Source organism: Corythoichthys intestinalis, chromosome 9 (genome assembly GCF_030265065.1).
Source record: "Corythoichthys intestinalis isolate RoL2023-P3 chromosome 9, ASM3026506v1, whole genome shotgun sequence".
In the NCBI taxonomy this organism is placed as follows: domain Eukaryota; kingdom Metazoa; phylum Chordata; class Actinopteri; order Syngnathiformes; family Syngnathidae; genus Corythoichthys; species Corythoichthys intestinalis.
This window is the reverse complement of record NC_080403.1, coordinates 37,993,095-38,103,635: the sequence shown is the minus strand read 5'-3', so window position 1 is coordinate 38,103,635 and position 110,541 is coordinate 37,993,095. Positions and strand designations below refer to the sequence as shown.

The 110,541-nt window shown below is 39.5% G+C and overlaps 6 protein-coding genes and 2 non-coding genes across 11 annotated transcripts; 5 read left to right on the top strand and 3 right to left on the bottom strand.

Moving 5' to 3' along the window:
- Positions 1–336: 336 nt before the first annotated feature.
- kiaa1328 (KIAA1328 ortholog) lies at positions 337–52,165 on the bottom strand. Of its 4 annotated transcripts, XM_057845926.1 has the most exons (11): positions 52,086–52,165; positions 50,173–50,411; positions 49,988–50,088; positions 46,906–47,021; positions 27,062–27,186; positions 23,278–23,615; positions 22,915–23,142; positions 19,315–19,377; positions 19,127–19,206; positions 12,678–12,786; positions 339–696 (listed from the first exon to the last, which is right to left on the bottom strand). In XM_057845926.1, exons 1-11 carry the CDS (start codon positions 52,138–52,140, stop codon positions 468–470), a joined length of 1,683 nt encoding a protein of 560 aa, XP_057701909.1. In that variant the 5' UTR covers positions 52,141–52,165; the 3' UTR covers positions 339–467. The 4 variants fall into 4 exon arrangements, with proteins under 4 accessions (XP_057701912.1, XP_057701909.1, XP_057701913.1 ...); XM_057845930.1 differs by lacking the exon at positions 12,678–12,786 and having other exon boundaries at positions 519–696; XM_057845928.1 differs by lacking the exons at positions 339–696; positions 12,678–12,786 and adding an exon at positions 15,288–16,803.
- A 163-nt stretch (positions 52,166–52,328) lies between these two features.
- Positions 52,329–61,633, top strand: tpgs2 (tubulin polyglutamylase complex subunit 2). Its single transcript, XM_057845710.1, has 7 exons — positions 52,329–52,662; positions 52,756–52,835; positions 52,920–53,007; positions 54,899–55,039; positions 55,129–55,266; positions 55,341–55,504; positions 56,246–61,633. Exons 1-7 carry the CDS (start codon positions 52,587–52,589, stop codon positions 56,462–56,464), a joined length of 906 nt encoding a protein of 301 aa, XP_057701693.1. The 5' UTR covers positions 52,329–52,586; the 3' UTR covers positions 56,465–61,633.
- aqp7 (aquaporin 7) lies at positions 56,076–65,889 on the bottom strand. Its single transcript, XM_057845707.1, has 6 exons — positions 65,511–65,889; positions 64,719–64,845; positions 64,504–64,641; positions 64,301–64,419; positions 63,975–64,192; positions 56,076–61,969 (listed from the first exon to the last, which is right to left on the bottom strand). The coding sequence occupies exons 1-6, from the start codon at positions 65,676–65,678 to the stop codon at positions 61,768–61,770; spliced, it is 972 nt and encodes a 323-aa protein (XP_057701690.1). The 5' UTR covers positions 65,679–65,889; the 3' UTR covers positions 56,076–61,767.
- Positions 65,890–69,628: 3,739 nt separating this feature from the next.
- Positions 69,629–81,835, top strand: zgc:64106 (uncharacterized protein LOC393348 homolog). Its single transcript, XM_057845708.1, has 6 exons — positions 69,629–69,866; positions 73,835–74,074; positions 76,008–76,097; positions 76,245–76,433; positions 76,536–76,645; positions 80,108–81,835. Exons 1-6 carry the CDS (start codon positions 69,707–69,709, stop codon positions 80,285–80,287), a joined length of 969 nt encoding a protein of 322 aa, XP_057701691.1. The 5' UTR covers positions 69,629–69,706; the 3' UTR covers positions 80,288–81,835.
- On the bottom strand, positions 81,083–83,697 carry mlnl (motilin-like). The gene is made up of 5 exons (XM_057846592.1): positions 83,661–83,697; positions 81,615–81,754; positions 81,411–81,512; positions 81,239–81,341; positions 81,083–81,090 (listed from the first exon to the last, which is right to left on the bottom strand). The coding sequence occupies exons 2-5, from the start codon at positions 81,741–81,743 to the stop codon at positions 81,083–81,085; spliced, it is 342 nt and encodes a 113-aa protein (XP_057702575.1). The 5' UTR covers positions 81,744–81,754; positions 83,661–83,697.
- Positions 83,698–90,733: 7,036 nt separating this feature from the next.
- nop56 (NOP56 ribonucleoprotein homolog) lies at positions 90,734–105,663 on the top strand. The gene is made up of 12 exons (XM_057845706.1): positions 90,734–90,877; positions 96,161–96,250; positions 96,325–96,439; positions 96,973–97,137; positions 97,337–97,535; positions 97,615–97,802; positions 99,730–99,881; positions 100,062–100,162; positions 100,467–100,615; positions 104,562–104,683; positions 104,868–104,978; positions 105,220–105,663. The coding sequence occupies exons 1-12, from the start codon at positions 90,875–90,877 to the stop codon at positions 105,475–105,477; spliced, it is 1,653 nt and encodes a 550-aa protein (XP_057701689.1). The 5' UTR covers positions 90,734–90,874; the 3' UTR covers positions 105,478–105,663.
- Positions 97,862–97,990, top strand: LOC130922460 (small nucleolar RNA SNORA26). Its single transcript, XR_009064508.1, has one exon. It is a non-coding gene; the product is annotated as a small nucleolar RNA SNORA26 (small nucleolar RNA).
- On the top strand, positions 104,715–104,781 carry LOC130922466 (small nucleolar RNA SNORD57). Its single transcript, XR_009064513.1, has one exon. It is a non-coding gene; the product is annotated as a small nucleolar RNA SNORD57 (small nucleolar RNA).
- Positions 105,664–110,541: the final 4,878 nt, after the last annotated feature.

The window sequence follows — 110,541 nt, the reverse complement described above, 5'->3', positions numbered from 1 at the left end:
TTGCCAGAACGGTTAAAAACATTATCAAGGCTATTTATTAGCTAGTTTATCATGGTGTGAGGTACTTCTGTTGGATCTATGTTGATTTTAAAAGTCAGTTTAACTGGGATTGGCATTTAATAGCTTCGTGAAGGATGTTTCACTATAAGTCAAATTGCTGTTTGTTTTGAAGCGAGTTGATTTTTTGCACGCAAGCAATTAACAAATCAGTCAAACAACGGCTCATATTGTGAAAGAAAGTTGGGTTGCTGACTTACCTAGGCACCATTGTAATGTTACTTGCTCCCTACAGAGGCAAGATGTCAAAGAAACAAGAAAATCACAAAAATAAAATACGTGATGTTTTATTTTTATTCAAAATATACCACAACACTTGAGTGACAAGCATAAAAATCTAATTTGATGGATCAATGTAAGACAACAAAGTGTAGGTCAAGTAAGTAAAACTTTTTCTTTTGCTTTGTTTGTCAGCAAATAAAGAAAATATCTTCCAATATTTGGCTTTCTTCCAGGTCCTGCTGGCACTTCGGAGGATAAGGCACCGCAGGGGTTTGCACAGTTCTGCAGATTGGTTTGCGTGCAGTGAGAGACTGCCCTCGTTGCGATGATTTCGGCCTGCATGATGATGGTTTGCATTGGTCATGTGTCGGAATGGAACTAAAGATATCCACTAAATCAACTGCAGATAGGTCCAACCTGGAGGGAAAAACGGGAATATTGCCATTATTTGATTCAATGTAGAGTCCGTTCATGGGCACAGCTCTATTCAAAACAAAGCCTAACAAATTCTAATGGCATCACTGCATAAACAACAGGAAACAAAAATACAAACCTCTAAACCACATGAACTCAGACCAAATGGCAGCAATCTGAGGTGCCAGCATCACAGTTAATACTTTACATGGAGCGTGTGCAAAAAATGTTTAATAAACACAACAACACCAGGAATATAAAAGCAAACTACCGTATTGCCTTCTGGATTGTGGACTGATCCCTAACAAGCGGCTTTAACAAGACAAACCCACTAGTGCGCTCCAACAGAAGTACAGAATTTCTTGTAGGTAAGAGAGGGACAAAGAGGAAGAGAACCTGATGCCTTGTTGCCTGGAATAGAAATGAGGGAATGTGCAGTGAAATAAATAAACCAAAACAAAGAAGATTAGGCTAATAGAGATTCAATCCCTCAGTCTGTCTGGCTTGATAAATTATTCAACATATACACACTGGAAGGACAACCATTCCAAATACAAAACATGAATTCTTCAAAGCATGCTCCACTGAAGTCGCTAACATAATTCTCTGCTCGTTTAAAGTCAAATTCATTTGCATCACATGCAGTGCTGCTCACAGCTTCCCTAAGGTGAGGACCATGTTTGGCATTCAGTTGTTAAGGTTCCCCAAAAACTTGGGTCATAGATCATAGACAGCAGAGAAAGAGAAAGAAGAAAACATTTTTTAAAAATAACTTCATATATTTTTCTACTATATATGCACAGCAAATTTATAACGTCTTCAAATTATTATTATTTTTTTCTAAATCTAGTCAAACAATTTTCTCCGTCTTGCTTTGAGTGTTAAAGACTACTGTAATTTTCGGACTATAAGGTGCTACTTTTTTTACCTCATTTGGAATCCTGCGGCTTATAGTCCAATGCGGCTTATTTGTTGATTTATTTGGGTTAATAGGTAACACTTTATCTGACAGTGGCTTCATAAGACTGCCATTGGACCATCGTAATTATGACATAACATGACATTATCATGGGCATTGATGAATACTGATGACAGATGTCATTCAGTGTCATTCGGCAAATTATGTCACCAACTCCATTTATGTCCAGCTTGGATCTTTTACATCCATTCACAAGGGAAATAATTTGCTGGATGACACAAAATGACATCTGTCATAAGCATTCATTAATGCTCATGGCAGTGTCATGTCATAATTATGATGGTCTTATGACAGTCTGATGGCGCCACTGTCAAATAAAGTGTTACCAAATTCCATAACTAGCAATGAATGAAACAACTAGAACAGTAACTGAAGAAATGATTAACACAGAACACACATTTTGATTTGTTATTTTCATCTGTAGCACTGCAATGCCTGCTAGGACACATGTTGGATGACAACAGTGTTGACAGCAGGTGGCAGCAGAGGTTGACTGTCTCCCCCAAGAGAACACTGACGGCCAAATGAAGCTTCTTGAAGCAATGAAGCCTTGCAGCCAATTGGTTTAAAGCTTCATGGTGGTTCATTTGGTCTTACGACAGTCTTATGATGCCACTGTCAAATAAAGTTAGCGGTTTATATCTTTTGGTGTACATATCCCATAATACAGAGAGATCAGCTGCAGCTTATAGTCCAGTGCATCAACATAAAAAAATATCCAATATAAGCATGAACTATCCCCTACCAAAAAATTGCATTTTCTTCTGGTGTGAGTAAAAATCAGTAGTTTTTTTTTTTTTTGCCCAGCAGAAAACAATGCGGCTCTGAAGGGGTTAAAATACGTATTTTTAAGCTTATTTTCAGCTAGCCATTTTTCTCATTTCAAGAAATTTGAGTAAAATGTACTTGACGCAGATTTTCTTCCCTTATTTCTAGATTTATACAGAAAACTAGGGAATTTAACTCATTATAAAGTGGTGTGTTTTTGCAGTGTATCACTGCAATACCATGCGCTTCCCCACAATATCGCAATTCTGATTATACCATGAAAGTAATACCGTGATGATGTCATGAAATGAGACATTTATGAAGGGCCTGGTGAAGAATATCCCAAAAGACTTGATTTTTTTAATACTAATGTGTGAACATGTTTGAGCAGCAATGGAGAAACGTTAAGTCAGCTGAGGGGGGATAACTGTACAAATAAATACTGTAAATCTTTTAAAAAACACACAAACACTCACACAGACTTCACCCTCAAGTAAGTTAATGTATTTTCCTCATTTGCTTTTCTGCCTGTCAACAGGGACAGAAGAGAGTGAGCAAAAGTGAGAGTGACTGGCCAAGAGAGGGAGAGAAATTGAAAGATGGAAAGCAAATGCGGCTTTGTGGATACGTAGGAAGGTAGAGAGGGAGCGTGGGGGAGGGACTTTGGCTAGGTTCCGTCTTGCGAAATGTGAGAATTTGCATTTTTATTTGTTGATTTATTTAACGGACAGGGTTCTCAAACAGCCATCCATCAACAAACGACATGTTGGTAATGAATAATGCATCACTTAACATTCGGTCACAATCTATAACAAGGAGACGGGGGGGTTAGGGTACAGTTTGGTTAAAGTGTTGGGGGAGCGAGAGTTGGGTGAAGGGGTGGCATAAGGCAGAAGAGCATGCCAGTAGAGATTCACAGAGTGCTTCAACTGTGCACGAGAGACTTTGTGACTTGTGGCTTTGAGGTGCAGCCAGATATTAATCTATCTACCTATGAGCCTTGCAGAAAATTTGTCACGGCAGCCTGCATTCTGGGGAAAATAAAATACATCAGCAGAAGCTGGAACAGATGTTCCTGTCAGTCAATGTAGTCAGAAAACAGCACGTGTCTGTCCTGGCTGCTCAGTACAATTTGGCTAAATGACCATATCAATAATAAATGAAGACCCGAATGTACACTGCCAAGTGAGCTGCAATTAGTAAGACTACCGCTACACGACCCGTCTGTCATGCTTCAGCGAATAAAGAGTCTCATTTCATTTTTTTTTTTTTTAAATACATTGCTAAACCTCTTTTTACATATGCATTACAGTGATCCCTCGTTTTTGCTTGGTTAATGGGAACACACCAAAATATATATATATTGTATGTGTTCAATGTATTTATTCAGATTTAGCTTTGGAAATAGATACATAAAAGACATGATTTGTTCCTTTTTTCCCCAAAGTACAGTTGTGGTCAAAAGTTTACATACACTTGTGAAGAACATAATGTCATGGCTCTCTTGAGTTTCCAGTTATTTCTACAACTCTGATTTTTCTCTGATAGAGTGATTGGAACGGATACTTCTTTGTCACAAAAAACATTCATAAAGTTTGGTTGTTTTATGACTTTATTATGGGTGAACAGAAAAAAGTGATCAAATCTGCTGGGTCAAAAATATACATAAAGCAGCGCTAATATTTGGTAACATGTCCCTTGACCATTTTCACTTCAATTAGGCGCTTTTGGTAGCCATCCACAAGCTTCTGGCAAGCTTCGGGTTGAATCTTTGACCACTCCTCTTGACAGAATTAGTGCAGTTCAGTTAAATTTGATGGCTTTCTGACATGGACTTGTTTCTTCAGCATTGTCCACAAGTTCTCAATGGGGTTTAAGTCAGGACTTTGGGAAGGTCATTCGAAAACCTTAATTCTAGCTTGATTTAGCCATTCCATTACCACTTTTGATGTGTGTTTGGGGTCATTGTCCTGTTGGAACACCCAACTGGGCCCAAGACCCAATCTTCGGGCTGATGACGTTAGGTTATCTTGAAGAATTTGAAGGTAATCCTCCTTCTTCATTATCCCATTTACTTCCTGTAAAGCACCAGTTCCATTGGCAGTAAAACAGCCCCACAGCATAATACTACCACCACCGTGCTTGACGGTAGGCATGGTGTACTTGGGGTTAAAGGCCTCACCTTTTCTCCTCCAAACATATTGCTGGGCATTGTGGCCAAACAGCTCGATTTTTGTTTCGTCTGACCACAGAACTTTCCTCCAGAAGGTTTTATCTTTGTCCATGTGATCAGCAGCAAACTTCAGTCGAGCCTTAAGGTGCCGCTTTTGGAGCAAGGGCTTCCTTCTTGCACGGCAGCCTCTCAGTCCATGGAGATGCAAAACACGCTTGACTGTGGACACTGACACCTGTGTTCCAGCAGCTTCTAATACTTGGCAGATCTGCTTTTTGGTGATTCTCGGGTGAATCTTCACACTCCTGACCAACTTTCTCTCAGCAACAGGTGATAGCTTGTGTTTTCTTCCTGATCGTGGCAGTGACAAAACAGTGCCATGCACTTTATACTTACAAACAATTGTTTGCACTGTTGCTCTTGGGACCTGCAGCTGCTTTGAAATGGCTCCAAGTGACTTTCCTGACTTGTTCAAGTCAATGATTGTTCAAGTCAATAATCACTCACAAGAAATTGCTAATTCGTGCTGCTGTATGAATATTTTTGACCCAGCAGATTTGATCACTTTTTCTGTTCACCCATAATAAAGTCATAAAAGAACCAAACTTCATGAATGTTTTTTGTGACAAAGAAGTATCTGTTCCAATCACTCTATCGGAGAAAAATCAGAGTTGTAGAAATAACTGGAAACTCAAGAGAGCCATGACATTATGTTCTTCACAAGTGTATGTAAACTTTTGACCACAACTGTATAATTCTTTATTAAATGCTTCATTGAGTGAGTCCTCTCAAATCAACTCATGCTGCTTAGAACAGCACACAACACAACGAGTTGCCATAGCACACTACAGCCAATGTTTAACAAGTTAAGTTACGAGTCAGCACCTTTGAAAGGTAGTACTCTCAAGTACGGAGGACCAGGAGTGCAAAAATTGAATAAATACACAGTCAAAAAAATTATTAAGAGTGTCATTAAAATGCTTCTATTTCAATATTTCAATAATTATTTATTTTGATATGTATTTATTTATTAAAATTTTTATTTATATTTCGAAATATATTTATTAATTCTAATATATATTTATTTATTTCAACATTTACTGACTCGCTCAACTCAAACCCCGCTTAGCTCACACCTGCCCACCGAGTTTGATGAGCCAATGACAGGTTAAATTATTTCATGCGGTCCAAGGGGAAGAGTGCAAGAATGAAATAAATGAAAAGTTAAATAAATGTTGAAATAAATATATATTGGAATGAATAAAATGGTACATTGTGCTTGCTAGTTGCCTTAGAAGGATAGTAGATGATTAGAAAACCTTGTGTAATTATGTTGGCACAGCTCAAAACAGTTTAGGTGGTTAGAGAAGCTCTAAAACTGACCTTCCTTTGAGCTAGTTGGGTATCTGGAGCATCAAACTCGACAATCTGTTCTTAAAAATGAAGGCTATTCCAGAAGAGAAATTGCCAAGAAATTGAAGATTTCCTCTAACTTTGTGTACCACTCCATTCAGAGAGCAGCACAAACAAGATCTAACCAGAGTAGAAAGAGAAGCGGGAGGCCCAACTGCACAACCGAGCCAGAAGACAAGTACATAAGAGTCTCTACTAGAAATAGATGCCTCGCAGGTCCTCATCTAGCAGCTTCATTAAATAGTACCCGTAAAACGCCAGTGTCAATGTCGACAGTGAAGAGACGACTCCGGGACGCTGGTTTTCAGGGCAGCGTGGCAAAGGAAAAAGCTTTATCTGAGACTGAACAATAAAAGGAAACAATTAATATGGGCAAAAGAACACAGACATTGGACAGAGGAAGATTGGAGAAAAGTGTTATGGACAGACGAATCAAAGTTTGAGGTGTTTGGATCAAATAAAAGAACATTTGTGACACACAAAACGACTGAAAAGATGCTGCAGGAGTGCCTGATGTCATCTGTCAACAATGGTGAAGGTAATGTGATGGTCTGGGGTTGATTTGGTGCTGGTAAAGTGGGAGATTTGTACAAGATCAACAGGATTTTAAATAAAGGTTATCACTCCTTTTTGCAACACCATGCCATACCCTGTGGACAACGCTTGATTGGAGTCAATTTCATCCTACAACATCACACTGATCCAAAGCACACCTCCAAATTATGCAAGAACTATTTAGGAAAGAAACAGGCAGCTGGTATTCTATCTGTAATGGAGTGGCCAGCACAGTCAACAGATCTCAAACCCATTGAGCTGTTGTGGGAGAAGCTTGACCGTATGGTACGCAAGAAGGGCCCATCAAACCAATCCAACTTGTGGGAGGTGCTTCTGGAAGCGGGGAGTGAAGTTTCTCTTATCTTTTTTCTCTTCTTCTCAACAAATTAACAGCTAGTACACCATAGGTCTGCAAAGCTGTAATTGTTGTAAAATTAGCCTTCTTTGATAAAAGCAAAGTTTGAAGGACAAAATTATAATTTAAAATAAAAATCCTTATTTTCAACCTGGTCAATGCCTTGACTATACTTTCTATTCATTTTGAAACTCATTTTAAAAATAAAAGTGTGACTTTTGAAGGAAACCACAAAATTGTCTTGGTGACCCCAAACTTTTGAACGGTAGTGTAAATGTTGAAATAATTAAATATAAATTGAAATAAATAAAAAGTGAAATAAATATATACTGAGGAATACAAATAAAAATTGAAATAAAAATGGAAATAAATGTTGAAATTATTAAATATAAACTGAAATAAATAAAAATTGAAATTAATATAGATTGAAATATATAAAAATTGAAATAATAAATACTGAAATATAAATTGAAATAAATAAATAAATATTGAAATAAATAATTATTGAAAGAGAATCATTTAAATGACAAATTTAATAATTTATTTAATTGTGCATTTATTTAATTTTTGTACTCAAGCATCTATGGCAAGTTCAAAGCAGCTCCCTTGTCACTCATCGTTAACTTTAACAAGCTACAGCTGCCTGATGAGAAAGAAAAGCTACAGGAGGGAGAGTGAGAGGCTGTACGTGATCGAATGGGACATGTCTATGAAATCCCGCATTTAATTATTTATTTTTTTAATTTAAAAAAAATCCGCAATGGACTGAGGGCGCAATGTTTGAAGTGCGAAGTAGCAAGGGATCACTGTACGGTTAAGTTGAAAAGCACAACGTATGAAGTTGGCTCGCCACCAGCATCTCTGCAACTTAAGCGCGTACGCCGCATCATTGGAAGGTGGTTAGTCTTAACATCACACTAACGCTAGCGATGCGTCGCATGCCATCGACAAACCCATTTATTGTGTATGTGGTGAGGGGGCGGTACCTGTGCAAAGGAGCCTTTCTGGGCGGTCCGGACAAGAGTAAATTTGCGTGAAGGGGAGGCTCTACAAAGACAAGTATTTTGTTTTCTGGAGCAGCAATGCTCTGACGTCAGAAAGAGAGTCTAATAAGAGAGGGGCAGACAGGGATCGTGTGCTATTTTAGCGGATATATTCACAAGCAACTGAACAAGTACAATAGAGGAAGCCTTGATAAATGCATAAAAGGGCCTTTGAAGTTTCCCTAGCTTTGGGACTTTCAAACTTCTTCCCGGCTCAGCCTAAATTATATCTCAAAGCAGTTTGGGCGGAACTGTAGCTCAAGAACGACGTTAAACGTTTCTCTACTTCCTTAAAATGAGCAAAGTCGTGGCTTTCTAGTGCAACAAGGAAAATACATCCCTTAGCAGTGCAGACTCTAGTTCTCGTCAATGAAAATGCTCGCTGTTTATTTTGTTAAAAGCTACTACGTCAGCACTTCCAATTTTGGTCATGGTGGCAAGTGGTTTGCCACCTTCTTTGCACATTGCCACCAGACCCTTTCACACTGGGCTTGCGGTAGTGGGAAAAGGCCCTTAACGGGTGACCTTAGTTGACTTTCCCTAATCTGATTCAGTCAGTGCATTGCAAACAATGTAAGTGTAAGCCCTAGTTCTTTTTGTGTTTACACAGTAAAAATTGCAAGTGTACCAAAAAACCACATCACAATAAATGATGTGTTTTATCAATTTTATCAATCAACTGACAAACCACATACTGTAGATCAGAAAAACTAGACCCAAAAGGGACAATCATTCTTACCTGTTATGAATGAAAGAGGGCGCAAAAAATGGAATTCAGGAAGTCCCTGAATGTAAAATACAATTGATTTATTCTCTCTACATATCTATACAGCGTTTCTCCCATTTAGTTTGAATTAAGTCCACACAACTCCTTCGCATGCTTCCTTGCTTGTAACTCTCACTGCACTCTTTCATTAAAGCTAGCCGTCTCACCCTAGTGCCCTTATTCATTTGCAGTCCAAACAGTAAGATAGAGGGGGAAAAAAACTATAATGGCCAAAGCATATATCCCGCATGTCAATTTCCCAACCAATCAATAGCTGGCGGGTAATGGCAGACAAGATGGAGATGAGATGGGCGGATCCAATGGAACTGTCTCATTACTAACTGGCACAGGATTCATGAAAGGATTAATAAGGTCACTTCAAGTTAACCCAAGCTTTGTTTGGCAATTTGCACATCAAGATTGAATGGTTCAAAATGAGAAGGCCCCAAGGGGCACAATGTTGCTAGGCAAAGTAGCTTCATGTACAACGATAAATAAACTGTCCTAACCAAAGCAAGCAGCAACATCTCATCCAGCTTTATTTTTATTTAGCAGCTACTTTCACTTCGATAAATTCCGGGGTGTATCACATTGTGCAATCACATGATGGCAATGATAACTTCACTAGTTTCATTAGTAGGGCAATGACTTATTGAATGGTTGTTCTTAACTTTAGATATTGTTGTAATCTCACTTCTCTTACAACTGTAATAAAAAAAAAATCCTGGCTAGAAATGATAAAAAAGTATCTTATAACAAGTGTTGTCATTAAAGCGTGACTAACGCGTTATGGTAATCTGATTACTTTCTTTAAGTAACGAGTAATCCAACTCGTTCATTTTTCCAAACAACTAATAGATTAAAGTTAGTTTCCTTAGTATCTGTGCGTTACTATTTTGTAATTGCCTCGTAACATATGTAGAATATTGTAGTCATGTAGGAAGAGCATTTTGAATAGAAATGCTAGAAAGGTTCCCGCTACATGTTCGTTTCCATGGTAACCGCTCACTGTTACTTCCTGTTTTGGCCTCGAGTCACACGCGCTAAGTGTTTTGGAACTGAGAAAGGCGTGTGCTAGCGCGAGTGCATATTCGAGCCGGGTGCAGCCACCTGTTGAGATGTGCGAGGGAATGTTGATCTGTGTACGTGAATGAATGAACGCATTTTTCCTTTATTCTGGAGGATTCCAGCGATGGGCTGGGCCCCCATAAATGCGCGGCCGTTTTGTATCTTCGCCGTTGCAACGGCGGGTACTCAACGGTCCATGTTGGCAAGCATTGTTTACATCATATTCATGTTGCACATTTATGCCGTGAGGTGACGTGTTCGTTTAGCATCTTTGGGATGAGTTGTGAGTCCGATTAAGTGTAAAGTACTTAGTTGCCGCCACGTTTTCTTGCCAAATTGACCGCGTACGTGTACGGCCTACTTCAGGGTTCTGCGTGCGCATCCGTGCCCGCCTTTTTTTTAATTGCACTGTGCAATTCATTTGTGTGTTGTTGATTATTGTGCAGTCAATTTGCATTGTTTCACATTGGCACTGATATGCTGTTAACCCTAACCCGAAATTCAGAATTTTTTATATTAGGCTTAATCTTCGAGTTACAGGGGTTTAATTAGTCGGTGGAGTTGATTTCAACAAACTCCATGCAGTTTGTCAGTTATTTGTTAGTTTCAGGGCTCCTTAGTGGCTAAGCTAGCGCCAGTCAATGGTGGTTGAAATCAACTCCATCAACTACTTAAACCCCAGTTAACTCAATGATTAATCCTAATGTAAAAAATTCTGATCTTTTCCTTTAAATTTAATTATCGGAAAGTCAGTTACATGCAATTACATTTTTCTGTTGTCTTATGTTGTGGCGGCAAAGGGAGAAAAATTGGTAAAAAGTAACTAATAAATTACTTTTAAAGTAACTTACTTTGATGATTAAGCAATCAGTAAAGTAACTAGGTTACTTTTTGAGGCGTAATCAGTAATTAAATTTCTTTTTCAAGTAATCTGTGAGAACACTGCTTATAACCTAAACGAGTGCGGTGCCACTATGACGTCTTAAAGTGCGACCAGTTGTAGAGGGGCAAGCAGAGAGACTTCATGCTATTTTTCCAGGCATATTCACAAGTAAGGACAATGAAGGAAGCCTTGATTAACATGCTTTTTTACAGAGTTACCTGATTTGGGGACACTCAAACAGGGGCTTTTCAAGCTTCTCCCTTTTTAGCCTAAATGAAATTTCTAAACATTTAGGGTGGAACCCCTGGTCACAAACTAGATTGAACTGTCCATCTTGTCAGAGAAACTATAAGAGCATTTTTAAAAAATAAATGAAAAGCAAAGTTGCAGCTTTTTTGTCTAAAAAAGAACAAATACATTGTAAAAATCCATGGACAATAAACTTTGAGTTTTATATTCTGAAATGCAGTGACATCAGCACTTTTGGCCATGCTAAAAAGTAGCGGCCCGTCTTCTTTCCACATTGCCGATTTAAAATTTAGCTTTGAATCTACCTTGCCTTGAGCATGTTATACACAGAAACTAATGTACTATATCTTAAGACCATGCTAGTCATTAATAGCATTGAGTTTCATGAAAATTTGTAAAGAGTTGATCGCGGATGTTATTTATGTTTTGAGGCCCACAATGGAAATAAGCCTGCTAGCTTTATTGTGTTTTTATCCTCGATAATGTTTCTTTACTGTATGTCCAAAAGTGCTGATGGGCCTTTTTCTATGATGTCGCCGAAGAAATTCAATCATTCAATTAAAAAAACAGAAGTACTGCTTTCAATATTCTCCCACAGAAAAAAAGTAGGTTATTATATTAGATATATATATTATATGATATTATATTATGTTAGGTAGGTTATATATTAGTCATATATAAATTCAAAATAACAAAAAGTTGACGAAAATATTAGAGTTGATTGTGTGACTGGCACAAAATCGTTATCAGATCTTTCACATATTTCCATTTGGATCAGTCTTACACCTGCTTTAAATATGCTATTGCACTTCTGCAATTGCTCACATTCATCCCCCTTCAAACTTCCGTTTAATATTGCTGCCGCTTGTTTTCTTTGTCTCATTACTGTTGCAGAGAAAAGAAGGGAGGGCAGTGTGTGCATCCAGAAGTCTGTTCAATTACACCTGCTGCAAGGTCCCTGCCAGGCGGACTAATGGAACGCAGCATGTCTCCTGACAGGCTGGCCGCAGCGCTAGCTAGCACGGTAAAAGCTTCATTTAGCATCTCGCATCCGAAAAGTTAGCTGAACTAAGATGTGTCATAATTCAGCCAGGAAAATAGAAACTCTACAAAACCCTGTTTAAAATGTGTTACTTTCCAGTACTGCAATAATGTCGAGTTTAGTGAAGACTGCAGCTCAAGAAACATGTTCACATGTATTAAATTCCTTCCAGAAATACATGCTGATTTCTCTTACTTGTATATCTTCACTCAAAATAAAAAAGTACTAAAAAGGGGGTAGAACAAATCAAGTGGTTTGCCAGATGGCAGTTCTGCAATTACAATAATAGTAGTAGGAACCACGCAAAGATTGTTTTTCATCTTTAAAATCGTGCACATACCAACACATCTAAGATAAATATCTATCCATCCATCTGGCACCTACCCAATACTGGGCAAGCAACAGGATATGCCCCGGACTAGTGTTAAGTCAGCCACATGGACCATACAAGCAACAATTCACACCTACGAGCAATTGAGTCTTTAGTTGATCACGGAACTTTTTAGAGTGTGGGAGGAAGACATATTTGCTCGAGAAAACCCACACATACACAGCGAAGATAGCAAAAGAAGCTGAGTTATAACCCTACAGCTGTCTATGAAAATGTTTTTGCCAATTTTCTATATATTCATAGGCACTGTCTAGGTAATTTATCACGATACAAATTAAATAGTCCAGTAGAAAGCATACCGATTATCAGATATCTTTTGAGTCGCAGGCCTCATGGTGAGCTCCACGGGGCTTGCAGGGAATTCAACAGGGGATGTGGCTGTGTCCTTCTTTGATTGCACTGTAGCATCTGTTAAGAAATGTTAGATAACAGATGCTAGGTTAACAACACTCAATGCAATACAGTGGGTACCAGAGTTGTTTTTGGCAACCCTTTTAAAGGGATCCACGGATAGAAAGACGTGATTCTTAAAAGATAAATGTTAGTACGTGTTATAATAATTTGATAATAAAACCCCTCTTAATGCTTTTTTGTTTCAATAAAACTTGTTAAATTTTAAACCAAAAAATGAACGGGTAGGTTGCCATTGTTGTTGACGTCGCAGGGCGGTGATGTCCAGTGTTGGGCACGTTACTTTAAAAAAGTAAATAGTTACATTACTCACTACTTCTTCCAAAAAGTAACTGAGTTAGTAACTGAATTACTCTATAGTAAAAGTAACTAGTTACCAGAGAAAGTAACTATTTCCCTTACTTTAAAAAGAACTTGTTGTATATCAAAGAATTTGAAATTTTCTGAGCAGTATTCGAGTCAGTGGAATAGAGAAGAACAGACAGGTAGTTAACTTGTTAGGTGCTTCAGCAGTTTTGAATTGCTTACCACAGATGTCGACAAAAGCTTTGCCCCGGGACATAAATTACACATTACATGCAGGTTCTTTCCTTTAATTTCGACAAACTTGAAATAGTGTCTATATCTCCACCTCTTAAAGGACAATTTTTCTTCTGAATGCTCTGCCATCCCGACCCTGTGCATCTGTTTTGTATGTGTGTGTTTGCCGCACGCGCTGTTCCGGTTTGCTTGTGAAATCACCGGCTCTGATTGGCTTACCACGACACATGACTCTAACCCTCAGCCAATCACAATCACTTCCATCGCATCTCTCGAGGGGCTGGATTCAGGTAGGCTCGTTTCCCGACAATTCACGTCACCTTCAAAGCGTCTGCCGTCCTCAAGATGGAAGCAGAATTATTGCTAGCTGACAGTGGAAGATGGGAACGAGGCTAGCATCAGGTGTAGCAAACACAGAAACGTTACCAAACTTTGGAAAGCATTGTCTAATTGAATGAGCAGGGACAAACAGCTTGGAGTCAGAAGTACTTGCGCTATTTTCGAACCTGAACGCACCCCAAGTCTTGGATGACAAATTAACAGAGCAGAGAGTCGACACGACACGGCTGGTAGTTTCTTCAATTTATTCAGAGTAAGTAACGCACTGCTTTTGACCGTCAGTAACGGTAACGACGTTGTAACAGCGGAAAAAGTAATTAGTTACTGAAAAAATAACGCCGTACTCCCAACACTGGTGATGTCATATGGACACGCTGCCAAACTTCCACAGTGTCACTCTTTAACTACATAAACATGTCATTGGTTCTGCCCTTCAAATTTGAATGTTAATGAGAAGGACAGCCCTGTCAATATTTCGCAAAACGAGCAGCAAAAGCTAAATGAACAAAAAAGACGGGACGAGAGGAGTAGCATACATGTGTCAAGTTCGCTAGTGACAGCACTCTCCTGCTATAGTGACAGAGCAGGAGTCAAAAAATGTTTGCGGATCGATTGTTTGCAGACGGTAAAGTATTGTGTGATCCAACTTATTCCAATATTATTATGGAGATAGTTAGCATCCAAAGCTGTCGTGTGCTTTACATATCATTAGGGTATACAATGAAACACAGGAATAAGAGAATCACGTTTGCTTACAATGTGTATCACGTGCTTTTAAGTGCAAATGAAGTACACGACAGTCCTCTTAAGATCTTAATGTGCAAAATAGGGCGTCATTATAATCTGTTGACCAGAAAATGATATAGGAATAGCCAGAAATCAGAGTAAGTATAAAATATTTCTTCATCCGTTTTCCGTGTCGCTAAGTCACTGGGAAGCAAGCTTCAGCAGCAACATCTGATAAAATGAGAACACAAGCAGGATGATCATCGATGTGGAGAGCGCTTTTACGTGACAAAAAAAGGGTAAGTCGTCATTAGACGTCTCAGTAGAGGCAAACTATCAATGTTTTTGTGTGATGCAAAAAATAATCAAACTGCTGTGTTTCAATGTATACCCTAATGATATGTAAAGCACACGACAGCTCTGGATGCTAAATATCTCCATAATAATATTGGAATAAGTTGGATTACACAATAGTTTACCATCTGCAAACAATAGATCTGCAAACATTTTTTGACATCAAACACTCCTGCTCCGTCACTAGAGCAGGAGAGTGCTAGCTGTCACTAGCGAACCTGACACATGTATGCTACTCCTCTCATCCAGTCTTTCGTGTTCATTTAGCTTTTGCTGCTCGTTTTGTGAAATATCAACAGGGCTGTCCTTCTCATTAATGTTCCGCTCGGTTTTAAATTGGAAGGGCAGAACCGACGACATGTTTATGTAGTTAAAGAGTGACACTGTAGAAGTCCGGCAGCGTGTCCATGTGACGTCACCGCCCTGCGACGTCACCAACAATGGCGACCCACCCTTTAATTTTTTAGTTTAAAATTTAACAAATTTTATTGAAACGAAAATATTAAGAAGGGTTTTATTTTCAAATTATTATAACAGGTACCAACTTTTATCTTTTAAGAATTACATGTCTTTTTATCCGTGGATCCCTTTAATTTTCGTCTTTGTCTTTCGGACAAGAACACTTATCAGTCTTAGTTATGTTTTAGTAATTTCAAAATGTGCTAGTCTTCGTCTAGTTTTTGTAGACGAATACTCAAAATGTTTTCGTAGTAAAAATTCAAAGGTCTTAGTTTACCAACTCGCCCATCCCTCCCATTATCTCTCCAATCAGTCCTGAGGTGCATTTAGGGACAGCATTTAAAATTCAACATCAACATTGCTACCTGAAGAATACATGCAACCCAATTAGTTACAATATGTTTCGGACAGTCCAAATATGGGTTGAAGCAGATGGCAATATGCCCAAATGTTCTTCCCGTAACATAACATGCTGAAGTTAGCAGCACAAACAAGCTAAAATATTGAACTCTGCGTGTCGTTTGCACCAAAATGTGGAAATTACATATTACAAAATAATAACGGACCATTTGCTGAAAGAAATCGTATGCCTATGATGCCTTAAAATGACCTTTTACAACTTACTTTTGAATTAATATCAGTGTGGCAAACTTCAACGTGCTCCTGCAGATTAGTAGTATTGTTGCCACCACGTTTTTTGTCCAATACAAAGCATTACTTTCTTCTTTCAGTCTGATTATATTTGACATACTGTAAGACCATATGTCAGGACATGTCACGATGCAGCCTCAGGCTAACTATGCATATGTAATAGGCAAATGTCACATATTGTGATAATATGACAGAAACTATATTGCATTTTTGTCTCTTCAGATGAAAACTGGCAAGCATCTCGTTATGTTACAGTCATCCAAGACATGTTTTTAGCTCGTCATTGTCGCTTAATCGTCATGAGAAAAATGTTCGTCCATGAAATATTTTTGTTATCGCCATCATTGACGAAAACAACATCCTGCAACATCACAGAATGTTCCGATGCCGATTTTTTACTTCCAATTCGATCTGATTTTTCTCAAGCTATATTTTGCCAATACCAATCTAATACCGATATTTTTAGACCAGTAAAAATAACACACGACTATTGGATTGGAGACGATTTTGTAACCAAATCAGATTCTGTCCAATACTCCAAAAAATGCAGTATCGGATCATGACATCCTTAGTGTGTACTTGCATGACCTCGGGGTCTAAGCTCTGAAATAAGTTAACATTCAGGTATACATAAAAACATTCTTGCCTATTCGTGACCTATAACTAATGTTCTGTAGGAAGATACTAAAATAGTTTTAGGCCTTATGTCTCAGATGACAATAAAGTAATATTGCCTGCTTCTAAACAACGAGAGAAGGGGGCATACGAGCAGTTTTATCAAAAGCAAATAACAGCACTTTGACAGCTCTTCTTGATGAGATGGATGTTTTCACTCATTTCCTCACTGGCTTTGGCATCAAATGGCTGGCTGCTTGTCAAGCTTGCAAAAACTACTGTAAATTACTATTTGCCAGTGATGCCACGGGTTTGCAGATGTGATTGGCCCTTAAAAGCATAACAGAACATTTGTTAAGTCAACTTCCTAGTTTGACTAGTGATTTCGCAAACAATTCTTATCAGCGCTACTTCGATATAATAGGGTAAAAGAAACTATTACCCCTTTCCCGCTGAAACTAGTGGGTCAACGCGCGTTTTTCCAAGCCGATGCATCCCACTAGCAATTGGCATTTGGCACCTTTCCCATTGACGAAAAAAGCCATGTCTTTTTTTTTTTTTTCACCCGTCTAACCCCCACCCCTCCTCAGCCGTGCTTAAGGTGCGTGACGTCACCACGCTAAGATGCGCTTCGACAACTGCGACAGAATTCATTCAGTTCAAGGAAGTTAACAATGCAAAGCAACATGGAAGCCTCCTTTCCGTTTGTGTTCTGTTTTCATGCTTTTTACTGCCCGCAAAATGGTCGAAATGCAGCAAAGGATCAACACTGTGCTTGTGCTGAGGCAACATAGGCGACGTAAATTTTGGTTTGAAATTGAAAGGAGTCGTGTACGTCACAGAAGGAGGAGAAGAGCCTTTGTTTCATCTGTTATGGCTATAGACCCTACTCACCAACGTCACAGAATGACGTGTCGCTGTATCCGGCCGCCATATTGTCCGTCAGTGTTTATCTGTATTCTCAATGGTTTCAATTTGTCGTGCAATTTATAGTGCAATTCATGGAAGCCCCAGTGCTTTCAGACGCTGTAAACTCATTGGATGCGTTGCATAAAAGGCGTTATGTGGAAAAGCTTCAGTCTATCCATTCGCCAGATCCATATTTGATGCCTAAATCGATATTTTTCGACCCGCTGTCTTCGCTCTCTCTGCCTGACATCTGCTACCCTGATATCTACAACTATCTTGTCCACACAAAATCAGCCTATTCTCACGAAAGTTTGAAAAACTTTAAGAGCAGCACTCTAAGCAACATTACCCCGTGTGACCCTTTACTTCCAATTTTCTAAAATGGCGACAATCAATAAAAAAAAAAAGTTGACTGCGATGGCCGACGCTTCAGGGATAGGTGGATATTGGACTATTTCTTCAATAAAACACGCAACAACTGTGTCTGCCTCATTTGCAAAGAGACAGTCGCTGTTTTCAAAGAGTTCGGTGTGACGCGATAATGATATTACCGAACAAGACACGCTGACATGTACAACAACATTACAGGGAAGATACGCAGCGAGAAATTATAGCAACTTGAAGCTAATTTGATTTCACAGCAGCAGTATTTCGCAAGAGCCCGAGTGTCGAAAGAGAACGCCACAAAGACGAGACTTGAAATTATGAATTAAAAAAAATAATAAAGCAAATGTGACACACAGAAGGGCTTGCTAAAATTTGTTTAAATATATTGTTCTATGTAAATCAGCCAAGGTAGCCCCCCGCATTATTACCACACCAAATCTGGCCCCCTTTGCAAAAGGTTTGGACACACCTGTTTAACTGATGATCCGTAGACGAGGCCAGCTTCTTTCACTTGGTACCAGCTAAATATTATTCAAAATGTAATGATGGTGGAAGAAATAAGCATCTTGAATTTGAAACTGTATGTTGTCGGCGATTAGCCTCGCAATGATCTTAATTGTGGTTGTCAGCCCAAAACCCTCTAAATATATATTAAATGCATGTTACCAGATATAAAATGACTGCTACATAATCTGTGGTAATCGTTTGGAGCCCAGTTTCCTCGTCGAATTGCAGCAGTCCATCTCGCTTTCCTCTCCGGGTCTCTCGGAATACGGTAGAACTTCAAGTCTCTCCGTATATCTTCTCTGTTATTGCAACCAACCGCCACACACGCCTTCACCATTTTGATTATTAATATTAACGAGCAGAAAAACACGCCATAATAGGAGGAATTTACGTAGCGGTAATGCGTCAACACGACGAGTTGACGGACAATATGGCGCGGCGGCGTGGTTGTGACGTCATGTGAGTAGGGTCTATTGCTAACAATGCTACACCAACTGTTCGCCGTATGTGGATCCGGGCTAGAGCAGATGGTTTTTGTTTTTTGTTATGACGCAGCACGTACTAGCCTACGTCACCACGTAGATTAGGGTGTTGACTGTTGACCCGGGATTTTGCTTTCACACTGCATGGCGATCAGAGCCGAGGTGATTTTAACGCGGGTCGCTTGGCGGGTTGATTGACACGGGTCAAGGCGGGTCGCTGCACCTTTCCCAATGCCACCAAAAGCCGATTGTTAGCGGGTTGACACGGGTTTTTGGGCCAGTGGGAAAGGGGTATATGTTGCATGTCAGGGCCATCTTGACAAGTGACACTATGCCGTTCTTATTACGTGGTGGAGGGAGGGACTCACCACAAAGATGAAGACTTTTATCCAGCGGAGCAGTTTGTGAACAGTTGTCATGCACGTGCTTTTGTGCAAGATGATTCCCACTGTTACGCACACAACAGGTATGAGCATTGGAATTATCATCAGCAATTTTCATAAGCTGGCCTCATTTCTTGAATGATTTTCAGTGTCAGTTGTGTCTTGTTGTTTACCTCATGGGGAAATCTTGGCTATGAGGAAGGACTGGCTGTGACGTCCCATTGTCGACCAATGTCCTGCAAAGTTTACATTAACATGCTTCTTGAAACAGAACATGAGAAACTATAGACTGCATTTCTGTCACACATCTGAGCATTATAGTATAGCTCCATACAGCCTTCTGTTTTACATAGCTCATTTGGGTTTCAGGGCCTGTTACTCATTAAAGGAGCATTATGTAAGATTTGCATTTCAATTATTCATTAAATGACCCTAATATTTCAATAGACATTAGGGCTGGGCGATATGGCCTTAAACATGTATCACGATAAATTGAGCAGATTTATCTCGATAACGATAAATGACGATAAATTCGCCCAAGCGGACTGTTATATAATTTGAAAATCTGAATCAATGCATGAAATACAGATTAACTATTTCTTGTTGATTTATTTACCAGCATTCAATTTGATATACTGTATTTAACAATTGTACATGCAGTCTAAACATTAAGTTTATAAAAAATGTATTGTAAGCAATAAGAATTCAAGTATGAACATTTATAACAGCGTGTATGACTTGAACAATGTACATTGTCAAAATCAATATGCCTGTGCAAACATGTAATTGTAACACAAATGACTTGCAGCTTGAACAGTACACTTCAAAAAGACAACTTATTGTTAATGGCTGCTGTGACATAATTATTAAATACAAGTGTTTACTTTATGGTTTAAGGGTTTTTTCCCCCCAGTGCATTTTTTAATAAATGCACGCACAATAAAAATAGCTGGGGCCATTTCTCGGTCATTATAAGTTTTGCCGTTGGATTGTACTTTATGCTGAATGCTTTACCATCACAAAAGCTATCAGAGGAATCACACACAGACAGATACAAAATAACGCCACATAGTAATTGCTAGATGCAGTCCGTGCCCAATCCACTCATTAAGTTCAGCCGTTTCGACAAGGTTAGAGCCGCTATCCGACTCCATAACGTTCATTTGTAGCGTTAGCCGCTAGCTAGCGTTAGCCTGGCTACCAGTAGAAAGCACTGAAAGCACCATCTCCGGAAATCGTGAGAACAAAGGAGGACAGCGGGTGAAAGCCCGTCTGGATGCCACCAAGAGTCTACTAAATGTCGGTTGAAAGTTTGGTGAACCTCCCTTAAGCCACACTCCATCACGTTTTGCTTGTAGCGTTAGCTGCTAGCGTTAGCTTAACGGGCTTTTGTTTGATTGGCTTCCTGATGATCACGTGACTCCCTACGTAAGCACATTCACTGCTTTCTTAAAGGGGAATGAACATAGACGAACAACACAGAATCAAAGCGGGATGAAAAGACTATATTATCTTGTTTTATTAATTTACCGAATTTACCGACATGGTCAAAATTACGTCGGTCATCGTTAAGAATTTCGGTGACGGTAAATTTTCGGTTTACCGCCCTGCTCTAATAGACATTATTAAAGAAACATGTTTTTTTTTTTTTTTTTTAATATTTCTAACATGGTTCTCAAAGGCCAAGCCGAGATTTTCCCATTTTAAAAGATGATTTGCAAATTGCAACCCGAAAAGTTGTTATTGTTTTGCTTCTGTGTATACAGCAGATGTTCCGCCCTCCACCATCAACCAATAACGAGCGAGATAAGTTCTTTGCCTGCGTCCAGGTTGCCACAGCTCTGTAGGCTACATAAGTTGCAACCATTTTCAGTCAAAATTAACGATGTCATGTACCAATAGAGCAAAGAAATTTCGTTCCAAATGTCAAATGAGTCATGACAGATTTAGAAACAAAACAAACATATGCACTAGAGATGCCTTTGAACAATGGACACAAATGATGAAAAAATTGAAGACAGACTTCTCCTCGAAAGCTTTTGGAGGAATAAAATCGCCTATGTAGATGCCATCAATGTATTACCAAATTAAATATTTGTCATTGTTCTGATATGTTGTTGAAGAAAGCATGGTAGTTCTAAAAAGAAAAACAATTTACCTGGAGATCGTAACTTGTTTTTTTTTTTTTGGGGGGGGGGGGGGGGGGGGCGCAGTTTTATGTTAACCTACGTCACTGAAAATGTTTTTTTTAATGTGTGCATCAAAACCCGGTGCAATTTGAAACCTTGTGTTGCTTGTTAGCCTCCACTTTTACTGTTTGAAATGTAACAATGGTATGATGCAGTGTGACTCTCCATGGCAAAGCGCTTATCTGGCAACCTGAAATGGGGCGCTCTCAATATTTTTGGTCTTTGTTGTATTGCCATATTTGGCCAGCATAAGCAGTTTTTGGAGAAACTCCAAACAAGCACTAGGAGAGATGTAAACTCCACAAAAAAGAGCCAAGATTCACCACCCCGCCCCTACTTTATGGTGCTCCTGACATTAAATAAGGTATATATCTACTTACCGTAATTTTCTGACTATAAGGCGCACCTGACTATAAGCCGCCACCCACCAAATTTGACACGAAAACAGCATTTGTTCATAGAAAAGCCGCACCGGACTATAAGCCGCAGTTGTCCTCAGTCTATCATGGGATATTAACTGGTAACACTTTATTTGACAGCGGCAGTCATAGATATGACATGACACTGTCATGAGCAATAATTAATGCTTAATACAGATGTCATTTAGGCTAGGTTCATACCACAGGTCTTAAAGCACAATTTCCATTTTTTGTCATATCTGTTTTTTTGGCGTGATGGTTCAGACTGCCTTTGTCCATTGAGCCTGTTCAAGTATCATGAAGCACACTAAATCGCAGTCCAAGATGCGCTGAGCAAACTGACCGGCATCAAAATAAACGACTACACATGACGCGCACACAACATACAGACAGTTTGCCCCGATTCCCGGCCGTGTAAGTAATCTTGAAGTATTGCTCATTTGGAGCAGAGAGAAAACCGAGCATTCTCAGGCTTATCTCAAACCATTTTATTTTTTTATGACTTTCCCAAAAGCCACGTGCAAGCTAGGCGCTAACGCTAATGCACAGCTGCACCGCGACCGTGTCGCCATGTCTGTCTCGCTCTTTGCTGACGTAATTGCTCCATGTATTCTGATTTAGGGGACTTGACAGTTCAGACCGCAATCACATTCTGGAAAAAGTGGCCCAGATTGGATTTTAACCACATACGAAAGTAAATAGATCGGATTTGAACTGGTCCACTTTTATGCGAGTTTGCCCATTCAGACCGTCAAGACACGTATTCGTGCATTGCGACCTATGGTATGAACCTAACCTTAGTGTGATCTGGCAAATGATCTCACTTTTGAATGGATGTAAAAGATCCGAGCTGGACATAAATGGAGCTCGTGACAAAATTTGCCGGATGACACTTAATAACATCTGTCATAAGCATTGTTTAACGCTCATGACAGTGTCATATCATAATAATGACAGTATTCTGACAGTCCCATGATGCCGCCGTCAAATAAAGTGCTACCTATTAACCTAAATAAAACAACAAATAAACTACACTGGACTATAAGCTACAGGATTGAAAATGAGGGGGGAAAAGTTGTGGGTTGTAGTCCGAAAATTACGGTATATCAATATCAAGTAACTATACTAGGGAAAGCAACTTTTTTAATAGGTTTTTGGAACGTACCTTCTGCAGTCAAGCTGTGACTGTAACAGTTGCTGATTTTGTCTGCTAAGCCGCTCCTCCTGATCAGCCAGTCGTGTCTGCAGCTTCTCTCTCTCCATCTCCAGCTGCATCTTCTGTAGCAACAGCTGGTGCATCTTCTCTTCCCAGTCCTCACTACCAAGCTGAGGGATGGTTGTAGTTTTTTTATTCTCAGCGGCAAAGTCCTTCTCTTGTTCAATCCAATGTTTTCTGTTTTGGAAAAACTACATGTTACTGGTCATCATAGATTTTTTTTTTCCTTTTCCTTTTTTTTTAAGGCATCATATTGCATCTTTAAAATGTACATTGACTGAACATAATACACAGTTTCAAAACAAACAATACCTTTGGCTTAAGTTGCTCTCACAATTTTTTTCAAGATAATGGCCTTTTGTTCTACGTTGTTGGGTAACATAGCCACTGTCTTGGAAAGCTACTTGCTGCAAACCAGATTCTCCTGTCTGAATCTGATGCTGACCAGAGTCAACTGGACAGGTTTTACTGTAATAGGAAGCAGGTGTAGGAATAGTGGCGGGCTCCAGGGCTTCTCTTCTTCCACTACTTCTTCTGGACACTGCAGGTTGATGTGTTTGACAAGCAGCAAGACTGAGGTACGAGCCATCAAAAAGTAGACCATTAGCTTGACCAGTAGTTTTAGTAATGGCTTCTTCACTGCTCTGTATCTGGACACAAAAGAAAAAGTATTAATGCATTTTGACAATTATATTCAGTGTACTACTTTTGAACACTAATGATCATTAGTGTGCTGGAGCCTATTCCACCTGGGTTACATCCTGAACTAGTCATCAGCCAAATGCTATAGCTATAGCTATATGCCATAGCATAGGGTGAACAAACGCCCTATTTTACCCGGACAAGTCCGCTTTTCACGTCCTCTCCGTAGCATTCGACAGGGTTTTATAAATTCATGAAACTGTCCGGTTTTCATGATTTTTCAAGGGACCAATTTGAAGAAAATCCTTCCGGGTGCTGGGGCGCAGTGCCTGCCTGCGTTGACGTGGCTCCCACTAGTAGGGGGAGAAGGAGTAGTTCTTCTTCTTGTATTTTGTGGCAGTTTACCCCTTGTATCATGGGATTTACCGCCATCTACTCAGTTAGAGACTACAATAAGGACTAGGGATGGGAATCGAGAACCATTTCTTATATAGTACCAATTCTGTGCATATCATTTCCATGAAGTCATTTGGCAGTTTATCTAACAATACTCCTATATACTGGACTGTCTCAGAAAATTAGAATACACAATATTCTAATTTTCTGAGACAGTCCTGTACATTAATCCACCATTTAAAGCAGGGGTGTCCAAACTTTTTGCAAAGGGGACCAGATTTGGCGTGGTAAAAATGTGGGGGGCCGACCTTGGCTGACGTCCTTTACATAGAACAATATACAGGACTGTCTCAGAAAATTAGAATATTGTGTATTCTAATTTTCTGAGACAGTCCAGTATTTCAAGCAGCATGAAATGCGCCACATTATGTACCAATGTTACACACGCTCATTTCAATAAGTTACACTACGTGATTAGTCAAAGAGTGACCACTCAACAAATACAATCTGGAGAGCCATTGCCGAGTGATTTTGTATTGATTTTCACAGGCCAGGTCATTATTCATAAGACTACTTAAAGAAATGGTGATTTTTTTTTTTTTTTTTTTTCAAAAAAAGTCTATTTACGGGTCTATCGTATTCCTCGGCAAATACTCTATAAGAAAAAGAGAACATATATGCATCTAAAATAATCCTTAACGATTTTATCAGCAATTTTAATACTCATTTCGGTCGGAAGTCCACCAAAACGAGATACTCGAGATGGCTGAACACTTTGTGTGTGTGCAGGCTTTCTCCACCATATCTGAGAGGGTGTTCTCCACTGCCGGAGACACCATAAGTCCAGAAAGATCACGTATTCTACATGAAAAAGCAGACATGCTTAATTTTCTGCAAAAGAACTGTTAATTTTGCCCATTTGCACAACGCACTGTCCTGTTGTATTTGACAGAATTTATTTTATTAATATTTTTGAGGGCTATCATCTCATATGTCCTTTTGAAAAGGATTTTTTATTTCTATTAGAAATATATTTCAGTAAAATGTTACACATTCTTGTCTGTGTGCCACAGTTACATATTGCCACAGTTAACATCGAGGCTTTGAGCCTCTTTTGACCTCGTTGCGAGTTTGTAAGGTTATGACTTCTGATTAAACAAACTAGATGCCAATCAAAATGTTTGTTCTTCTTTACCCCCAAACTAGAATCGATAAGAGAATCGATAAAGAATCGAATCGTTATGCAATATCGATAATGAAATCGGAATCGGAAAAATTCTATCAATTCCCATCCCTAATATGGAGTAGCTCTAAAAGACGTTTATGCTGTTGTAATTTATAAAAATGTTTAGTTGGCATATTGCCTACCCTATGTGTGTATTGACTGGACTACATTTCCATGGGTCATATAGGATACAGTATACTAGTATACTATATGGCAATATACAGTATATACGGTATTGGCCTGAATATAAGATGGCCCTGATTATAAGACGACCCCCTCTTTTTCAAGACTCAAGTTTGAAAAAAGACTTTTTGAACACCAAATTAATTTTTATACATCAAATAATTACAGTACATCCGAAACAAATGATTATAACAATATATTTGAGAGAAAAAGCATATTATTTTTCCTCATTCAAATCTTAATATCTGAACATTTAAATATGTACACTAAGGTGCAATCACATTCGTAAATGAATGGCTTCTGGTTTTTGAAATGTAAATAAACCAATCTATTGTGATAAAACAACAAAATTGCAATAACTGCATTAACCATCAAAGTGAAGTCTAACTGTAACTGTAGTCTTGAAACAAATCTGAATAAGGAGAAACAATAAATAAATGCAATAAAGGCAATAAAATAATGCAAACTGGTTAAATTTGAGAGTAGCTGAGATCTGTCATGACAGAACATCACTTCGATGATATCTGGCGCCATCTAGCGTCGTGAATGGGGAGAGTAGCTGAGATCTGTCATGACAGAACATCGCTTCCATGATATCTGGCGCCATCTAGCGTCGTGAATGGGTATCATGTCTAGACCGCGAATATAAGACGACCACCTCTTTTGCGGTCTTATTTCAATGCAAAAGGCACACTTTAAATATGTTAAAGTGATATAGGCATCTTTGAGTGAACTTCGAGTAAAATTCAAGTATCTCGAGGCCGGGCTGAGTGTTTTGAAATCAAAATATGGTCACCCGAGCAGAGCGCATGTAGACAACGATTCAAACCCAAATTCACACCCAAGGATAATCTAAAATTTTCAATTAACCCATCATGAATGTTTTAGGAACGTGGGAGGAAACAGGAGTAAACATGTACGGGGAGAACTTGTAAAATCAGCAGTCCAAAGAGTCAAATTTGAACCCATAAACTCTGAATTGTTAGGCTGATGTGCTAATCAGTCGGCTGCCGTGCAGCGTAAAAAGCATAATATAGAGCTGGCTAAAGATGAAATTTGTCAGTGTTGAATTATGCGCTATTCACTCACTTTATTTATTCAGATGAGTGGCTCAAAATATTCCTAAAAACGTGCCGCTTCAAATCCAATGTCTTTCAGTGCACATAATTACAATGGCGTGCACCGTACTATTACACTTACCGTATCCTGTTTGGACCTGACAGAGGCAGGAAGATTAAGAGGCCAATTTTCAACTGAGCATTACTGGCAGGTAAACCAAGGTCAGGCACATTATGAGATAAACATAAGGAGGAAAAGCCCATCTTATAGTTGACTAGGGAAGGGAGAGTGTGACTCATTTGCTAAGGGTCAGGGATCAGGCAAACACCCATTATTCAGAGCCACAGTGGGACAATGAGGTTGGCCATGTCATCTATTCCATCTCCAGATGCTTAGGCTGAAAAGTGTCTTCCCTTCTAAGGTGTGACCTTGAGATAGTTTTACTGTAGTGTAATCATATCGAACCAAGTGACTTCGAGGGACTTCTACAGTCAATTGATATGCATTATTTTGGCACTTAGCCATAAATGAGCTGTTATATGAGGTCTCAATGAACCCTTTAGCAGCATACAGAGTCTATACGTACCATACCTTATAGTCAGTGTGTGCCTGGCTAAGCTCAGCGTTGGACTGGTTGAGCTTTATTTGCTGCTGAGTAAGGTATTGTTGGTAGAGCCCAAGAAGCTCCTGACACTCTCTGTACTGCTGCTGAAGGCCTGGCACACCAATAGTTAAGGAAAACATAAGATATTCACAGAGTCCAAAAACTTGCATAAGATAAACTTTTACATTCAAGATGAAACAGTAAAGACAACATTATCAAAAGTCTGTTTAATTGGCATTGCTCTAGCTTCCCAGATCTGCTTTAAAAGGTCATTCAATATAGATCAGTCATTTTTTGTGTGAAATGAGTGACGCTATAAAATGATAGCGGCTAGTTTTACTGGACAACTGAAATTAAACCATTGTTTTATTAACAGTTACATCCTTGACCATGAAAGTACAGAAAGACTGGGGTGTGGGGCACCAGAAAAAAAACCTGAGTTGGTGAACAGAACAGAATTTTAACCATCTGGTTTGAACCATGCTGCGCTGAGTTGAGCTGGGCAGCACCATACCAGACTCTCTGCCAGACAGAGAGTTGGCAGATACAAGAAAACTAATCTGGAGCGGAACTACTGCTGCGCCTCAGGAGCCCACTAATGACAGTGGTACCACCACACCAGCACATACAAAGATAATGAGTACGAGATACACAGACAAACTCATACATATTCAATAATCAACCTCCGTCTTACTCTGACTTTCTAGGACACTCATACGCAAACACGCTGAGGCACGAGAGCACAATTTCCCTACCTGCGCTAACACTCCCCCACACAAATGCTACAATAAAAGCAAGTCGTGCACACACACTCCCACCCAAGCTGACCATAAAGTGTATTTCCTCCAGGCCATATATTTTTATGATGGTGGCCCTGCTACCCCAGCTGATGAGTTTCTCAGCATCCGTTTAAAAAAAAAAAAAAGAAATAAAGAAAAAAAGAAAAAGCCCAGATATTAAGAGGAAATCAAAGTTCAAAGTAGAGTCATATTGAAGAAATAGTTGGCAGAGCACTCCATAAGAAAACACTTTGGTTGTTAGAGGACTTCAATCAGGTTGAGGAAATGAAACGGCGGGAAAGGGAAGAGAGGAGGTACAACTTTGAAATGAGGACCAGACACAAGACAAATGCAATGCAGCAGCTTCCATAAACATTGAAAAATGTGAGGAAACACTTTGATTGAACCCTCCATCTAACTAAAGCGGCTGCCCGCCCAGCACTGATAATGTCTATGGAAGTCTTGCTCGATGAAAGGACATCACAAGGACATCACATCATGTAAACCGTTGCTGGGAGGTCTGTTTATGCAGCATGAATAGGGAAGGGTCTTGCAGGGAAGATACTGAATATGCATACAACGCTCACCCTAGTCCAAGATTGAGTGTAATGTGTTACAAAATGCATGCTTTTTGTATTTCAAAACATTTGAATAAAATTCCCTATACTTTCTTACCCTTAAAACAAACATTACTTCTCTGTGACATAAATATAAAATACAGCCCATTGCATTGAATACAAATGATTTTGCGAGACAACACAAACAAAAGTACACCTTGAAGAATGTCCTACTGTGCACCGGAGTCCTATCGCTGCACGTGGAGGTAAAGCATGCTAATATGATGACAGGAACATGCAGTCCCTAGACAGCAAGCACTATAGGCAATCTGGTCCAAGAGGAGCAATACTAATAAGATTCCACTTCTGTGCCAGATGCTACAGAAACAGGCTTTCTCCACATCCTTGGACATCAGCCAAGGGCCAAGTACAGTACTCGGAAAGCCCATGGTTTACATCACAGTTGCAAATTGCTAACAATGACTTACTCCTCCCCCCTGCTCCCAAAATACTCAAAATCAAGGGCTTGGGCTGAAGAGGCCTGTCAAAATGATTCACTTCCCTGTCAGGCTGAGGCTCAAATGAAATTATGAAATCCACTTCAAGGAGGAACAAATTTGCACAGGAGGGGGAGAGAATATTCTAAAGCCTACTTTAGCACACCGAATCAAACAGATTGAGCTTGAAGAGGAGTGTAGGACAAAAAGGGGTGGAGATTGATGACTAGAAATTTGTTTGTAAGGAAGCAATGATGGAGAATTAATTCAAGATGACAGCTTGCATAACCTTGTAAATGCAACTGAACCTAAAGAAAATGGGCACATCAAAGTCACATAGACAAGAAATAAGTGAATGTTCCGGCAAAAAACTATGCATTGTAAATTAAGTTTACATGACGGCAGTTTACATGACGACTCTGCGACACGAAGACGCAATGACTGTGTTGCGGATTTGCCTCCCGTGCATATTGTGTCGCCGAAGACGGAAGGCGAAGATGAAAAATTCTGAATCCTACCTCCAAAGCGGAAGAATTCGATTGCGGGAGGTTGAGGGGGGCTATCTCGGCATGCATATCAAAGGCTGCCTCGGTGCGACACCGCACCGATAACGTCAGCACACTCGTACACGTCACATTGGGCGTGCGCAGCGGGGCTACTAAATATTAAAAACAGCAAATATGGCGTAATGTCGGCTTTCATTTATTGATTTAAAAATATTTTTAAATATGTTGAATGTTTCCATTTTTGTGCCTTTTTGAACAAAAGAAAAATGCCATCGCTTCGAGTGGGCGGGCATATTTTTTTCCGGGCTGAGGAACTTTAGTGGGGTCAAAGTGCATCATTCGCTGTCGCCTTGTAAATCTGCACTGCCCTTTAGGGCCTGGCATGAATACTACATCGTTTTCATGCAGAATTGCAACATTGTTCGAATGGAGACGGGCCCATATAAATGCAAACATGAAATTTTTCGTCTTCTAGGAGAGTCACCATGTAAACGGCCCCTAAGTTACAGTAGACCGTAAAGACTGAGGTCAAAGTGAAACACAATTGTGCACAAAATATCATAATTTGAATGACATTTTATTCATTCAAATATAGCCGTAAATGTAACATTAGGTCTTTAACAAATGGTAAATTGTCATTGTTTTTCTACCTTGTAAATGCAACTGAACCTAAAGAACGACAAACATGTTTAATAAAAAATTACAACTGCAGAATGAATAACCTGTAATTTACATGTAGGTGAACTTGAAGCAGCTTCACAAATGAACCAGAAGCGAATGGACGTCTGCAATTATTAGAAGCCCCTATAGGCATGTGCTGGTATGATACTCTGACGGTATGATAACCTTAGGCCAAAATATCAGTTTCATGGTATTGCAATTATAACTCTAAAATGTGTTATTTTGAGATATCTGGGTTAAAAAAATCAATTAAAACAGGAATGTTATTTTTTCAAAACATATTAGCAAATTGCAACATAAGTATAATGGTAAGTTAAAAAAATAATAACTGAAATATTTTAAATAAAATTAAAACGCAGTACTTTAGGTGAGCCTAAACCCAATTATTACAAACAGAAAAAACTAATTGAATTATTTTCCATAGAAACCACGTATGAGTATCATATTATCATACGTATCATGTTTACATTATACACACATTCTTTCTCAACACAGACAGTTGCCAGAGAGAAAAAAAAAACACGTTTTACCTCAGCTAGACACAGTAAACACAAAGGAGTTAACTCTCGTAGCTAGTGGGAAACATTCATAACAGTGCTTACAAACCTTTACTTTTGTATAAATGTGAAATTATATTGGAGGTATTGCCTACTCGCTACCCACCCTCCACAAACATGTTTTACATGTCGGTTGGTCCTCCTCCTCTAAGCCACGGCCGTCTAACTTTTCTGGAGCCGAAGCATTCCCATACCAGCAATTTTGTTTTCTTCGATGGGGGAAACAGTTCAGGAGTTTCACCTCCTCCAGCCATCGTGTAGCACAGATGACTCACTGACACTCAGCAACAACATGTGGGGGAGGGTTGAACCTTGTAGCTGCAAGTGAGGGATTTCTCCTTGCATTTTTGGCACATTAAAAAATAGCTAATACCGTAGAGACGGTATGACGGAAAAATTTTTCATACCACGGTATACCTTGAAAACGGTAATCTGCACATGTCTAGCGGGGTGCATGGACTGGTAGTGGTTGTGGACACGGGGCAGTAGTTGTGCCCTCCTTCATTCTATTTCCGTGGTCTATGTAGGCTGGTTTTGGCGACTTCGATAGGCTGAAGGACCACCCAAACTCCCATGTGGCACATTAAAACTGTTCCAGCCTTTAAAGACAATTAGATTTAGCATTCTCTGTGTCTAAGCAGCTGAACTGATCATTGATATTTCGATAAATTCCACAGTTTTGAACAATGATTTGATCAATCAATGCAACAATTGATTGAAAGACTATTCGACAGTGGCAGCCCTCGTCACTCGTTTCAATATTTACACTTTCACTGAAGGGGGCTCAAATATCTTGGGCATAGCTTGAAGAAGTTCAAACCAGCTGTCTTTCAGTACATGAGTAAAACCTCTCCTATTAAAACTACTGTAGCCGATTATAAATAGCAGAAAACACTTGCGCCCCTCTTTAAAATAAACTGCTGTATTTTAAGCCAAAAGAACTGTTGTGTTTGATAGAATAATATGTCTATATGCTGCCATTGCAGATTCATGGCGCATTAAGCCCCCGAACTATTTTTAATTTGTCCGTTTTACCATGGAAACACCCGTTTACAGACGTCGCGCAACGCTTTTGTTTCAACCCAGCCATAAAAAGAAAGTAAGTAATTGTATTTATTATTCAAAATGTCATTTTTAGCTTTGAATCATCAATCAATGTCTAATATTTTGTTTAAAAAAATACTTTAAAAATTACTCGCATATTTTACTTTTAAACAAATTACATAACGATGAAAAAATTTGGCGTCTGTAAATAAGTCACGTAGGGCTGTCCCAAACGACTAATTTTCTCCCGATTAGTCAGCCGACTATTTTTACGATTAGTCGACTAATCTAATAATTGAAAAAAAATTTTTTTTTTTTTTTTTTTTCACTAATTTAGCAATGAAATTTTTGTTGACGCTTATCAATTCATAAAAACATATTGGAACACTCAAATTATTTATTAAAGTAAAAATAAACATGTAAATGACAATAATAAATCACAAATAAACAATGAGTTCAAATGCTGATAGAATTAACTAGTGTAGCATCCCGATTGAAAAGATGGTCTCCTAAACTGATGGGTTACAACTTTTATTCCATCCTTGATGTAAACATATCCTAAGAGCGACGGTGCACACAAATAAAGCAACACAATTAGAAATTAACAAAAACTTTTCACCTTTTTCCTTTTAAACCTTATTTATATATCAATGAATTGCCTATATGAATTGCCTTTACCTTAATTTATTACCTTATCATTGACAATCTCTCCCTTGAGTGCAATCACTGTATATACTGTAAATATTTATGACCTTTTAACCTTATATAATTTTCTATACCATAAAATAAACATTTCAATTAGCATTAAGAACAATACTAATAGCACTTATAGGCCCATTGTCAATGAAACATTATTATTTAGTAAGGCGACAGCACCCTCTGGTGTACAAAAAATGAAAAAAAAAAAATTACAAACTGCGTGAAGGCGCTTGGTGTTTATTCACGGCCGACGTGCAGCCAAGCTTGGCATTGAAGAGACAGGACAGAAGAGTGTACTCTCCTTTGTTTCTTTGAAATAAGTCAATCTTTTGGACACTCTGGTGCGCTTTTTTTTGGCTTTGTGCCGCTTTCCCCGCTTGCAAACAGCATCCGACATTCTAACTTTCCACGCATATATTTTTTTAACCCTTCATTAACCGCCGACGGGATGTTGTGCTCGTCGACGGATTTACGTCATCGATGACGTCGACTATGTCGACTAGTCGGGACAGCTCTATCGCTTAATTGTATTTCTTTTGTTAATGTCGCATTTTCCCGGATATGTTAGATGATAAATAATCGATCCAAACAAAGAAAAATTTGAAAAAAATGTTTAAAAGGGTAAATATATGAAAAATAAAATCACGACCACCCTTGATGTCTGATTCTGCATTGTGACCCTTGTTATATTACCATGTTTGTTAATATTACTTATAATTGTTAGCGTCCGCAAATGCGGAAACAAGGTTAGAACTCGAAGAGGACAACAAGCGGGGGATACGTACAAAGGTTTAATGATTGCAAACAAAAAATAACACGCGATCGCGGGATAATAAAAATAACAAAAGGAGTCCGTGACAGCAGATCAACGGAGCTCAATACTACAAACTCGAAGGTTAACTAAGATGATAGGCAGTGAGCCAAAAAGCCAAAATAAAAACACTCAAATACCTGCACAGGGTAGAGGTTACAAACGAGTACAGCACACTAACAGAAAAAAACCAATGCAGGCAAAGCAAGCAAATGTAGCGAGACTATAGTGCGAGATGTCAAATGGCGATCAGCAAAGCAAATAGCTCGGCAGCCTTCTCTGAGCTCACCCGTGCTTAAATGCTGCGTTGATGAGCCTGCGTTGGATTCAGGTGCGACGTCAGGAACGACCCCACTAACAGCCCAGCAACAAAACACAATCTAACCAGCAGCAGAATGTGACAATAATTTCATGAAAGTTGCACTGTTTGGCCTTTGAGAGGGGATAAAGAATTTTACTCAGTTCATTCAGAGTTTATTATTATGAACTTATTTTTACTTTCTCACTGTTGGGCTAGTATTATACTTTGTACTAGTCTTTTTCCTATTTTGCAAAGGTAAGCTACAGCCTGACAAAGCCTTGATAGCAATGATTTCACATCCAATTATGTAGCTCTTTGGGGGGAAAAAAAAATGAAGTATATATATATATATATATATATAAACGAGGGTGTATCGGTATCGGCCGATACTGCACAGCCAGGTATCGGTATCGAGCCAAAAAATGGTATCGGTGCAACACTAGTTAAAATCACGGCGTCTTTAATTTTGCTCTCGATGCTCTCACCTCCAGTTAGGGTTTTGATGTTTGAAAACATTTTCTTTTCTTTTTTAAAATGCCCTCCTGTTCAGATTTTTTTCCCCCCAGAAAATTGAGATTGTAAGCTTTCCAATGATGACAGGGCTTCCCACACAATTTTGAGTTTTCCATTTCAATTTGTATTTCCGTAATGGTAAGCTCTTAGTGCAAAAACCACCTGTTAAAACAAGCTATCTGCATTTTATATTGTAAGTCAAAATGAAAAAATATGTTGTTTTTTTCCCCCCAGATCATTACTGAGACAGTGGCACATCCCAAGACATCCCATCCCTCCACAGCCCCCCGATTTCCTCCAGGCGCAACTCCTGCTGCACCTTGTTCTGTGTGAAGCTCTAAGAGCGCTATCGCCACGATGATTTCTGCACATACTAACACGCTTTAATGTCCTAAACCATTGCTTCTTTCTGAAACTAATTCACTTTAGTTCTAAATGTCAACTCAACACCCAAATATCAAGGTTACCTTTTCTCTCTCATCCTTGGTGGCTTAGAGCTAAAGTACAGCCCAACATTTCTTACACCCTGTCAACCCTGAACCTTGGTTAGATAAGATAAGCTAAGGCGTAATGGAATTAGATTTGACAAGACTCTCATTCAGTGTGTTTGCCTTTGGTGTCTCCTTAACCTTTCTGTGAAGTGCCAGAACCTTATCCCCGAGAAGTACGTTCATGAGGCTTGCTCACACTTTTAAAGACTACGTTATCCCCCGCGAGGTGCTGGGAACCTAACATTTTTCTCTCTCAAATACCTTTTAATAGAGTTTAGAACTTTGGTGTAAATGCCAAGTCTGCAAGCCAGAGCACATTTAATTGAGCTGTGCCATCCTAATTTAACGCACTTCCGTTTCCGATCATACAATTTGCCAGCAGGGTCAATTACTCTTCATATTTTGCGGCAATTTAGCCTCAACTGATTACTGTGAGTTAACCTGAGTGGAATTTTAAAGAAGACAGCAGAGTGCACAAAACATGATAACATTGTTAGCATCAAATTAGTGAATGAAGAACATTCTGGCCTTCACCGTGTGGAGAGAGACTGACATCCAATGTGCAAAAGAAAGGTTACAAAAACATATTGAAAAGACACAATACTGTAGTCTTTTTAGTAAATACCAAACTTAATAGATGCTTTCGAGTTTGGGCCATTGCTCCAACCGTGAAATTGATTTTGTGCACAAAAGCAAATAAGCTGCTAGCATTTACAAAAGACAACTGTGGCAGGCGTCAAAAAATTGAAATGAATCTCCCCATTTGTCTGCCTCTAGTAGGAATTCAAATTGTGCACAAGCCGTGCAAAACCTTACAAAAGACAACAGTGCCCCCTGTTGATTGTTTCGACGTGATTCTTTTGCCAGACACTTAATTAGCTACACCAGCACAATGTGATGAGACAAGACAGTTTGACTGGATTAAATATTTTGCAATAAAAAAAGAAAAATGCTACATAATCGTCTTGTGTGTTATTCTAAATTTGATTGTGTAAGTGTATCTAATATCTCTCACCTCAATGATAAATCGGTCCTAATAAGCAGGTGCTTCGGTGACAAAAAGACATTTTTCTTAACTCAAAAATGATATTGAGAGATTATTTCTATGACAAAAAAAACATTCCTTTTAGTATGCTATATTTATGACAACACATTAATTGCATTTTTTTGATAGACAGCAGTTCTTTGAGATTCAAGCAGCCTTACTTGAATGTTTTTCACTGATACAAGCCATCATTTGGGCTTTTTTTTTTTTTGCTTTGATTTGACTAACAAGCTTAAAATTGAGATATGAGCACTGTGGAGCCCTGTTGAACTCACTGTGCAGCACTTTCGCAAATAACACAAAAATCAAAAAAGAGGATTCAGGCTGTTTAATACCACTCCTAGTTGAGGTTAACCATTGAACTAAAATATCAAGAGAATGGCCTGTATGTTATTAAAACAATCAAATAACATGGCCTTTACAATGGTACACCATCCTAATACTACCGTAACAGAAAATGTTGACAATTTAACAACACTCACAGGGACTTCTTTATTTGCTTACCAAAAATTACCAATGAGACATCTTCTTAATGGGTCCATTACAATAGAAGCAGGGGTGAAACTGTCTACAATTTCTTGCTGGAACTGTTATTAATTAATTAATTTATTTATTTATTTTCATTTTGGGGGGGGTCAACCCTCCTAAAACTACTGAAATGCAAAGAAAACTGTTTTGGCAGTTATTTCTATAACACATACAAAAACTGATTTTCATTCAAAATTGTATTTTTTCAATGATTTGCAAAATAAAAGTTAACAAAAACAGCAATAACCCCAACCTCCATCTCTTAATTTTTATTTTCCCACATTTCCTCACATACTAAATGCCAAATCTCAATTTTAACTACTTAAGAACATAGGATGTATACTAAAATTGAACTTAATGTAAACATTTACTTTCTTTTTTTTTTTAATAATAAAGATATAAGTGACATACATTCAGAAAAATAAGTACAAATGACTTATATTATGCAGAGTAAAATGGAACATATTTTGAAGATCGCGCATAGACTTTTTTAAATCATAAGGAAATGAATAAGTAGCCTAATATAAAAGAACAAATATAATTCCAAAGCGCACATTGACAGCCAAGATGTTCTGAACCTCCCCATCAGCCCAAATAAAACTAAATATGATAAATAAGCCCCCTCAACTCTTTCCTTGCTCTTAAAGATTTGATCCATTTTCTGTTGCATTGCCCTTTTTTGTTGCATCAACAAACTTTTTTTTTTTTTTTTTTTGCTGTTCCAGAAAACATGCACATTTGAATCAATCAGAGATACTGTAACTATCTCTGTTGACCACATGTCAGTATGTCAGCCAACTGAACAGATAAATGAGTCCAGGCATTTTGCTTTGCTGCGTGCATTCGCACGTTGACGTGACTCATCATCGTCAGACTCAAATAACTGCAGCAGCTGGGGAAACCCCATGCCATCCGTAGAATAAAATAAATAATAAATATTGGTGGAAACGGATTACGCTACAAAAGCACTTTATTATAGTTGTTGTTAACACTTTTGTATTTAAATCTGATGTTAGTAGGTAGATTGTTTTCTTCTTGGAAATGAAACGCATGTGTGGCAGCTTAGCATTTTTTTTACATAGCGTTATGACAGTTGCAATCATATTTTTCGAATCAAAGCAGAGTATACCGGAACAGCATTCAGGCCCTGAATTTTATACCGGAACTGCGTTCCTGCACTGAATCTTATACCGGAACTGCCTTCCTGACCGTTCTGGTCCACTTCACCCCTGATATGGAAGTAGATGATATTTATCCCTGTGTGTTTGTCTGCATGACTGTATTATACTGCCTCCCTGTGGCCAAGAAGAATACACCAGAAGGAGCAGCACATTGAATAAATTACAGCATTTAAACATCATAAACATTAGGGCTGGGGCGATCTGCTTTTGTCACGATCCGATCTGTATTATGTTATTTCAACTTTGGCAACATATTACCTTTTAAAATTTATAAAAACACAGATGCATGTATGTCAGTTTAAACGAGATGCTATTTGACATTTATTCTTTTTTTTTTTTACTTTGAAAAGTTCATTATCTGTTGCAGCAACTGTTCCTGTGCAAAATAGAACAAAAACTACTTAAAATACTTCACATTTTAAAGAACGTGCTTGTTGTAGGGATGTCCCAATTGCATATTTTTGCGTCAGAGTCTGAGTCACCTGATTCTGAGAATCTGCCTATAGACTCCCGATCAGATACCCCCCCAAAAAATGTTTTAAACATGTTACTGTCCCACTGAATTATTCTTAAACAACAATAACGTAGAAAAATACTTGTCGATCAAGAAAAGCACCAGAAGGATCAGGTGATCGGATCAGGACATCTCTAGTTTGTTGGCTTGTGGCCCACGCTGCGTTGGCACAGCACATTAAAAGTATCTACAGTATCGATACTCAGAAAAAAATATCGATACTTGGTATTGGGACATGAAGGATCACGATTTATCGCCAGATGATATTTTTTCCCCAGCTTCAATACACATGTTGTTAATTCATTATATTTGACTTAATTATGCTATTAGTTTTGCAAAACAAACAAAAACTGATTATTATAGAATTCCTATTTGTCATGACACAGGGGAGGGCTGGAATGAAATAAAGCCATTTCTCTTTTTTACAATGGGGAGCAATGATTTAATAAACCTGATAAGTGGTTGAAGATGGATGTATTAAGTTACGATTGTGGTCAAAGAATAAATTAAACTCATATTTCAAGGAACCACTGTACTTGGTCAAAACACCCTTGTACCCCTGAGTCATAGATATTGTCAGGTGCCATGCAGTTTATTTGACTAAGGGCATATCCTAGTCATTTAAAAAAAAAAAAAAAAAAACCTTACTATTTCTTCTTTTAATTGTCTTAATGAAAATGACTGTTGCATAATCAATTGAATTAATTTTAGAAAAGGATTGTCCTCAAGGTGGTGCATCATATCACACCTTGAATCATACAGCTAATATATAAGCTTTGGGAAACTTGGATTCACCAAGTTCACGGTTTTGTTTACTTTAAGTCTTCTCTTTGAGTGGAAACCACTTATTGGAATGTCATCCTTGATTATTAAAGAATGTGAGGGGTTGTTTTTTTTTCATGGATAAAATAAAACAATTTACAATAAATTGATTATAGCCATAAATTATTTTAGTTTTTTTCACTATTCAAGGTCGGGCGCAGTGTTTATCCGTGGGCTTCCAAAAACAGTGGCTTCTTGTAAACGCAGAAACATCGGCATTGGCAAGCTCCATAATGAGCCAAACTCTTACTGATGAATTGTGAAAAGATTTAAGTGGTTAAAGAATGGTGTAAGTCCTACTGTATTACATTCATTTTCTATATTGCACCAGGGAAAGAATAGCAGAAAGTGTCTGCGTGCCGCTGTTTATTACTAATACAGTGCCTTGCAAAAGTATTCGGCCCCCTTGAACCTTGCAACCTTTCGCCACATTTCAGGCTTCAGACATAAAGATATAAAATTTTAATTTTTTGTCAAGAATCAACAACAAGTGGGACACAATCGTGAAGTGGAACAAAATTTATTGGATAATTTAACTTTAATTTAATTTTTTAACAAATAAAAAACTGAAAAGTGTGGCATGCAATATTATTCGGCCCCCTTGCGTTAATACTTTGTATCGCCACCTTTTGCTCCAATTACAGCTGCAAGTCGCTTGGGGTATGTTTCTATCAGTTTTGCACATCGAGAGACTGACATTCTTGCCCATTCTTCCTTGCAAAACAGCTCGAGCTCAGTGAGGTTGGATGGAGAGTGTTTGTGAACAGCAGTCTTCAGCTCTTTCCACAGATTCTCGATTGGATTCAGATCTGGACTTTGACTTGGCCATTCTAACACCTGGATACATTTATTTTTGAACCATTCCATTGTAGATTTGGCTTTATGTTTTGGATCATTGTCCTGTTGGAAGATAAATCTCCGTCCCAGTCTCAGGTCTTGTGCAGATACCAACAGGTTTTCTTCCAGAATGTTCCTGTATTTGGCTGCATCCATCTTCCCGGCTGCATCCATCTTCCCGTCAATTTTAACCATCTTCCCTGTCCCTGCTGAAGAAAAGCAGGCCCAAACCATGATGCTGCCACCACCATGTTTGACAGTAGGGATGGTGTGTTCAGGGCGATGAGCTGTGTTGCTTTTACGCCAAACATATCGTTTTGCATTGTGGCCAAAAAGTTCAATTTTGGTTTCATCTGACCAGAGCACCTTCTTCCACATGTTTGGTGTGTCTCCCAGGTGGCTTGTGGCAAACTTTAAACAAGACTTTTTATGGATATCTTTGAGAAATGGCTTTCTTCTTGCCACTCTTCCATAAAGGCCAGATTTGTGCAGTGTACAACTGATTGTTGTCCTATGGACAGACTCTCCCACCTCAGCTGTAGATCTCTGCAGTTCATCCAGAGTGATCATGGGCCTCTTGGCTGCATCTCTGATCAGTTTTCTCCTTGTTTGAGAAGAAAGTTTGGAAGGACGGCCGGGTCTTGGTAGATTTGCAGTGGTCTGATGCTCTTTCCATTTCAATATGATGGCTTGCACAGTGCTCCTTGAGATGTTTAAAGCTTGGGAAATCTTTTTGTATCAAAATCCGGCTTTAAACTTCTCCACAACAGTATCTCGGACCTGCCTGGTGTGTTCCTTGGTTTTCATAATGCTCTCTGCACTTTATTTATTTATTTATTTATTTATTTATTTTTAAACCTGTCCTGTTCAGCTGTTTGACACAGAGAATGGAAGTCTAAGTGCCCGGATTCTGAACAGTTTTAATGTTTCACATGGAGAGTCTGACATACTCCCATTGTGATCCTTCAAAATACCTTTTTATTATGACAAAGCAGCGAACAGGAAGGGATTATGGGGGGACAGAAGAAAAGAAATACAAGAGAAGAAAGAAAAGAAACACATAAACAACAACAAGAAATACATTGAACATCTAAACTAGTTACTAATATGCTGGTGCTATCGTCAGCGAGATGTATTTCCGGTTTACACCATGTGGGGGCCAATTGGCCAGTGAAAGAGGAGAATGGGGGTGGGGGTGTCTATAAGACTATAAGCTAAGTGATTGAAAGGGGTAGAGTGTACACAAATCAGTTCTGTGATCTAGAACCCAGTAATCGTGTGAATCTCTTATGAGTGTAAGCCCGTTGGCGACCAACCCTACGCCGCCGCATCGCCAATCCCGGCACCGGAACCCCCAACCCGAGCATGCCCTACCACATCCAGCAGCACGCAAGCCCCACCGGGCGCGCGACAGCCACGCAGACGGGCGGAGAAACCGTGCGGGCGCCAACCCAGGGCCACGGCCCCCACCCAGCCAGCCCGGGGAGGGAGGGCGGGTGGGGGGGCCATGCGCAGCCCATCCCTCCTCCCGCCGCCCAGCAAAGGAGCCACCGTCCCCCCCCCGGGACCCAGGGTGGTCCCCCGGGCCACACGCGCGCCCATCAACCGGCCTTCAGGGATGGCAGGAGGGGACGCATCACCAACCCCACGCCTACACCCACCCCCGCCCGCCCACCCGGGCCACGAGCCACAGCCCCCCAACCGGCACGGCAGGCCACGGGACCCCCAGCGGCCCACCAAGCCCCAGGCAAGGCAGGGTCCCCCGCCGGTGCAGGCGACACCCCGCTGATACACCGGCGCCCAGCCAGCGACCCGCGACGGAGCGCAGGGCGGATGCCCAGCCAGAGAAGAGAGGGGAAGGCGGAGGCAGGAGAACGCCCAGGAACTGCCACGGGGCGATGCAAGATCGGAGACCCGACCCCCCAACCCACTCCCGCGGCCGGCAGCCGAGGCAGAGGGGAGGCCACACCCCGGGAGCCACGCCATATAGAAAAAGTGTGGGACCCACCTACCACCCTATTACTGTGGCTGCCAGGTTCCCGACTGGCAGCCATCACCCAGCACCATGATGGGGGTGTGAGGGGAGGGTAGTGCAATGTATGCATTAAAATAGGAGAGCTTGGCTTGGGGCAGTGGGACCGCAGCATGGAGTTTCTGTCCAGCCGCCCGTCCCACCGCCCTTTGCCGGAGCTCTCCTGTGGAGTATGATGTGTGTGGTGCATTTAAAAAAGGTGCAGGGATGGCGGGGCCTGTGGTGAGGAGGCAGCCGTGAGGCCCCCCCCCACCCCCCAACAGGTCCCAACCATCCCACAACCTTGGTGTGTGGTGCATTAAAAACAGGGGGGAGTCGGGCTGGGACCGTAAAGCCCCGTCCCAACTCTCCCCGGAGAAATGTATGAGCATGTAAGTGCCAGGGTGAAAAATATTTACAGTGCCGAAGTGAGAAGTGTGTGAATTAAGAGGCAGGCTCCCGCGGGCGTGGCCCCGTCCACCAGAACCACCGGCCCCAGGGCGGAAGAAGCGTCAGGGCCCCGATCAATCCCCGCCCCAGACCACCCACGGCGCCTCCGCGACCGCCCACCCCCCTCCCACCCACCAAGCACCCACCCTGCACCCCGAGCAGGCGCCACAACAAGCGCCAGCAACCAGGGGGCGTCCACCCCACCGGCAAGGGACAGCAAGCCTCAACCTAGGCCCCGCGGGCCCCAAGCGGCCCCGCCAACGACCCCGCCGGCCGGGGGGCAGCCGCGGCCGCCGCGGCCTAGGGAGGCGGACAGGGCCGGAAACAGACCAAGGGGAGGGAAGCGCACCCCCCACAACCCACCCCCGGGCCAAGAGGGGCGCGCGGTATGGCAACAGAGGGCACCTCCCCGGCACCCGGTACAGGGAGACGCGGCTCCGGCCGGGCGGACCTGGGAGGGAACCATGGCTGCCGCATACACCCCCCCGGCCCCCACCCCAACTCCACCCCACCCCGGCCGGCCGGGGAAGGGCCACGGCCCCGGACCGGCACCCCCGCGGCCCCCCCACCCGCCCACGACACCAGCGCGCGCCCGACGGGACCCCCCGCACAGCCAGACGCAACCAGACAAGCCCCGGCCGAAAATCCCGGGGGCCAAGACCGGCGGCGGGACGACCCAGGGCAGGACGCCAATGAACTCTACCTGTAAAGCTGATAGAAGAAGAGGTTTATCAAACACCATTAGATGTATGCCAAGGACCAGTGAAGTGTATTATTTACGCATAGTTCCTTAATTGTCTGATAAGTAATATATAGGGTGTTCCAAAAAAAGTTGCATATGATCCCCAGTAGCTGGAAACCAAATTGTCTATGAGTATCCTTGTAAAATAAGCCCATTGACCGACTAAACTGTGAAGGAAGAAAAATTATTTATTACATGCTGTTGGGAGTGTATAAAACAGTTCGGATTTAAACATGTCCAGTTTCCAGCTGCAGAAGGATGCATACAACTTCCCTGGACACCCCGCATACATCCATTTATGTATACATTTCTATTATTTTTGTGGCATTCCTTCGCAGGTGAGAGAGAATCCTTATTCTATGTTCATCATTCTTGCGACCGTTTCCCACTGTTGTTCGTATTTGACCATTTTATTTGTCTGTTTGGCAGATATTTTCTCTAATGTTATATATTCAATGATTAGATTTAGCCATTGGTTAATGCTAATGTTTTGTTTGTTTTTCCAATTCAACAATATTGTTTTTTTGGCTATCGTTAGACTTGCTAGTAGTGGACGGGTTTGATGGATAGAGATATTCACTGTATTCAGATCGCCAAGCAGACAAAGAGTTGGAGACAATGGAATCCTGCAGTTCAATAGGAAAGAGAGTTTCTTCGTTACCTGTGCCCAGAAATCTTGTATTGGTTTACATTGCCAAAGAGCATGAAAGTATGTATCTGAAGTATCTTCGTTGCAGCTTGTACATTTATCGGATTGGGAGAACCCCATTTTGTGCATTTTAGATTGAGTAATATGCCATCTGTGCAGTATTTTGAACTGTATAAGCTGAAGGTTCTTATTCTTTGTCATTATAAATGCATTTTTACAGATGTTGGACCAATAGTTATTATCTAATGTTACCGAAAGTTCGTTATTCCATTTTTCGATTGGTAGGCAAGTAGAGTTGTTACATGAGAGGGCTTTATATACTTTTGAAAGTATTTTTTTTTGTTGAGGATGTATATTTATTATTTTATTTACGAAAGGTGGTGGGTCTAACGTAACCGTTAGTGATGGAAATTTGCTTCTGATGGCTGCCCTGATTTTATTGTATTGAAGGAAATTGACCCCTTTGATCTGGAAATCTTGTAATATTTTTTCATATGACATGAATGTATTATCTTTAAACAAATGCTGTAACTGGTTTATTCCCGTATCATCCCATGTGCTGAAATAAATAGGAATTTTATTAACTCCAAAGTCTGGGTTGTGCCAGATTGGTGAGAATTTACACGGGGCTTGTTGTGACTGCGTAATTTCCATACCTCTCCACCAGGCTTTCAAGGTACATGCTATCATTGGGTTTTTGAAGCAGCTGTGGTGCTTAATACTAGAACTAATAAAGGGGAGGTTTGCCAATTGTATTTGGTTGCAGTCTGTTTGCTCTAATTCTAGCCATGACTGTTTTTCAGTGTTAAGATATAACCACCTAATAAGATATTGTATTTGATTTGCTATATAATAGTGTTGGAAATTAGGGGCCTCTAGACCCCCCTCTGGTTTATTTCTTTGCAATTTGGCAAGGCTAATTCTGTTTTTCTTGTTTTTAAAGTAGAATTTTGTGACGGCTGAGTCTAGGTCTTGAAACCATTTTTGAGTGGGTTTAAAGGGGATCATTGAGAACAAATAGTTTATTTGTGGTAATACTTTCATTTTGACTGTTGCTATCCGGCCCAAAAGTGAGATGGGTAGATTATTCCAGTGTGTCAAATCTTCACATATTTTTGCTAGGAGGGGTGTATGGTTTAGTTTAGTTAATTCTGTAAGTTTTGGTGAAATGTTGATTCCAAGATACTTTATATTCCCTATTGGAATATTGTGATTTTGATTTGCAGGATTCCATGAGTTTTTTGATAAGGGCATTATAATTGATTTTGACCAATTTATAGCATAATCTGATATTTGTGAAAATGTCTTTATTAGTTCAAAAGTCTCATGTAGGGAGGATTCTGGTTTTTCTAGATATAAAAGTATATCGTCTGCGTATAAGTTAATTTTGTGTTCCGATGTGTGCGAGCAGATCCCTTTGATATTAGCGTTTTGTCTTATTGCAATTGCTAATGGTTCAATAAATAGAGCGAATAATAGGGGTGAGAGTGGACAGCCTTGTCGAGTTCCCCTTTGAAGACAGAAACTTTGTGAAATGACCCCGTTTGTGTTTACAGTGGCTTTTGGGGCGTTGTAGAATATTTTTATCCAGCGGATAAATGGCTCACCGAAGCCAAATTTTTCCAAAACTTTGAAGAGAAAAAACCAGTTGACTTTGTCAAATGCTTTTTCTGCGTCCAAAGAGAGGATAATTGCTTTCTGTTTATAATTCTGTGCAATATTAATAAGATTTAACAAGCATCTTATATTGTTTGTAGAGTTACGTCCTTTAATAAAGCCGGTCTGGTCTTTATGAATTATAGTGGGAAGAGTTTGTTCTAATCTAGTAGCTAAAGCCTTTGCAATAATTTTGATATCTGTATTCATTAAGGATATTGGTCTATAGTTTGCTGGTTGCGTTAGGTCTGTCCCTTCTTTTGGCAGTAGTTTGATTACTGCAGTGTTCATATTGTCTCTAATTTGACCCTTGGCACTGATTTCTTGAACCATTCTATAGAAAAGTGGTGCCAGCATATTCCAAAAGTGTTTAAAATATGATGTCGAGAACCCGTCGGGCCCCGGTGCACGACCTATTGGCATGTCCTTTACGGCATTCCATAATTCAGCGAGGGTAAGTGGGGTATCTAGCAATTGTTGGCTTTCTAAAGTTATTTGGGGGATGTCAAGATTATTAACGAATAGGTCAATGTCTTCATTATGATCGTTTGTCCCCGAGTATAAGTTTTTGTAGTCGCTATAGAAAGTTTCGTTAATTTTTTCTGGTGATTGTGTTATTATGCCGGCTGAATCTTGTATTGTTGTAATTAATGTTTTTTCTTTGTTACGTTCGAGTTGGTTTGCTAAATATTTCCCGGATTTGTTATTATGCTCAAAATTGGTATATCGTAGTTGTTGTAACAGAAACTGAGTTTTTTTAGACAGAATACTATTGAGCCGTTCTTTGGCGCTGAAAAGTTCTTTTGTGGTATTGTCTGTGGGATTATTGGCGAATTCATCCGTCAGTTGTTTGATTTTCATTTCTAATTCGTTTTCCAACTTCTGTTCTTGTTTTTTTTTTATATGATGAATATGAGATAATCTTGCCTCGAATTACGCATTTTCCTGTTTCCCAAAGCAATGACGGTGAGATGTTTGGGGAATCGTTAAGTTCCATAAAGTCTTTCCATTCTTTCTTAACGAATGTATCAAATGCTGGGTCATCTAATAAGGAATCATTACAGCGCCAGGTTGCGTGGGGTATCGTGCGGGAGTCAGTTTTAAGGACTAAAGAAATTGGTGCATGATCACTGATGACTATTGGATGTATTCTTGGCGAAATATTATTAATAGCAGAATTGTTCGCTAGAAAAAAATCGATTCTTGAGCACGAACCATGGGCTAGGGATTGAAAGGTATATTCCCTTTTTGTTAAATGTTTTGCTCTCCAGACGTCACTTAAGCCAAAATCGTCCATATATTTCCTAATGGTTCTTGCAGTTTGTGACTGTTTAGTGAGTTTATAATTGGAGCTATCTATACTTGGATCAAGTGTAGTGTTAAGTGCTCTCTGCACTTTAAACAGAACCCTGAGACTATCACAGAGCAGGTGCATTTATACGGAGACTTGATTACACACAGGTGGATTCTATTTATCATCATCGGTCATTTAGGACAACATTGGATCATTCAGAGATCCTCACTGAACTTCTGGAGTGAGTTTGCTGCACTGAAAGTAAAGGGGCCGAATAATATTGCACGCCCCACTTTTCAGTTTTTTATTTGTTAAAAAAGTTTAAATTATCCAATAAATGTTGTTCCACTTCACGATTGTGTCCCACTTGTTGTTGATTCTTGACAAAAAAATTAAATTTCATATCTTTATGTTTGAAGCCTGAAATGTGGCGAAAGGTTGCAAGATTCAAGGGGGCCGAATACTTTTGCAAGGCACTGGAACTAACAGGAAATCCACTGTTATAACTGTATGACTATTTGGCACACAAAGGGTGAACATTTTAATCACATCAGATGCAAAGCTGCTGTAACCAAGCAAATTGGCAAATTCAACTGATAAACTTCTTTGACAAATGAGAAGGATTCAGTGTACTGGTATTTTGCAAATCACACCTATAAAGGATACTTTCTCTTTCATGTGCTATGAGCAGGTTCTGTTGCTCGAGATGTTGGATCTTGATTTCAAAATTATCATGTTCATCTTGAAAGCGCTTTACAGACTCTTCCTTCTCCTCGCTTACTCTAGAGAAAAAAAGCACAATACATTTATATGTATATAAAATAAAATTTAAATTAAAAAATGTGAGCAAACAACAGGCATGAGGAACTTCATTTTAATTGCCTGAAAAATGGAGGGTAAGGCTGTAACGGCACATATTGAAATAGCGATACTCAAGAGTCAGTCTTGTCCGATGGTGTGTGAAGGAAGAATCGTGCCTGCCACCCACCCACCTCCAAGCCCAGACTGCCCAGTGCAAACCATATATCTGCATCTGCTGGTAACTCAAAACTGTCTGCAACGAGACATTGACTATGAACGGTGACTTTCGCAAGGAACTTTAGTGTCACCCAATTCCTGTTTCAGTTAACTGACTATGGTCGGGGAACACTGCGGAGACTGTGTTTTTAACAGAAAGAGAGCGAGCGTAAGAAAAAAATGTTCACAATTCCCCTTAAAACTTGAGACGAGCGTGAATGGTTCTTTGTCTCGCTGTGCACTGTCATTGGCTGTCTTTAACCCATAGTCAGCTGGAATAGGCTCCACCACTCTAGATAATAAATGAATGAATTTATTTTAAATGTAATGAATTTGAGTCAATGCAAGTATATTTTTCATCCACTCGTGCAAATGCAGCCAGTAAATTTGCCTATTTGTAAAATATTTTAGTGAGTGAGGATGTGGAGAACTCCTGTGTTTGGAAGCATCTGGCATAGAAGTGAATTTAGTGAAAGTGTGTTTTCGTCTATCGTTACTAGGGGTGTGACAAAATGTCAAAATTGTGATATATCGTGATACTTTGCACACCAAAAGGTTATGTATGCGCTTATGTCAAGAATCGAGATATCGTTTTAAACAAATGTCAATGTTTTAAAGAGGGGGGGGGGGGAAGGAACTAGTGCTGCAACGATTAATCGATGAACTTGAGCATTCGATGAGAAAAAAAAGATTCGAATTAAATTTTGCTGCTTCGAGTATTCGTTTAATTAAAGTGGTGTTGTAATGGTTAGTTTTGAGAACTTTTGCATTTAGTTTTATTGATTTGGGTGGATACATTCCCCTTTAGTCTGCCTCATTTCATGTGGCTGAATCCAGCTGCTCCCTGTTAAGACGAACATAAGCTAAGTTTTTGTTTGAGCTAATGGTTTTTTTTAATACATTCGTAAAGTATTTTATAGGTATATTTAGCTGTTTTTTGTGGGAATGCGTGTCTGAGCCATTTGTTAAGAACACTGTAAAAAAAAAAAAAAAAAAAAAAAAAGTTTGCGTTTTATAGCATTAAAACTAGGGGAGTTTTGCCATGTAAGATAGCCAATTGTTCTTTTGAAAGAGCCTAATTTTTTAAATTTTTTTAGACCGTTTGACACTCAGCTCAGGTATTTTAATTTTCTATGTTCCTTATCCAATTACTCGATTATTCAAACTAACTAGCTCATCGATTAATCAACAACTAAAATAATCGATAGCTGCAGCCCTAAAAGGAACCGACAAGTTGCTACCAAAATCTTTCACTAAAATCGTGCCTCAGTTAATTCTATGGCTGCCACTGACGATGCTCGCTGCCCAATCCATTAATACTGGGAAGTAAAAGGTGTATAAAATTTCCGATTCTTCGATTATTCGCGGTTCGGCCGATGAAGATTCGAGAACAATACACAAACATCCATATTCCGATTATTTAAATATGCTAAGTAAAGCGGAACTAAAACACAGTCAGCGCGGTCTTCGGGACGCAATGAGGAACAGACCGAGAGTAAACATCCACATTCCACAACTCATGCTGCTAGCTAAAAAAACCACCAACAGCCACTGCAAACAACGCACAGTTGCAACAATTTTTGCCCACATTGCTACAAACTACGCCCACAAAATGCTACGGTAGATATCACATGTATATAGAACGAGATGCGAAATGAAAGACTTGGCGGCGTTAGCACATGTGTAGAGAACTAAATGCGAAACGACAGACTCGCCGGCGTTAGTAAACGGCCGCCATCTTAATTAAAGTAGTAGACCTCTCAGGAAGGCTCTGTTGGAGCGAACCTTCCGAGCGAACCTAATAAACTCTATATCTAAAATACTCCTAAATCGGCAAAATCTTCACTTGAATCCATCTTTAAATGATGAAACAGTTTTAAAACTTTCACGTGTGAAAGGTAGACAGAAGGGAAATTATGGAATAACGGAAGCAATTTTAACAACTTTAACGGTTGATTCACAACATTAAATTAATTGAATATAGTTTAAAGCTGCTGATACAGAATTGGGACTTGAGTATTTTATTTACTGTTTTGAACTGTTAACTCGATAGTGAAATAGTAGTTTATTTAAGCCTGAGAGGATTTTTGTCCTATTTCTGTAACTAATGTACGAAACATTAAAAGCAGCAAATAGCTGGGGAGCAGGGGGGCGGTGTTGTGCATTCACAGTCACTCTTTCCGATTTTGGGGCATTTACAGGTCACTTACTGTTCATTTTGGCGCATTAACCGGTAGCTTCCTGTTGAGTTTGAATCACTACCTATTCATTCCCGGGTAACTTTCTGTTCTGTAACCCAAACTCAACAGGATGCGACCCATAAAATGCCCGAAAATCAACAGGTAATTACCTGAAATGGCCCAAAATGACCTTATTGCCAGGCATTGGCTGCCACTTACGCCCATAGAAGAGGGAAGGGCCCGTTTGAAGAGGGAAGGGTTCATTTGCTGCCACCCTCCCAGTTCATACGGATTGGACGTCTACGAGTGATAAACTCACAGCAGAAGGTTTTAGATAGCTTGTTTTTCTGTTTATTCGTTGTTTTGTTGAAAATCCTATAATCATTTCCTGACCAATCTATCGATAACATTTGTATCGCTATATTATGAGATCATTGCTACCATGAGCTTTGTATCGCAAATCGTATCGAATCGTGAGGTACCAAGAGGTTACCACCCCTAATTATTACAGCCCTAAAACACCGATTAGTCCCAAGCGGATAACTACGTACCTGGCAAGTTCTTCAATGAGGTTTGCGATGCGTCGTTTGTCTTCAGGACAAAGGTCTTTCAGACCTACTTGACTCTGTGCAGTGGTACTTTCAAATATCGCCTAGGAAATATTGGTTAAGATACACATCCAGTTCATCAGCCATATTTACTAATGTAGAAAAACAATGATAAAAGCCTTACTTACAGGTTTTGGAGCTTGCATTGGGAAAGTGGTTTTCTCGGTGGGTATAGAAGCAAAGGTTGATGCATTTTTCTTAACGTCACAATTATATTGATCATTTTGTACATAGCCCTGTTTCTTGCCACCTCTTTTAAATGGCACATCAATATGGCAGTCAGAAGGTCGTCTGGCTTGCATCTTTGTACTATTATTACTTGAGACACTATTGCTACTTGACTTCCATGAGACCTCTTCGTCCATTCCTGAGATGAAGGGGAACAACATTTTAGTTTCACAACGTTGTCTGATAAAGTGTTATATCCAACAACAATATCAGGTTATATCCAGGGGTGAAAGTAGCTAGAATTTCTTGCCGGAACTGCCCGACGTGAAGGTTGCCACAGAGCCAGAATTTCTTTTTATCTTTCATTTTTTTTAAGGGAGCGGGTCAAACCTCTTCAAATACTGAAATGCAAAGAAAACTGTTTTAGCACAGTTATTTCAATTTTAACTACCTAAGAACATAGGTTGTATATTAAAATTGAAAAATTGAAGTAATGTAAATTGATGTAAACATTTTTTTTAAATAAAAAAGATATAAGTAACATACATTCAGAAAAAAAGGTAAAAATGACATATATCATGCAGAGTGAAATGGAATATATTCTGAAGATCGTGCAAACATTGACTTTTTTAAATCATAAGGAAATGAATAAGTAGCCTAACATAAATGAACAAATATAAGTCCAAAGTGCACACTGACAGCTAAGATGAGCTGAACCTCCCCATCAGAGCAAATAAAACTATTTATGATAAATAAGCCTTCTCAACTCTTTCGTTGCTCTTAAAGATTTGATCCATTTTATGTTGCATTGCCCTTTTTTGTTGCATCAATTCAACAACCAGTTTTTTTTTTTTTTTTTTTTTTGCTGTTCCAGAAAACATGCACACTTGAACCAATCAGAGCCAACTATCTCTGCTGATCACGTCAGTATGTCAGCCAGTTGAACGAATATATGAGTCCAGGTGTTTTGCTTTGCTGCGTGCATTCGCACATTGACGTGACTCTTCATCGTCAGACTCAGATAACTGCAGCAGCTGAGAAACCTCCATGCCATCCGTGGAATAAAATAAATAATAAATATTGGTGGAAACGGATTACGTTACACACGCAATTTATTATGCTTGTGTATGTAAATCTGATGTTGGTAGATTGTTTTCTTCTTGGAGATGAAATGCATGTGTGGAATCTTAGCATTTTTTTTCCTTTTTTTTTTTTTTTACATAGCGTTTTGACAGTTGACAGTCATATTTTCGGAATCAAAGCACCGTGTACCGGAACATTATTCCGGCTCTGAATCTTATACCGGAACTGTGTTCTGGCCCTGAATCTTATAACAGAACTGCGTTCCTGAGCGTTCTGGCCCACTTTCACCCCTGGTTATATCCAACAACACACAAGAAAAACATTGTAGTAATAAATTATGAATACACTGCTCTTCTCCCAAATAATGATCACATTAACTGATATTTGATTGATCCAATACGACTTGGACTCAAACGCAAAAATATGTGATCGGCACATTCCTTTATTTTATTTATTTATTTATTTATTTTGAACGTCGTACCCATTTTGACAAGTTGACTAGGAGAAGCCCTCAGAATGCACGAACAAAATTATTTTAAGTGAAACTTGTCAACCGATCAGATACGGGTTCTATGAGAAGCATTCACTGTTGTTCGAGTTGCTGTTAAAGTACTGTAGACAGTTTTACTCGCTTTTTTTTTTTTTTTTTTTTTTTTTTGCCAGCTCATTTCTTTTGATAGTTTACGACAAAGAAGTACGTTTTTATTGTTTTTGAAAACGTCGTTCCATAAAGACACGAAAAGGTGTAAATTGTAAACACACTGGATTAATGGTTAAAAAGTAAGCATACCAATTTTTGTCCAAAATATTCCAGATCCTGCGTGTCTTGTTTGAGATGCCGCCATGTTGAAACAACCGCCGCAAGTGACATCATATAATCAGGCGGAGCTCAGGAGTTCTCGTTCCGCCTCGTTATCAAATATAAAGATCTGATTGGCCAATCTTCAAGAAGGTTGCTTTCTATTGGCCCACTCGGGTATTCTCGTATTCTAAAGATTTCCTTGAGTGGGTAAACAGAGAAGGAGTAAATACACTGCCTTGAAACCAACGCGATTAAAAACTTTGCAGTATGAAAAAAAAATCGTCGCGATCAAGGAATAACTAATATGACAAAAAAAAAAGTCAAATGACATCAGAAGGTGGCAGTGATGCGACATCATATACCATCAGCGAAGAAGAAGTGTTGCCACCGCCTACCGACTGTACCTTGGTGACTGTGAACAGTATCATTATCACCTGCCACCGACAGTCAAAACACAAAAAGAGAGCTCTTCTGGTGTAAAGCAAAATAATGGAAGGAACAAAAGAGAATTCAGCGTTAAAATGTATTCCTGAAAGACTGACACTCGGCATCACTGGAATCCTCGGTGAGCATTGATTTGTCGTTGCAGCTAGATGTTTTTAAAAGCTGCATCACATCTATTTACATTACATATTGAATTGCATTTCTTTTGTGCCAGAGAATATGCCTGGTGTTACAGATGTGCGGCTCGCAGAGAGAGAACCTGCTGAGAAAAGGAATCTACTGTCATGGGAACAGGTGAAGAAAGACTAATCCCAAACTCTACAAATGCAATCAAATGTCACATAATTAACATAGCATGTCTAAATTTTCCCATTCCAGAAGAACAATTGCATATTACCAGAAGACTTGCGAGATTTTTATTTGACAACAGATGGTTTCACACTTACATGGAACGTCAAACTAGAGAGTAAGGACCCTATTTTAAGTATTCTAACCCAGTGATTCCCAATTGTGCTGAGAGGAAGCTTGTGGGAAACCATCCCATTTCACTTCTTTGTTCAGAAATTAATTCATTATGTGCTACAAGTATTTTTATTTCTTGGGGGTGGGGGTTTCGGACGCTTGGTATGCAAGCGGGAAAAGCGGCACAAAGCCCCAAAAAAGCGCACCAGAGTGGCAAAAATGAAACAAAGGAGGGTACACTGTTGTGTCATGTTCTTCAATACCAAGCTTGGCTGCATGTTGGCCGTGAATGAACACCTAAGGCGCCATCACCCAGTTGTAATTTTGGAAGACGACGATACAATTACAAGCTGGCAGCTCGTAAGTCCATCTAACTAACCAACGACATGATTTTTTGAGGTTGCTAAACCTGTCGCGATATGCAATGAGTCCATTTACCGCACGGTAAATGAAAATTAGGGTGGTAATTTTCATGGCTGCGTTTTATCGCCGCGCGCACGTACATGCATACATTTGTGCGTGCGTGCTGATGGCAAATGAGACAACAGTTCCTTTCACAGATATTTATTGGTCATCAACACGCCGTAGAATTAATGTTCAGACATACAAAATAAGGAAACACATCTACAGTATATTAAACATTGTAAACGTTAGCATTGCTACATTTAGGCTAATGGAAAAAAAAAAGACAACCTACTTTAGCCTGCTCTAAAACATTGGCAGTCTTCTCCAAAACGCAAACTTGCGGTTAAAAGGTGACACTTCAAACATGAAAAATCGCTGGTTAACAGCATTTGCAAACGAAAAAAATGGGGGGGTGGGGATGGATTACTGACACCACATGCAATGACAAAAAGAGCTTTTTTTGCGGAGTGTAAAGCTTACGGTTAGCGGTTTAGCGAACATACTTCCGGTGAACATTTCAAAATAAGCACGTCATGTTCGTCATACAAATAACGATTTCTGGAGTTAATCCCACATACTTCAGAATTCAGATTCAACACTAAGAATAGCTTTAAAATGACACCCTTTATGAAAAATCTGATTGACAATGAATAATTATTATACTACTATTATATATAGTAGTATACTGTAATGTTAATGCTAGATTTTTTTTTTAATTGTTTTGAATCATGTTTGAAAGGCTAAGTCAGTGTTCTGACTGTTTACATTCCATTCTTTTGCACTAGTTAATGCTATCAGCATTTGAGCTCATTGTTTATTTGTGATTTATTGTTGTTATTTATGTGTTTATTTGTACTTTAATTAAAAAAATTAAGTGTTCCAAAATGTTTTTCTGAGTTAATAAGCGTCATCAAAATTTCATTGCTAAATTAGTAAAAAAATAAAATAAAATAAATGGGGGGGGGGTTAATTATTAGTCGAGTAATCGTAAAAATAGTCAGCTGTCTAATCGGGAGAAAATTAGTCATTTGGGACAGCCCTAGCTGTACAGTGTACCGGAGCATATTTCCTCCACACCCTTCTCATCTTTTTAACCCAAGACCCATTTTCATGCCTGTTCAGTTCAGTTATCATATATCACGAACAATCCTAACCAGCATTTGCATCTGTTCATATTCATAAAGCAGTATAATAGGTTTATTTTTGACTAAACCATATTTTACAGTGTTAACATAAATATGTAAATTACCTTTAATTGAGACAAGCAAGCTTGTCATTCTTCAATATCCATTACACTATAATGTTTTTGGGGGGGGGCATCATTATTCCAGGTTTTTTTTTTCAGTGCACAGTAAATATATCTTGGCTAAACAAAGACTGGGAAACACTGTAACATAAAACAAAATTTACTGTATAACATAACATTCAATAAAGTTGATTTTAGAATGAGATCAGCTTTTTTTTAATCCACAGTTTTATGTCTTCCTCAGATGAATGTTTCCCTTTAGGATGCATGACAATTAACAGTGTGGGCAGGTTGCAGCCTCTTCACCAGCCAACACCAGTTTTCTCTCTTCCAAATGCACCATCACTGGCTGACCTAGACTGGGAGGAGAACAGTGCCGAATGTGGTAAGGCGCATTTGTTACATTCTGTGCTCATTTGAGGCAAAGTCAATAGTTTTATTCGTTTGTCAAGATGACTTTGCGCTCCAAAAAAGTTACAGATTCATCGTCTTCTAGAGGGTTGGCAAATGCTACTACTCTTCCACATTTTGATTCACGGAGCCGCATCTTTGAGTTGGATTCATGTGATGGAAATGGCAAGGTGTGCTTGGTATATAAAAACACCACAACAGGTGATCTTGGAGTTGTTTTGTCAAAGACTATAGCTGATCGTCACCGATTTACTTATATTCACTTTTCTTTTTAGGTGTGGTTGCCCAACAGAGTGAAATATGGTTTCTTGACTTCTCGCTTTGCTGGCATTTCTTAACTGCAACCTTTTCTTCCTACTACCGCCTCATGATCACTCACCTGGGCCTTCCTGAGTGGCAGTATTCCTTTACACCATATGGCCCTAGTCCGCAAGCCAAGGTAACAGTAGCCACGTTTACATGCTGACTTTTATTCATACCGATTCAAATCATTCCGAATGGAAATTTCACATCAGCTGTTTACATGTTACTTCATCTATTCCGATCCAGCGTTTACATGTGACTGCCTTTATTCCGAAAGGACGTTTGACAACTGCCGTCTGACATGCGCAGATTAATCAAAACAAAGCGTCACGTTGCAAAACATGGAGATCGACCACGTCAGTACGGAGCATGCGCAGAAAGAACGCAACCAGACACCATTCCGCTTCCCTGTTTACATGATATAATTTTACTTCTAATCGGTTTGGGAAAAGGAATATTCCACCCCTGTGAATCGGAATGAAATTCCATTCGGTTTGGGCCTGTTCATTCCGAATGAGGTGTTTATATGGAACACATTTATTCGGTTTGAACAAATATTCCGTTTGTATTTGGAATATTTGGCTCCATGTAAACGTGGCAAGTGATAGCTTCTCCAAAAACACTTTATTTAAGCGCTACATTTTAATCATGTGCTTTGTAGTCAATACACAAAATTATGTAGGTAAATGTTTTTATTGTTATCCTGATAAATGCAGTGTTTGTGTATTAAAATTCAAGTAAGGCACAACATTCAAAGTAATTAACACACACTCATAAAAATAATTTGTGTTCAAATATCAAAAAAATGTTGCTGTTGTCCTTTTAAAATAATTATGCATTGTTTTGGGATAACTCTAAATACATTATCCCTCTACAGCAATGGGCATCACTGTACCAGCCCCTGACCTTCAGAAGTGAGCTCAGCCTGACTCATTCTGCTGGAGACTCTATCCTAAACAAGTTGGATCCCACAAAGGCTTTTAAAGCCAAAGCCAAGGTTGCCACCCCTAAGAAGAAGCCATCCATTCCCTGCAGCCAAACGAGTAATGCCAAAAGCCAAAACAGCAGTGGAAAACCTGGCGTGGCAAAACGATAAAACACATCTACTTGAGGATGACACTTCATCCAGTTGTTTCAGGCAATATTCAACAATTTAATGTGAGATGTAAAACTTTGTCACAAGAGTCAACGCACTCAGTCTCATTTTAAGAGGTGCATGGACACCTACATTTGAAAAGCAATTAAGTGAACACTGAAACTCAATATATACAGTACAGGCCAAACATTTGGACACACCTCATACAAAGCAACACAAATGAATTGATAAAAGCAAGAAATTCGACTAATTAACCCTGATAAGGCATACCTGTGAATTGAAGACCATTTCAGGTGACTACCTCTTGAAGCTCATCGAGAGAATGCCAAGAGTGCGCAAAAATGTAATCAGAGCAAAGGGTGGCTACTTTAAAGATACTAGAGTATAAAACCTGGTTTTAGTTATTTCACTTTTCTTTGCTTAGTACATAATTCCACACGTGTTCATTCAGTTTTATCACCTTCAGTGAGAATTTACAATGTAAATAGTAGAGACAGTACAGATTGAATATGTAAATGCGTCGACGAGCACATCATGCCGTCGATGGTGAAGGAATCAATGCCCACCGAAAACAGGTTGACAATTTATTCGTCGACAATGGTCAAAAAACAAGGCAAAAACAGACGACGGAGGGACAATTCTGGTTCCAGGGTCGTCAAAATAACGGCTACATAGCAATGATTCCAAGCAGCGAACCGTTTGTTATCTCAGTGTCCAGTCTTTTTGAAAGCTGTGGTGGAGTGGGCCGGGCCGAAGGTGTGGCTGGGTGTTGTCTTGGGATAATACCTCTGTGGCCGGTTTTGGGCGGTTAGGTTCGTGCGTCCTCCTTCGTGGCTGGGACGTGGTTGCCACAGCGACCGACTCTGGTCTTGACGTCCCAAGCACCCGCTATCAACTTCGTTCTCCTGGCTGGCTGAGACGCTACTTGTTTTAGGATAGAGTGCCCTGCTCTTTGTCCTTGGAGTGGCCGGGAGAACTGATGATAGTTGGTGCGTTAATCTTGCTCGTGACGTACAGGTTGGGCTTCTGTGATAAGATGGCGTTGTGTATCTGTTCTACTTCTTTTCATTAAACTATGGTGTGCTATTTATTTTATATTAGGTGTTTTAGAGTAGTACCAACAACCCTACATTACATATGAGAGATGATACTATTCCCTGATTGATTGTCTTACGTGTGTTAGAGTAATGCAAACAGTTAGACGATGCCTACGAGAAACGGTACCATCTTTTTCATTTCCCCCTCATGAGCCCCGACAGGGCTGATAAGGTGATTCACTTTACTGTGTCCAAGGGCATGGAGTGAAGTCTCCCTAAACTATAGATAGATGCTTTACTATAATGAATGTGTTAGACTAATGCAAACAATTATATGTTGTGTGCGAGAACGGTACCTATTCCCTTCATCGGTGAATAAAGGGTTAAACAAAATATACGTGTGGAAAGTTGAGAATCGCGGAGCACAAGCAGGGAAAGCGACATGAAGTAAAAACAGCGCACTAGAGTGGCCAATGCATGGACTTATTTCCACGGAACAAAGGAGGGTACACTGTGGGTGCGGTCTCTTCAATGCCAATCTTGCAATTGCATACCACGGCAGGAAGTCGGCCGTGAATGAACACTTGAAGCGCCGTCACCCAATTGTAATTTTGGAAGACGACAGGAGACAACAAGCTGGCAGATCCTAAGTCCATATAACCAGTGTTGTTCATAACGGCGTTGGAGTATAACGTTATTATTTTTGTCAGTACTGAGTAATCTTTTAATTACTTTTCCCATCTTTGCAACGTCATTACCATTACTGAGGATGTAAAGGCGTGCTTTACTGCAATTTGGTGCAGAGCAGGAGGGAAGAGGGTTGTGAAGCCGTTGCAAACACGATGCTAGGTGGCTTGGACGGTTAGCATAGCATTCGCGATCTCGCTAGCATTAGCATTTAGCGTGGCAAGCATCATCTTAAACTCTCGGGCAACTTTTTTGCCTTAAACTTTTCTTGAATGATGTATCCACCTTGTGTGATTTAAAAAAAAATAGTAAGCAGGCCAGTTTTTCCATAGTCCATGACTGCACTAATCTTACTTTATAACGTATCACGTATATGGCAGAAAACACAGACAAGACTGAAAAAGCAGTTCCTGCTCTTGCACCCCTCTTTAAAATAAACTGCTGTATTTTAAGCTAAAAGAAGTGTTGTGTTTGATAGAATAATGTGTCTATATGCTGCCATAGCAGATTCATGGCGCATTAAGTCGCCGAACTATTTTTAATTTGTCCGTTTTACCCTGGAGACCTCCGTTTACAGACGTCGCGCAACCGCTTTTGTTTATGCCTAGCCATAAAAAGAAGGTAAGTAATCGTATTTATTATTTGAAATGTCTGTCATTTTTAGCTTAGAATCATTAATTGATGTCTAATATTTAGTTTATTAAAAAAAAACGACTCAAAAAGATTATTCACTCGCATATTTTAAACTTTTAAACAAATTACGTCACAATGAAAAAATTGGCGTATGTAAAAAAAGTCATTGATATCTACCTAATATCGCATGATTGTATTTTTTACGTTACTGTCGCATTTTCCCCAATATTTTAGATGATAAATAATCGATCCAAACAAAGACAAACTGGAAAAAAAAAAACGTTTAAAAGGGTAAATATATGAAAATAAAAATCTCGACCAACCCCTAATGTATGCGATTTCTGCATCGTGACCCTTTATATATTACTATGTTTCACCCATAAAATCCCCCAAAAATCTGGCTGTGGTCATTCACAGCTGTGTCTTAACACTTAGTGATACATGCAACATGGAGTTTTTGGATCGAAAAGAGGTAAGTACACGATAATATCTCGTAAAAATCATGGCGTCTTTAATTATGCTCTCGCGTGCTCTCACCTCCAGTTAGGGTTTTGCTGGTTTTTTGTTGTTTTTAAATGCCCTCCTGTTCAAAAATTTTCTTCCCCCAGAAAATTGAGATTTTAAGCTTTCCAATGATGTATCACACACGCATATAGGACAATTTTGAAATTTGGCCAAATTGAGGGTCTCAGAGCGGAACTTCAAGTCACCTGTGTTTTCCGCACATATAGTAGTATACTATATTAATGCTACATATTTTTAACATGTAGTTCTATTAAAGAATTGTTTTGAATCATGTTGGAAAGGTGAAGTCACAGTGTTCTGAATCTGTTTACATTCCATTCTTTTGCATTAGTTAATGCTATCAGCATTTGACCTCGTTATTTATTTGTGATTTATTATTGTTTTTCATGTGTTCATTTGTACTTTAATAAAGAATTTAACTGTTCCAAAATGTTTTTGTGAATTAATAAGCGTCAACAAAAAAGTAATTGCTAGGTTAGTGGGAAAAAAATGAAAGAAATTATTAGAATAGTCGACTAATCGTTACAAAAGTCTGCTGACTAATCGGGAGAAAAATAGTCATGAAAATATAGAAAACGCACAAATGACAAGGCGTGTCCACCAAACCTTTGGCCTGTACTGTATATCTATATATTAGAGATGTCCCAATCGATTCGATCACGTCATTTTCAAAGTATCGGAATCGGCAAAAAAATATCGCCCATACCTTTTTTTAATATATATATATATGTTTTAATTAAATCATTTTCTAATTGTATTTAACATTATATACATAATATGTTACACTCATCCAGAGTCTTTAGTTTAGGCTTAAGGTAGGGTTATCAAATTTATCCCAATAACGGCAGTAATTAATTTTTTTTTAAATGTATCACGGTAATAAATTTGACGCAATTAATGCATGCGCTGCACAACCCACTCACGCATTGGCGCGCTCAATCTGTAATGGCAGCGTTTTACCTATATAGAGAGATAAAAGGCAGCGTAAAATGAGTAGAGTGAATTTCGGCAGCCTTTGGAGCCTTTTTTAATTGGGAAGAGCCTTACAATCCCTCTCCCTATGATTAGAAATATCATCTTATAATCTTTTTCTTAACACCTTATGTTATTTCCCAACGCAGAGAAGATATATCAATTGGTAGCACTACGCACAGTCATGGTTCCACTTCCCATCATACATTTGGGCATGCCTACAGTATCATTTACTGAAAGCTCAACAAATACACTAAATGGCAATATTTAGTCACAATATACAAAGTCACAAGTCTTTCTAGCCGTGGATCCCTCTCACAGAAAGAATGTTAATAATGTAAATGCCATCTTGAGGATTTATTGTCGTTATAAACAAATACAGTACTGTATATTGAATGTACTGTATGTTGAATGTATATATTCGTCCGAGTTTTATTCATTTTTTTCTTAATGCATTGCCAAAATGTATATGATCGGGAAAAATTATCGGGAATGATTGCTTTTTTTTGCTCCCGATTCAATTCCGATCGGATCGGGAAATATCGGGATCGGCAGATACTCAAACTAAAACGATCGGATCGGGAGCAAAAAAAAACATGATCGGAACAACCCTACTATATATGCTACTGAAAAATTACAAAACTTGACTTTGTTATTGTAAATATTTCAATTTTAAATGTATCAATTATGATAAACCAGAAATAACACGAACCTATTATACATACATTAATAGGTGCTTTTACTGTAAAATGTGTCAGTTGTTCAATATTACAGGTGCTAATATATCCACTGTATCCATAAAAAAAGTGAATAATCTAAAATTTCACAGTTATTCACATTGAAGTGTAATGCCTAGGGAGTGTGGCTGCTGAAATGTGGTAAGACGTCGTTACTCAACTTTAGACTCAATTGTTTTTCAAGTTATTCAAACATCACTTTTCTGCCCATATGCATGAATTAATAATAAAATGGCACCTAATTCTCTACATAACAAAAAGGATACAACTCAAAAGAGGTTGATTGTAATATGGTTATTGTAAAACTGAGATACTTCAAAGCTACCGTAGTCCAGCTACTTTTGCATCAACAATGAAACACTGCAAATTTCATTCATGAAAAACATGTGTTTTAGGCTTCATGTGATTACCTTGGCCCACCTTTCACTCCTGTCTGTAAACAGGATGTTGAAGATTTGCATATAATAGAGTATTTCTGTACCACCAGGATGAGGGACCTCTGTCATTCAGTGAGAATAAGCACTTTAAAAAGTGATTCATATTGAAACTGAGTATACAAAATGAGTACATGCAAGTCCCAGAACTGTGATGTTTTTTTGTTTTTTGTTTTGTTTTTTTGGGGGGGGGGGTCCCTCCTATCAGAGCAATCCTTGAATCTTCAAACTGCATTTGCAGACAGCTTGACATGTTCCACATTTTTGGTGAAGGCATTTCAGACACACAAATCAGTGTCAAAGTTTTGTTTTTCCAGCGATGCAGTTTCCTTCTCTAACTCTTTAGTTACCCCAGCACCAGCACAATTTTCAGAGAGTGGAGGGTGATGAAGTTCTATCAAAACCATGTAGAGACCTGCACCAAGTACACCTCCAATCGTAGGGGCAACAATGGGTACCCACCACCAACCATTTCCAGCCCTGCACAGATGGAAAAAAAAAATGAAACATCAAAAAGAAAATCAAAACTCCTTAGTCAAGAAGTAAACAATTTTTACATGTGAAAACATTTTTTATCGTCGCCTTCTAGGATGCAAACGGCTTGCACAAAGCCAGCTGTGTTTTGTATGAAAGAGAAAGACAGTTTGTGGATTAAAAGGCATCAACTAAGTTGAACTAAACAACCGCCTTTGGTTTTGTCAGAGGCAAAAAGCCAGCTGTGTGTCAAGGACATACAAGTTGACACCACACTGGTTTGAATGCAGTTGTTGCTGTCTGACAACTGTGGATTATGTACAGTATCTACACCTCAGCCCCAAAACTATTTTAACTGAGGTCTATTCCTTTATTTTTCATTTTCAAACATTTACAGTCAAGTAAATGTTTGCTAAACCTAATAACTGGTTGAGCACCCTTCAGTAGCAACAACTGAAGTCAAAAACTTATTACATGCGAGATATTTTGTCCCATTCTTCCTTGCAGAATTGTTTTAGTCAGCACTGGACTGTTGCTGAGTTAGCACAAATAGCCTTTTCATGTTCAAGTTCATGCCAAAGCATTTCATTCGGGTTCATTTGTGTTCTTTGACTTGGCTGCTTCAAGAACTTAATTTTGTTTAGCTTAAAGTGAATGAGAATTTGACCTGCTGGAATTCCATTGTTGTGCTGCAGAACAAAAGTGGAACTCAGTTTGAGGTCACACAAACACTTGGTTGAAAATTCTTCAGTATTTTCTGGTAGAGAGCAGAATTTGCAGCTCCATCAGTCATAGCAAGTCGTCCACGTCATGAAAAAGTAAAGCAGCCCCAGACTATCACACTGCCAGCCCCATGCTTGACTGTAGCAATGCAGTACACCAGTTGTTTCTTTCTTCGAATCCGAATCTAGTATATTAAAAGGCTCTAATGGAGTCTCCATTGTCTTTCAGCTGTACAATTGCTTCATTTTCAACGAGATTCAGCTCTTTGGTTTTCTTTTTTTTTCTTTTTTTTTTTTTTTTTTTTTTTAAACTTGTCCTGTTCAGCTGTTTGATACGGAGAATGGAAGTCTAAGTGCCCGGATGGTCTGAACAGTTTTAATGTTTCACATTGAAAGTCTGACATACTCCCACTGTGATCATTCAACATACCTCGTTTATAATGACAAAGCAGTGAACTGGAAGGGGTTATGGGGAACAGAAAGAAACACAAGAGAAGAAAGAAAATAAACACAACCTACAACAAGAAATACATTGAACGTCTAAACTAACTACTAATATGTTGGTGCTATCGTCAGCTAGATGTATTTCCGGTTGACACCATGTGGGGGGCCTGTTGACCAGGGAAAGAGGTGGACGGGGATAGGGGAGTCTATAAGCTAAATGGTTGAAAGGGGTAGAGTGTACACAAATCAGCTCTGTGATCTAGAACCCAGTAATCGTGTGAATCCCTTATGAGTGTAAGCCAGTTGGCGACTGACCCTACGCCGCCCCATCGCCAATCCCGGCACTGGGACCCCCACCCCGATCGCGCCCTATCACATCCAGCCACACGCAAGCCCCACCAGGCGCGTGACAGCCACGCAGACGAGCGGAGACGCCACGTGGGCGCCAACCCAGGGCCACGGCCCCCACCCAGTTAGCCCGGGGAGGGAGGGAGGGCGGGCGGGGGGGGGGGGGTTCAGCGCAGCCCATCCCTCTTCCCGCAGCCCAGCAAAGGAGCCATTGCCGATCCCTAGATGGCTAGAGGGGACGCACACCAAAACCCACGCCCACCCCCGTCCGCCCACCCGGCCCACGAGCCACAGCTGCAGCCCCGGAACCGGCACGGCACGGGACCCCCAGCGGCCCACCAAGCCCAGGGCAGGGCAGGGTCCCTCTTTGGTTTTCAAATTTAAAAAAAATAATAATAATAACTGACACCTGAGTCCAAGAATGTTGTAATGTGATAAGCTATTTATTGTTTTGATAAATGTAGTTTAGCTAATATGAAATGAAAATTCTTCCATACCTGAAGACGTCAGTTCCCCAACCTGCAATGGCTGTGAAGAGCCTCGGTCCAAAGTCTCTGGTAGGGTTGATTGCGTAGCCACTATTGCTGCCCAGAGAAATGCCAATGAGTAGCACCAAGAGACCCACGAGTGTAGGCTCACTGCCTGCAGCAGCTGGTTTGTTTTTCTGGTCAGAAAAAGCCATCAGGCACAGCAGTAGGATTGCTGTACCAAATAGCTAGCAGACAACATAATAAGTTTTGAGAAAGCCTGCAGAACACTACATGGGAAAAGTTTAACATGAAAGAGTCTCATGAAGAGTCACAATTGAATATTTTATACATACCTGGTCAATGAATCCACCAAATAAGGAAAGGTATGGGGCAGGATAGGTGGCAAATATACTAGCTGTAGCCTTTTCACCAGTTGCAGTCAGATTTCCCCCACAATAGTCATGTATTGCTTCTGCAAACACACCAACTTGCAGTCAGAAAAGTTCATGGGGTAAAGAAACTAATCAGTACCGATAGTTTCTGTTTATGGCCTCACCATAATACACCGCATAAACTGTCCCTGCTGCCAAAAAGGACCCCAGTAGCTGTGAAAACAAATAGAAGGGGAACATCTTCCATGCGAGACGGCCAAACGTACACATGGCGAAGGACACCGCTGCATTCATATGAGCGCCTGGTGAAGTGGCACAGCGCAGTGTGGCACATATACCTTTTTTTTTTTTTTTTAAAGAATTATTCATTTTTTTATACCTGAAACTTTTCCTCCAACATGAGCACCTATCGCAACACCTAGCCCAAAGCCTAGGTTGATGCTTATGTAATGTCCAAAATCTCCTTGTCCAGTCACGACCTGCGCCACAGAGCCGAGGCCAAACACCTGGACACAAAGGAGAGCAGTAGTTCACTGCTTAAGTCACATCATGGGTGACAATCATGGATCAAACAAATATCCTATCAAACAAACAAAGGTAAAGCTTGTGACAATTCACATCATAGCCCCTAATAAATGACTGCTATTTAGATGAAGATTAACTTTAAACTGTGAAGCTCAGATAAACAGGCTGAGAAAAGTTTTGAAACAGAAAAAAAGCTTACACTGAGCTATTCATTCAGGGAACAGGAAATGTACAGTTCCACCTCCACAAATCATGCACCCTAAAGTTAAACAGTAAGCAAGAAAGTGTCTGAGTATGAGAAAGGGTTGCACACCAAAGCATAAAAAAATACTGTATGTATACGCCTTGTCTTGCATTGTGTCTCTTTCAGTTCTAAATATGGGATCAATTGAGACAGTAAACAAACATGTGACTCTCGCGACCCTCTCCACGTGGCCAGTGACCTTTCTTCAGAGTAAATCCTCTTCTATTACCAAAATGCGGAGAGGGGACAGAGAGTGTTTTATTATGATCAAAATCCTCATCATAGTAATCATTAACACCTTATCTGTCTGGATGTAAGCTTTGTCCAAACCAATTGACAATTTTGTTATCTAAGCATGTCAAACTTGTTACACACGCAAAATAACAAGTAGCTTTTTCTTACCATCATTACATATGAGCAAAGACATTCAGCAAGTCCCACTCGAACAATTTCATTCCTTATTCGGAAAGATCGAGTTACAAGAGGTCCTTTTCGCTGAGAGCCCCCTTCCTCTACTGACTGTGCAAAGTCTTTCATTTCTTCTTCTTGCAGTATCACCAATTCTCTCATTGGGCCTCTTTGTCTTGGAAGACTATATAACGACTTAAATCCTGAGATCCCGAGTTCAGACTTGACAAACTAATATTTTGTCCCACATGTCCCCAAATTGTAGTCTCTGTCTAAGAGGCAGCTCTGTCTTCTAATCTAATTTCACGCTTGCTGTGTGCTCCCCTCTCTCACGCACACTTCATCATGCATCACAAATTCAATTGGGACCACATTTTATAGCCGTTACACAGCCTCCCTCCCACCGGATATGTTCCAGCAGGCACATGGACAGCTGCATCATCCAATAGCTTTGCTTCGCAAGATCTTACTGGGCCAATGAGGAAATTGTTATTTGAAACTTCTGCTTTATATCATGGACAAGAAATGCTGTACTTAGCACTAAACTGAAACATTTAAAGGGGCCTTTCAGCCAAGCTGAATTTTTACGTATACCTGTAGACAATGATAAGACATATTCAATGGTCCCTTTCAATGTTTCAAAATATTTTATGATGTTTCAATTTTTCCCTATGTTTCTTAATGTAAAAGCTTTTGATGTTACTGGATGGATGGACTGCAGATTCATGGCATCCCTTACACCTAAGATATCAAACTTGCTGTGTGTGTTGTGTTTTTCTTCATTTATTTTTTGGGGAGATGCCACCACAGTCATGATGGCAAATAGGAGTAGAAAGCCTGCTAGCTTAATCCTAACACACAATGCAAAATTCCGCAGATGATAAAAATAAATAAATAAATAAATAAACATCGATGTGACCATAAACATTAAGACAACTCGATGTATATTTGAACACAGCCAGTAACAATGCATGCAGATACTGCATACATTACCTGCATGTAGACATGTGCCGATTACCGGTTTCAAAGTATACCGTGGTATGAAAACATCAAGGTTTCGAAATCGAATTTTTTTTCCGTCATATCGTCCCTGAGGTTTTAACTGTTTTCTTGTGTCCCAAAAATGCATGGAGAAATCCCTCGCTTGCAACTGTAAGGGGGCTCAACCCTCAGTGTCAGTAAGTCAGCTGTGCTACACGATGGCTTGAGGAGATGAAATTCCTTTCCCTTTTTCCCCCCATCGGAGAAAATGAAATCGCCGGTATGAATATACTTCGGCTACAGAAAAGTTACAGACAGCCACGGCTTGGAGGTGGAGGGCCAACCGACATGTTTGCAGAGGGTGGTTGCCGAGGAGGCAACACCTGCAATATGAGTTCGCATTTATACAAAATTAAAGGTTAGTAAACACTGTCATGAATGTTTCCCACCAGCTAGGAGAGTTGACTCCAGTCTGTGTAATTGCAATACCGTGATATTTTGGTTTAAGGTTATCATACCGTCAGAATATTATACCGGCAAACGCCTACAAAGTTGCATGCATACAGTATATTCTTTATCCTCCATGAAAAGGGCTTATATTATTGCAGCTTATTGTCTTTTTCTGTCTTTCATCTTCAAATCTCAAAGTAATATGTCTACTAGGGTTGTCATATTTGTGTGTGTTCTCAGTTCTTTTTTCTTTATGCAGCACCTGATTGAGCCAGATTGGCGGCGTAACACGACACACCTGTGCTTGATTAGGAAAGCTCAGTATTTAAGGAAGCCTGTCACCATCTGCAAGTGTCGGACTATTTCTTGCTATTTGCCTTGCTTACCGCCTGTGTGTTCATCGTCATCCTTCGAGCTTCCCGACGTTCTACGGTCGTATTCTGGTTTGGTTATCTTTACTTTAGTGCTCTTTTGGACTTTGTAGTTAGATTCTTGTACTCTGTTATATTCATGCATTCTAGCGTGCTCTCTTAGTTGTACTTGTTAAACTCGCGTTTGTTAGCGTGCTCTCTTAGTTGTACTTGTTAAACTCGCGTTTGTTAGCGTGCTCTCTTAGTTGTACTTGTTAAACTCGCGTTTGTTAGCGTGCTCCCTTTGTTGTACTTATTGAATACAAACATTCGCTCTACTGATCTCCTGGTCTGTGTTTTGGATCCACATTAACGGCTTGCCGTTCTTAACAAGGGTACAAGACTGTAAAATTCTTTTCTTAGGGATACATTAGAAAAACGTCTTCAAATTCCTAAAGGTTCCATTATGATACAATTCAGTTTTGAAGTGATACGATTTGATACGGTATAAGGAAACAAAACGATAACAATTCAATCCCATATAGAAACAAAGGGTTAATCAAAACAAGGTAGTCATTTTTTAAAAATGACTTTGTTAAAGTATTACCTAACAGGTATGAGGCCATTTATTGGTTCTTCATGGCCCTGAAATACCACAATATCAAGGAAATAATATCATTGATAAAAATAAAATAAAAAAGACTCGCATGCCATGTTTTGAACGGGATCAGGGGAAAAAACCTGCATCACTTCTCAAGTTGCAATGGTGTTATAGCGGTGTTATATACGTACTGTATATATTTGTGATCGATGCAGACATATAAATTTATTATTTCGGCCATGAGTAGATACATTTTGCATTTTATAGTATTTAGATAAAGTTTTGAAGTTCCATTCATATCTCGAAAAATTAATGTACTTAACTTTTGCCTGAAGACACCAGCGATAAAGAAAAAACGTTTTAGCAGGTTTGTTTAACTTCAAACCATCCTGTTATCAACATGTAGTCATCCTCTATTGTGCAGCACACACAAGAAGTCTGCCAACCTGTTTTCCCAGGCTTGATTACTTAACACTCAGCATTATGTAGATTCCCCTAGATGGGAAAATTGCATTGATATGCAAACAAGCACTGCAATCTATGGGTCACCTCATGGGTAACATAATTGGCATGTATTGAGAACAATGTAATTAATCCCTTAGAATTATTTATTTAAAGACGGCCAGGCTCCTTAAAATCTTACGGGCCAAATTAAAGGACATGGCAGGCCACCTTTGGCTCGCAGGCCTCGAGTTTTACACTGATGATCATGTCTGTATTTCTTCCTGAAACCTGAGCTTTTTTTTTTTTGCAATGAATTTTTCATTTTTCTTTGCTATTTAAAATCTATTGTTCACAGTATATATGCACACTGCTGGCCAAAAGTATTGGCACCCCTGCAATTCTGTCAGATAATGCTGAATTTCTCCGGAAAATGATTGCAATTACAAATGCTTCGGTAGTAATATATTCATTTATTTTGCTTGAAATGAAAAAAACCCAAAAGTGAATGGGAAAAAAAATAAATAACTGACTGACATGATGGTCGCCACAGTGCCAGAATTTCTTTTCTTTTTTTTTGTCGGTGGGTCAAACCTCCTAAAACCACTGAAATGCAGATAAAACTGCTTTTGGCACAGTTAATCCTATAACATATACAAACAAAAAACTGATTTTCATTCAAAATTGTGTTTTTTTTTCATTGATTTGCAAAATAAAAGTTAACACAAACAGCATTAACCCCAACATCCATCTCCTAATTTTCCCCCCACATTTCCTAAATGCAAAATTGAAGCTAATGTAAACGTTTACCTTTTTTATTTATTTTTTTTACATAGGGTTTTGACAGTGTTCTTCATATTTTTGAGATCAAACTACCGTATATCAGAACGGTGTTCCGGCCCGGAATCTTATACCGGAATGGTGTTCCAGACCGTTCCTGCCCACTTTCCTCCCTGGGTATGACTAAATATTATTTTGTGACTAACTTTTATACACTGCAAGAGTGGAGTTGATGATATAATTGTCATCTCAGGAACAAATACATTTCAAATAGGGTGGCCTGCAGGAGGGCAATTTAAAAATAACCTAGGCTGAAATGTTCCTCTGGTATCAGAGCATGTGCTTAAAGATAATGATCAATGACGCATGAAAATAGCTTGAAAAGCTTGCTAACAAACCACGTTGAGTGTCAATCTCTTAAACTGATCTAGTATGACAACCTTGATTAATCAGTAACCAAATGATTACATTAGCCCTCATGTTGTCACGCCTACTCGCCGTGGGCTTCCTCATTTTGTCACACAAAAAATCTACTGCTCAGAAAAAAATCATCTGTTTTTTGCTTTTTGAACCACGGGGTCAGTAGCATGGTGGGCTTGCTGGATGTGATCTCTCACCCGCTATGGATGGTGGCCACGCTACTACTTTTGATGGTGGTGCGCTCGCAGCGGAGAGGGTCCTGGGACCCTCGCGCCTGCCCCACGCACCTCAAAGGGAAGACCGCAATAGTGACAGGGGCCAATTCAGGTCTGCTTCCTTCCGATGTTCACAGTAATATTCCGGTGTATTTGTTTTATAGTCTTATTTCATTGGTGTACAGTAACGCAAGCCTTGGACAGGTAAATGCTTTGTGCGAATGTCTCATCCCTCATGAATAAAATAGACAATCATGTGATGAACGTTAAATGATATGTAAAACTTTAATGTGACACACTGATAATGCAGTAATAAACAAGAGTGGGAGTTATAAAACAATTATCCATTTATCAGCTTTTTTTATGTACAGTATTAGTATGTTGTTATCTTTAATGCCATATGTCAGTGTTTCTAAACTACAGCTTGCGGGCCAATTGCAGCCCACTGCCCAGTTTTTATTGGCCCACAGCAAATTATTATAAATATCATTGAATTGAATACACACAAGAAGCTTAAATTCAGCCTACGTTCTGTTGCCCTTCTCAGCTTTAATGCTAGATGGAACTAGTCACCTGTGGGAGTTATAGTGTTTTACGAATTATATGCTATGTCATTTTTTAATGTTTGAGTTACATCCTGTTGAGCAATGCGCAGCCATTTTGGCTGACTGAAATATGATACTTGTGGCAGCCCTTTTGGCTCATTGTAAATCATTCCTTGGATGCAAATGTTCCTGTCTTATCTTGTGACCTAATAAACGGACGTTGGTTGAGTCTGTCTGCTCTCCAAAAGGACCATGCTGCTCCTGAGAGCATTTCTATAGTTAGATTACACATGAATTAATGTTTAACTCTAACATCACTTAAATAGTGCGTTTCCATTATTTCCAATCCATGTCGTAAACTGTGTAGAATTTCCATATTTTGTTTTGCATTAATTAACTTATCGAACGATCACTGCCAACCCTCCCAGTCAATATGTTTTGGACTTCCATCGCCGTCAATTGCAGCCAGTGAGTTAATACTTCAAACTATAAATATACATTGTAAAAACTTGATCTTTTTTACCCAATTCCGATCCTCTGTTTAGCAAATGAAAGTGGAAGGATTTCAAGTTGACCCTTGCATCCTTTGATTTTTCTGAAAGCAGCCCTTGGAGAAAATAGTTGGGACACCCTTGCTATATGTATACATACCATCAAATTGTAACAATATTATTAACATTATATTGTCAACATTGTTGTGGTATATTATGACATGATATTTGGATATTTATCTGCATCTATTGACCATTTTTTGCGGGTGCAATCTGGACTTTTTATAACAGGAGGATACACCCATAACTGATCGCCAATTGCATGCCACGTGTATTGCAATGTAAACATACAACCATTCACACTCACAATCATACCTATCCACAAGTCAGTGCTCATCAACCTTCCATGCATGTTTCTGGAATGATGGAGGTAGACATGCCGATTACTGGTTTCAAGGTATACCGTGGTATGAAAACGTCACGGTTTCAAAACCGCAAAAAATTTCTGTCATACCGTCCCTACGGTATTAGCTATTTTTTATGTCCCAAAAATGCAAGGAGAAATCCCTCGCTTGCAGCTGCAAACCTCAACCCTCCCCCACCGGTTGTTGCTGGGTGTCAGTGAGTCAGCTGTGCTACACGATGGCTGGTGGAGGTGAAACTCCTGAACGCCCCCCCGCCCCCATCGAAGAAAACGAAATCGCTGGTGTGGGTATACTTCGGCTACAGAAAAGTTACAGAGGGCCGCAGTTTAAAGGAGAAGGGCCAACAGACATGTAAACATGTTTGCAGAGGGTGGCTGCCGAGGAGGCAATATTTCCAATATGATTTCGCATTTATACAAAATAAAGGTTAATAAACACTGTCATGAACGTTTCCCACCAGCTATGAGAGTTAACTCCAGCATGTTTAGTGTGTCTAGCGGTGGTAAAATGTGGTGTTTTTTTCTCTCTGGTAACTGTCTGTTTTGAGAAAGAGCATGTGTGTGTATAATGTAAACATGATACAAGTCATACACATGTGCTTTTTATGGAAAATAATTAAATTATTGTTGTTATTATGGTAATAACGTTGAGCTTTGGCTGTTGGTTTACGCTCACATAAAGGACTGCATTTATTTTAATTTTATTTAGAATATTTGAGTTTTTTTTTTTTTTTTTTTAAACTTAACATTATACTTATGTTCCAATTTGCTAATATGTTTTGAAAAATAGAAATCATGTTCAATGGGGAAAAAAAGGTTGTTTTTTTTAACCTAGATCAGGGGTGTCCAAACTTTTTGCAAAGGGGGCCAGATTTGGCGTGGTAAAAATATGGGGGGCCGACCTTGGCTCACGTCCTTTTTACGTAGAACAATATATTTAAGCAAAATTTAGCAAGCCACTCAGTGTGTCACATTTGCTTTATTATTTTTTTTAATGAATAATTTCAACAATCTCGCAACTAGCCTTTGCGGCGTTCTCTTTCGACTCTCAGGCTCTTGCGAAATACCACTGCTGTGAAATTAAACTAGCTTCAAGTTGCTTCAATTTCTCGCTGCGTATATTCCCTGAAATCTTGTCGTACATGTCAGCGTGTCTTGTTTGGTAATATCGCCTCACATTGAAATCTTTAAAAACAGCGACTGTCTCTTTACAAATGAGGCAAGACACAGTTGTTGCATATTTTAGTGAAGAAATAATCCAATTTGAACCTATCCTTGAAACGTCGGCCGTCACAGTCAACTTTCTTTTTTTTTTTTTGATCGTCACATTTTAGAAAATGGAAGTAATGGGTCACACAGAGTAATGTTGCTTAGCCATTAAATACCTGCAACATGAAGCAATTATCAGAGAATCCCAAAAATTGAAAAATAAGGTCCTAATTAAACCTATTTTTCAAATTTGTAAAAAGAAAAGTCAAAATGAATATGTGTAATAAGCGCTCTAATATCTATAACCCATGCTAAATCATGTTTTTTTCTCATGGAACCTGCAGATGCATGTGTTGACTTGCATCCATCATTTTTTTTTTCAAAAAGAAATGTCAAAATTCTAAATTAGTCTCAAAATCGTGAGATTTTAAGTGTATCAAATGTGATACATTTGACAATAAAGGGTTAAAGTGCTGCTGCCTTTTAGTGAGTAAATGAGGAGCAGCATTTCGTGTGTAAGCTACTTCATATGCTGGTTGCAGTACTGCTGACCAATTTATTAAGTCTGTGTGCGGGCCAGACGTTACTGATTTTATGACAGAGGCTGGGGGGCGGATGAAATTTGACCACGGGCCGCATTTGGCCCCCGGGCCGGACTTTGGACATGTCTGACCTAGATAGTCATAGTAACACATTTTACAGCTGTAATTACAATACCTTGATACAGTGAAACTGATATTTTTGCTTAAGGTTATCATACTGTCAGAATCTCATACAGGCACATGCCTAGATGGAGGAAACCATGCAAACTCCACACATAACCCCAGATATGAACCCACGGCCGTGAGGCAGATTCACATTTTTCGTGAATTCAGTATTTCAGTTTGAGATAAATCACCATGTTATGTCTCTTTTGATCTGCTGTTAGGCATGTGCTTTTTTTTTTATTTCAAGTCTTAGTCCGTTTTGTTTAGACAAGTAATCAAAAAGCATTATGTTTTTCTCGCATTATGTCATACATTAGTTCTTTATTCATTAGGGGGTTTTGGTAATATTTTTCAGTCACCGTGAAAGAATCTCTTAGAACTGTTTGATAATATCGGCATGGAATGCCGCCACATGCTGCAGTTTCAATGCTTTCATAACTAGTATTGAAGTACTTGAAAATGCAGTCTTGAAGCAACTTTATTTACAGTATATTCTACTGTATAATGGGATGTCAAACGGTTTTTTAAATATTTTACTGGCACACTAAATGAATATTATTGAATGCATGGATTGAAGTTATCATTTTTCCCCAGGGAAAAGCACAGATTTATATTAACACTCACTATAATACATGTTAAGCCCTTCTATAATATCACTTGTGATTGTACTGAGCTACTGCTATTCTCTTACACTCTTCTTCTAGGGATTGGAAAGTTCATCGCCATGGACTTTGCTCGCCGGGGTGCCCGTGTCATTTTAGCTTGTCGTTGTGTGTCCCGGGGATCAGCAGCTGCTAAAGAAATCCGAGAAATAACAGGAAACCATGACGTCCATGTGCGTCAGGTGGACCTTTCCTCTCTGGATTCCGTCAGAGAGTTTGCTGAAACGATTATGAGGGAGGAAAGAGGTCTTCATATCCTCATCAACAATGCTGGAGTGTCTGGTGATACACCTCATACCAAATTATGAGATTATTTGTAGTATTATGGCAAAAACTTTGAAGAGTAAGACTATCTGAATTTAATCAATTTTATGATTTTTTTTTTCAATATGAAAGCAAAAGTAATAGCATTGATGCATATTCACAATACATGCGCTCTAATGATTTTTTTTTTAAACTCTGTTTTATTTTCTCAATGTCAATATTATTAATAGCATGATTAATTTGTACTGATAAGTAAAATATATACTGGTCCTTCTAAAAAAATTTGCATATTGTGATAAAGTTGTAATGTACTGATAAACAGTAGACTTTCATAGATTTTAGATTCATTACTCACAGCTGAAGTAGTTCAAGACTTTATTGTTCTAATATTGATGATTTTGGCAAAAAAGTCCAGAAAAACCAAAAATCCCTATCTCAAAAAAATTTGCATATCATGAAAAGGTGCTCTAAAGAAGCTACTAACCTAATCATCTGAATCAACAAATTAACTCAAAACCCCTGTGAAAGATTCCTGAGGCTTTTAAAAACTCCCAGCCTGGTTCATTACTCAAAACAGCAATCATGGGCAAGACTGCTGACCTGACTGCTGTCCAGAAGGCCATCATTCACACCCTCAAGCAAAAGGCTAAGACACAGAAAGAAATGTCTGAGCGAATAGGCTGTTCCCAGAGTGCTGTATCGAGGCACCTCTTTGGGAAGGAAAAAGTGTGGCTGGAAACGCTGCACAACCAGAAGAGGTGACGGCACCCTGAGACAGATTTTGGAGAAGGGTCGATTCCAGACGTTGGGGGACCTGCAGAAACAGTGGACTGAGTCCGGAGTAGAAACATCCAGAGCCACCGTGCACAGGCGTGTGCTGGAAATGGGAAATTCCCCAGGTCAAGCCACTTTTGAACCTGAAACAGCGGCAGAAGCGCTGGACCTGGGCTACAGAGAAGCAGCACTGGACTATTTCTCAGTGGTCCAAAGTACTTTTTTTCAGATGAAAGCAAATTTTGCATGTCAAGACTTGGGGAGAAGGAAATGCCAAAATGTCTGAAGTCCAGTGTCAAGTACCCACAGTCAGTGATGGTCTGGGGTGCCATGTCAGCTGCTGGTGTTGGTCTACTGTGTTTTATCAAGGGCAGGGCCAATGCAACTAGCTAACAAGAGATTTTGGAGCATTTCATGCTTCCATCTGCTGAGAAGCTTTATGGATATGAAGATTTCATTTTTCAGCACGACCTGGCACCTGCTCACAGTGCCAAAACCAATGGTAAATGGTTTACTGACTGTTGCATTACTGTGCTCAATTGGCCTGCCAACTCTCCTGACCTGAACCCCATAAGGAATCTGTGAGATATTGTGAAGAGGAAGTTGAGAGACACCAGACCCAACACTACGGATGAGCTTAAGGCCGCTATCGAAGCATCCTGGGCCTCCATAACACCTCAGCAGTGCCACAGGCTGATTGCCTCCATGCCACGCCGCATTGAAGCAGTCATTTCTGCATAGGGATTCCCGACCAAGTATTGAGTGCATAGCTGATATAATTAATTGAGGGTTGACTTTTTTTGTATTTAAAAAACACTTTTTTTGTATTGGTCGGCTGAAGGATGCTAATTTTTTGAGATAGGAATTTTTGGGTTTTCTTGACTTTTTTTCCAAAATTTTTCCAAAATTGAAACAATAAAAGGCTTGTACTACTTCAGTTGTGTGTAATGAATCTAAAATATATGAAAGTCTAATGTTTATCAGTATATTACAGAAAATAATGAACTTTATCACAATATGCTAATTTTAATTTTTAGAAGGACTAGTATATATATTGTATAGCAGCTATGGAACAATCAGTTAAGATGCCCTTTTCATGTTTACTTTGAAAGCTCATTGATAAGAAGTATATAGGTTTGGGTTGGAGTTAAAAATCCTTATCACTTTCTTCCATTAGGTTTACCCCGGCAGATTACCAAAGATGGGTTTGATGTTTCTTTTGCAACAAATCATTTGGGGCCATTCCTTCTCACGAACCAGCTGCTTGGTAAGATAGGTAGATAGATAGATCATTTGATACTACTGTGTGTGTTAAATGTTTTGGTGGAATATAATGTTAATGACTAGAAGTATTCATATACAGTACTTTGCACCTTTGCACCTCCACCCTCCAAAACCCCCGTTTTTGTTTCAGACCTGATGAAAGCTTCAGCTCCGGCTCGTATCGTCACCATTAGCTCTGTCAACCATAAAAAGGGTGAAGTGGACTTCTCACATTTCCGTGGGGAAAATGTTACTTATAATCTTGATCGGGTTTATAACAACACCAAACTGCACAATATTATCTGCACTAATGAGTTTGCACGGAGACTTCAGGGAACAGGTATAGGCTGAAATTACATCCATATCTCATTCATAGGATTGCATATTTGCTATTTTAATCATTGTCAATTTGTTTGCTTGTGTGTGGGAAACATTCATTTAGGTGTCACTGCCAACTCAGTCCACCCTGGTGTTGTCATGACGGGAATGATGAGGCACTATCCCTTTAGGATCCGTTGTATCTTCAGCCTCATTGGACTGTTCTTTTTCAAGGTAAGGGCACCATGTATAAGTGTGTGTGATTTGTGAAGTTCAATTCAGACATGCTGAAAAATTACAATGATTATACAGTACACCATCATCTCAAGTGGTGTTGCTTTTATTATACTATAATACGATAATACTTATTCGTCTTAGTCATATTTTAGCCAGCTCAAAATGCGTTTGTCTTCATCTAGTTTTTGTTGACGACAACTCAGAATGATTTCGTGTAGTTTTAGTCGGCACTTACTAAAAAAGATTTCGTCTGTAGAATAAAATAAAAAAATACTCCCAAAATAAATAAATAAATTGAGGTTTCCAACTATTTCGAATGATGAACATTAACAGACAAACACATATTGTAGCGTCTACAAGTACAACGCCAACTTGGTGATTATACAGACTCAGCAGGGAAACAAATTAAAATAATATTAATAGTATAGTATTAATTATACCTACCTGGACACCACAAACTGTGTGTAAAACAAAACAAAAAAACGTCCGAGAGTTTAAAAACGACGCGCGTTGTTAACATTAGCCTAATGTGAACACTATGCTAATGCTAAGAGTTACGTTTAGTGTGAGATGATCACTTAGCACAGACCTTTAAAAGCTAAAGTAGCATTGCATATTCTCTCTGGCCCAAAAAACATACAGTAGGCCAAATAAGTATTTAGTCAACCCCTAATTGTGCAAGTTCTCCCACTTGAAAATATTAGTGAGGCCTGTAATTGTTAACAAGGGTAAACCTCAACCATGAGAGAAAGAATGTGGGGAAAAAAACAGAAAATCACATTGTTTGATTTTTAAAGAATTTATTTGCAAATCATGGTGGAAAATAAGTATTTGGTCAATACCAAAAGTTCATCTCAATACTTTGTTATGTACCCTTTGTTGGCAACTCTTCACAAGCTTTTCACACACTGTTGCTGGTATTTTGGCCGATTCCTCCATGCAGATCTCCTCTAGAGCAGTGATGTTTTGGGGCTGTCGTTGGGCAACACGGACTTTCAACTCCCTCCACAGATTTTCTATGGGGTTGAGATCTGGAGACTGGCTAGGCCACTCCAGGACCTTGAAATGCTTCTTACGAAGCCACTCCTTTGTTGCCCTGGCTGTGTGTTTGGGATCATTGTCATGCTGAAAGACCCAGCCACGTCTCATCTTCAATGCCCTTGTTGATGGAAGGAGATTTTCACTCAAAATCTCTCGATACATGGCCCCATTCATTCTCTCCTTTAAACAGAGCAGTCGTCCTGGTCACTTTGCAGAAAAATAGCCCAAAAGCATGATATTTCCACTCGCATGCTTCACAGTGGGTATGGTGTTCTTCGGATGCAGTTCAGTATTCTTTCTCCTCCAAACACGAGAACCTGTGTTTCTACCAGAAAGTTCTATTTTGGTTTCATCTGACCATAACATTTATTGACCAAATACTTATTTTCCACCATGGTTCTGGGATTTTTGCTCACCGTTCTTGTTATCATTTTGACGCCACGGGGTGAGATCTTGCATGGAGCCCCAGATCGAGGGAGATTATCAGTGGTCTTGTATATCTTCCATTTTCTAATAATTGCTCCCACAGTTGATTTCTTTACACCAAGCGTTTTACCTATTACAGATTAAGTCTTCCCAGCCTGGTGCAGGTCTACAATTTTGTCTCTGGTGTCCTTCGACAGCTCTTTGGTCTTGGCCATAGTGGAGTTTGGAGTGTGACTGACTGAGATTGTGGACAGGTGTCTTTTATACCAATAATGAGTTAAAACAGGTGCCATTAATACAGGTAACGAGTGGAGCCTTGTTAGACCTTGTTAGAAGAAGTTAGACCTCTTTGACAGCCAGAAATCTTGCTTGTTTGTAGGTGACCAAATACTTATTTTCCACTCTAATTTGGAAATAATTTTTTTTTAAATCAAACAATGGGATTTTCTGTTTTTTTTTTTCCACATTCTGTCTGTCATGGTTGAGGTTTACCCATGTTGACAATTACAGGCCTCTCTAATCTTTTCAAGTAGGAGAACTTGCACAATTGGTGGTTGACTAAATACTTATTTGCCCCACTGTATCTTACCGTGTGTGCAAGCCTGGATGGAGAATAGAGACGACACACTGGTGAGTCAGGAAAGGGCGGGGTGAAGCACGTCACAAGTGACACAACCAGACACTGCTACAATGCAGACTAACTGCACATAAAATGTCAGACATTGTGAACATGTAACAGAAACTATGGCGCATTTTCGTCTCTTTCTCGTCACGTCAGACGAAAACTGGCATTCGTCTTGTTATGTTTTAGGCCATGTCCACACGTAGCAGGGCATTTGGCAAAAAGAAGATTTTTTTCTACGGTTTGACCTATCATCCACACGCGCACGCAGATTTAAACCAGGGTTCTTAAAAACGACGGGGAAGGTGAAGATTTGCGAATTCTGTGCTTGTGGCTCCATTATGTGGACACTGATAACCGAAGATTTACGTCACTGGCTGCGACAAATTTTGCCCTCACGTCACACATGAGACCAATTTTTACATTTGGAGTATATTAAATAGGTGCTTTTTTGCTTCCTTTTTTTTTTTTTTTTTTTTTTTTTTTACAAACTCTTGCTGTGCGTCTTATTGAATAATGGGTATTTTGGACAATTAATTTGTTGTTTTGAATGTACTTAAAAATGAATGAAAGCAGTTGGCTGTGGAAGTTTTTTTTTTTTCTATACAAACGTGCAGGTGTGGACGCTATTATTTTTCCCCGACGTATTAGGGCAGAATCCTCATTTTTAAAAAACCCTGCTACGTGTGGACATGGCCTTAGTCTCCTAGAACACGTTTTTAGCTCGTTATCGTCTCGTCATTGTCATGAAAAACATGCTCATTGACGAAATATTTTTGTTAACGTCATCGTTGACGAAAACAACACTGATCTCAAATGAAGTGTTTTTCAAAATAGTTCACGGAAATATAAAGTACCCTTGCACAAAGTTCTATAATTTTATAATGAACCAGTGCCAAGTGTGTCAGGTGTGACATGGCAAATTTTGTTTCGTTCTCAAGTCTGAAATGTATGTAATGTATTTTGTATGAAGAAATTGTTGTTGTTTTCATCTATTTATGCCAACGACTTATAGTGACAGTTAAATACAGTACATTCAATAGTGGCATCCTGGCAAAGAAGATTTAATTACAGTTAAAGTCAGTTGTCAAGCTAAGCCTTCATATTATTCTTTGACTTAAAGTATGTTGATAGCCCATGAATCCAATTTGTTTTCCAATTCTAGGTATTTACAGTATTTATAGAAAAATACTATATTTTAAGAACCGTTCAGCATATTTTGTGAATTATTGATATTATTTTAGCATTCAATATCAAGGATCTCCAAAGTTTTGTGTTTACAGTCTGTTTGGTTGAATTGTTTTGTTTGTGCAACTGACAAGTGTCTGTAAATTTCAATTGAATATACTAGTACTTTCAAATTTTCTCAGTCTGCAGAGGAAGGAGCAGTCAGTGCCATCTACTGCGCCGTGTCAGAAGAAGCGGAAGGCATAAGTGGAAAATATTTTGACAGCGACTGCTCACTGGTCCTCCCCGCCCCCTTAGCCCGAGACAAAGCTCTCGCCGTCAAGGACTTTGAGATATGTGAAAGACTGACGTCGAAGCTGTGAAACAATCTTCCTGGTGATAAAAAAAAGGAGGTCAAATTTCAAATAGGTGTCGTTAAAATATTCAATTTGACATTTGCCATCATGTTCACTCAGCTGTATTTAGTTAAACATTGCAAGATAGGCGATGGAAACCATGGACTGCCATGCTTATAACAACATTGTTACTTAATTTTATGTATTTTGGAAAGTGTCTTATTTATATGGCTGATAAATATTAACAGGGATCATTTGAGTTTCAAGGTTTCTTGAGGTACTTCTTGGGTACTGATTATTGTGAAAGGCTACCAGTGAAATGCACACAAGTTTGTTTGAATCACATTTAATTAGTACATACAGTATGTTATCAATATTTGATCAAGAATAATTTAGTAAAGTATGAAAAATATCAACATGCAACACTTGTTTGTTGCATATTTTAGCTTTTAAATGATCACTTGTACAACATTTGTCAGAAATCACAATATCACATAACAGGTGAACTGTGTTTTTAACAGCCTTATGAACTACTCATGTAGTCTGTAGGGGACTCAATGCTGTTGAATCCTGGTTTGTAGTGTGATCAAAATTTAGCACTTCTATTTTTTAAATCCTGAATTAGCCAAAGGAATGTCTTTGAGTGCAATGAGTGAATAAGGACAATGCATTTGGTTTGGAAAATACAACAAATGCTCAATTAAGTTAGACAAAACCTTTCTTTATTGGCTGATTAATTGAAACAGAAGAAAATATAACAACATTCTGTCCTTTTCAAAGAATTCACAGAGCAATTTTTATCCTCTTCGGTGCTCCAGCACACTACTTGGCTGTTAAGACAAAGAACATGAGAGAACCCAATAAGTGTATTAGCATTTTTCCCAGTTGCGGTATGTTGGTCATCTTTGGATCACTCAATTAGTGGACATTTGTCAACAAAGGTCAGTAAATTTTTTAGTTCCTGGAGTAATTAAGTACCTTGTTGTTGCTCAACAATTTCATGGATGAGCTCCTCTAGCACAGGAGCGACTTGGTCAAGCTGTTTGAGTGAAAGATGTGCTGTGGTATCCACTGTTTTATCCTAGACACACGCAAAGAAAATGAACATCCTGTATCACGTGTGTGCATGTGTCCATTTCTGTACACGTACTGGCTTTCCCCCATGCTCAGTTTGAGGAAGCTGTTGGACAGCAACTTCTTCGCACTGACCGTCCTCTGAACGAGGCGCCATGTCCTTTCTACCCTCTCGTTGCTGGAGAGGAGACATCCACGGAAAACGCAAAGCACATGCACACAGTCACAAGACATTTTGCACACTGTATTGCATATTTCATCTCCAACTCACACTGTTTACCTTTAGCATCCTCATGTCCGACATCTCCTTTGGGCTAAAGAAGGTGATGTGTCCTTGTGTCCTCTCAACCAGCAGGGCCACAAGGCATGTCAACACCATACAGCCAACCACAGCTCCACGCATGCTCATTTTATTTAGCGCTGGACAAATGCAAATATGCACATTTATTGATAATGACAATTGAACAAGATCCATTACAAGACTGGCACCAAAATTCTGACTTGACAACATTTGTAATTCTGTTTTAATTTATGTTCTCCATAAAAATAGCGGGGCAAATAAGTATTTAGTCAACCACTAATTGTGGAAGTTCTCCCACTTGAAAATATTAGAGAGGCCTGTAATTGTCAACATGGGTAAACCTCAACCATGAGAGACAGAATGTGGAAAAAAACAGAATCAAATTGTTTGATTTTTAAAGAATTTATTTGCAAATCATGGGGGAAAATAAGTATTTGGTCTATACCAAAAGTTCATCTCAATACTTTGTTATGTACCCTATATTGGCAATCATGGAGGCCAAACGTTTTCTGTAACTCTTCACAAGCTTTTCACACACTGTTGCTGGTATTTTGGCCCATTCCTCCATGCAGATCTCCTCTAGAGCAGTGATGTTTTGGGGCTGTCGTTGGGCAACACGGACTTTCAACTCCCTCCTCACCCCGTGGCGTCAAAATGATAACAAGAACGGGGAGCAAAAATCCCAGTACCACACGGGGGGACCTAGTCAATGACCTACAGAGAGCTGGGACCACAGTAACAAAGGCTACTATCAGTAACACAATGCGCCGCCAGGGACTCAAATCCTGCACTGCCAGACGTGTCCCCCTGCTGAAGAAAGTACACGTCCAGGCCCGTCTGCGGTTCGCTAGAGAGCATTTGGATGATCCAGAAGAGTACTGGGAGAATGTGTTATGGTCAGATGAAACCAAAATAGAACTTTTTGGTAGAAACACAGGTTCTCTTGTTTGGAGGAAAAAGAATACTGAATTGCACCATACCCACTGTGAAGCATGGGGGTGGAAACATCATTCTTTGGGGCTGTTTTTCTGCAAAGGGACCAGGACGACTGATCTGTGTAAAGGAAAGAATGAATGGGGCCATGTATCGAGAGATTTTGAGTGAAAATCTCCTTCCATCAGCAAGGGCATTGAAGATGAGACGTGGCTGGGTCTTTCAGCATAACAATGATCCCAAACACACAGTCAGGGCAACAAAGGAGTGGCTTCGTAAGAAGCATTTCAAGGTCCTGGAGTGGCCTAGCCAGTCTCCAGGTCTCAACCCCATAGAAAATCTGCGGAGGGAGTTGAAAGTCCGAGTTGCCCAACGACAGCCCCAAAACATCACTGCTCTAGAGGAGATCCGCATGTAGGAATGGGCCAAAATACGAGCAAAAGTTTGTGTGAAAAGCTTGTGAAGAGTTACAGGAAACGTTTGGCCTCCGTTATTGCCAACAAAGGGTACATAATAAAGTATTGAGATGACCTTTTGGTATTGACCAAATACTTATTTTCCACCATGATTTGCAAATAAATTATTTAAAAATCAAACAATGTGATTTTTTTTTTTTTTTTTTTTACATTCTGTCTCTCATGGTTGAGGTTTAACCATGTTGACAATTACAGGCCTCTCTAATATTTTCAAGTGGGAGAATTTGCACAATTAGTGGTTGACTAAATACTTATTTGCCCCACTGTACGTTATGTAACAAAAGGTTTTTTGCAGTGTCTTACAACTGCACTGTATCATAATTAATCCAAATCTACGTACACTCTCATTATATTACAAGTACATTAATCAGCCTTGATAAACTTTTCAAAATAGCACAAAATATCAAACTTACAGGTTTAGTCATTTTGACACAAATTATGAAAGCTACTGACAAATATCTGTGTGCGAGTGCATAAGAGTCACAAGACTGCAGTAGACGCTATTAAAGATAAGCTCCAGTTTACGACAATTATAAAAAGCACAGAGCAATTCACACATAGCTTAAAGAAAGCCTGACAATGAAAAATTCAAGTGGTCAAAATACAGCCTTCTCACCCGTTGTTTGAACCTCGATCAGTTGCTCACAGAGGTGTTAGAAGATGAGAAGAGTGTCTCCTGTCTGAAAGTGAACTTCTCCAAGTCTGCCTTTATATCAAGCCCTCTCATGAACCTCCATCTTTTTACTATCCTCCCTCACATCCGCTCCTCAAAAGAATCACTCACAAGCATTCCCATCCAGGCTCTTAGAAACACAGATATAACACATGAATATGCCTTTTTTCATGTCTGTAAACTAATTCATATCTACTGGCCTTGAGCAAGGTAGAAAGGATTTTGATCAAATTTTTAAGGATAATATTTCTTTATAATGTCACACATCTCCATCTGATGATGGGGAATGTGTGTAATTGTACCTATATGGGATTTTCTGTCCTCGGAGGTCAGCCATAAATTCTCTGCTTCTAAGAATAAGCCAACACAAAATGACATTTATGACTTGTTAGTAATATAGAGTTGCGCACACAAAAGGCTCACATGCATGTGCTCCTAAGAAACCCTGCAACGCTCCAGAACGTTAATGACGCTTTTCCCCAAATCCAACACTTGACTGTGTTCCTGCATGGTGGTGAAATTAGCACATATTGCGGTTTATATTCTTGGACCACTCTGGACAAATGGAGTAATAAAATTTGACTGTTGTTATGTTCCCGTGATTCAAATACGTAAGTTGTGTGTATATGACAATGAAGTATCAGCATGACGCACAAACTCTTATTTGACTTTCATCTCCAAATGTTACACATCTCCAATGCAATAATGTTTTACCATATTTTCAAATCCCTTTTAAAAATACGTGACTGTTTTTGTTATGTTTGTTATATTCATATACTTAATACTTTGTCAGTGCTCCAACAACTTCTTCCCTTGATCTTACTGTACAATAGTCAGTGAGATGGGATATACATTGTTCACATTCAACCAAACACTTCAAAATTGATAGGTGAGAGTACAGGTAAATAAGGGTCCTTAAGATGCTGCAAATCAAATTTGAGAAGATTTGAATGAAGATACTGAATTTTTTTGTGATGACAAAGTCAAAGGCCTAGTCTCAACTTTCTTTTAAATTACTTTTAAGCAGGGGTTAATTTGTGACGGATCCTTCCGGAACAAGATCCGGCACCTCTTGATTTTGGCCTCCCTGTGTTCAGGGACTTATTTGGGCACATCCGGCACCTCTGGTGTATAGAAAATAAGAATACTTACAAAACGTTTTTAAAAAATGTATAAGATAAAATGATGTAAGTCCCACCTGTGGTTATGTAGGCAATTGCCCGTGCTGTGCAGAGTATAGCCTAAATAATTGTTGTCATAACATTTATAACGTGGATATTATCTGAAATTGAGGCTTGTAATTCCAACCGCATGGCAATTGGACATTTCTGTGGTTTTTTTCAGCACCATTTTCTGCGTATGTTCCGCGACCTGTGCCCTTCTCCTCATATTTACTTTGCGTTCCGGCACTTTATGATTTACAAACTAAGCACTGCTTATAAGACAAATGTGAAAACAGCCAGGGAAGCTCAGAATTTAGTGATGTCAATGTGCTACAAATTTTGGGCAGTTACTGATGGTATTAGACCATCTGGAATTTTAAATTTTTACCCCCAATCGTTATATATGTCAGTCAATGACCTAGAAGACCTGAGGGACAATATAAAAACATTGCCATATCATTCACAATCGCAGTTTGTTTGTTTTTTTACCAATCAATATTTTGTTTCAATTCACGCTAACTCTTTGAATATATCATTGATCCAGATCATTTTGTCCTTACAGAAATTAATTTACTGTAACTGGACTGTTCTAGTTGTCTTACATGACTGAACAGGTATACTGTCCTCTCTCATGCTTTCAAGCCATTTGTCTGTTGTATTGTATAGCCTATAGCAGAAGTGCCAAAGTCTGGTCCTATAGAGCCCCTATCCTGCTTGTTTTTCATGTCTCCCTCCTCCAACACGCTTGAATAAAATAATCAGGATTGTTATCAGGCTCCTGCAGAGCTTGCTGATGAGTTGATCATTTGATTCAGTGTGTTAAAGGAGGGAGACATGGAAAACAAGCTGGATAGGAGCTCTAGAGGACCGGCCTTGGGCACCCCTGCTATAGGGTGACTGTTGCTTGTAAGAGTCAGTCCAGATTTGGAAGACATTATCTCTCCACCAAAGACATTTCTAATCATTTGTGCCCAATATGCAATATGAACTTGTGTAAAACCAAAAGGGATTTTAAAGTATTTGTGCAAATACAAAACAGTTCTTGCGCACCCACCTTCAATTTTTTTCACTCAGGGGTTGACCAACAGGATTTTGTCTTTATGGAGTCATTGTTAAAAAAAATCTTTTATCAGAGGCAATTTAGCTTATTTTTCTATGTTTTCAGATGTAATTGAGTGAGTCACTAAATCCTGTAATCATATTGTCGGGGAGGGAAAGGGCACATTTTGGTACAAAATTTTCTTTTTAAATTAAATAGCTGGTGGCGCAGTCGATGAGACGTCCACCTCACAGTTCTGAGATCATGAGTTCATTCCCAGGCTCTGGCCTTCCTATATAGAGTTTGTCTGTCCTCCCCGTGTGGGTTTTCTCCAGGTACTCCAATTTCCTCCCGCATCCCAAAAACATGCATGGTAGGCTGACTGACTACTTAAAATTTTTGCTAGACGAGTGTGTGCGATTTGTTGTTGGTCTCCTTGTGCCCTGCGACTGGCTGGCAACCAGTCCCATGGTAAAATCCGTCTACTGCCCATAGATAGCTGGGATAGCCTTCAGCACCCCCTCGACCAAGGGCTTAAGTTTACATAGGGACGGTATGGACAAAACATTACCAAGTTTTCAGAATACTCGAATCATCCCCACCAATTTTTAAGCAACCTTAATTCCATTATATAATGGGTTCTGTAATATAGGTGAATTAGATTATCTTCCTGAATGTTGTAAGGATAGAATTGACCCAAGCATTATTAAGTAAATAATTTTTATTATGTGTCAAACACACGTTTGCACATGCACTCACAGTCCCAACAGAAATACGACATGTCGACAACATGGCGCCTCCTCTGCAGGGATAGTAAAAGTTTTTTTCAGCCAGCAGCAGCCACTGTAGCTTTCTTTGTTGTTGTTGTTGTTGAGTTTGGCTGTGCTTGTGGACAAAAGCAGTAGTGTTTTACCTGAAAGAAGCCTCCATTTTTGTTTACTTTTGTTATTCCCTAAGACGTTTTTTCAGTTATATTTAATTTCTTTACTTAGACGGACAATGTTGAGTGGCAAATGTTTATTTTTGGAATTTCTGGATAGTTAAGAGATTATTAACAAGTTTGTCTTTATTGTGTATGTTATATAATTTAAGTTATGTTCAAATATTGCTATTTAAACTTGCCAATAAAATCCAGACATTTATTCTGGAAGTTTTCAAAGGGTTTCTTTTAGAGCTGAAACGAATACTCGAGCAACTCAAGTAACTCGAGTTTAAAAACTGAGCCAAGTAATTTTATTCACCTTGAGGAATCGTTTAATTTTGCCAGCTCTAAGCATCACGTTTTGCCTCGACTACTTTTAATGCGGGACAACGCGTTGATGTCACATGCGTAGAGGAAGAAGCAATAAAAAAATATAGAACACCTTTCTGCAGCCGACAGCCGCTACAAACTATGCCGTCATTGCTAAAAACCAGCCCGCATGATGCGGTGGTAGCAGGTAGCATCTGATGCGTCTCATAGATATCACATGTATGTTGACCTAGATGCGAAATTACAGAGTCAGCGGTGTTAGTAAACAGCCGCCATCTTAAAGCAGTACACTTCTCAGCGTTAATAAGATTAACGTTGCTGTCACTCGGTCACGTACGTAACGTTAGCCCTGCGGAGGGTTAGGTTTCTATTAAGACCGCTGTCGATGCGTGGCTAACGTGTCTTACATACAGGCTTTATTCAATCTGTGAAACATAGCGCTGTAGAGTGATTAGGGTGTAAAATGAAAATATGATAAAGCTAACTGTCAATTTTAGCTCAGTAGTCATTGCTGGATAAAACACCAAGTAGCACTGGCCCCTAATGTGCTCCAATACAGCAGGTATCATACTGTAACGTTGACAAAGAGTCACCCGCTTCGTTAGGTTGCAATTATTTCTTTTTTGGGAACTTGTGGAACGACAACAACAACAGGAAGGCACGACTCTCGCTCTCCCGCACCTCCCTCACCCCCGCACGTCACGCGGTGCATTCAGGAACGCATGCAAATATCCCCGCCATATTATAACCTGATATGTTACAATACATTTATTTTGAACACTGCAAAAACTCAAAATCCTATCAGGACTTACAGTTTAGACTAACTTAAAACTTAACTAGAACTTAAAAATGGCTTGACACAAATGGAAATTCAATTGAAACACGTGGGAAAAACACCTAACTTTTAAGTGATGTGTGTTATCAAGCGTAATGGCATTTTTAGGTAAGAAATATATATATATTTTTTATAGGATCTAAAAGTTTTTGGAGAGAAAGCAGTGAATTGGTCTTTTTTTAAAAATTCTAGTCACATCTGAGAGGCAAATGTTGGCTGTTTTCAACAATGTACATCGAAAATAAAGACATTGATTGACTGAAAATAGTTCAATATTAGATGAAATGTCCTTTTTTCTCATGTATATTTATAATTGCTCTTTACCTAAAAAAGGTTTTATCTGATTACTCGATTAATCGATCGGATTTTCAGTCGATTACTCGTTTACTAAAATATTCAATAGCTGCAGCCCTAGTTAGTAGTTTTTGAAAAAAAAGGTTTGAATCGAACAGTGTATCACCTGAACCAATAGATTTGAAAGTAAGTCAATACAGACTTTGCATTGATCATTTAACCTTTCAATTAATTAGGTTCGTATTCATGAAAAAATTTAGCCCTGACCCCCCATTCACCCAATCTGTTTGGTCTTATTAATGTCCCGTCCCCAACAAGAAGTGTACATGCAGGTTATGCTGTTATATCGTCCCTACCAATGTTGAGACCAAACCCACGGCCTTGCCCATGACCCTTGTGAGGATAAGCGGAACGGAAGATGAATGAATAAAATTATATAGCTTGTTATTTTTTTGATCTGACAGTATAGCAATTTAAACACTAACATGTACTTTTGAGCAAAAAAACAAAAACAAAACGCTACGATATAAGCATTGATTCGCAATATTTTTAGTAGAATTACAGAACTACTACATTAATGTACCGTAATTTTCGCATTACAAGGCGCACCTGACTATAAGCCGCTATCCGCTAAATTTTGGCACGAAAATAACATTTGTTTGCGGATAAGCCGCACTGGACTCTAAGCCGCAGCCGTCCTCACTGTATTATGGGATATTTTACACCAAAATATATTAACCAGTAACTCTTTATTTGACAGCAGCATCATATGACTGTCATAAAACCAAATGAACCACCATGACGCTTTGAACCAACTGGCTGCAAAGCTTCATTGTTTCAAGAGGCGTCATTTGGCCATCACTGCTCCCTTGGGGGAGACCGTCAACCGTTGCTGCCATCTGCTGTCAACACTGTTGTTGTCCAACATGCCTCAAAGCATGCATTGCAGTGCTACAGATGTAATCAAAATTCATGCGCTCCGCTAATCATTTCTGCATTTACTTTTCCAGCTGTTTCATTAAATGCTAGTTATGATATTTGGTAAAACTTCATTTGACAGTCGCGCAATAAGACTGTCATTAGACAATCATAATTGTGATATGACACTTTTTCTTTCTTGTTTTTTTCTTCTGTTCCCCCATAACCCCTTCCTGTTCGCTGCTTTGTCATAATAAACGAGGTATGTTGAATGATCACAATGGCAGTATGTCATACTCTCAATGTAAACATTAAAACTGTTCAGACCAACCGGACACTTAGACTTCCATTCTCCGTGTCAAACAGCTGAACAGGACAGGTTTAAAAAAAAAAAAAAAAAAAAGTGATATGACACTGTCATGAGCATTAATGAATGCAAATTATCTGACTTTTGAATGGATGTAAAAAAAAAAATCCAAGCTGGACATAAATGGAGTTTGTGGCATAATTTGCTAGATGACACCTAATGACATATGTCATAAGCATTCAGTGATGCCCCTGATAGTGTCATGTCATACTTATGACGGTCTTATGACAGTCTTGTGATGCCGCTGACAAATAAAGTGTTACCTATTAACCCAAATAAATCAACAAATAAGATGCACTGGACTATAAGCCGCAGGATTCAAAATGAAGGAAAAAAATAGCGGCTTTTAGTCCGAACATTACGGTACACATTATTTCTTGAATGGTAAATGTTCTGTTAATTAAGCAATGTTGATGTATTTTAGGTGCCTAAGTATCTGTAAGACTGTGCCAGAGATAGCAAATAAATATATGCGGGTATGTGATAATGCAAATAAATAAATACGTCGTTATTATTGTTTAATAAAGTTATTTACTTTAAAAGTATTCTTGCTTTAGTACTCTTACCACAGTGTTTTCACTGAAAACTAGTTTTTTGTTGTTGTTGTTGTTTTTTTTATATTATTGAACACTACAAAACATACAAATAATAAATAACACAAAACAACTAGTTCACATAGAATATAACCATCTCAACATATTTACATCATAAGACATACAAAAAAATAGTAAATAAATAAAAATAATACCTCAAGAGGAAATTAAGTACTAAACAATTTTGCATGAGCTTCTATAGTAGACTTGCATTTATTATTTTGTATCATATTGAGTGATGTGAAATATGATTCAAATTCAACCCAAAAAATCTTAAAGTTCGGATTTACCTTTTGAAATTTAGATTTACGAATATGAAATTTCCCTAGCAATATATAAAGATTTAATATAGTAAATATTTTTTTATCTTTGGATTCAAATACAGTAATGATCGCTTTTCCTGTCAAGTCAATGTTTTGTTCAGTTTGACATAAAATATATTTCTGAAGATCCGTCCAAAACTTTACACTAATGGGGCAACCATAAAACAAATGAGTCTTCACTGAAAACTAGTTATGTCCATTGGACGGCACGATGAGCAAATCACCGGCCCTTAAAGGATCTCGCGACGTTTAGCCCGTGATCTCGCGATATTCTGGCTGTTGGCGTCGAGGAGAACTGAAATTTGTTCACTCTTTTACCCTAGCTCCTGCACAGAAGCGCACACGCGTCGTGTGCTGCTCAGATTCATCTACCATGGTAAGAAAACAGATTATATGTTTCTACATCATAGCTATAAACTTACTTTAGGCTTCTCCGCCGATGTGCACACAATGCGATTCAAGTCATTTCCCAAGAAAATCGGCGTTTTAATGTACTTTTTGCAGTCATGTGGAAGGCCTTGTTGAGCTAGTAAGTAGGTGAGCTAGTAAGTAGTTAGCCACCCTGCTTGAAAGTGCGCCACGTCTGTATGAAGCAAAAAATTGCCGTCACTGAATGCGAACGAACACCTATTTATGTTGTAGTACTGCCAACCAAAGCGTCTGGGACGTGCCAACACTAGAAAAACTAGCGTTTAAACTCTGTGTTTAGCACTATTAGCTCTTTGCCTTTTCACCCGCAAGGGTTCGTGCACGTGGCGTCACGGCCAACACGTGGTACGCAAACTATAGCCATACTTATTTCGGAATACATTAAAACAGAATGTTGGACATTATGATCATGACGAAATAAATTTGGAATGCTTTACACCAGTGTTTTTCAACCTTTTCTTAGGCACGGCACGTTTTTACATCGGAAAAAATCTCGAGGCACACCACATAACAAAAATGTTCCAAAATTACTTTCTGTACAGTATATTGAAATGTTAAATAATTTATTTATACTTACTAGGTGTGAAACTTGAGCCTGTTTAGATGAACACAAAGCTAATATCCTGGCAGGAATCTATCTAAAAACATTTACATATTTAATCTGACCAATGCATCTAAAAAAAAATAATAACATGTCATCTGACCAATACAAAAGAGTGTTTTTTAATACAAAAAAGTCAACCTTTAGTCAATTATATCAGCTATGCACTCAATACTTGGTCGGGAATCCTTTTACAGAAATGACTGCTTCAATGCGGCGTGGCATGGAGGCAATCAGCCTAAGGTGCTGCTTCTCTGTAGTCCAGGTTAGGCGCTTCTGCAGCTGTTTCAGGTTCAAACGTGGCTTGACCTGGGTAATGCAGCACCTGTAGCCGATTTCCAGGTTGCTGCAGGTCCCCCAAGTACTGGAATCGGCCCTTCTCCAAAATCTTTCTCAGGGGGCGGTCACCTCTTCTGGTTGTGCAGCGTTTCCTGCCACACTTTTTCCCTCCCACAGACTGCCCACTGAAGTGCCTTTATACAGCACTCTGGGAGCAGCCTATTCGCTCAGAAACTTCTTTCTGCATCTTAGCCTTTTGCTTGATGGTGTCATTTGCCACGTTTACATGGAGCCAAATATTCCGATTACAGTCGGTTTAGATGTTCAAACCGAATAAATGTGTTCCATATAAACACCTCATTCGGAATGAACAGGCCCAAACCGAATGGAATTTCATTCCGATTCACAGGGGTGGAATATTCCTTTTCCCAAACCGATTAGAAGTAAAATTATATCATGTAAACAGGGAAGCGGAATGGTGTCTGGTTGCGTTCTTTCTGCACATGCTCCATACTGACGTGGTGACGTCACTTGCAACATGGCTTCCAAGCACACGCACAGCGCACCTAATTGGAGTCCGGCGGAAAGTTTATATCCATGAATCCCTCCACCAGCCCACACAACTTTTTAAATGAACGGCGTGTCATTCTGAAGTTTTGTTTCCACTCGAAAAATTAAAACAGCAGCTGATCTGACGATCGATCTCCATGTTTTGCAACGTGACGCTTTGTTTTGATTAATCTGCGCATGTCAGACGGCAGTTGTCAAACGTCCTTTCGGAATAAAGGCAGACACATGTAAACGCTGGATTGGAATAGATGAAGTGACATGTAAACAGCTGATCTGAAATTTCCATTCGGAATGATTTGAATCGGTATGAATAAAAGTCAGCATGTAAACGTGGCTAATGATGGCCTTCTGAACAGCAGTCAGGTCGGCAGTCTCGCCCATGATTGCGGTTTTGAGTAATGAACCAGGCTGGTAGTTTTTAAAAGCCTCAGGAATCTTTCACAGGGGTTTTGAGTTATTTCGTTGATTCAGATGATTAGGTTAGTAGCTTCTTTAGAGTACCTTTTAATGATATGCAAATTTTTTGAGATAAGGATTTTTGGATTTTCTTTTTTTTTTTTTTTTTTGCCAAAGTCATCAATATTAAAACAATAAAAGGTTTGAACTACTGCAGTAGTGTGTAATGAATCTAAAATATATGAAAGTCTAATGTTTAACAGTACATTACAGAAAATCATGAACTTTATCACAATATGCAATTTTTTTGAGAAGGACTAGTATATTATTATATTAGGCCTGAAAAGCTCAGAATTATAAGACACGGGGTCTTAAGCAGTGTCTTTAACCGCATCAGGGCCAAGCATCTCGCTGACAATGGCTTTTCATCCAGGTATTATTGTCTCTGTCACAATGTGGGACTTTTTTGATTTAGCTAGTGCTGCAACGATTAATGAAAGTGCAATCTTAGCAAGCCTTTGCTTTATGTCTTAAAAAAAAAAAAAAAATTATGCAGCCCATGAAATGTTCCTAATCCGATTACTCGATCTTTCGAACTAAGTAGTTGATAGATTAATCGACTGCTAAAATAATCGATAGCTGCAGCCCTAGATTTAGCAACAAGTTCAACAAGGTAACTGGCGTTAAGGGCTTTCTCATTTACCCGTGTAGTTTTTCTCAAAAAAAAAAAAAAAAGTTGTCTGTTTCTCTGTGTTTTCATGCATGCAAACAAAATAGTCCATTGACTTGTTTTGAAGGGACGGGTGTTTGTTTGGAGATGTTTAAGCTTGCTTGGCACTTTGGCACTGTTGGATAGCATCTCGTGTCGTGTTCAAGAACTGCTCGGATTTCTAGCCAGCAGCCAAAAGCGCTATACAAGTATAACACCATTTACCATTTACTTTGCTGTCCTCACAATGTGGAATAAAACACAGGGGGAGGATTGCCTGTTGTCAAATATGGATAAAATGATGTACAGTAGATGTGCTGAGGTCCACATTGCTGCGGACAGCAAGGTGGCTGATGGAAATCCAAGCAGTTCTTGAACGCGGCACAAGCAATACATGGCTCACCTGCACACGACCGTAACCTTCTACCTACTCCTTCCTTCTTACTGCAACTCCGCCCGGCAATGTTAAAAATGCGATACTGGATAATTTCTCGTGGCGCACCTGGAAATCACTCACGGCACATCGGTTGAAAAACACCACACAGTTTGAGAACTAAATTGAGAAATGTAAAATAAGTGTGACTCATTGACTGCCATTGAAGGCGATAGACGTCCAGTCCAATTTGACTGGATTGAACGATCGCTGCTAGCCCTTCCAGATAACATGGGTTGGATGCTCATTGCCCACATGTAAGTTCAAGTAAATCTGATGTCAATTGCTGTGAATGCATTAAAGAGCATATGACACGAGAAAAAAAGTCTTAAATGGCATTATTATGTGAATTAGAATCATATTTTGAGACGATTCGACTATATACAACAATCTAGAAAAGCATAGACGAGAAATTAGTCTTTTAATCTGCCGGTTAGCCACGCCTACCATTATAGGGCTTTAGCGTCCCCAACAGGTGGATGACGTCAGCGGTAGACTGGGCTCATCGGTTTTACTATTCAGCCCATTGAGGGGGAATTCTTCAGAACGAGGAAAACGCGACGAAGAGAGCCGCAAAAGTCTCTCTACTCCAATATTTTACAGGATATTCTTTTTATCCAAGTATTTTTCCCCAATAGCTATATAAATGGCTTGAGAAGGACCAGTCAGCCCGTCGAGGGGGAACTATTCACAACGAGGAAAACGCGACGAAGAGAGCCGCAAAATGTCATTGTTTCAGTCTCTCTACTCCAATATTTTTACAGGATATTCTTTTTATCCAAGTATTTTTCCCCAATAGCTATATAAATGGCTTGAGAAGGACCAGTCAGCCCGTCGAGGGGGAACTATTCACAACGAGGAAAACGCGACGAAGAGAGCCGCAAAATGTCATTGTTTCTGTCTCTTTACTTCAATATTTTTACAGGATATTCTTTTTATCCAAGTATTTTCCCCAATAGCTATATAAATGGCTTGAGAAGGACCAGTCAGCCTGTCGAGGGGGAACTATTCACAACGAGGAAAACGCGACAAAGAGAGCGGCAAAATGTCATTGTTTCTGTCTCTTTACTTCAATATTTTTACAGGATATTCTTTTTTTCCAAGTATTTTCCCCAATTGCTAAATTAATGGCATGTTCATGACAAATAACAGTTATGTGCTGAATGGAATATGAAATAATAAAAATGCATTTATTCAGGACGACATGGCAAAATTACTCCATAATGGTCAAAAATGTCGACTTCACCTTTACTGTCGCACCTCCCGAACGATATTTTATGACGCCTAAATCAGACATATGTCATTTCCCTTCCCCGGCTTCGGAGAATGTAAACAAACCAGAAGCCGTGACAGCTAGCTGACATGCTAACCCGAACCGAGTGATGTTTCAAAGTCTTCGAAGTGGAAAATCACACATAACTATCCTGGATTATTTGACATGACGACCCGGTTGTCGATTGTCTTAGTGGATCGGCAAACCGCCCGGCGGAGAGCAATTTACAGTTCGTTCCCCGGAGGAGGGTGGCTGGATTTGTTGTGCAGCTAACGTGCTGCTGCTAATTAGCATTAGGAGAGCTTTTTACATGCCTATCAATGATCAAACGTAAGTAGTCCTTCATTTAAAGGAAGTTTGTAGTGTTTACTTTGTAATCGCTGTATTAGTATTTGACATAATACAAAACAAGATGTTTACTCACTTCCTCGTAAGTCCAATGGTCCCACAGTAAATATCCACGGTGAATGGGAACCTTTTGAAACTCCAAAAAGGCGCATATGCCTCTCCCTCATACAGAATGATTTTTCCGCAGACGTTTGGCTGGCGTGATGCGAAAAATAAACGTATTCATCCGCAAAATCAACTGAATCCTTCGTCCTCATACACAACAGTACGCTGTAGCGTGAAGAGGACGTCTTTTACCGTACACGTCACATCGCCCTCCTCCTCAATGCAAGACCGAAGCCGGAAGTCACTCGTTTTCATGGTGCGGGATTCAAAAAACTAAATAAAAATAGTGATCGCTTCCACACACATCCAAGCGGCCCATATCATTCAGGGGCATAAAATACCGCGTGTATTATGAAATAAACATGCTTTTTCGTGTCACAGGCACTTTATTAAAGTGGAAAACGAAAACGTTACGCATAAATAAGTTGACCAGGAAAAGTGTGGCTCTTCTGAAGTCTTTGGAAATGAACAGTGAGAGTATGAAGATTTATGATCATAATCTTTGCATTTCTGCAGGTGCTGTTGCACGTGTTGTTCGAGCACGCGTCCGGCTATGCGTTATTTGCTGTCAAAGAGGTGGAGGAGATCGGCATGCTGCTGCCTCAGGTGTGTTCCTTTACCTCGCTGCTACATTGTTTTTACCTTACTCTCAAAGACTCATCATTGAAGGTATGTTTTAGGTGGAGCAGTGTGTCCTGAGTCTTGTGAAATTCAACAGCATGGTGAGCCTGGCTGCCTTTTTTCCTTTTAAGTCTGCACAGGCTGCCCTGGAGAACATCAATGCAATTTCTGAAGGTAACTTTTCTTAAAAGTCGCAATATGTATTGATTTATTCCGAATATTTTTTTTTTTTTTTGACTCTTCTCAGATGTGGTGATGTTTTCATATCTGTCAATCCCCTGAATTCCTGTGTTGACAGCTTCCGATCTGAACATCTGAGGATACAATTATAGTTGATAATTAAGTTAAAGAACAAAATAAAAACGGAAAAACACACTGGTTACGGTCCCAAGTCTAAAGTTGATAGTGATGGCGACAGATGTCTTATTAATTTATAAACCAAGAAGACGGGCTGTGAATGCTCATGTTTCAGTACCATTGATGGCGCTGGATGTACAACCATCGTCCTACATTTTAACCGGGCGTTCATTTGTCCCGTCCAGTGAAAATGGATTGGACATCTAACACAGTCAGTGGCAGCCAATGAGTTTAATGAATGCTCTTTAAGGGTTAAAATTAGTTTTGTACATGAAAGTAATACCTGTTAGAGGTGGCAGGCTGTCACAGATGCACTATTTGTCATCTAAAAGCACTTTTCTTCTATCCAGGTGTGGTTCACGCGGACCTTAAGTTGTTCCTCGAGACGAATCTTCCTCAATCCGGCAAGAAGAAAGCGACACTGGGAGTTGGAGATGCCAAAATCGGTGCTGCCTTACAAGAAGAATTTGGTTTCTCCATCCAGACAGGCGGCGTTGTGGCAGAGCTAACAAGAGGTACGTGTTTTTTGCAATCACATATGGCTTGCCCTAAGAATACATGTCGTCTAAATATACATGGCCTGTTTATGATGCGATTCTATGATCCTGACACTCATGAGGGTACATACTGAAAATCTGAGCAGCCGCCCACTCAAACGATCCACCCTTATCCAATTGACGCAATTCAGCGTTCCCTTCATTTTTGTCCTTTCAGGGATTCGCCTTCACTTTCACATGCTGGTAAAGGGACTGACGGCGCTTGCCGCCTCTAAGGCTCAGCTGGGTTTAGGCCACAGCTACTCTAGAGCCAAGGTCAAATTCAACGTCAACCGGGCGGACAACATGATCATCCAGTCTATTGCACTGTTAGATCAGCTCGACAAAGACATCAACACCTTCTCCATGCGCGTCCGGTAAGATATAATTGGACATTTATCACGATGCCCGCTATTTCTCCAAATGACTGAATATGACGTCTCACGTGACTTTCAGCGAATGGTACGGTTACCACTTCCCCGAGTTAGTGAGGATCGTACCCGACAACTCGATGTACTGCCGCCTGGCGCAGCTCATCGGCAACCGGAAGGAGTTAACAGACGAGAGCGTAGAAAGCCTGGAGGAAGTGGTGATGGACAACGCCAAGGCGCAGGCCATCCTAGATGCATCCCGCTCCTCGATGGGTAAGTTTTTTTGTTTGTTTGTTTATTTTACCTCGAACTCTCACAAGCATTTCCAAGCTGTGCCCCTTTTAAACCCACCTTGGACTGATGTGTCCCTGGTGGCTGACACAGGGGGGTAGAGAAACTCTCTCATAAACCTGTAGTGAAGGCTAACATCCTCGCTGCGGATCCTGTCGGGAGAAACATTAATTCTTTTATGGACAGTTTTTTTTCTCTTGAATTGTTTTATATCAGACATTAGTCTCAAACTTGAGGCCCACAGGACAATATCTTGTGGGCCCCATTTGACATCCAGTTTTAGTGGTAGTTGCCTGCATGTGTTTTGCGACGAGCAATAAAATAATTTACCGTATTTTTCGGCCGATAGTTTTTTTTGTTTTGTTTTCCCCCTCATAGTTTGGCCAGGGGTTGCGACTCCTACTCTAGAGCGACTTATGTGTGAAATTACTGACACATTATTAGTGCTGCAACAATGAATCGATTAACTCGAGTATTCAATTAGGAAAAAAAAAGATTTGAATTAAATTTTGGTGCTTCGAGTATTTGTTTAATTAAAGTGGCGTTGTAATGGTTTGTTTTGAAAGTTTGCATTTAGCATAATTGATTTGGGTGGATACACTGCCCTCTAGTCTGCCTCATTTCACATGGCTTAATCCAGCTGCTCCCTGTTAAGACCAACGTAAGATATGTTTTTGTTTGAGCTAGGTTTTTTTTATGCATTCGTAATTTAGTTTATAGGTATATTTAGCTGTTTTTTGTGGGAATATGTGTGTGAACTATTTGTTAAGAGCATTATTAAAAAAAAAAAAAGTTAGCATTTTACAGCATTTAAGCTAGCGGACTTTTGCTATGTAAGTTAGCCAATTGTTCTTTTGTTGTACATAGATCCTCATTTATTTATTTTTTCATACCGTTTGAGGCTCAGCTCAGGTATTTTAATTTTTTATGTTCGTTATTCGAACTAGTTCATCGATTAATCGACTACTAAAATAATCGATAGCTGTAGCCCTACACATTATAATCATTTCACATTTTATTTTGGTGTTTTGAAGTGACACTGGTGGTTTGGTAAACTTATTAGCATGTTCTTTATGCTATAGTTATCTGAATAACGGGTAAGTTCTTTGTTTATGCGTCATGTAATGTTAGCATGCCGTATTCTTATTCAGGCTGTTGTTTCTATATTGTATTTTTAATTTAAATTGCTTTTCAAGATGACATGTCTGATCTTGGATGTTATTAAATACTGTCTATATCCCCCAAAAACACAACTTATAGCCTTGTGCGGCTTGGTCCAAAAATATGGTAAATAATTAAAAATACATTGAAATTAGGGATGTCCTGATCGCATATTTTTGTGGCCGAGTCACCGGATTTTGAGAATCTGCCGATAGTCCTGATCTGATACCAAAAGTTTTTTTTTTTTTGAACAAAAGTTTTAAACATGTTACTGTCCTACTGTGCCACCTTTTTATTATGTGTATTATTTTAAAACAAGAATAGCGGGGGGGGGTGCTTGTTTATTAAATGCTCCATTGATTGAGTCCACTCAAATCCGCTCATGCTGCTGAGAACAGCGTCTCACTTACACAGTGAGTTGCCACAGCACACTACCGCTAGTGTGTAACGAGCTAAACGATGATTGACGCATCTGCGCCTATGATCATGTCTTACCAAATGCGCTACTGCCATCCAGTGGCCAGTTATATTGCTTTAAAATGGATTTTCAGCTTTGTGCTTTGGCGCTAGATTGAGTCAGAACCCAGAGATGTCTCTTGTAAGAATAAAAAAAGGAAAGAGACGTATAAATACGTCTTTGGGACACTGAAAAGATTAAAAATAGAACGTATTTACATGTTTTTGGGAGCAAATGAGTTAAGGGAAGACAGGCTTTACGCAGGGATGACTGACACCCATTTGTTCGCAGGAATGGACATTTCCCCAATCGACTTGATCAACATCGAACGGTTCTCCAATCGTGTGGTGTCACTGGCGGCGTATCGTCTGGAGCTACAGGAATACCTGCGCTCAAAGATGTCCCAGGTGGCTCCCAACTTGGCCGCTCTGATTGGAGAAGTGGTGAGATTATTGGACTTCCATTGTTATAACTCAACTCATGAGGCAGATGATGTTTTACCAAAATCTGTCAATCCCCTGATTTGGTGTGATGAGAAACCTCTGGTGCTGATGGCTCGACTTGTATTTTTTCTTTTAATCTGAAGATAATTCCTAGTATTTACAGTTTTTGTTGATTTCCAGGTGGGTGCCCGTCTGATCTCTCACGCTGGCAGTTTAACCAACTTGGCAAAGTACCCCGCCTCCACAGTCCAGATCCTGGGAGCGGAGAAAGCCCTGTTCAGGTACTGGGGCAACCCCTCCCTGCTGGGGAAGGCTGCGGTTGCGGTGATGGCAGGGCTGGGCCGGAGCAGAGCGAGGTGACCGAGAAGACTTGAAGTCTTGTCTGGAGTGATCCCCGCTCCCCCATTGCATCCCAATGTCTGAGCAACCAAGCACAGCACTATAAATAGATGACGAGAAAATATGGTTAGGAGACGTCTTATTTTAGTGGCGCCTTGACTTAAGAGTAGCAAAAACTTGTTTTCATTTGAGCATTGTCACCGAATATTTCCTCCTGGGTGTGAAAGCAGCTGTCATCTCACGCAGAGCCCTGAAGACGCGAGGCAACACGCCCAAGTACGGCCTGATCTTCCACTCGACCTTCATCGGCCGAGCTGCGGCCAAAAACAAGGGCCGCATCTCCAGATATCTGGCCAACAAGTGCACCATCGCCTCACGCATAGACTGCTTCTCTGGTGAGATCGATGAATACACATATACATCAGGGGTGTCCAAACTATGGCCAGTTATTATTGGCCCCTAGCAAATTATAAAAATATAATTGAACTAGCAGTATGGCCCGGCGTTACTCTGGTTTGTGCAATTGTGTTGTAGCAATAGTAAAAGGACACCACAAAAGGGTTCATGCGTAATCACTTTTCTATCACTGTGTACAGTATGAATATCCACCTGAAATGTTATGTAATGAATGTTACGAAATATTAACACTACAGCATATTTAAATTTGTGCATGACACTGTAAAGCCAACTGCAATATTTCAGTCGCAAGTGCCAAAGGATGGGGCTCCAGCCTCAATTTTTCCATGCTAATTTTTGAAGTTTCAAATTTTCCGCCTTGAATGGAGGCCTACAGAGATCAAACCCATAAAAAAAAAAAAACTGACGCGTATAGTACAAATCTGCCATTTCAGTCCATAGGGAACGCGCACACAGTTAATTTTATATATGGCGGAAAACACTCAGGTGACTTGAAGTCTGCTCTGAGACCCCCAATTTGGCCAAATTTCAAATTTGTACTATATGCATGTGTGATACACCATTGGAAAGCTGAAAATCTCAATTTTCAGCGGGAAGAAAAATTTTGAACAGGAGGGAATTTTAAAAAAAACCTACCTCGAGGAGAGAGCATAATTAAACACTAGAAAACCCAGCAAAGGCCGAATCGGCCTTTCCCCAAGACAAATACTCCTAATATTCCCATATATGAATGGCTCTTGTCTGTCTGACAACAACTTTCCAATTCAAAAGCACTTGGGTCATTTTGGCCACCTCTGTGTTTTTCCGTCATAGAGGCCAAATCGGCCATTGCTTGGGACTATTGGGAGTACAAGAATTTTCTGGGACTTCTAGTGTTAAAGACACCATGATTTTAACGAGATCGCGTACTTGCCTTGTTTCGATCCAAAAACTCTGGGTAGCATGTCTCACCGAGTGTCGACACAGCTGTGAATAGCCACATCCAGACTTTTGGGATTTTTAAACTAAATATTAGACATCAATGAATCTAAACTAAAAATGATACAGTTCAAATAATTACCTTTTTATGGCTGGGTTGAAACAAAAGCGGTTGCGCGGTGTCTGTAAATTGGGGTCTCCAGGGTAAAACGGACAAATTAAAAATACTTCAGGGGTTTAATGCTCCATTAAACTGCTATGGCAGTATATAGACATATTTTTCTATCAAACACAACAGTTGTTTTGGCTTAGAATACAGCAGTTTAAAGAGGGGTGCAAGAGCAGAAACTTTTTAAGTCTTGTCCGTTTTCCGCCATATAACTGTTGTTTTTGGCAGCCCTTTTAATTTTCGTGTCTTTTGAATGAAAGTACTTATAAGTCTTGGTCATATTTTTAGTCATTTCGAAATGTCTCAACTAGGGCTGTCAAAATTATCGCGTTAACGGGTGGTAATTAATTTTTTAAATTAATCATGTTTAAATATTTGACGCAATTAACGCACATGCCCCGCTCAGATTAAAATGACAGCACAGCTTAATGTTCGCTTGTTACTTGTTTTTTGATGTTTGGCGCCCTCTGCTGGTGCTTGGGTCCAACTGATTTTATGTGTTACACCATGAGTGAGCATGGTGTAATTATTGCCATCAACATCATGGCGAGCTACTAGTTTATTTTTTGATTGAACATTTTACGAATTTTAATAAAACGGAAACATTAAGAGGGGTTTTTGATATAAAATTTCTATAACTTGTACTAACATTTATCTTTTAAGTCTTTCTATGGATTGCTTTAAGAGAATGTTAATAATACTAGTACTTATGTACCATATGTTGAATGTATATATCGGTCTTTCCATTCCAACAATAATTTACAGAAAAATTTGGCATAGATGGTTTGAATTACGATTAATTTTTAAGCTGTAATTAACTTGATCAAAAATCGTTTGACAGCCTTAGTCTCAACGAAAACTAGATTAATTTTGTCTATTTTCTGTTGCCATATACTCAAAATGTTTTCGTCTGTTTTAGTCCAAAAAATAAAAGGTTTCCATTTTTTTCCCCAACAATTTCCAGTGAACAATGACAAACGAGCATATATTGTAGCATTTACAAGGACAACACCAACTTCCTGGTCATAATACACTATTAATCATCTTAACAGTCCATTACTTAGATTATAACCAACTGGACGCCACGTACTGTATGTTTAAAAAAACCAACAACAACAACTTGAGTTATGAATGCTTGCCGTTAGCACTAGTCTAATGCGAACGCAAATGCAATGCTAACGCTACGAGTTAAATTTGTTAAATGTGCAATGATCACTCAGCTCAGACCTTTAAAGAAAACAACTCTTACTGTGTTGCAAAAAAGCCTGGAGAGGACACCGATGAGGTGCCGCACGTCACATATCACACATCCAGACACTGCTACGATACAGGCTAACTATACATAAAATGTCACACATTGTGAACGCGTGATAAAAACCATGGCACATTTTCATCTCGTTCTTGTCTCGCCAGACGAAAACTGGCATTTGCTTCGTTATGTTTTAGTGTCTCAAGACACATTTTTAGCTCGTTATTTTCTCTTCATCGTCATGAAAAAAAATGTTGGTCGACGAAATCTTTTCGTTATAGTCATCGTTGACGAAAACGGCACTGATAAATAATCTAGAGCTGTCCCGACTAGTCGACATAGTCGACGTCACCGATGACGTAAATCCGTCGACGAGCACAACATCCCGTCGACGGTTAATGAAGGGTTAAAAAAATATATGCGTGGAAAGTTAGAATGTCGGATGTTCTGTTTGCAAGCGGGGAAAGCGGCACAAAGCCAAAAAAAACGCACCAGAGTGTCCAAAACATTGCCTTATTTCAAAGAAACAAAGGAGAGTACACTCTTCTGTCCTGTCTCTTCAATGCCAAGCTTGGCTGCACGTCGGCCGTGAATAAACACCTCAAGCGCCTTCACGCAGTTTGTAATTTTTTATTTTCACTTTTTGTACACCAGAGGGTACTGTCGCCTTACTAAATAATAATGTTTCATTGACAATGGGCCTATAAGTGCTATTATTGTTCTTAATGCTAATTGAAAGGTTTATTTCATGTTATGGTTTATTTTATGGTATAGAAAATTATATAAGGTTAAAAGGTCATAAATATATACAGTATATACAGTGATTGCATTCAAGGGAGATTGTCAATGATAAGGTAATAAATTAAGGTAAAGGCAATTCATATAGGCAATTCGTTGATATATAAATAAGGTTTAAAAGGAAAAAGGTGGAAAGTTTTTGTTAATTTCTAATTGTGTTGCTTTATTTGTGTGCACCGTAGCTCTTACAGTGTGTTTACATCAAGGATGGAATAAAAGTTGTAAACCATCAGTTTAAGAGACCATCTTTTCAATCTGGATGCTACACTAGTTAATTCTATCACCATTTGAACTCATTGTTTATTTGTGATTTATTATTGTTATTTACGTGTTTATTTGTACTTTAATAAATAATTTGAGTGTTCCAATGTTTTTTGTGAATTGATAAGCGTCAACAAAAATTTCATTGCTAAATTAGTAAAAAAAAAAAAAAAAAAATTTTTTTTTTAATTATTAGATTAGTCGACTAATCGTAAAAATAGTCGGCTGACTAATCGGGAGAAAATTAGTCGTTTGGGACAGCCCTAAAATAATCATTGAATAAGGTGCACCCAAGAAGCTTGCCTACATTGTTGCATTCTTTTTGAATTTTCTGAAAGTTTGGACACCCCTCGACTACATCTTCGGTGAATTTGCGATGATGCTCCTATTTTTCGTCAACAGCATTCAACCTTTGGGTTGATGTTGATAAATGATTTCCTGAGCTACTCTGTGTCACAGCTATCGATGTGTTTTTTAAGACCACTCTTGCTTCTGGGATTGATTTATTTTGTTTGTTTGCCTTTTTCAGAATTGCCCTCTAGCGTGTTTGGGGACAAACTGCGTGAGCAAGTGGAGGAGCGTTTGTCTTTTTACGAGACCGGCGACCTCCCACGCAAGAACGTTGACGTGATGAAAGAAGCCATGAAGGAGGTGAGCTTAATTATTCTGGTGTGCATAGCGCTGCGAATGATGACACGTTTGTCCCTGATCACACCTGAGGGTCAAAACTGATTTAATGAGCCTGATGCAGCATTAATAATGAACCTGTTAAAAGAAAAAAGTTCCAATTGTTTGACCCAAAGTAGGATTGATCGATCTTTTTACTCCCTTGTAGGCAACGGATGTTGCCGCTGAAATGAAGCGGAAACTAGACAAGCAGGAAAGAAAACGCAAGAAGCGTGAGAAGAAGCAAGCGCTTCTGGAAAACGGAGATGCAAACGGAGAGGTAAATTTGCTTTTGAACGCTACTCCGCGTGCTCAGATTTGAGATCTGACTCATGATCCCGTGGTCCCATCTCATTGTATGACACGCAAGATCAATCTGACTCCGAACCATTGACAAGCCCAGAACTGTGGGCTTGATCACTGAAGAGAGTCAAACACTTTGAAATATTTACCGCAACAACAATCAGGGAAATAAGTGGACAACTTGCTTGAATGGTAATTTGATCTTGTCCTGATGCTAGGTTAATGGGGAGTCCGAGGTTCCGGCGGCTGAGAACGGAGCAAGCGACGGTCCTCCCAAGAAAAAGAAAAAGCGCAAGTCTGAGGCGGAGGAACCGCCAGTGCCTGCCGTAGGTGAGGACGAAGCAGAAGACTCAAACGCACCAGCCAAGAAAAAAAAGAAACGAAAGTCAGAGCCCGTGGAGGACGAGCCGGCCGAAGAGATACCTGAACCTCCAGTGTCTGAAAAGAAAAAGAAGAAAAAGAAAAATGTGGAGTAAAGAATGGAATAGATAGGACTTCAGACTGATATTTTTTTTCTTTTTGTACAGTTTTTCATTTTCTCCAGCTGTGGTCAATCTTGTTTAACTATATACAGAGACACTTGACATGTGCCTTGAATTATGTGAGATGTACTTATGTAAATAAATTCTCGGTTCAGAAAATTGTATTCTTTAGTTGTTCTTTTCAAAGTTCTGCAAGTAGTTTTTTAGCTGTTGTAGCTCAGTCAGCAATTAGTGATCCCAGTCCATTCAGTGATTGTTCTGTTTATTAAAATTGTCAATCACAGGGTTGACATTGAGCAATGTGATCTTGCATTTTATGGTATTTTGGGAGAAGTTCAAAGTCTGAGAAACCTTGTCTTTCCAGCACATTAAATAACGAAATAATTTGCCGAGTCAACCTTTTGAAAGTTCATGACGAACCACACGTTCAGCTGAGGTGAAATGGACCTTAAACCTGGAATTAAACCTTGCTGTTATGTTACGGGTCAAAATAACCCATTTTGAAGATCTAGGAAATTAACACGAGTATTATCTGGGAGAACTTCCACAGCCAGACTAGGGGTAAAACTGAAGGGAAAGGAAACCAGTGTTGGGAGTAACGCCGTTATAAATAACGCCGTTACGTAACGGCGTTATTTTTTCATTAACTGGGTAATCTAATTTTTCCGCCGTTACAACGCCGTTACCGTTACGGTCAAAAGCGGTGCGTTACTTACTCTGAATAAATTGAAGAAACTACCAGCCGTGTCGAGTCGACTCTGCTCTGTTGATTTGTCATCCAAGACTTTGGGTGCGTTCAGGTTCGAGAACAGCGCACGTACTTCTGACTCCAAGCTGTTTGTCCCTGTTCATTCAATTAGACAATGCTTTCCAAAGTTTGGTAACGTTTCTGTGTTGGCTACACCTGATGCTAGCCACGTTCCCATCTCCCACTGTCAGCTAGCAATAATTCTGCATCTATCTTGAGGACGGCAGACGCTTTGAAGGTGACGTGAATTGTCGGGAAACGAGCCTACCTGAATCCAGCCCCTCGAGAGATGCGATGGAAGTGATTGTGATTGGCTGAGGGTTAGAGTCATGTGTCGTGGTAAGCCAATCAGAGCCGGTGATTTCACAAGCAAACCGGAACAGCGCGTGCAGCAAACACACACATACAAAACAGATGCACAGGGTCGGGATGGCAGAGCATTCAGAAGAAAAATTGTCTTTTAAGAGGTGGAGATATAGACACTGTTTCAAGTTTGTCGAAATTAAAGGAAAGAACCTACATGTAATGTGTAATTTATGTCCCGGGGCAAAGCTTTTGTCGACATCTGTGGTAAGCAATTCAAATCTGCTGAAGCACCTAACAAGTTAACTACCTGTCTGTTCTTCTCTATTCCACTGACTCGAATACTGCTCAGAAAATGTCAAATTATTTGACATATAACAAGTTCTTTTTAAAGTAACGGAAATAGTTACTTTCACTGGTAACTAGTTACTTTTACTATAGAGTAATTCAGTTACTAACTCAGTTACTTTTTGGAAGAAGTAGTGAGTAATGTAACTAATTACTTTTTAAAGTAACGTGCCCAACACTGAAGGAAACAAAGAGCTCATACAACCCCTAGCAAAACATATGGAATGACCAGTCTCGGACGAGCACTGACATTTTATCATGTAGAACAAATTCCGATAAAAAGCTTGAAAAAATAATGAATTCGTTCAAAATGGCAACTCTTTAGCATTCAGAAACACTTCAAAGAAATGAATAAACAACATTGTGGTGGTCAGTAAATGTTAATTTTATAGGGCAAGTGCAGGGGAAAATATACTAGTATATGGAGTCACTCCATTCTGAGGGAAAATATATGGAATCATGAGAAACAACAAAACACATCTCTAGTATTCAGAACCACCACCTGTGGCTTTTATGACAGCTTGCAGTCTCTGAGGCATGAACTTGATGAGTGCTAAAAATAACAGACATTTCCAGTAATATCATTACTTGCCTTCTTTTTATGGCTAGGTTGAAACAAAAGCGGTTGCGCATTGTCTGTAAATGGGGGTCTCCAGGGTAAAACGGACAAATTAAAAATAGTTCAGGGGCTTAATATGCCATGAATCTGTTATGGCAGCATATACAGTGGGGCAAATAAGTATTTAGTCAACCACTAATTGTGCAAGTTCTCCCACTTGAAAATATTAGAGAGGCCTGTAATTGTCAACATGGTTAAACCTCAACCATGAGAGACAGAATGTTGGGGGAAAAAACAAAACAACACATTGTTTGATTTTTTAATAATTTATTTGCAAATCATGGTGGAAAACAAGTATTTGGTCTATACCAAAAGTTCATCTCAATACTTTGTTATGTCCCCTTTGTTGGCAATAGTGGAGGCCAAACGTTTTCTGTAACTCTTCACAAGCTTTTCATAAACTTGCTGGTATTTTGGCCCATTCCTCCATGCAGATCTCTAGAGCAGTGATGTTTTGGGGCTGTCTTGGGCAACACGGACTTTCAACTCCCTCTGCAGATTTTCTAAGGGGTTGAGACCTGGAGACTGGCTAGGCCACTCCAGGACCTTGAAATGCTTCTTACGAAGCCACTCCTTTGTTGCCCTGGCTGTGTTTGGGATCACTGTCATGCTGAAAGACCCAGCCACGTCTCATCTTCAATGCCCTTGCTGATGGAAGGATATTTTCACTCAAAATCTCTCGATACATGGACCCATTCATTCTTAACTTTACACAGATCAGTCGTCCTGGTCCCTTTGCAGAAAAACAGCCCCAAAGCATGATGTTTCCACCCCCATGTTTCACAGTGGGTATGGTGCAATTCAGCATTCTTTTCCCTCCAAACAAGAGAACCTGTGTTTCTACCAAAAAGTTCTATTTTGGTTTCATCTGACCATAACACATTCTCCCAGTCCTCTTCTGGAGCATCCAAATGCTCTCTAGCGAACCACAGACGGGCCTGGACGTGTACTTTCTTCAGCAGGGGGACACGTCTGGCAGTGCAGGATTTGAGTCCCTGGCGGCGCATTGTGTTACTGATAGTAGCCTTTGTTGCTGTGGTCCCAGCTATCTGTAGGTCATTCACTAGGTCCCCACATGTGGTTCTGGGATTTTTGCTCACCATTCTTGTTATCATTTTGACGCCACGGTGTGAGGAGGGAGTTGAAATTCCGTGTTGCCCAACTACAGCCCCAGAACATCACTGCTCTAGAGGAGATCTGCTGGGAGGAATGGGCCAAAATACCAGCTACAGTATGTGAAAAGCTTGTGAAGAGTTACAGAAAACGTTTGGCTTCTGTTATTGCCAACAAAGGGAACATAACAAAGTATTGAGATGAACTTTTGGTATAGACCAAATACTTATTTTCCACCATGATTTGCAAATAAATTCTTTAAAAATCAATGTGATTTTCTGGGTTTTTTTCCCCCACGTTCTGTCTCTCATGGTTGAGGTTTATCCATGTTGACAATTACAGGCCTCTCTGATATTTTCAAGTGGGAGAACGTGCACATTTAGTGGTTGACTAAATACTTATTTGCCCCACTGTAGACATATATGTACATATACATACATATAACCCTAAACCCTAACCCTATCAAACACTACAGTTCTTTTGGCTTAAAAAATAGCAGTTTATTTTAAAGAGGGGTGCAAGAGCAGAAACTGTTTTTTCAGCCTTGTCTGTGTTTTCCGCCATATAACAGTGTCGTTATTTGCAGTCCTTTTCATTTTCATCTAAGTTTTAGATGAAAGTACATATTAGTCTTAGTCATATTTTAGTCATTTCAAAATGTATTCGACTAGTTTTCATTGACGAAAACGCAGGCTAATTTTGTCTAGTTTTAGTCGCCATTTACTCAAACTGTTTTTGTCTCTAAAAGTTGTAGTCCAAAAATAAAGGTTTCCATTTTTTCCAACAATTTCCAATGGACATTGACAGACGAGCGCATATTGTAGCATCTACAAGGACAACGCCAACTTCCTGGTGATAATACACAGCAAAATAGTCCATTACTTTCAATTAATTATACCCACCTGAACGTGTGTTTAAAAAAAAGTTGTCATCGAGTTCAGGAGAATGCCCGCCGTTAGCACTAGCCTGACGCTACGAGTTACATTTAGTGTGCAAAGATGACTTGGCACAGACCATTAAAGACTAAAGCAACATTGCATATTCTCTCTTACCAAGAATAGAAAACAAATCTTACTATGTGTGTTGCAAAACAAACAAGCAAAATGTCACACAACAATTTATTTGTGTGATACAGCTGCAAATAAGTATTTGAACACCTAAGAAAACGAATGTTAATATTTGGTACAGAAGCCTTTTTTTGCAATTACAGAGCTAAAACGTTGCCTGTAGTTTTTCACCGGGTTTGCACACACTGCAGGAGGGATCTTGGCCCACCCATCAGTCAGATTTCTGGGCTGTCGCTGAGAAACACCAGGTTTCAGCTCCATCCAAAGATTTTCCATTGGGTTTAGGTCTGGAGACTGGCTAGGCCATGCTAGAACCTTGTTATACTCTTACAGAGCCACTCCTTGGTTTTCCTGGCTGTGTGCTTCGGGTCATTGTCATGTTGGGAGGCCGAGTTACGACCCATCTTCAGTGCTCTTAGTGAAGGAAGGAGGTTGTTGCCCAAAATCTCACAATACAGGGCCTCAGTCATGCTCTCTTTAATGCAGTGCACTCGTCCTGTCCCATGAGCAGAAAAACACCCCCAAAGCATGTTGCTACCGCCCCCTTGCTTCACAGTACGGATGGTGTTCTTGAGATAGTACTCATCATTCTTCTTCCTCCAAATACGGTTAGTGGAATTATGACCAAAAAGTTCTTATTTACTCTCTGCTGACCACAAAACTTTCTCCTGACTCCTCTGCATTATCCAAATGGTCATAGGCAAACTTAAGAGCCTTGACATGTGCTGGTTTAAGCAGGGGAACCTTTCTACCAACTTTTGCGCAGTTGTACTTTGTTTCTAGGAGTGTTGTAGATGGGTTTGATCTCGGTAGGCCTCTATTTAGTGTGGAAAATTCGAAACTCCCAAAAAAAATAGCAC

Coding starts and splice junctions, on each gene's coding strand:
- zgc:64106 (XM_057845708.1), top strand. CDS start 69,707: ATGGTGGGCTTGCTGGATGTGATCTCTCACCCGCTATGGATGGTGGCC. Junction 76,098..76,244: donor TCTCACGAACCAGCTGCTTG/GTAAGATAGGTA, acceptor TTTTTGTTTCAG/ACCTGATGAAAGCTTCAGCT. Junction 76,646..80,107: donor TTGGACTGTTCTTTTTCAAG/GTAAGGGCACCA, acceptor AAATTTTCTCAG/TCTGCAGAGGAAGGAGCAGT.
- nop56 (XM_057845706.1), top strand. Junction 97,536..97,614: donor ACCTTCTCCATGCGCGTCCG/GTAAGATATAAT, acceptor CGTGACTTTCAG/CGAATGGTACGGTTACCACT. Junction 104,684..104,867: donor TGAAAGAAGCCATGAAGGAG/GTGAGCTTAATT, acceptor ACTCCCTTGTAG/GCAACGGATGTTGCCGCTGA.
- aqp7 (XM_057845707.1), bottom strand. CDS start 65,678: ATGAGAGAATTGGTGATACTGCAAGAAGAAGAAATGAAAGACTTTGCA. Junction 64,420..64,503: donor AGTTTATGCGGTGTATTATG/GTGAGGCCATAA, acceptor GTGTGTTTGCAG/AAGCAATACATGACTATTGT. Junction 64,193..64,300: donor TTGGTGGATTCATTGACCAG/GTATGTATAAAA, acceptor GTTGTCTGCTAG/CTATTTGGTACAGCAATCCT.
- kiaa1328 (XM_057845926.1), bottom strand. CDS start 52,140: ATGGCGGCATCTCAAACAAGACACGCAGGATCTGGAATATTTTGGACA. Junction 50,412..52,085: donor AATATTTTGGACAAAAATTG/GTATGCTTACTT, acceptor CCTTCATCTCAG/GAATGGACGAAGAGGTCTCA. Junction 50,089..50,172: donor CAATGCAAGCTCCAAAACCT/GTAAGTAAGGCT, acceptor AATATTTCCTAG/GCGATATTTGAAAGTACCAC.
- tpgs2 (XM_057845710.1), top strand. CDS start 52,587: ATGGAAGGAACAAAAGAGAATTCAGCGTTAAAATGTATTCCTGAAAGA. Junction 52,663..52,755: donor CGGCATCACTGGAATCCTCG/GTGAGCATTGAT, acceptor CTTTTGTGCCAG/AGAATATGCCTGGTGTTACA. Junction 55,505..56,245: donor GCCCTAGTCCGCAAGCCAAG/GTAACAGTAGCC, acceptor ATCCCTCTACAG/CAATGGGCATCACTGTACCA.
- mlnl (XM_057846592.1), bottom strand. CDS start 81,743: ATGAGCATGCGTGGAGCTGTGGTTGGCTGTATGGTGTTGACATGCCTT. Junction 81,513..81,614: donor CGGACATGAGGATGCTAAAG/GTAAACAGTGTG, acceptor TCTCCTCTCCAG/CAACGAGAGGGTAGAAAGGA. Junction 81,342..81,410: donor CTGAGCATGGGGGAAAGCCA/GTACGTGTACAG, acceptor GCGTGTGTCTAG/GATAAAACAGTGGATACCAC.